The sequence below is a fragment of the Molossus molossus genome, unplaced genomic scaffold, assembly GCF_014108415.1.
Source record: "Molossus molossus isolate mMolMol1 unplaced genomic scaffold, mMolMol1.p scaffold_m16_p_6, whole genome shotgun sequence".
NCBI lineage: Eukaryota > Metazoa > Chordata > Mammalia > Chiroptera > Molossidae > Molossus > Molossus molossus.
This window is the reverse complement of record NW_023425399.1, coordinates 53,146,920-53,291,098: the sequence shown is the minus strand read 5'-3', so window position 1 is coordinate 53,291,098 and position 144,179 is coordinate 53,146,920. Positions and strand designations below refer to the sequence as shown.

General features: G+C 41.6%; 1 protein-coding gene across 4 annotated transcripts; it reads right to left on the bottom strand.

Moving 5' to 3' along the window:
• Window positions 1-55,509: 55,509 nt before the first annotated feature.
• Window positions 55,510-143,584, bottom strand: RPN1 (ribophorin I). 4 transcript variants are annotated; one of them, XR_004957069.1, is made up of 11 exons: window positions 143,285-143,584; window positions 120,374-120,438; window positions 113,306-113,612; window positions 99,093-99,302; window positions 98,056-98,248; window positions 73,557-73,656; window positions 72,148-72,286; window positions 71,781-71,900; window positions 68,018-68,263; window positions 66,906-67,138; window positions 55,510-55,604 (listed from the first exon to the last, which is right to left on the bottom strand). XR_004957069.1 is itself a non-coding variant. In XM_036244779.1 (10 exons), the coding sequence occupies exons 1-10, from the start codon at window positions 143,543-143,545 to the stop codon at window positions 66,956-66,958; spliced, it is 1,824 nt and encodes a 607-aa protein (XP_036100672.1). In that variant the 5' UTR covers window positions 143,546-143,584; the 3' UTR covers window positions 66,495-66,955. The 4 variants fall into 4 exon arrangements, 2 of the variants coding, with proteins under 2 accessions (XP_036100672.1, XP_036100673.1); XR_004957068.1 differs by lacking the exon at window positions 55,510-55,604 and adding an exon at window positions 58,307-58,418; XM_036244779.1 differs by lacking the exon at window positions 55,510-55,604 and having other exon boundaries at window positions 66,495-67,138.
• Window positions 143,585-144,179: the final 595 nt, after the last annotated feature.

Sequence of the window (144,179 nt, the reverse complement as noted above, 5' to 3'; positions counted from 1 at the left end):
GAATGTTCAGTAAAACTACCCCGTGAAGCCATCTGGGCCTGGGCTTTTGTTTGCTGGGAGAGTCTTGATTACCTCTTCAATTTCCTTAGTTGTTATTGGTCTGTTCAAGTTTTCTATCTCTTCCGGGGATAGTTTTGGGAGATTGTGTGTTTCTAGAAATTTGTGCATTTCGCTTAGATTGTCGAATTTGTTGCCATATAGTTGTTCATAGTAGTTGTTAATGATCTTTTGTATTTCCATGGTGTTGGTTGTTACTTCTCCTCTCTCATTTTTGATTTTGTGTATTTGGGTTCTCTCTCTTTGTTTCTTGGTAAGTCTAGCTAAGGGTCCATCAATCTTGTTTATCTTTTCGAAAAACCAGCTCTTTGTTTCATTGGTCCTTTGAATTGTTTTTTTTTTGTCTCTATGTCATTTATTTCTGCTGTGATCTTTACTATTTCCTTCCTTCTACTTGCTTTGGGGTTTTCTTTTTGTTTGCTTTCTAATTCTTTAAGTTGTGAGGTTAGACAGTCAATTAGAAATTTTTCTTGTTTTTTGAGGTAGGCCTGTAGTGCTATGAACTTCCCTCTCAGAACTGCTTTTGCTGCATCCCATAGATTTTGTGTTATTGTGTGTTCATTTTCATTGGTTTCCAGGAAGTTTTTAATTTCTTCCTTGATCTCCTCAGTGACCCATTCATTGTTTATTAACATGCTATTTAGCCTCCATGTGTTGAAATGTCTTTGCATGTTCTTGTTGCAATTGATTTTTAGTTTCATGCCATTGTGATCTGAGAAGATGCTTGATATGATTTCAATCTTCTTGAACTTGTAGAGATTTAGTTTGTGTTCTATCATGTGGTCTATCTTTGAGAATGTCCCATGTGCACTTGAGAAGAATGTGTATTCTGTAGTTTTGGGGTGTAATTCTCTGTAGATATCTATTAATGGATTCAGATTCTTGCCTTGCATTACTTTGTACACTTTGTGCCACTCCCTTCTGGCCTGCATCATTTCTATTGAGCTGTCAGTCTCATGGGAGCTCTTTTGTAGGTTAGTTTCTTCTCTCTCTGGCTTCCTTTAAGATTCTTTCTTTTTCTCTAATGTTTGCTATTTTTATTAAGATGTGTCTAGTTGTGGGTCTTTGGGGGTTCATCTTGCTTGGGACTCTCTGTGTTTCTTGGACTTTTGTGACTTTTCCTTCACCATTTTAGGCAAGCTTTCTACCATTATTTCTTAGAACAGATTCTCTATTCCTTTCTCTGATTTTTCTTCTTCCAGTACACCTATAATGTGATTGTTGTTATGTTTTGTATTGTCCCACAGCTCCCTTAAACTCTTTTGCTTTTTAATTCTTTTCCCATTTGCTGCTCTATATGGATTTTTTCTACCTTGTCTTCTAAGTCACTGATTCAGTCTTCAGCTTCTTCTAATCTACTGTTAAACCCTTCTAAGGTATTTTTCATAACAGTTATGTTATTCTTTATTTTCTGTTGATATCTATGCATAGCTACTACCTCTGTTTTAAGTTGAATTAGTTCCCAGTGAGCTCTTCATAATTCTTGTTAAGTTGCATGTAATTCTCACCAAATTGTTTGAGCACCCTTAAAATCATTGCTTTGAATTCTTTATCTGACATGTTGCTTTCTTCTCGTTTCTGTAGGTTTTTTTCTGGTGATTCCTCTTTTTTTTTCATTTCAGTGTTGTTTCTTTGTCTCACCATTTTAGCAATCTGGTAGTTCTCAGCCAGTGAAGGATGTTGGAGTGTGTAGGCATGGCAGTGTGTATCAACTAAGGCTGCTGTGCCTCCCAGACTGTTTTGGTTTATGGCACCTTCTTGCCTGCTGTGGGTCCTGGAGGGTTGACACCTGGCAGTTGGGACTGGTGTGTCATGCAGGTCTCAGCTCCCCGAGACTTGCTGCTGCTTGGGCTGGGGCACCGATTCTGATCAGCTTTTGCTGATGCTGCTTGGGATGTGTCTCAGCTGCCAATGTGTGCTGCTGCTGCCAGGTGTGTTTGGGTCCCATTGGTATGCTTCTGGGATGCGTGGGTCCAGCTGGTGTGCTTCTGGAGTTTGTGGGTCCTGTTGGTATGCTGCTGGGGTTTGTGGGTCCAACTGGTGTGCTGCTGGGGTTCGTGGGTCCCATTGGTATCCTGCTGGCGTTTGTGGGTCCCTCTGGTATTCTTCTGGGATTCATGGGTCCTGCTGGTGTACTGTTGGGGTACCCTTCTGCCTAGTGGGGCTCAGCTCCTGATCAGTTGCTGCTGGGGGTGGTGTCAGCTCCTGGTTTGCACTGCTACTGCTACTGCTGTTGCCAGGGGGTGCTCTCGGGTCCCAATTTTTTACTGCTATTGGGGGCTGAAGATGCTCCATACCTGGGACTTTGCTGCTGCTGGAGGGGAGGGACTCCACTCCAACTCTGCTGCTGTAGTTGTCAGGGGCAGGTCTCAACTGCCCTAGCCCTGCTGCTTGGGCTGGGGCACCACTCTTAATCAGCCTTTGCTGAATCCACTGGGGATCGGTTTCAGCTGCCAATCTGAGCTGCTAATGCCTGTTGAAGGTGAAGCTCTACTCCTGCCCAGTCAGTGTTGCTGCGGGGGAGTTGCTGGGCTCCCAACTTGGTGCTAGTGCAGCCACAAGCCTGGGTGGGTTGCCACTGTTATTGGGGATGGGGCTTCGACTCCTGGCTTGTTTTGACTACTGGAGCAGGCACCTCAATAGTGTTGCTACTGTGCGCTGACTGTGTTGACACATCTGAGTCCACTGGACTAATGGTTCAAGGTGCTCTGGTGGACTCAGGTTGCTCAGCCCCAGCCAATCCCTGTTTCCTCCTTCAAGAGAAGACCTGGGATCTTCCAAAATGGTGGAGCCTCCCAGCTGCTCAGGGGAAAGTTTGCTGACATTCTGCTTACCATGGTAGCTGGCTGCTTTACATCCACAGCACAGGAATCTTCTGCTTCGTGTCTCTGCACTGCTTAAGGTTGGTCACCCACACTCACATTCACTCACACTATCTCTCACACCCTCACCCTCACTTCAGTCCTGCCTGCTGCCATCTTTTCAGGATGTTCTTAAGTGTTTTTTTTTAAGTCATTATTTCTAACAATTATATTGTGGTCAGAAAACATATCTGTATTATTTCATTTCTCTACAAACTTTTGAGACTTGCTTCCTGGGCTGGCATAAATCACTTAGTCATCTTTAAACAAATCAAACCTCTTACCTATTATTTTTTAAAGAAAAACAATATGACTTCCTATTCCATAGTACCTTATTTTAATTCCCAAAAAATTCTCTTCCGTGATTTAATAACCCCATTGATGAGAATTTGAGGGAAGGGGTTGGTTCTTAAGAATTTTTTTAACTTATCTTTACTGTTGAATGTATTATAGATGTCCTCCCTTTTTCTTCCCATTGCTCCCCTCCTCCCCAATTCTACCCTCCTCTTGCCTTCCCCACACTTTTGTCAGTGTCTGTTGGTTATGCATATATGCATAAAAGTTCTTTGGTTTATCTCGTCCCGCCTTCCCTTCCCCCTTCCCTTTGAGGTTGATCAGTCTAACAACAAATCTGTATTTCTTAATTCCTTCATCTTTTTCACCCATCCTCCCCCAACCCCCACCCATCTGGCAAGCAACAAAAAGTTCTCTGTATCTATTAGTCTGTTTCTGTTCTGCTTGCTCATTTTGTTTGTAGATTCAATTGTTGATGGATATGTATTTATTGTCATTTTATTATTAATATTTTTGTCCTTCTTCAAGAAGACCTTTCAACATTTCATATAATACTGGTTTTGTGGTGATGAACTCCTTTAGCTTTTTCTTGTCTGTGAAACTCTTGATATGTCCATCAATTCTAAATAATAACTTTGCAGGATAAAGTAATCTTGGTTGTAGGTCATTGCTTTTTATCACCTTGAATGTCTCTTGCCACTTCTTTCTAGCCTGCAAAGTTTCTTTTGAAAAATTAGCTGACAGTCTTATGGGAGCTCCTTTGTAGGTAACAAACTGCTTTTCTCTTACTGCTTTTAAGATTCTCTCTTTGTATTTAATCTTTTGATTTTGATGATGATGTGTCTTCGTGTGGACAACTTTGGGTTCACTTGTTTGGAACTCTCTGTGCTTCCTGGACTTGTATGTCTGTTTCCTTTACCAAGTTAAGGAAGTTTTCTGTCATTATTGTTTCAAATAGGTTTTCAATTTTTTGTTCTTTCTCTTTTCCTTCTGGCACCACTATGATGTGAATGTTGGCATGCTTGAAGTTGTCCCAGAGGCTTCTTACACTATTCTCATTTTTTCTTATTCCTTTTTCTTTTTGCTGTTCTGATTGGGTGTTTTTGCTTCCTTATATTCCAAATTAATGGATTGCATCTTGACCTTACCTACTCTACTATTAATTCCCTGTAAATTGTTCTTTATTTCAGTTAGTGCATCCTTCATATCTGACTGGTCCTTTTTTTTATGTTGTTGATGTTCTCACTAAGTTCCTTGGAGGTCTCCTTAAGTTCCTTGAACAACCTTATAACCAGTGTTTTGAACTCTGCATCAGTTAGATTGCTTATCTCCATTTTATTTAATTCTTTTCCTGGAGTTTTGTTCTTTTTTTTTCATTTGGGATATATTTCTTTGTCTCCTCATTTTGGCTGCTTCCCTGTGATTGTTTCTATATATTAGGTACAGCTGCTATGTCTCCTAGGCTTTGTAGGGTGACCTATTGTTGTAGTTGTCCTGTAGAATCCAGTGGAACAGGATTCCTGATCACCCTAGCTGGTTCCTCACAGTGCACCCCTCGTGTTGTAATTTAGTCTTGATTGCTGTTGGAACATCAGTGGGAGGGATTTACTCAGGCTGATCAGCTGCAAGGACTGGCTGTACCCACTGACCACTGGCCTCTGACTACCTTGGAGGATCATTGTGTAGGAGCCCACCACACAGAGCAAGACTTACTTCATCAGGGCTCTGGTACCCACTGAGTCTGTTCATTGAGTGTGTCACTTGTGGAGGTGGTTGGGTGGTGGTGTTTCATTGTGGTCTGAAGCTGTCCAATGGGTATGCTGGCTCTGGGACAAGGTCAGCCACTGCCTGTGTTCTGTCCAGGGCCACCTGCATAAGCTACAAAGTAATCTGCAGATGGCTGCTCCTTGTGCTGGACTTGGAGATGCTCAGGAAAAGCCAAGTAAACCAAGGCTATCTGCTTCTAGTGCCAGGCCTGGGGCCACTTAATGAGAAGTATGGGGCTCACTGAGACCAGATGTTGCTTGTTTGAGAATTTTAAGAAACTCTGATACAGGATCCAAGACAGGCCAATTCTATGGTAAAGCCTTTGGAAACATCTTGGGTGGGCCCAAAAGTTGGGTGGGGCAAGGCCTCAGGGAATCACCAGGGTGGAGCAAACAGTGTGAGCCAGGTTTCTGGAGTCCCAGATATGGTGGCCATCTGCTGCTCCAGGGAAGCACTCACCAAAAGAACATTAGCCTCCCCCAGTACTTCTTTCTAGGAGAAAGCCGCCTCTCCAGCCCTCCTCCCAATACCAAGCAGCTCAGTTCTTTCCTGTATGTCTCTGGTGCCCCTCAAGCTGCCTCCCCTCTGATATTAGAGGGAGCAAGTCTGAGTAAGTCCATGCATATGCCCTTTAACAGGAACTGCCTTGGGATCTAGCAACTGCAGCCTCATTTCCTGCTGGTTTTTACAGCCAGAAGTTATGGGGACTTCTTTTCCTGGTACTGGAACCCTGAGCTGGGCACCTGGTGAGGGACAGAGACCCCTCACTCCTCAGGAAGGACCTTCCCAGCCGAGTTGTCCCTCCTGATTTTTATCTGCCACTCATGGGTGTGGGACCAGCCTGTCTGCACCTCCACCCCTCTTACTTGTCTTGGTGTGGCTGTTTCTGTAATTTTGTAGTTGTAGGACTTTCATTCAGTTCTATTTCAGGTGAATGATGGTTATGTTGTAGTTTAGTTGTAATTTTGATGTGGTTGTGGGAGAGGGCAATACCACGTTTACCTACACCGCCATCTTGACTGGAAGTCCTTGCTATTAAGGATTCTTAAAGGCAAGCAATATTAAAAGCAGAGTTGGCAACTACCATCCAAAATTCTGATGCAGAATTCTGTTTCCACACATACGAATTCCAGCAAACCACAGCTAACCATGAAATCCCCTGAGCCTATAAGCCAGATGGAATTAGCACTGCCACTTAATGATAACATATCCTAATAGCAGGCAATGCACCTACATGGAAAACAAAGGTGTAAAATCAAGTCACAGGTTAGGACAACATCACTACAGAAGGTTAGGTTTGGTTGCCAAGCTTCTGCCTCAAAATATGACAGGGAAGGAATGATATAGGAAACAGATTCTAGAGATCTGCTAAAGAAGAAAGATCCAGCACAGCCCCTAGTCAGCACCTCATTTTTCTTAAACCCTAGGCCCAAGCTCAGCCCATTTGTCCACTATCCTCACTACTTAGTTCTCACCAAAGAGAACAATGTATTTGCAAATGGAACTCTAGGATCTCAGGAGAAGTCTTAGTCAGTATTTTAGCCATTTCTTTACATTCAGCCTCATTCAAAGTCTCTCTTCTTAACTGTGTCCTAACCCACTTCCCCAGCAACATAAATACCATTTCTTGTTTTTGTCCTAACAATCAGAAAAATGTTGTGTTGGAATTGCTATTGGGAAATCTCTAGTAAACCTCCATGTTAAAAGGGAAAAAGGGCACCCAGCTGATGTGGCTCAGTGGTTGAGCACTGACCCATTCACCAAGAGGTCACCAGTTCGATTCTTAGTCAGGACACATGCCCAGGTTGTGGGCAAAATCCCCACTGGGAGAAATGCAGGAGGCGGCCAACCAATGTTCTCTCTCATTAATGTTTCTCTCTCTCTCTCTCTCTCTCTCTCTCTCTCTCTCTCTCTCTCTCTCTTTCTATCAATAAAGGGAAAAAATTTTTGTTTTAAAGGGAGGAAGGGGAATTTCAGAGAGCTTAACTAAGTTGCCCAAAGTCACAGCCATTGGAAGATGGACCAGGGCAGAACTGCTGCCTCTTAACTTCCTAGCATCTCTATATTGCCTCTTGGTTGCACCACTTTGCATTGATACAGGACTCTAGTACCTTGAGCTGTGGATGTTGAGGCTGCGGAATGGACTTTCAGGGTCTTTAGAGTCTTAGAGCAAACTGTTGGTAAGAGTAAAGGTGAGATTTCAAACTCTTCCTGAGCCAGTGAGTGCCTTCCATTCCAGACAGACTGCAGTCCGGCATCCTGGTGCCACCTGCAAAGGGGATGCTGCCAGGCAACCTGCAAGTCTACAGATTGGTTGTCTCTTGAGCAAGACCTTAGGAAAAATGTACTACCTGCAACTCCCTGGTCCCTGTACTGACATCCTGATCCACACAGATGTTGCCTTCACATGAAATAATAACAATAATAATAATTTAATGGTGACTACTTTTTTGAGTGGGTTCAATGCAGTAATCACTGTGCTACAGGTTTTTTTTTTTTTTTTTTGGTATGTATTATCTCATGCAGTGTTTGAAACTAGCTATTGTACCCATTCCCCCACCCTATCAAAGACAAGAAGTTCCCAATTTATAAACTAATTGTGTTCCTAAAATTCTTTTGTAAGACTATTGTTTGATGGTAAAACAACTTTCCCACATAATGTTATAAGTGGCTGGGGGTGACTCCAAGGAGCTCCCCACCCCCACACACAAAGCTTGGTCTATTCATCACACCCAAATGGACCACCAGGCATTAATAGTGAAAAGGAATAGACTTAGTCAGATTATTCTGTAGTCGCGGATATTACACATGCAAGGAAAAACTGATGTCAGGAAAGAGTTGTTTGTTCCTTTTCAATGCCAGCTACTTCAGAAAGCGCTGGCCTGGAAGAGTATGAGTAACTTTTCATGTTGGGGCAGGCATGCCTACGAACTGGCTCCAATGCCAGTCCTCTTCTACTGATAGAGGCAGACAATGATGGCCCAAGAATTTTACCCAAAGAATCACCCCCACTGGTGAGAATGGTGTAGAGTCCCAGAGCCATGCCTGACTTTGCCACTTTCTGCTCATGTGGCCCTGGGCAAACTACCTGATGTCTATGAGGGTCCCATGTGAAAAGTGGGGACACCATGGTCCTTCCTGGAGGGTAGTGATAATTCAAAGAGACAATGTATGCCAAATACTTGGCTTTAACCTGTAGCACATAGTAGGTGTTCAGTAAATAGTGACTTGTATCATTAAAAATAATCAAAGTTCTACAAGCTCTATGCATGGAGGAAAAAAGAAAGATATGAGAAAGGAGAAGTCCAAGTGCACAGGGCATGGGTAGAGTCTATGATCTAAAGAGGTGGGTTTCTCTAATCTCAGATCTTGCCCAGCATCTCTGCTCAGCAATGAATTGACAGTTAAAAGTAGAGAAGCAAGAACTGAACAGAAGTCTTGGAGAGACTTGGGATTTTGAAATAGGATAACGGGCAGATTTCAGTCAGTCAGGACAGCCTGGAAGCCTTCTGAAAACCTGGGAAACTAGATAGTAACTTCAGGCAAAAGCTATCATCACAGGCAGGTAGAAGTGGCCTGAATAAGAGGTTAAACAAGTATTTCTCAAATTGGGGCTTATGGGCATGGTCTCCAGACTCTGCTAGTTCACCAAGAGCTTTTACCTTTGGGAAGTCAGTTTCCATAATCATTTGCATGGCTCCCTTCTAACCAAGGGCAATCACAGAATTCCTGTACCAGCATTCAGGTCTGTCATCACCTGATAGCCATCAGGTACTACTTTAATGGCTATAGGACACTAAGGAAAGAACAAAGGTAGGCATAAGATGTGAAGGATGCTTTTGTGACAAGAGAAGGACAATTAGTATTTGTGTGTGATATAAAAATTAAGGCTTTGCAACAGTTAAACTGAGAAAAATGTAGAAAAATTGTCATCACAGTGGTTAAAGAACATGCCAGATTCCATGGAGTCTGAATCAAGACCACCAGCACCCTCTTCCTGTTTTAATAAGGTTTCAGTAAGACAATATTATCCACTTATGTACATTTATGTTATTTATTTAAGTTTCATTAGCCTTGTTATTTTTATTGTACTTAATTTATATATTAATTTTGGTTTTATTGTTGTAGAAGTAGATAGTGCAGATGTTTAGTTTTGGGTGTACACAAATTTATATAATGTTAAATAAAGCTAAAGTCACAAAATAGCAAAAGCTGGAGCAACACAGTATCCATCATAGGATGAATGATGAACAAATGTGATTTATACATACAGTGGAATATTATTAAGCCTTAAGAAGAAAATTCTGACACGTGACAGCATGCTAAGGAATTGAGGACACAATGCTAAGCAAAATAAGCCAGTCATATTAGGACAAATACTGTATGATTCCACTTTTATGAAGTCCCTAGAGTAGTCAACTTCATAGAGACAGAAAGTAGAATGGTGGTTGTCAGGGGCTGGGGGTGGGCATAAAGACTTAGTGTTTAATGGACACAGATGTTCAGTTTGGGAAGATGAAAAAGTTCTGGAGATGAATAGTGGTGATAGTTGCACAACAATGTGAATGTACTGAATGCCACAAACTCAACACCTAAAAATGATTAAGATGATAAATTCTATATTATGTATATTTCACCAGGTTAAAATAAATAAATAAATAAATAAATAAATAAATAAATAAATAAAACTAAGCTAAAGTCAATACCGGCAATAGTTGAGTTGTTTTTTTTCTTTAAAAGATGACCACACAAGATTTTTTTATTTAGCTCATGGTAAGATAGCCTGGGCCCTAAGACCCATCCATCTGGGTAGGATTTGGGGGATTAGAGAATAGATTGCTTTCCCATCAGCATCATTACCTCAGTCAGACTATGGAGGAAACGCAATTCTCTGTGCCTCAACCAGGAAAGCCAATTAGACCAACAATTAACAAACCTACCTGTGTGTGGTAATCACCTTCACAACTATTAAAATGAAGATTCCTGCATCCTGCCCCCTTATTGTTGAATCAGAATCACCAAAGGTAAGGACTGGACTCTGTGTTTTCTCACAAGCTTCCCAAACCCTTCTGAATGCACAACCTATTGAACTATCAAAGCTGGGCATCTTAGAGGCCTAGAAGGGCCCAGGTTTGTGATCACTGGTCTGTGGCACTGAGCCAGTCATCCAACCTCTGTTATGTAAGGCTTCTTTTGAAGACTGACTGTAATATACATCAAGGTACCTGGCACAGAACATGCTAGACATTCAAAATGTAGCTGTGGTTAGGATTGAAGAGCCAGCAGAGGCCCTAGCAGAAAGGTGAGAGCTGAGACCTGCTAGGCAGTGTACCTTTCCTCTGGAGCAGCTCCTAAGCAGATGGCTCTGTCCAAATGCATGTTTCCTGGAGGGGGAGCACCTTCAACCAGGGATGTGGACATGGTTTGTCATTTTAACTCTGAAAAATGGGACAGAAGTTATCAAGGAGAAACCTTTTCTTACCAGAAATCAGGATGGTGCTTTGGAGAACACCTGTCTTCTTTCCCCCAACATCCGCATCCCCACCCCCAAAGCTGCAGCCTCTCACCAGAAGAGAAAAACCTGGGGTTCAAATCCTGCTGTGTTTTTTGAGAAAATCACTTACCCTCTTAAAGCCTGAGAGAGAGGAGGATGACAACCATTCAGGAGATTGTTATTGAGCACCTAGTAGGGTAAGGCCTCAATTAGAGGCCCAGAGACCTCAGTAAACACTTCATGGCCCTCATCCTCACAAACTGACAGTCCAGTAGGACAGTCAGGCTTTAGTCAAACCATCCACAAATATCTAATTGCAAAATAAAATATTTACCTTAGAAAGTTATGGTCAGGCAAGGTTCTTCCAATGATTTTTTAGCAGCAAATGCTTCATTCAAATAGTCTTACAAAGAAAGTGCTCATGGAAAACAGATCAAAAGGAAGCTGATCAGAGGTCTCTATGAATATTTCCAGGACCCTAGGGCTCCAAAGAGTTTCGCTGGAAACTGGTACTGAAAGAAAGGTGAAGAAATGTCTGAGGTGGCCAAGCAGAGCCCTGACCCATTGTGGGCACTGAAGAAAAGGCAGTTTCCATTTCCAATGTTTTCTCTTTCTCTCTCTTTCAGAGAAGGGGGCTCATTTTAAATGTTAGTGGGGGTGGCAGGGGCAGTGGGGACAGGGGTCAGACTCAGCCTGGAGCCCTGTGTCTTTCAGCTGGCAGAGCCTCTGTTCATCCTGGCTGAGGGTGCCCCAGTGGCTGCAAGTCTGAGGGTCACTGGAGGGTGGCGACACATTGACTCTGGGTGCACTCATGTTGGAAGCCAGTACTCTGAGGCAGCCTATTATCTGATGAAATGCTTCCTTCATCAGTGCTAATATCCATGTAGTAAAACAATGAAAGGGTTTCCTATCAGTTTTAAATAGGACATGAAAAACTCTCAGCGCTAGGAGTAGAGGATGCTGGAATAGGGCAATGGGAAATGCCTGAGTCACCGGAGGGCCTCTTTGATTTCAATGACCCAATCATTGAAAAGGAAAGAGAGAGAGAGAAAGAGATTCATTAATGGTTAGATAAAGGGGACAGAAAGGACTGGTCCTTCAAACTGGGCCTCCCCAGAGTACTGACAGTGGGAGAAGCCTAGCTGTAGGGACACCACCCACAAAGAGAAACAGAGCCCAGAGCTTCATCTGCCCCCACCAGCTTCAGCATCTCCATAGGCCACACTACACAAGCAGTTCCAGTCTCCATAAATGAAAGCTGTTTTTGAGGAGCATTTTTAGGACATATTTGTCTCAGAGCACTTGCTTACCCAGGTGTTGGACAAGATGCAGGGTAGACCCAGGACAAGGAGGCTGCTCACCCCTGTCCTTGGACTATAGGCAGGTCCTTGGCCTCACCAGCAGCTCAGATTTTGTGCAGAAAAAATGAGAGAGTCACACATACAGAGAGTTCCTCAGGCCTGAATCCTGCCCAAAGCCTTTCAGAATGTATGTCCTAGCTCCCGTCTAGTTGAACACAGCCCTTTCTCCTTTTCTCTTCTCTAAGAAAGCACTAGTCCATCATTCTTTTTTTTTTTAATCCTCACCTGAGAATGCTCTTTTCCATTTATCTTTAGATAGATTAGAAGGAAGAGAGAGAGAGAGAGAGAGAGAAACATTGATGTGAGAGAGACACATCAACTGGTTGCCTCCTGCACAACCCTAACCAGGGCTGGAGACTGAACTGCAACTGAAGTACGTGTCCTTGACCTGAAATTAAACCTGTGACTCTTTGGTCTGTGGGTCGACGCTCTAACCACTGTGCCAAACCAGCCAGGACTAGTCCATTATTCTTAATAAGACAAAATGTGCACACACCCCAGTCAATACAGAATGTTATTAACTCCATGACCTGCAGATGCACTGATGTCAGTATTCCCAAAGCTGTTGCAGTCAAACTGTATGACCCTGCTTATCAGCCTCAAGAGTTAAAAAGAAGCCTCATGTCCCTCAAGGCTGTGGGACTCTCACTTCACTCAAGAAGCCACTCTCCACCAGAGCTTACATTGGCCTAAGAAAATAATTCAAGCTAGTCTTGCTTAAATAATTATTATCCTTTGGGTAAAAAAAATATTGTAATTAAAAAAATGAAACTAGACCACCAACTTACACCATATACAAGAATAAACTCAAAATAAATAAAAGACTTAAATGTAGGTAACAAACAATAAGAATCCTAGAAGAAAATATAAACAGTAAAATCTCAGATATCTCACATAGCAGAATTTTTACATATACATCTCCTAGGGCAAGAGAAACAAAGGAAAAAAATAAACAAATGGGACTACATCAAACTAAAAAGCTTCTGCACAGCAAAAGAAACAATCATCAAATGAAAAGGAAACCCACACTATGGAAGAACATATTTGCCTATGATACATCAAATAAGGTATTAATTCTAAAATACATAAAGGACTCATACAATTCAACAAAAGGAAGACAAACTATCCAATTAATAAATGGGCAGAGGATCTTAATAGACACTTCTCCAAAGAGGACATAAAAATGGCCAAGAGAAATATGAAAAAATGCTCAATGTCACTAATCATCAGAAAGATGCAAACTAAAACTACAATGAGGTATCACCTCACACCTGCCAGAATGGCTACCATCAATAAATCAATAAACAACAAGCCCTGACCTGTGGGGTGCTAGGGCACCAGAGAGGCATGTGCAACCCTGCTGGCCACAACATAGGCATAGAGCCGGGTCTCCAAAGGGACTGTGTGATCCAGTTACCTGTGGGACCTGCAGGGTGCTGAGGCATCAGAGAGGCCTGTGCAACCCAGCTGCCCACAAGACAGGCATAGAGCAGGTCTCCAAAGGGACTGTGTGATACAGATGCCCATGGTATGGGCAGGAAGCACGGCCCGAGCAGGGCCTGAGCTATACAGCTACAGGTGGCACCAGTGAACAGCTGGGAACACAGCCTCAGAGGGGCCCACATGATCCAGCAGCAACACCTACCAGGACACACCAATACCAGCCCCCAGTAGTCAATCCTCCAGGACCTACAACAAGAAAGAGGTGGCATGCAACAGAACAGTCTGGGAGGCACAGCAGCCTTATTTGATATATAGTGAGCTGCCTACACATCATAACATTCCTCACCGGGTCTAGAGCTACCAGAGGGCTAAAATGGGGAGACAAAGAAACAATACCCAAAGGAAAGACAAAGAGGAGTCACCAGAAAAGGAACTACAGGAAATTGAAGAAAGCATCTTGTCAGATAAAGAATTCAAAGCAATGATTTTAAGGGTACTCAAACAATTTGGTGACAACTACAAGCAACTTAATAAGAATTATGAAGAACTCACTGGGAACCACTTCAGCTTAAAAAAAAGAGGTAGAAGCTATGCACGAAAATCAAGAGGAAATAAAGAATGACACAGCGGTTATGAAAAATACCTTAGAAGGGTTCAATAGTAGATTAGAAGAAGCTGAAGACCAAATTAGCGACTTAGAAGACAAGGTACAAAAAAAAAAAAAAAAAAAGCAAATAGAGCAGCAAATTAAAAAAAAAGTTTAAAAAGCAGGAGGAGCGTTTAAGGGAGCTATGGGACAATACAAAAAATAACAACATTCGCATTATAGGGGAAACGGAAGGAGAAGAAACAGAGAAAGGAATAGAGAAACTGAAGAAATAATGACAGAAAACTTCCCTAAACTGGTGAAGGAAAATTCACACAAGTCCAGGGAACACAAAGAGTCCCAAGCAAGATGAACCCCAAAAGACCCAAAGCTAGACACATCATAATAAAAATGGCAAACATTAAAGACAAAGAAAGAATCTTAAAGGAAGCAAGAGAGGGAAAGAAAGTTACCTACAAGGGAGCTCCCATTAGACTGTCAGCTGCTTTCTCAATAGAAATGCTGCAGGCCAGAAGGGAGTGGCATGAAGTGTACAAAGTAATGCAAGGCAAGGGTCTGAATCCAAGACTACTTTATCCAGCAAGGCTATCATTCAAAATTGAAGGAGAAATAAAGAGCTTCACAGATTAAAAAAAAAAAAAAAAAAAAAGCTAAAGGAATTTATCACCACCAAACACTGCAAGGGACTGTTGTAAGGAGTAGAGAGAGAGAGAGAGAGAGAGAGAGAGAGGAACACAGGCATAAAATTAAAATGGAAACCAATAACTATTGATCAGTAATTAGCTTAAATGTAAATGGCTTAAATGCTCTAATCAAAAGACATAAGTTAGCTGATTGAATCAGAAAACACGACCCATATATATGCTGTCTACAAGAGACCCACCTCACGACAAAAGTCTCACATAGGATGAAAGTGAAGAAGTGGAAAAATATTGTTCAAGCAAATGGAAATTGAAAAAAACTGATCTCCAAAGAGTCTCATATCTGACAAGATAGACTTCAAAACAAGGGCCATAATAAGAGACAGAGAAAGACACTGCAAAATATTAAAATGATCAATCCAACAAGAGGATATAACCCTGCTAAACATATATGCACCAGATACAAGAGCACCAAAATATATTTAAAAACTTCTGGAGGACTTCAAGGAAGAGATCAATAGCAACATGATCATAGTGGGTGACTTTAACATGCCACTGACACCACTGGATAGATCTTCTAGACAAAAAATTAACAAGGACAGAGTTCTTACAAGACAAACTAAATCAGTTGGATTTTATTGATATTTACAGAACATTTGCCCCAAAGCTGCAGAATATACATTCTACTCAAGTGCACATGGGTCATTCTCAAAGATAGACCACATGTTAGGACACAAAGCAAATCTCTACAGATTCAAGAAGATTGAAATCATATCAAGCCTCTGCTCAGATCACAGTGGCATGAAACTAGAACTCAATTACAATAAAAACACACAAAAATATTCAAACACTTGGAGGCTAATTAGCATGTTATTAAACATTAAATGGGTTACCAAGGAGATCAAGGAAGAAATTACAAACTTTCTGGAAACCAATAAATATGAACACACAACAACACAAAATCTATGGGACACAGCAAAAGCAGTCCTGAGAGGGAAGTTTATAGCCCTACAGGTTTACCTCAAGAAACAAAAAAAATTCCTAATTGACTTTCTAACCCTACAACTTAAAGAACTGGAAAGTAAACAAACAAACAACCCAGAGCTAGTAGGAGGAAGGAAATAGTAAAGGTCAGAGCAGAAATAAATGATATAGAGACAAAAAAAAATTCAAAAGATTAATTAAACAAAAGCTGGTTTTTTGAAAAGATAAACAAGATTGATGGACCTTTAGCCAGACTCACCAAGAAACAAAAAGAGAGAAACCAAATAAACAAAATCAGAAATGAAAAAGAAGTAACAACTGACACCACAGAAATACAAAGGATCATCGAAACATACTATGAACAATTATACGCCAACAAATTGGACAATACAGGAGAAATGAACAAATTTCTAGAAACACATAGCCTCCCAAACTGAGCCAGGAAGAGATAGAAAACTTGAACAGATCAATAACAACAAAGAAAATTGAAGATGTAATTAAGAAACTTCCAACAAACAAAAGCCCAGGCCCTGATGGCTTCATGGGGGATTTTTACCGAACATTCAAAGATCTAATACCCATTCTCCTCAAACTATTCCAAAAAACTCAAGGAGACGGAACACTTCCAAACTCATTTTATGAGGCCAGCATAATCCTAATTTCAAAACTGGGTAAAGACACTACAAAGAAAGAAAACTACAGGCCAACATTCCTAATGAACATAGATGCCAAAATTCTTAACAAAATATTAGCAAACTGGAACCACAATACATTAAGAAAAGTATTCATCATGACCAGGTGCATTTCATTCCAGGCATGCAAGGATAGTCCAATATTCACAAATCAATAACTGTGATACACCACATAAACAAAAGGAAAGATAAAAACCATATGATCATATCAATAGATGCTGAAAAAAACATTTGACAAAATCCAGCACCCATTTTTGATAGAAATGCTCAGCAATGTGGGAATAGAGGGATCATACTCAACATAATACAGCCAACACCATACTCAATGAGCAAAAAATAAAAGTATTCACCTTAAGAACAGGAACGAGACAGAGATGCCCACTTTCACCACTCTTATTTAACATAGTACTGGAAGTCTTAGCCACAGCAATTAGACATAAAGAAAAAATAAAGGGGGTCCAAATAGGAAAGAAGAAAGTGAAACTGTCATTATTTGCAGATGACATGATATTGTACATAGAAAACCCTAAAGACTCCATCAAAAATCTACTAGACTTAATAATAAATTAGGCAAAGTAGCAGGATACAAAATTAACATCAAGAAATCGATGGCATTCTAATACACCAATAATAAAATCACAGAAAGAGAAACTAAAAAAAAAAAAACTCATTTACCATCACAGCAAAAAAAAAATAAGATACCTAGGAATAAACTTAACCAAAGAAGTAAAAGACCTCTTCACAAAAAAAAAAAAAAAAATAGAGAAAAAAAAATAGAAGAAGATATAAAAAAGTGGAAGCATATGCCTTGTTCATGGATTGGAAGAATAAACATCATTAAAATGTCCATACTACCCAAAGCAATCGATAGATTCAATGCAATCCCCATAAAAATACCAACGACATACTTCACAGAACTATAACAAACACTCCAAAATTTATATGGAACCAAAAAGACTCCAAATAACCACAGCAATCTTGAAAAAGAACAAAGTTGGAGGGGTCACATTACCAGATTTCAGGTTATGCTACAAAGCCACTGTAATCAAAACAGCCTGGTACTGGCACAAGAATAGGCAGATAGATCAATGGAACAGACTAGAGAACCCACAAATTGATCCAAGACAATATGCTCAATTAATATTTGACAAAGGTGGCAAGAGCATACAGTGGAGTCAAGACAGTCTCTTTAATAAATGGTGTTGGCAAAATTGACCAGCTACTTGCAAAAAAATGAAGCTAGAACACCAACTTACACCATACAAGACAATAACTCAAAATGGATAAAAGACTTAAATGTGACTTGTAAATCCATAAAAATTCTATAAGAAAATGCAGGCAACAAAATCTCAGACATCATATGCAGCAGAATTTTCACTGATACACCACCTAAGGCAAGAGAAACAAAGGAAAATTGAACACATGGAACTACATCAAACTCAAAAGCTTTTGCACAGCAAAAGAAACAACCATCAAAACAGAAAGGGATCCCACTATATGGGAGACCAAAATCACCAATGATGCATCAGATAAGGGGTTAAATTTTCAAAATATATAGAGTGCTCATACAACTCAACAAAATGAAGACAAAGAACCCAATTAAAAAATGGGCAGAGCCCTGGCTGGTTTGGCTCAGCGGTTGTAGTGTCGGCCTGTGGACCAGAGAATCCAGGGTTTGGTTCCCTTTAGGGGCACGTACCAAAAAAAAAAAAAATTGGGCAGAGGACCTAAATAGACACCTCTCTAAAAAGGACATACAAATGGCCAAAAGACATATGAAGAAATGCTCAACGTCACTAATTATCAGAGAGATGCAAATTAAAACAACTATGAGCTGTCACCTCATACCTGTCAGAATGGCCACCATCAACAAATCATCAAACAAGTGCTGGCGAGGGTGTGGAGAAAAGGGGACTCTAGTACAGTGCTGGTGGGAATGAAAACTGGTGCAACCACTGTGGAAAACACTATGGTGTTACCTCAAAAATTTAAAAATTGTCCCTGGCCAGTTTGGCTCAGCGGTTAGAGCGTCGGCCTGCGGTCTAGAGACACCTGGGTTCGGTCCCCACTAAGGGCATGTACCTCGGTTGTAGTTTGTCCCCGGCCCTCCTGGTTGGGTCATGCGGGTGGCAACCACTCGATGTGTCCCTTTCACGTCGATCTCTCTCTCTCTCTCTCTCTCTCTCTCTCTCCCTCCCTCCCTCCCTCCCTCTTTCTCCCTCCCTCTTTCTCCCTCCCATTCTATCTGAACAAAAATCAAGAAAATGTCCTCGGGTGAGGACATTTTTTAAAAAGTTATAAATTGAACTGCCATTTGACCCAGTGATCCCACTTCTAGGAATATACCCTAAGAAACCTGAAACACCAATCAGAAATAATATATGTACACCCATGTTCATAGCAGCACTATTTACAATAGCTAAGATCTGGAAACAGCCCAAGTATCCATCGGCAGATGAGTGGATAAAAAAGCTGTGGTACATGTACACAATGGAATACTATGCAGCTGTAAGAAAGAAAGCTCTCTTATCCTTTGAGATGGCATGGAAGGACCTGGAGAGTATTATGCTAAGCGAAACAAGCCAAGCAGAGAAAGACACATATCACATGATCTCACTTATTTTTGTAATATAATGAACTAAACAAATTGCTGAACAAAATTAACCCAGAGACATAGAGGTGGGGTACAGACTGACAAGCCTCAGAGGTGGGGGGGGGGGTTGGGTTAGGGTTAGGGTTAGGGCTGGCTGCATTTATTGTCTATTGTCTGGAACCAGACAGGAAGCACTTGCTCGGGTGGATTAATTTATAGTGGAGGCCTCCAAGTTGGCAGCCAACACTTGTTTTTTCCTCTGAAAGGCCAACTTCCAGGGACAGAGGCTTTTCAAGAGGGTCCCCCTCTGCATAGACTACAGCATTCTGCAGAACCCCACTTTGGGTTGCAGCAGAGGTTCTGGGAACCCAAGGTCCTGCCTGACTCTGTGCTATACTGCCCTCTGATTCACCCATGGGGGCCAGAGGAGTCTAGTCCCTTGGGGTATACACCACAGCACACTGGTCCCATAGCAAACAATGACAACCAAATCTCAGTAATGGTATTTTTTTGTTGTTGTTGTTGTTAAGGATCCACTCTTTATGCCAGCTGCAGAGTTAGGTGACATACACATGTTCCTTTAGTTTTCCTTTGATTGAGGATGTGAGTCCCATTTCAGAGACAAAGAAACTGAAGCTAAAACTCAAATGGCTCTAGAGGCCAGGCAAAGCACAAAACTGAATGTTGCTTGTCAGGTGTACAACAATAGGGAGCAGTGAGGGCTGAGGAAAGCTGGGGGCACCTGTGCCATCATCAGAGGACAGACACTACTCAATTCAGCTACTCAACTGCTTTTACCTTGAAGTAAAGTGGGCCCTGTGTGGTCAAATTTCCACATGTAATCTCCACATTTTTCCATGTCAGTAACTTGTACAGCAAATTCCTAAATGCTGGGTAGGTCGAAGAAAGCCTGTGTGGAGGCCCTGCTTTCCACTTCTGCTCTGTGCCACTGGCCAGTAGTAACAGTGAGCACCTACTGCATGCACTGTGTTCCCCTTTGCACAAATGAGGAAACAGGAGAAAAAGGCACACTAGCTGGCCCAGCACCCAACCAGTCCCAGTTGACTAATTGCATTCATGCCTCCCTCCATCATATTTTCATCACCATCCATCCAGAAGGCAGGGGAAGAGTTGGGGAATCCGGAGGAGGATGGAACCGCCAACCCTATTTCTGTAGATGATTTTGTTTTCCTACAGTGGCCCTGATCCCGCCAACACTAACCATTAGCTAGCAGGGCTGGGATTTCACTTGGTGCATGGTGCCATCACATTTCTCCAACATTAGCTTGGTTCCATGACTCCAGTAGCCCAAGATGGCTCTATGTTCCCTCTCTCTGCCCAGGGCCCCTGTTCCCTACCCCAGCAGCCTGTCTTTTAGAGGACTGTTGCTGCTCTGCTAGCCCTGTTCTTCCTAACTGAGGAGGGGTGGATGGCAGTCCCTATGAGTGACAGGGTTGTCCTTTGTGGAGTGGGAAATTCGAGGCAGGCTGGGGGCTGTGCAGCCCTCTCCTAGATGACAGGAGACATCAGCCTGCACTATGCACAGCTCAGAATAAGGAAAACCTTGACAGCCCTGGAGAAAATCCAAGAGAGAGCAGAGAGAAGGGGATACACTTTGCACACACAAAGGCAGAACCTGTCTTCACACCTGCAGGATGAATGAGCAGGGGCGGAGGGAACAGCTGGGGCTGAGGGGGCATGAATAATTTGTTCTGAAAGAAGCATGTCACAAGGAGATAGCTTAGCCAGACACTTCAAATAAAGGCAAGCAGCCACAGTGACAGGGTACATTCTTTGCCAGTGATGTGCTGGAAACTAAGTGCTGAAATGTCATTAAAGAAAGGTATCTTGAACCCTTCACAGTTATTTTTATTTTTTTTAAGTTGAGAGAAAGAAAGAAAAAATACCACCACAGAAGTAGGTATGAGTCTGAGCCCTGAGAAAGGCACCTTTATTTTATCTTTGTTAGGAAGAATGCTGCTTCCCAGACACCCTGGAAAGTGCCTGGAGAACAAGATCTACTCATTCTCCCTGCCTCTGCACCTTTGGCCACCCTGCTATTCTGCATAGGCACCCTCCCTGCCTTCCAGAATCAGCTCTGATGACTTTTCCTTCATGTGAGGCCCACTCCAACCAACCACCCATTCTCACTCCCTCCTCCCTAACTTAGTTATTTGGTGCTCAGGTATGACCTTAACTTTTGACATTGACCCAGCCAAGCTCTCAGAACAAGGATCCTGTCTGGTTCTTGTCCGTGCCCCCTAACAGAGCACAGTGTTCTGGATACAGTAACCATCCATTGAATGCCAATTGATGAGGACAATGACAATGGCTTCTTTTTTTCTTGGAAAAACAGGCAATGAAATTTAAAATAATATTAGTTGATCCCCTCAATGTCCATTCATGAAGGAATAACTAAATAAATTATGGCAGAGCCCACCATGACTCTGGAGCTATTTGAAAGAATGAGGCTGACTTATGTGTTTTTCACGTGGATATGGAATTCAGCAGGAAAAGTTTTATCATAGCATATAGAGGCCAGGTAAAGGGCTCCCTGAACTGTTAATCGGGCCTACCTCTGCAGAGTCAGGATTTAAGAAAGAAGGGAGCTGAGGGACTTTCAATTTTTACTATACATACCTAGGTTTATTTTAATTTTTTTGTATTGAGTATGTATTGCTTTATAATTAAAAATATATTCTTAATCTTTGTGGTTTAAGGAGAGTTAAACCCTTTCTGAAGCTGGGACTCCAAGGCATGGCTTCACTCAAGGAAGAAAAAAGAAGGGCCAGAAGATGGCCACCACAGCTCCAGGGCTCAAAGGAGGAAGGAAGGAAAGAAAAGAGTTAATACTGGCTTTGGTTCCCATAGCCCTTTCCAAGGACAGCAAAGCTTTGCCTAAAATCCTCCAAGCAGATAGGTCCTTAGGACTTATTGACCAGAGCAGGTCACATGATCATCCTAGCTGCAAGGGAGGCCAGGAAAATAAAGGCAAGATTTATGCAAGGCTTAGATTAAGAACAAATTTTGTGTTAGGGAAGTCCTCTTTTAGCCAAAAGGGCCTCTGCCCACTTACTTTTCCCCTTGTCTCAACTCTATTGCAACTCTTTCTCTTCTCTTGCATCAAGGGGTCTATCTCCAAAGGCTCACACCTAACCTCTGTCCCTGCTCACAGAAACTCCATCCAGCTACAACCTACCAACAGATTTCTATTGGCATTATTCAGCAATAGTTCTTTTTTTCTTTTTCCTTTTTTTTTTCCCACTTCCCACAAACACTTCGAAATTCTGCATTTTAGTCTTGCCACCACCAGGGGGATGCCTGCCTGAGAATATAGTACAGCCAACGGGAAAGAAACCAGAAGCCAAGAGCTGGGGAAGCCTGGAGTCCTGTTGTAACTGAATCACCTCCCAAAATTTAGGTCCATGTGCCTGATGCACTAGTAAGTCAAACACTGAGACACTGGTGCTTGGAAATAGAGAAAGGTTTATTCCATTTGACTAAAGAAAAGGATGAGAAAGCAAGATCTCTCAAATCTGTCTTCCCAAAAAACGAAAGTAGGGAGTTTTTATGTAGCTATGGAGTAAGAGGGGACAAGTTTCAGGGAACCGACGTGAAAGTCTGTGTTTCTCCAATCACAGATAACATTTTGTACAACCAGATTTCTGGGTGGCAGCAGCGAGTCACAACTTTTTTAAAGGCATTTATTCGTTCTGCAAAACAAACTTATATATTCTCCTTGTGGCCTTGGAGTTATCTTCTTCTGCTTGACAAAGAAACAGTACATCAGCAACACAAAATTATACTGTGACAACAAAAGGTGCTGGGTTGAAGAACCAAGATTTTGCAAAACATCTCATAATTATGTGTCAGTGATATTATCTTTTTTTTTTTTTTTTTTAAGAATAGTTTATTGAGAGGAGGAAAAATGGCGGCAGAGTGAACGGAAGCTACACAGACCGTCTCCCAGAACCAAACTGTAATTACAACTAGAACACAGACAAATAGATGGGAAAAACCAACAGAAAAGCAGCTTGTGAGGACCATACACCGAGGGACACTGACTCCATCCTGGTAGGCTTGCGAAGGCACGAGACGGGTGCTGGGAGCCCACGGTCGGCAGCTCGGCAGCGGCCTTAGCTGGGAGCAGCGCCCTCTGGTTACACTCCCAGGCAGCTCCACAGCGCAGAGCCGGGACAGAGGCTAAAACAGCCACAGCCACTCACCTTGGGCTCCGGCAGAGGGAGGGCAGACTGGACTGGAGTTGTGTCGGGACACTCGGGATATGGAGGGCGCTCAGAGCTTTGGCTGAGTGCAGCCACTCAGGACGGTGGCCACATTGCTCCTTCCCAGGGCTCTGAGAGAGGCAGCAGCCCCTCCCTCGGAGATCCAACACCACACTGTGGGACATTGAAGTGCTAATTGAGGCTCACTAACAACCAGCATCTGCCCCACCCTCGGGAAATCCCCTTGTGCTAAGCACCTGAGGGAGCTTTTCAATCAACTGACAACCCAAAACTCATCAAGTAACCTAGACTGCTAGCCTCCAGGAAAAAAGCTAGAGGATAACAGTACCTTTCCTGGGCTGGCAACTTTAACCAGGAAAGTAAGACTTGACAGTGGTGTTCAATGTGGGTCCTCCCTCGCTCATCTAAACCCAGGAGAGGGAGCCACAAACAGCAGAACACCAACACCCACAGGGAAAACTTGACAGGCTCCAAAGCCCACAGTGATAGCCAAAATGGTGAAACACAGAAACAGAAGCCAAATGAAAGAGCAAGAGACATCCACCGAATATGAGATCAATGTGGAGCAATTAGGCATGTTAACAGAGCTAGAATTCAGAGCCATGATCTTCAGGAAGCTGAACAGCATGAATAAGGACATAGAGACACTGAAAATAAGCCAATTGGAAATTAAAAACCAACAGAAGAGATAAAAAATGACATATCAGAAATGAAAAACACATTGGAAGGTTTAAAAAGCAGAGTAGAGGAAGCTGAGGACCGGATCAGTGAATTAGAAGACAGGGTAGAAAAAATCAACCAATCAGAAAACCAAAAGGAAAAAACTATTAAAAAACAGGAAGACAGCTTAAGAGAACTATGGGACAACTGGAAACGTAATAATATTCGCATCATAGGAGTCCCCGAAGAAGAAGAAAATGAGCAAGGGATAGAGAATATATTCAAAAAAATAGTGACAGAAAACTTCCCTAATTTGGTGAAGGAAGAAGGCATTCAAGTTCAAGAAGCACAGAGAGTCCCAAGTAAGAAGAACCCAAACAGGCCCACACCAAGACATATAGTAATTAAAATGACACAAATTAAAGACAAAGAGAGAATCCTAAAAGCAGCAAGAGATAAGCGACAGGTTACCTACAAAGGGAACCCCATAAGGCTCTCAGCTGACTTCTCACAAGAAACACTACAGGCCAGAAGAGAATGGAATGAAGTAATCAAAGTCATGAAAAACAAGAATCTGAATCCAAGACTACTCTACCCAGCAAGGCTATCATTCAAAATAGAAGATCAAATAAAGAGCTTCCCAGACAAAAAAAGGCTAAGGGAAAACATTAGCACCAAACCAGCACTGCAAGAAAAGTTAAAAGGACTGCTGTAATTAGCAGTAGAAATGGGAAGAAAAATAGAACCACACTAAACAAAAATGGCAATAAATAAGTACATATCAATAATCACCTTAAACGTAAATGGATTGAATGCTCCCATAAAAAGACACAGAGTAGCTGATTGGATAAGAAAGCATGACTCATCTATATGTTGTTTACAAGAGACCCACCTTTCAACAAAACACTCACATAGGTTGAAAGTGAAGGGATGGAAAAAAATTTTCCAAGCAAATGGAAAGCAAAAAAAAAAGCTGGGGTAGCAATTCTCATATCTGATGAAATAGATTTCAAAATGAAGACCATAACTAGAGACAAAGAAGGCCACTACATAATATTGAAAGGATCTATCCAACAGGAAGATATAACTTTGATAAACATATATGCACCCAATATAGGAGCACCAAAATATATTAAAAATCTTCTGGAGGACTTCCAAGGAGAAATCGACAACAATACAATCATAGCAGGGGACTCCAACACCCCGTTGACAGCACTGGATAGATCCTCTAGGCAAAAAATTAGCAAGGAAACAAAGACTCTAAATGAAGCACTAGACCAAATGGATTTAATACATATCTACAGAGAATTATACCCCAAAACTACAGAATACACATTCTTCTCAAGTGCACATGGGACATTCTCAAAGATAGACCACATGATAGGACACAAACTAAATCTCTACAAGTTCAAGAAGATTGAAATCACATCAAGCATCTTCTCAGATCACAAAGGCATGAAACTAGAAATCAATTGCAACAAGAACATGCAAAGATATTTCAAAACATGGAGGCTACATAGCATGTTATTAAACAATGAATGGGTCACCGAGAAGATCAAGGAAGAAATTAAAAACTTCCTGGAAACCAATGAAAATGAACACACAACAACACAAAATCTATGGGATGCAGCAAAAGCAGTTCTGAGAGGGAAGTTCATAGCACTACAGGCCTACCTCAAAAAACAAGAAAAATTTCTAATTGACTGTCTAACCTCACAACTTAAAGAATTAGAAAGCAAACAAAAAGAAAACCCCAGAGCAAGTAGAAGGAAGGAAATAGTAAAGATCAGAGCAGAAATAAATGACATAGAGACCAAAAAAAAACAATTCAAAGGATCAATGAAACAAAGAGCTGGTTTTTCGAAAAGATAAACAAGATTGATGGACCCTTAGCTAGACTCACCAAGAAACAAAGAGAGAGAACCCAATACACAAAATCAGAAATGAAAGAAGAGAAGTAACAACCAACACCATGGAAATACAAAAGATCGTTAACAACTACTATGAACAACTATACGGCAACAAATTTGACAATCTAAGTGAAATGGACAAATTTCTAGAAACACACAGTCTCCCAAAACTATTCCCGGAAGAGATAGAAAACTTGAACAGACCAATAACAACTAAGGAAATTGAAGAGGTAATCAAGACTCTCCCAGCAAGCAAAAGCCCAGGCCCAGATGGCTTCACGGGGGAGTTTTACCGAACATTCAAAAAAGAACTAACACCCATTCTCCTCAAACTATTTCAAAAAATTCCAGAAGAAGGAAGACTTTCAAACACGTTCTATGAGGCCAGCATAATTCTAATTCCAAAACCAGAAAAAGACACTACGAAGAAAGAAAACTACAGGCCAATATCCCTGATGAACATAGACGCCAAAATCCTGAACAAAATATTAGCAAATCAGATCCAGAAATACATCAGAAAAATTATTCACCATGACCAAGTGGGATTCATTCCAGGGATGTAAGGCTGGTACAATATTCGCAAATCAATAAACGTGATACACCACATAAACAAAATGAAGAATAAAAACCACATGATCATATCAATAGATGCTGAAAAAGCATTCGACAAAATCCAGCATCCATTTCTGATAAAAACGCTCAGCAATGTAGGAATACAGGGATTATATCTCGACATAATAAAGGCCATATATGAAAGACCTACAGCCAACATCACACTCAATGGACAGAAACTAAAAACATTTCCATTAAGAACAGGAACAAGACAGGGATGTCCACTTTCGCCACTCTTATTTAACATTGTACTGGAAGTCTTAGCCACAGCAATCAGACATGAAGAAAAAATAAAAGGGATCCAAATTGGAAAGGAGGAAGTGAAACTGTCATTATTTGCTGATGACATGATATTATACATAGAAAACCCTAAAGACTCCATCAAAAATGTACTAGACTTAATAAATGAATTTGGCAAAGTAACAGGATACAAAATTAACATCAAGAAATCGATGGCATTCCTGTACACCAATGATGAGCTCACAGAAAGAGAAACTGAAAAATCAATCCCATTTACCATCGTGCCAAAAAAATTACGATACCTAGGAATAAACTTAACCAAAGAAGTAAAGGACCTATTTGCAGAAAACTACAGGTCATTGAAAAAAGAAATAGAGGAAGATATAAAAAAGTGGAAGCACATACCCTGTTCATGGATTGGAAGAATTAACATCATTAAAATGTCCATACTACCCAAAGTAATCTATAGATTTAATGCAGTCCCCATCAAAATACCAACGACATATTTCGTAGAACTAGAACAAATACTTCAAAAGTTCATATGGAACCAAAAAAGACCCCGAATAGCCACAGCAATCTTGAAAAAGAAGAACAAAGTATGTGGGATCACAAAACCAGATATCAGGTTATACTACAAAGCGACTGTAACCAAAACAGCCTGGTACTGGCACAAGAACAGGCTTATAGACCAGTGGAACAGAACTGAAAACCCAGAAATGGACCCAAGGCAATACGCTCAATTAATATTTGACAAAGGTGGCAAGAGCATACAGTGGAGTAAAGACAGCCTCTTTAATAAATGGTGTTGGGAAAATTGGACAGCTACATGCAAAAAAATGAAACTAGACCATCAACTTACACCATACACAAAAATAAACTCAAAATGGATAAAAGACTTAAATGTGACCCATGAATCCATAAAAATTCTAGAAGAAAATGTAGGCAACAAAATTTCGGGCATCATATGGAGCAGAATTTTCACTGATACATCACCCAAGGCAACAGAAATAAAGGAGAAAATGAACACATGGGACTACATCAAACTAAAAAGCTTCTGCACAGCAAAAGAAACAATAATCAAAATGGAAAGGCAACCCACTGTATGGGAGAACATCATTGCCAATGATGTATCAGATAAGGGGTTAATTTCCAATATATATAGAGTGCTCATACAACTCCACAAAAGGAAGACAAAGAACCCAATTAAAAAATGGGCAGAGGAGCTGAATAGACACCTCTCCAAGCAGGACATACAAATGGCCAAAAGACATATGAAGAAATGCTCAACATCACTAATCATCAGAGAGATGCAAATTAAAACAACAATGAGGTATCACCTCACACCTGTCAGAATGGCCGCCATCAACAAATCATCAAACAACAAGTGTTGGCGAGGGTGTGGAGAAAAGGGGACTCTAATACACTGCTGGTGGGAATGCAGACTGGTGCAGCCGCTATGGAAAACAATATGGTGCTACCTCAAAAAATTAAAAATTGAACTTCATTTGACCCAGTGAGCCCACTGCTGGGAATATACCCTAAGAAGCCTGAAACACCAATCAGGAAGAATATATGTACCCCCATGTTCATAGCAGCACTATTTACAATAGCTAAGATCTGGAAACAGCCCAAGCGTCCACCAGTAGACGAATGGATAAAAAAGCTGTGGTACAGCCCTGGCCGGTTTGGCTCAGCGGTTAGAGCGTCGGCCTGCGGTCCGGAGAGACCCGGGTTTGGTTCCCGCTAGGGGCACGTACTTCGGTTGCAGTTTGTCCCCGGCCCTGGTTGGTCGTGCGGGTGGCAGCCACTCGATGTGTCCCTTTCACATCGATGTTTCTCTCTCTCTCTCTCCCTCCCACTCTATCTGTACAAAAAATGGAAAAATGTCCTCGGGTGAGGATTAAAAAATAATAATAATAAAAGCTGTGGTACATATACACATTGGAGTACTATGCAGCGGTAAGAAAGAAAGATCTCTTATCCTTTGAGACGACATGGAGGGACCTGGAAAGTATTATCCTAAGTGAAAGAAGCCAAGCAGAAAAAGACAAATACCACATGATCTCACTTATATACGGAATATAATGAATATAACAGTCTGAGGAATACAGTAGACCCAGAAACACTGAAGTAGGGTACAGACTGACATCCCTAAGAAGAAGGGGTGGGGGTGGTGGGAAGAGATAAACCACAGAACTTATATGCATGTATGCATGACCAATGGATATGGACAACTAAGCCGGGGACGGGGCGGAGGTGGGGTGGGGTGGGGGGGTGGCAATGGTGTAAAAAGGTAAAATATCTGTAACAAAAAAATAAATAAATAATTCATAAAAAACAACAACAACAACAACAAAAGAATAGTTTATTGATTTTTAGAGAGAGAGGGAGAAAGAGGAACATCAATGTGAGAATGACTCATCTGTCAGCTGCCTCCTGTATGTCCCCTACCGGGGATCGAGCCCTGCAACCCAGGCATGTGTCCTGACTGGGAATCAAACCAGCAACCTTTTGGTGCACTAGACAATGTGCAACCAACAAAGCTTTTTTTTTTTTTTTATAAAATCCCAACCAACAGGGCTTTGTTTGTTTGTTTGTTTGTTTGTTTGTTTTAGAGAGGAGGAAGAGGAGGAGAGAGAGAGAGATATGAGAGAGATACATCGATCAGTGCCTCCGGTATGCACCCCAACTGAGGATTGAACTGGCACAGGACCATGCTCCAGCCAACTGAGCCAAGCCAGCCAGGGCAGTGATGGTTATTTTTAAAGCAAAAAGCAGAAACTAGATGCCTTGTGACTATCGTCATTGTTTAAGCCAGCAATTTTCAACTGCTGTTCTATGACAGGCACATCAGTGTGCTGAAAAAAATTTTAAAACATGCAATACCTGACTATTTAGTCAGGGGCACTGACCTCTTTTCCCTTAGACTGTCAAATTTTTAAAAAATGACAACAGCCAACACAATAGCTGTCTGGTGTGAATGAATCAAAATTATACCTTTTTTTGTCAAATCAGCAAAAAAATATATTTTTTGGAGTACCAACACAATTTTAGTAATTTATGTGTGCCATGAGATGAAAAAGATTGAAAATTGCTGGTTTAAGTTATCATTATTTTGTGCTTAACTAGCTATATTTTTCCATTATCCCAAACAAAGTATACTTTTAAATGTTTTATTTATGACGTGAGAGAGAGAGAGAGATTTGTTTTCCACTTATTTATACATTCATTGGTTGATTCTTGTATGTGCCCTGATCAGTGAACAAACCCGCAACCTTGGCATATCAGGAAAACACTCTAACCAACTGACCTACTCAGCAAGGGCAAAGTGTCCTTTTAAACATTTCTCCTGGAACTTGCTTTACAGGCAGCCCTTCAGAACATAACTATTGTATTTTCTTAATCTATAAACTGTGTGATAACCAAAGCAATTGAAGCAATTAGGTAAAGCCTATTCCTGTCCCTCCAGATCCTATGATCTAATATTAAACATGTTTACTGTTAACTGTTGGTTTCACTGTTGACCCATGGGCCCTAAGTCAGTCATGCCTAAAACTATCCCTTGCTTTTTATTTATTTATATTTATTTATTTATCCTCACCCGAGGACATTTTTTTTGTTTTTTTGTTCAGACAGAGTGGGAGGAAGAGAGAGGAAGAGAGAGAGAAAGAAACATCGACGTGAAAGGGACACATTGAGTGGCTGGCACCTGCACGACCAACCAGGGCCGGACACAAACTGCAACTGAGGTATGCGCCCTTAGCGGGAACTGAACCCGGGTCTCTCTGGACCGCAGGCTGATGCTCTAACTGCTGAGCCAAACCGGCCAGGTCTATCCCTCGCTTTTTAAATGAATAAACCAAGTTATTTTTTCTCTCCTTATGTCAGTTTGGGTTGAGTTTCTGTCTCTTAAACCCCCCCCAAAAAAGACCTGAGTACTAAAGAAATCTGAAAGCTGAGTTTAATCATGTGCCCTGACATATGGCTCATCTGGTGGGGTGTGGATGTGGTGGGTCCTACATATGTTACATTGCCCCTGGACTCAGGAGTTCAGTAACATTGGGTTACATCACCAATCCTTCATCCTGTGGCCAACCTAATACTCTCCCCAAGATTCCTATAGGTGTCCCGGGATTCCTATTCTCTTGATGATTTGTGACTCCATGTTGACTCTGTTCTCACTCATCCCTCTATTTCCTGTGTCTTCCCTCATCTCCTCACTGACTTGGAGATGGAACTTCACCATTTTTCCTTAATCCACTCCCCTGTACACCCAACATTGCTCACATAGAACACTAGGAATATGGATTTTCCTGAAGTTTAGGGCAGTTTAAATGATAGCAATATAAACCTCAATTGGATAGGAATACCCTAATTAAGAATAATTAATAAGAATAATTAAGAGTTCTGTAGTAACCCCATCACGAAGAATTTCTTATTGGCTTCCTTTTCCATGGGCTCTAGTCTTCCTTTATTTCAATCCCCTACCCTTTCTTCTCAGCTCTCCCAAATTTCAGCTCATTTCTTAGCACAACAGTGTAACTCTTCATTTTCTCATCTTCCAAACCACAATTCTTGTCCTCCTAGCACACTTCAGAAAGGTATTTTACCACATAAAGAGGGTTTCTTCCTAGGAAGAACTTCAATGCTGGTTATCTATAGTTACTATCTGCCTCCTAGAGCTTGTTTTCCTCTTATAAACACTGAAGTGTGCTACATGTTTGGGGATGAGTGAAAAGAACATGGCTCCTGAAACAGGAAATCAAACCAATTTAATTGTGTAGAAGAAATAAAAGCCCATAGATGTCCAATCTAAAAGAACAGATATATTACGAACCAAAGCAGATCTCTGGGCAAAGTGTCATCAATTTTATTCTCTTTTGCATTCTCCCACAATGCCACCCAAAGACAAAAAAAGTGGCAGTGACATAATTCATGACCTTCCCAACTTCCTCTTAGTAAATGTAGAAATAGAACAACTTACAAATATACTCCTTCCACTGACAATGTCGTGAATGGTGGCAATGCGAATTAAGGCTACAAGCCTTGAAAAAATAAGATTGGGAGAGAAAATCATCATAGTGAAAGGCAGCTGATCTTCCCTGCCAGTTCTGTTCCCAAGTGACCTGAGAATGCATTATGGTCCTGTGCAATGAACAGATCTAAGGCTGGGAAAGTTGTCTGTAGAGCATGGGGGGATCTCTGCACCCTTTTAAGGGGTCTCCCCACCCTCTACATTTCACCCACACTCCCACAGCAGTCCCTCAAGCCCCTGATCCAGGACGTGCTCTTGTCATTTCCCAACAAGCTAGGAGCCTCCTAACTTGGTTTTCCTGACTCCAGCCTCTGAGCCACCTTCTCCCCTCCACACAGTACAGTTTTTCTAAAGCATAAATCCAATCCTGTTTAGAATTCTCAAATGAGGCAAAATACCGGGCCTCGAGTCCTTCTTGATCCACCCTGCCAACTGTTCCTGTCCCTTCTATCTCAAAATTCCCACCTTGCAGATTGCAGTGGCCTCTGCATCTTGTCTTGGCATTAAAGTCACTGCGAAAGCAAAGCATACTTCAAGAAGCACCTTGAGGGTGTTTTTAAAATGACTTCATTCAAATTTTCCACCCTTTTTTCATCCTCCCCTGATCTTGGGCCCTTTTGTTCAATTCTAGCCCTATCATTTTCTCGTTTGACACAATCCACAGGAAACCCACCATGTCACTTGCTTCACAGTGCTTCCTGATGCCTCGTCTCATGTGCTGCAGCCACATTTCTGACTTCTGACCCTGACCACACACTGCAATCACCTGTGAAGCATTTAGAGCCATTGTGGTTAAATCAATGAATCTGTCTGGGGTGGGGAATTTTGGGAAACTCTCCAACATGATTCCAGTGTGTGGACAGGGTGAAAGCCCCTGGGGTGAGCTCATAGTATCACTGACTGATGCAATTCTCTGGCTGCAGCATGCAGTTAGTAGTAAACCTTGTAGAACAAAGCCCAGTCTGGACTAGTTATATTTTATAAAATACAAGAAGAGTTTTTTAAATTGGTCCTAAGTAAATGTCCATGGGTATATTAAAGTCAATGTATTAGGTCAGTAAAATCCTTGCTACTCAAAGTGTGGTCCATTGACAAACAGCATCAGAACCACCCAAGAACTGATCAGAAATGGAAGATTTCAGGGACCACCCCAAATCTACTGAATCAAAATCTACATTTTTACAAGATACCCAGGTGATTGAAACACATTAAAATTTGAGTGGCCCTGCCCCAAACTTGAAAATGCTGAAGGACAATCATGTGTATACTCCTATCCCAGGTTGACATCCACAGAAACAGGTAGAAAGCATAAGTGAGGTGGCTCATGGGAAGTGTTAAGGAGCACTAGGGACTGTGGCTAATGAAGGGCATCACAGCTGTGGCCCCCATCCATACTTGCCAGTCAGGATCCAAGCCCAGAGGGTTGCCAGAATCCTATTCTTTAAAAGATCCTAAACTTAGAGTTTTCTTTAGGTAACATCTGCACATTGGTCACAACTACCCCTTATTCAGGTCCCCTTTTCAGTGTTTTCATTACACACATCTATAATACTTACTGCAATTTACTTTTTTGCTGTAATTATTGTTTCTTGTCAGCCCCCTTCTAAAATGCAGGAATATTTGTCTCTCGGTTCAGTGTTGTTTCCCAGGAACTTAGAACTGTCCCTGGCAGATAGTAGGTGCCAGCAAACAGTTGTGGGGAAAAAAATTGACTATATGGGACAAGCCAAAGCACATCTGTGGCTGATCTACAGCCAGCATCTCGGCAGCTTTGTATGAACAAAACTAGGATACAGTCTTCTAGCAACGGTGGCCTGAGCTGGGAAGCCATGAGGTCAAAATCTTTTTTTTTTTTTTTTAATTAATTTCTTAATTTTTGTTACAGATGTTTCTCATTTTTTTCCCACTGATTACACCCCCCCCGCCCTGTCCCCACTTTTGTTGCCCATGTCCATTGTTCATGCATATAAGTCCCCACCACCCCCTCTTCTGGGGATTGTCAGTCTGTACCTCACTTCCACGTCTCTGGGACTACCCCATTCCTCAGACTGTTATGTTCATTATATTCCACAAATAAGTGAGATTATATGATACTTGTCTTTCTCTGTTTGGCTTGTTTCGCTTAGGATAATACTTTCCAGGTCCCTCCATGTCTTCTCAAAGAATAAGAGATCTTTCTTTCTTACAGGTGCATAGTACTCCATTGTGTATATGTACCACTGCTTTTTTATCCATTTGTCTACTGATGGCATTTGGGCTGTTTCCAGATCTTAGCTTTTGTAAATAATGCTGCTACAAACATAGGGGTACATATATTCTTTCTGATTGGTGTTTCAGGCTTCTTAGGGCATATTCCTAGAAGAGGGATCACTGGGTCAAATGGAAGTTCAATTTTAAATTTTTTGAGGTAACACCATATTGTTTTCCACAGTGGCTGCACCAGTCTGCATTCCCACCAGCTGTGTACTAGAGTCCCCTTTTCTCCACACCCTCGCTATCGCTTGTTGTTTGATGATTTGTTGATGGTGGCCATTCTGACAGGTGTGAGGTGATACCTCATTGTTGTTTTAATTTGCATCTCCCTGATGATTAGTGATGTTGAACTTTTCTTCATATGTCTCAGCCATTTGCCTGTCCTGTTTGGAGAGGTGTCTATTTAGTTCCTCTGCCCATTTTTTAATTGGGTTCTTTGTCTTCCTTTTGTGGAGTTGTATGAGCACTCTATATATATTGGAAATTAACCCCTTATCTGATATATCATTGGCAATTATGTTCTCGCACAAAGTGGGTTGCCTTTCCATTTTGATGATTGTGTCTTTTGCTGTGCAGAAGCTTTTGAGTTTCATGTAGTCCCATGGGTTCATTATCTCCTTTGTTTCTGTTGCCTTAGGTGATGTATCAGTGAAAATTCTGCTGTGTATAATGTCAAAAATTTTGTTGCCTACATTTTCTTCTAGGATTTTTATGGAGTCATGAGTCACATTTAAGTCTTTTATCCATTTTGAGTTTATTCTCATGTATGGTGTAAGTTGATGGTCTAGTTTCATTTTTTTGCATGTAATTGTCCAATTTTCCCAACACCATTTATTAAAGAAGCTGTCTTTACTCCACTGTGTGCTCTTGACACCTTTGTCAAATATTAATTGAGCATATTGCCTTGGATCCATTTCTGGGTTCTCTATTCTGTTCCACTGGTCAATATGCCTGTTCTTGTGCGAGTACTAGGCTGTTTTGATTATAGTGGCTTTGTAGTATTACCTGAAATCTGGTGAACCCCCCAACTTTGTTCTTCTTTTTCAAGATTGCTGTGGCTATTTGAGGTCTTTTTTGGTTCCATATGAACTTTTGATGTTCTAGTTCAGTGAAGTATGTCCAGTGATATAAGTGGGATGTTGAAGTCCCCTGCTATGATTATATTGCTATTGATTTTTCTTTTGAAGTCTTCTAAAAGATTTTTAATATATTTTGGTGCTCCTATATTGGGTGCATATATGTTTATCAAGGTTATATCTTCCTGTTGGATAGATCCTTTCAATATTATGTAGTGGCCTTCTTTGTCTCTAGTTATGACCTTCATTTTGTAATCTATTTCATCAGATATGAGTATTGCTACCCCAGCTTCTTTTTCCTTTCTGTTTGCTTGGAAGATTGTTTTCTATGCCTTCACTTTCAACCTAGGTGAGTCTTTTGTTGTGAGGTAGGTCTCTGTAAACAATACGTATATGAGTCATGCTTTCTTATCCAATCAGCTACTCTGTCTTTTCATCAAAGCATTCAATCCATTTACTTTTAAGGTGATTATTGATGTGTACTTATTTATTGCCATTTTTGTTTAGTGTGGTTATATTTTTCTTCCTATTTCTCCTGCTAATTACAGCAGTCCTTTTAACATTTCTTGCGGTGTTGGTTTGGTGCTAATGTATTTCTTTAGCCTTTTTTGTCTGGGAAGCTCTTTATTAGACCTTCTATTTTGAATGATAGCCTTGCTGGGTAGAGTAGTCTTGGATTCAGATTCTTGTTTTTCATGACCTTGATTACCTCATGCCATTCCCTCTGGCCTGTAGTGTTTCTGTTGAGGATTCAGCTGAGAGCCTTATGGGGCTTCCTTTGTAGGTAACCTGTTGCTTATCTGTTGCTGTTTTTAGGATTCTCTCTTTGTCTTTAATTTTTGGCATTTTAATTACTATGTGTCTTGGTGTGGGCCTGTTTGGGTTGTTCTTACTTGGGACTCTCTGTGCTTCTTGAACTTGAATGCCTTCTTCCTTCACCAAATTATGGAAGTTTATTTGTCACTATTTCTTCAATATATTCTCTAACCTTTGCTCATTTTCTTCTTCAAGGACTCATATGATGCGAATATTATTATGTTTCCAGTTGTCCCACAGTTCTCTTAAGCTGTCTTCCTGTTTTTTAATTGTTTTTTGTTTTTTTGGTTTTCTGATTGGTTGATTTTTTTTCTACCCTGTCTTCTAATTCACTGATCCAGTCCTCAGCTTCCTCCACTCTGCTGTTTAGACCTTCCAATGTGTTCTTTATTTCTGACATGTCATTCTTCATTTCTTCTTGGTGGTTTTTAATTTCCAACTGGTTGATTTTCAACATTTCTATGTCTTTACTCATGCTGTTGAGCTTCCTCAAGATTATGGCTCTGAATTCTAGTTCTGTTAACTTGCTTAACTGCACCTCATTTATCTCATCTTTGGTAGAGGTCTCTTGTTCTTTCATATGGCATTTGTTTCTTTGTTTCACCATTTTGGCTATCTCAGTGGGCTTTGGAGCCTGCCAAATTTTCCCTGTGGTATTGGTGTTCTGCTGTTTGTGGCACCCTCTACTGGGTTTGGATGAGTGTGGGAGGACCCATGTTAAACACCACTGTCAAGTCTTACCTTCCTGGGCAGAGTTGCAAGCCCAGGAATAATTCAGTTATTCTCTAGCTTTTTGCTTGTAGGCTATTAGTCGCAGTTACTTGAGGAGCCTTGGCTTCTCAGCTGAATGAAAATCACTCTGGTGTTCAGCATAAGGGGATTTCCTGAGGGTGGGGCAGATGCTGGTTTTTAATGGGCCTCAATTTGCATCAACGGCCACCGGGTGGGGTTGCTTCTCCAAGGGAGGAGCCACCACCTCTCCCTAGAGCCCTGGGAAGGAGTAAGATGACCACTGTCCTGCGTGGCCGCAACTCAGCAGAAGCTCTGAGTGCCCTCCAAATCCCGAGCGTCCCCACAGAGTTCCTGTCCAGTCCACCCTCCCTCTGCCAGAGCCCATGGTGAGTGGCTGTGGCTATTTTAGTGTCTGTCCCGGCTCTGTGCTGTGGAGCCACTTGGGAGTGTAACCCCGAGGGCACTGCTTACAACTAAGGCCACTGCTGTCTGTGGGCTCCCAGCCCTCCTCTGGTGCCTCTGCAATTCTACCAGGATTGAGTCAGTGTTCCTGGTTATATGATTCTCCATGCTGCTTTTCTTGTTGCTTTTTTCTGACGATGTGTCTTTACTTTCATTGTAATTCCAATTTGGTCCTGGGAGATGGTCTGTGTAGCTTCCATTCACTCCCCGCCATTTTGCAATCATTATGTACCACTTTTCAAAACAATGAATAGGTTCCCAATGGTGACAATAAGTTTATTTTGTTTTTGTTTATAGCATCATAGGAACTCATGGATTTATGCAGACTTGATGTGTTTGCAATCCATTAAAATTCTTATTTTTATTGATACCCAGGTATTTGCCCCATCATTGGCCAGTGGGAATCATTCAAATTATGTCCTGAGGATGTAAGGACAATCTGGCTAACTAGATGGGAATTCCCCCCCACCCCCACTTCACTGATCCATGTGCATTCCTCCTGAAGCTGAGAGCTCAGTCAAAGAGGACAATCTTCCCTCCAGAAGAGAGGGCCCATCTTCAGTCAAGGGTATACAAGTAGCTGTTCTCCCCTGTTAGAACCTCCAAACTCTCAAGTTTTCTTCTGAGTCTTTTAGACATGACCCTGGTGGTCCTGACCTTGCCATCTCATATGACCAGATGTTCCAAACTCATCTTGTGCATCTCCTGGAATCAGTCATTTCTCCATGAACCTCTGGAGAAGGGTGTTTAGAGACCATGGTTTGAGTATAAGTGTGCTTACTACTATCGGTTGGCCTTGTTTTATGGCCTTTTATTGAATAGAATACATTTAACATTTTAACATAAAATACATGAGTTCACACTACCAATACAGTGCAATACTATGAGATTCTTAACCTTTTTAGTTTTACCTGCATATCTTCTTTCTCCCAAGCAACAAATCCAAATTTGCAGTGACACCAGAAATGGCAGAATTAGAATATGTCCTATGTGCTCATTTGCCTCCATGGGACTTGGGGTTGTAGAAGCTCCAGCCAGGGTGGCAGCTCATGTGCATGAGGAGAAAGCTCTGCAAATTGGCTGGGGCTCTGAGGGAGGGAGGCCTACAGGCTGACAGAGCCAGCTGAGTTGGGACAAAATGACTTAAAGCCTTGAAAATCACAAAGAGCAGTGATAGGAGAGGGGCCGGCCCATCTCAGAATTGCTCATGGAATAGGAGGCTTGGGTAGGAGACTAGAGGAGAAAGAAAAAGAGCCTCAGGGCAAGACATTGCCAGTCTGTGAAAGAGACTGAAAGTGGGGCCCCTATACTCTAGAGGGGCCCTGATTACTTTCATTTGTGGGGGTCCACTGGCATACAAAAAATTAAGTAATGCCAAAACATGTTTACATGAATTGCAAGATATTTTAAGTGTTTTCTTTTAACAAACTAAAGCTTTTATTGGGGGGGGGGGCATGCTACAATATAATTATGCTCACATAAAATTAGGAGATTTGCCAAAAACATGTATATAATAATATGGAGTCATTGTAAGGAGTAAGTCCAATTGTGGAACATGAATTTAAAGCTGAATGAAAAACACTGTCTTATTTCAACCTATCATTGGTTTTCTGCAATTATATGTTCGAACTTTAAAAAAAATCTTTACCGTTGAAAGTATTACAAATCAAACTTTTTTTAATAGACTGTATTTTTTGTTGTTTTGTTTTGTTTTCTTTATTGATTTTAGAGAGAGAAGAAGGGAGAATGAGAGAGATATAGAAACATCAATGAGAGAGAACACTGATTGGCCACCTCCTGCCCCACAACCTGGGCATGTGCCTTGACTAGGAATCAAACCAGCAACCTCTTGGTGTATGGGTCACTGCTCAACCACTGAGCCACACCGGCCAGGCTAGACTTTTTTCTTTTATTAATTTTTTTGTTGTTGTTGTTACAGATGTTTCTCCTTTTTCCCCCCATTAACTCCCTTCTCCCTAGCCCCTCCCACCCCATCCTTAGTTTTGTTGTCTATGTCCATCGGTTATGCATACATGCATATAAGTTCTGTGGTTTATACCTTCCCTCCCCCCTGCCCTTCTGAGAAATGTCAGTCTGTACCTTACTTCTATGTCCCTAGGTCTATTTTGTTCATCAGTTTGTTTAGTTCATTATATTCTAGAAATAAGTGAGATCATGTGATATATGTCTTTTTCTGATTAGCTTGTTTCGCTTAGGATAATACTTTCCAGGTACCCTCCATGTCGTCTCAAAGGATAAGAGATCTTTCTTTCTTACTGCTGCATAATATTCCATTGTGTATATGTACCATAGCTTTTTTATCCACTCGTCTACTTATGGGCATTTGGGCTGTTTCCAGATCTTAGCTATTGTAAATAGTGCTGCTGTGAACATAGGGGTACATATATTCTTTCTGATTGGTGTTTCAGGCTTCTTAGGGTATATTCCTAGAAGTGGGATCACTGGGTCAAATGGCAATTCAATTTTTAATTTTTTGAGGTAGCACCATAGTGTTTTCCATAGTGGCTGCACTAGTCTGCATTCCCACCAGCAGTATACTATGGTCCCCTTTTCTCCACACCCTCACCTAGACTTTATTTTTTAAGGCAGTTTTAGGTTCACAGTAAAATTGAGTAGAGCCCAGCCAGTGTGGCTCAGTTGGCTGAGTGCCATCCCATGCACCAAGAGGTCTCCAGTTCAATTCTCAACCAGGGCACATGCTTGGGTTGTGGGCTTTATCCTCAGAAGGGGGTTGCAGGAGGCAGCTGATGTATGTTTCTCTCTCATTGATGTTTCCATCTCTCTGTCTCTCTTCCTCTATCGCTAAAATTTACTAAAAACATATATTTTTAAATAAATTAAATAAAATTGAATAGAAAGTACAGAGAATTCTTATAATTCCCTGCCCCCACCATTATTGACATCACCCATTAGAGTGATGCATTTGTTACAATCAATGAACCTACAATGGCACATCATAATCACCCAAAGCCCATAGTTTACATTAGGGTTCACTGTTGGTGTTGTGTTGTCTGTGGGTTTTGACAAATGTACTGCAGGTCCTCAATTAACATTGTTTCATTCAATGTTGTTTCATTATAAGGTTGATAAGATGCCATGAAAACTTAACTTTTGTTTATATCAATTAGTCTATGGTAAAATTGGTTTCATTACACATAGTTTTGTTTAAAGTTGCAGAACCTATCAACAACTTTAAGTGAAGACTTATTGTAGAATGATGTGTGTCCATTACAGTATCATACAGAATAATTTCATTGCCCTAAAAATCCTCTGCACTCTGCCTATTCAACCTTCCCTCCCTCAAACCCTTTGGCAACCACTGATACTTTTATTATGTCCATAGTTTTACCTCTTCCAGATGTCGTATAGTTGAAATCATACAGTATGTAGTCTTTTCAGATTTGCTTCTTTCACTTACTAATATGCATTTAAGTTTCCTCCATGTCTTTTCATGATTAAACAGCTGATTTGTTTTTAGCTCTGAATAGCATTTCATTGGCTAGATGTATCATAATTTATGTATCCATTCACCTACTGAATGACACTTTGGTTGTTTCTGAGTTTTGGCAACTATAAATGAAGCTGCTATAAACATCCCTGTGTAGGTTTTTGTGAATATAAGTTTTCAAATTCTTTGGGTAAATACTAAGGAGCATAATTACTATATCATATGGAAAAAGTTGTTTAGTTCTATAAGAAACTGTCAAACTGTTTTCTAAAGTGGCCATAGCATTTTGCATTCCCATTATCAATGAGAGTTCCTGATAGTCCACATCCTCACCAGCATTTGGTGTTGTCAGCATTCTGGATTTTTTACTATTCTAGCAGGTTAATGGTATCTTGTTTTAATTCGTAATTCTTTGATGACATATTATGTAAGTATCTCTCCATTTGTTTATTTGCCATCTGTATATCTTCTCTGGTGTGGTATCTGTTCAGGTCTTTGGCACATTTTTTAATTAGGTTGCTTGTTTTCTTATTGTTGAGTTGTAAGAGTTCTTTGTATGCTTTAGACAATAGTCCTTTATCAACTAAGTGTTTTGCAAACATTTTCTCTCAGTCTGTGGCTTGGTTTTTCATTCTCTTGGTGTTAGATCTCTTTTAGAGAAAATGTTAAAGATCGGAGTTTGAGACCCACCCATGTGCACTATTGGTAGGACCTCCACCTCCTTGTGCTACATGGTCCCCAAGTGGAAAGGATCTGTGAAAGAGAGAACTAGACCTCACAAGGAGGGATGAAAGAAAGAGGCCTGTGGCTTGCAGAGCTTGCAGGAGCACCCTTTCTCGGGGGGGGGGGGGGGGGGGGGGGGATGTGGACATGGGTGAAACATGAAGGGGAGAGTCAGGGACCCTGAGAAAATCATGGGGAAAAGCTAAGTGTGAGGAAGGGGAGTTTTAGAGGGTTGGGGAAGTTGAGGAAACGCTTGGAGTCAGCCTGATCATAAGCAAGGAGACCTGTTGGGAACTGGAGTCTGTGTGAAGCCATTGTCCCTGAGGCTGGGGTAACACTGCTGTGATGTCCTAGAGGCCGATCCATGGGAACTTTCTTTTGTCAGGATGGGCAAACCCTGGAGCCAGTGGACCCAAGTGTGGAGGCAGCACAGCTCCAATGTTGTCACTAGGGGTCCTACTTGATCTACTACAAAAGCTTGTCATGATTCTTCACGCTAAGACCAAGTGCACATGTCATCCCTGGCACTTTTAAGGGTTGGATCCTCAAAGGGCACTAATCAAATGCAAAGATCATGTTTTACAATGTTCACCTATGTCATGCATGCAGAAAAAAATCAAAACATTTATTTATTTATTTATTTATTTATTTATTTATTTATTTTTCTATATTGATTTTAGAGAGAGAGGAAGGGAGAGGGAGAGAGAGATAGAAACAGCGATAAGAGAACATCCATTGGCACCTCCTGTATGCCCTGCTCTGGGGATTAGGCCCACAACCTGGGCATGTGCCCTGACCAGGAATTGAGTTAGCGACCTCTTGGTGCATGGGTCAATGCTCAATCAGTGAGCCACACCAGCTGGGCAAAGAAAATCAAGACATTTAAAACCCACAGTCCCACCCAGCCAGTGTGGTTCAATGGATTGAGCATCATCTCAGGGACTGAGAGGTCCGGGTTCAATTCCCAGTCAGTGCATATGCCCAGGTTGCGAGCTTGATCCCCAGTAGGGGGTGTGCAGGAGGCAAGAGATCAATGTTTCTCTCTCACATATATGTCTCTATCTCTCTCTCCCTTCTTCTCTCCTAAAAATCAATAAAAACTTAAAAAAATAAAACCCACAGACCAAGTTCAAACCATTCCTAGGGTCTCCGTGAGGGGCAGTTGAATTCTGGGGGAAACTTTCAGTGAAATATTCCCTGACTTAACAAAACAAGCTGCTTTAAGGCTATATCTGTGAAATTGTTGGTGTTTGATTTTCCTTTTCAAACCCCACACCACCAAAAATAATCAAAGAAATAAATACGACCCAGGTTGGAGCCCAGGTTGTCTCTTCTGGCCTGAGTTATTGCCAAGTTTACACAAATTCATCAACTACCAAAGCAGAACTGTGGCTCTCTCCGCCACCCCAGAAGCAACAGAAGTTGCCACAGTGTCCCTGATCATAAGATCTCAAATCAGAAGTCTTAGCCAAATTTTCTCAATTCCCATCTCTCTAGTAATAAATCCAATAAGATACCTAAAGTGGGTCTGGCTGGTGCGGCTCAGTGGTTGAGCATAAACCCATTCACCAGTTCGATTCCCGGTCAGGGCACATGCCCAGGTTGTGGGCCCGATCCCCAGTGGGGGGCATGCAGGAGGCATCCAGTCGATGTTCTCTCTCATCGATGTTTCTATCTCTCTCTCCCTCTCCCTTCCTCTCTCTCTAAAAAATCAATAAAGAACAAAAAAAATTTTTTTAAAGAAAAAGATACCTAAAGTGTAACAGTTCTGGTTTAGGATGACCTTTTCAACTTATTAACACCTGGAGGTCCTCATAGGATCCTAGATTTGGTTCTGTTCTTTGGGTGGGAAAACAGAAGGAAGAGAAGCTAGGAAAAGTGAAGGGCAGAAAGGAAGTAAGATAAATATTAAACAGCATTCTGAGTCACCAACCTGTAAATATCACTGGTAGGAAACTTGCTGACACACATGTCCCAAGACAACTGGGCAGAAAGGCTCCCTGTGCCTCTAGGACACCTGACCTCGGGTGATATCAAATGCTCACAAGAGCACTCAAGAACTCTTGCCCCCCAAATTATTTTTCTGGGCCTAGAATTCTACCATTAAGGATTCTTATCTCCTGTTATACACACATAAAATTGGAATCAGCCTAAATGGATAAAAATAAAAGCCAACTTAAATTTAAGTTATGGGGGGTGTGTGTGTGTGTGTGTGTGTGTGTGTGTGTGTGTGTGATACACATACATACTGGACAGCTATAAAAGAGAGAGAAGAAACTACTTATCAGTGGGTCTCCAAAAGACATTGTTCAGGAAGAGAAATCTAGGTATAGAACTGTGGTATAAGAAGGAGAAGAAAGGAATATTATTCAGCCATTACAAAAAGGAAATCCTACCATTTGGCAACATGAATGGACCTTGAAAGAAATACACTAAGTAAAATAAGTCACACAGAAAAAGACAAATACTATCTGATCTCACTTATACTGTATGTGGAATCTAAAACAAACAAACCAATAGATAAAGAGAACAAAGGTGGGAAATGGAGGTGGGTGAAATGGGTGAGGGGGGTCAAAATGTACAAGCTTACAGTTATAAAATAAATAAGTTATGGGGATGCAATGTACAGCACAGTGACTATAGATAATAATAGTGCTTATTGCATATTGAATTGCTAAGAGAGTAGATCTTCAACGTTCTCATCACAAGAAAAGAAATTTTGTAACTATGTGTGGTGATGAATGTTGACTAGAATTTTGTGGTGATCACTTCACAATATATACAAATATCAAATCATTATGTTGTACACCTGATGCTAATGTAATTTTATATGTTAGTTATATCTCAGTAAAATAAAGGAGGGAAGAATTTATGTACATATATGCTTACATATGGAAAAGCTGTCTGTAAAACTCACAGGAACTGACAATACTGGCTGTCTCCAGAGAGTATAACTCAAAGGGTAGTGGGAGGAGGGGGCTCTCACTATGTGCTCTTTTGTACCTTTTGGATCTTAAATGACATGAGTGTATTATCTTTCTAAATACATGTAGATTTTGCCCAGCCAGTGTGGCTCAGTTGGTTGAGCATCATTTCATGCACCAAAATGTTGTTGTTCAATTCCTGGTCAGGGCACATGCCCTGGTTTTGGGCTCCATTCCTAGTAAGGTTTAGGGTGTACAGGAGGCAGCAATCAATTTTTCTCTCTCTTATTGATGTTTCTATCTCTCTCTCCCTCTCCCTTCTTCTCTCTCTAAAATCAATAAAAATATATTAAAATGTAAAAAAATTAAGTAAAATATATTTAGATTTTAAGAAAAAGAAAATGAAGAAAGATCTATATGTAAAACAATGGAGAGACTCATGATTAAATAAAAATGAATTGCTAACAGGATTCTAGTTTGAGTCCATCTTTTCTTTTTTCAATTTTTATTCAATTATTTTTGTTACAGATGTCTCTCCTCTTCCTCCCCCTAGACACCCTCCTCCCCATTCCACCGCGCACCCTCCCCCCCCCAGCATTGTTGTCTATGTCCATTGGAATCTTCTTTTTTTTTTTTTAAAGAATATTTGCATATAGGCTTGGAACTACATAGAAAATGACTTGTGCTTCCTTGGGGGAGGGTGGAAAAACAGAGAGGACTTGTACTTTACGTTGCATCTCCTTCTGTTTGGTCTTTTTTAAAACAAACATGCATTACTGTTTTAATAATAATAATAGTAATAATGGAATAGTTAAAGCAAAGGGAAAGGTCCATAAATGTTACATGGTCCTGGGCCAGTCCTGGCTCCTGCCATCCCAGCAGCACCAATGTGGGCAAAGTAACTCTGCAATGTGATGCCTGTGCCAACTTCCAAAATGCTCAAATGTGGAAACCAGGAGACTCCAAGTCTCCATCTGCTAGAGCCCCTCATTGAAATACATGTGAAAGGGCCACAGGAGGGAGCCTATGGTGCAAGAACTATTTGCTATCTTCAAATACGTAAAATTGCATAGAACTAAACAAAGAGAGCACGCACGCATATGCACGCGCATGCACACACACACACACCATTGCTGCAGATAAAACAGAGGCTATCAGAACAAAATTAGTAGACAACATCAATGTCCATATCCTGATTGTGATGTCATACTTTAATTTTACAAGATGTCACCATTGGGGAAATTGGGTCAAGGGTTCACTAGCTGTGTTCTTTCTTATAACAATAAGGGAATCAAAAATCTTCTCAATAAAGACTTCTATTTTTAAAAGTACATGTGCTTCTTGCAGCCTCATGGGCTTAGCCTTGATTAGAAGAGTTGCTGTGAACATCAAGGATGCAGCAAAGATGGAATAAAAAAGACAAGCCCCTGGAAGAGGAGAAGGAAAGCTTCATGGACCCTATGATTTGCTCAGTGTCCTCAGAGGGGATCACACAGGAACCATGGCAGTGCCTTCCCTGCAGCTGCACAGGGAGCAGGACTGAGAAGGAGGACTTGGTCTTGGGAGACTGGGTCCTAGAGAACAGAGAACAGAAGGAAACAATGGCTGCCAAGGAGTTCTTTCTCTGCCCCTTTTGGAGAGTGATGGAAATTTCAGGGTCTCTCATGTGGCGGTGCCTTTGGGTAAGTGGCTCCAGCTCTCTGAACCTCTGCCTCCTCACCTGTCAAAAGGGGTCTGCACTTGGACCTGGCAATTTTCTGGGGATTTAAAAAAAACACAGGCTTGAATATTCTGACAGTGTCTGGCATGTGGTGGGTGCTCAGGAAATGTGGTTTCCTTCCTCTCAGAGAACCAAATTCATGGAGCAGAGTAGTCTTCTGAGGGCGTCCCTCCCACCTTTGCCTACAGCCCCTTCTCTCTAGGGAGGAAACACACCCAGAAAGACAAAACCATGTTCACCTGAAAACATCACCTGCACATGACTTTGTAAGAGATGATTTCTTGAAGAAGTAACTCTTCTACTCCTGAAGAACACTTTCCAGCCCACTCATCACAGATCCCAAACACTAGGCTAGAAACAGCACCCCTGACTTCAGCCACCTCCAGTTCCTCATCTGTAACTTAGGATCAAGAACCCCAGGATGATTGTGAGGATTAAATTAAATGAGATAATACAGATGAAAAGGGCCCTGCAAACTGTAACTGTTATTTGCTCTTATTATTATCAATCTATTTATTTAAAGAACGTATCTCCTTCTACTGTTGTCTGTGGATGCAGACCAACACCCCAGTGGATGAAAAGGAAGTTGTCACAGGAACACTTATACAGTCAGGCATGGCTTCAAGTGCTAGACTTATGTGAATTCACCCTTGCAATAACCATTTGCAGAAGTTTCTACTCTTATCCTCATCTTCAGATGAGGAAAATGAAGCACACAAAGATTAAGCTACTGAAATAGCTAAACCCCACATAGCCCAATCCACTGGATCTGAGTAACAGCCACTCCTTTACTCAGTGCATGTGCTCACCAGTTCACTACAGTCCCCTCCACTCCTTATTGCCACTGTCACTGAAGATGAGATACTATTTTCATTTGTAAAGGCCCTTACACTGTTGCTCTTCTTATGGTGGATACATAGTTCTTGGTACCATGTCTATCAAAAATAGAAAGTAAATCAAAGGGCCATGAGTTTTACTTTGTAAGAAGTGAAGAATATTTATATGAAGTCAATCTGCAGACACATGTCCTGTTCACTTATGTGCACTACAAGGTCAGGCAGAGCTGCCTTATAAGGTTGTAAAGAGTGTATACTGCTCGCCCTGGCCGGTTTGGCTCAGCGGTTAGAGCGTTGGCCTGCAGTCCTGAGAGACCGGGGTTTGGTTCCCGCTAAGGGCATGTACCTCGGTTGCAGTTTGTCCCCGGCCCTGGTTGGGTCCTGCAGGTGGCAGCCACTCGATGTGTCCCTTTCATGTCGATGTTTCTCTCTCTCTCTCTCTCTCTCTCTCTCTCTCTCTCTTTCTCTCTCTCCCTCCCACTCTACCTGAACAAAAAGTGGAAAAAAGTCCTCGGGTGAGGATTAAAAAAAAATGAATGTATACTGCTCATCTCTGGGGTCTCTGGGGTCTCTGGGGTCCCTGTCCAGAGCCCTGTGTGAATGTCCACAACCTAACATAGCAGTGTTCCCAGGAGTTTGGCCTTGCAATCTCAGGTCTCAGGGCCTTCAGCCTCTGCCCTCAAGTCGTGCATTCAAGGTGGTTCTTCTGTGTATCCTACACTTGCCTGCTCTCTGGTGTTGTGCTTCTATCTCTAAAGAGAAAACCTCAAGGCAAGACTGAGTCTAGGACCAAAGACTGACAGACCCTGGCACTTCCTGAAAGTGCTTTAGATAAAACAATGAAGATGACCATTAGAGATAATGATGCCTGTATGTCAGCACTTCCCATAAGCCTCTGAGAAGGGATCTAAGATACATCTTTTGATCTGTGAAACCCCTGTATTTAACCTCCACAGATGGGAAATGTTGTTTAAGATTGGACCTCAAACAATAGCTGCCAAGAATCATAAATTTAAAAGAAAAAAAAAATATATCCCCTTTATTCCATTCATCTATTTCTGGAAATCTAGCCTTAGAAAGTCACAAAAAGAAATAAAAGGGGAGCACGGGAGGGAGGGAAAGAGAAAAAGAGGAAGGAAAGAAAAAGTTATATTCATAAAAATGTCCACCAGGCAAAAACACATCCAGTTGATCATGGTGGATACATTAGTTCTTTGGTTAAAAACTGTTCATTTTAGTTTAGTTTGAAAACTTCCTACAATGTTATGTAAATTTGATAATTCAGACTAAATCAATGCAACCTTAAAATGTGATGTGTCTTCCCAGAGACGTGGAAGTGGGTTACAGACTGACAATCCCCAGAAGATGGGGTGGTGGGGGAGAGATAAACCACAGAACTTATATGCATGTATGCATAAACAATGGACATGGACAACAAAGCTGGGAACAGGGTGGGGAGGGAGGAGGTGAAGGATGTCAATGGAGGAAAAAAGAGAAACATCTGTAACAAAAATAAATTAATTAATTTTTTAAAAAGTGATGTGTCTTAACCATGCAGCTGGTGGTCAAGAGCAAGACTCTGGAGCTAGACTGCCTGGGTGGCTCCTCCACTACCCTGTTGAGTGTCTCTGGCAAGCTTCTTGACCTGTCTTTGGCTCAGTTTCCTTATTTTTAGGATGAGTACAATAATAGCACCTAGCTTTTAATAAGTCCTTCTAAGTTGCTATTAGTAATGATAACAGTGGGTTGTGGTATCATTTCTGATTCAGCAGCTCACCCAAACCCCCATCACTCTCCAGTATCACCTTGCCCATCTTCCAATCCCAAACTCAATTCTCCTATGAAATGCCTTCAGCTCCAGGTGACAGACAGAGGAGGAAAGACGGGGTGCCACCCTGTACACCTACTGCTTCCCAATGGACCCTTTGTCCCCTTCCCCATTCCTGAAGCTCCCTTCTCAGTTTTAACTCATTTTTTTTATGCTGACATTTTAAAGTAAATCACAGACTTCATGTCACCCCTCTTCTGCACACTCCAGTACATATCTTAAAAATATTAGAACCCGCCCTGACTGGTTTGGCTCAGCAGTTAGAGCATCGGCCTTCAGACCAATGAGTCGCAGATTCGATTCCGGTCAGGGCAGGTACCTCGGTTGCGATTCGTCCCTGGCCCTGGTTGGGGTCGTGCAGGAGGCACCCACTCCATGTGTACCGTTCTCTCTCTCTCCCTCCCACTCTATCTGAACAAAAAAAAATGGAAAAAAAGTCCTCAGGTGAGGATTAAAAATATATATATTTAAAATATATATATATTAGAACCTTCTTCTACATAGTCAAACTACATTACAATCACTAACAACATAATATTTTATTAGTGCCATATAATAGTTGGTTCATAGGCAAATTCAGAGACATTTTAAAATTCATAATTTTTTTCCCATCTTTCTTTTTGATGGGGGCTGGAAAGGTACAAAAATGCACAGACACTGTGTGGGTGAGGCTGTGGGGGAGTGGCATGTCCTACCCTCCTAGAAGGATAAATCAAAGGGCAATGTGGCAGACATGTGTCTTTTGATCCAGGAAACCCACTCCTAGGAATGCATTGTATGGTGAATATATTAGGGTGTTCAGTAGGAACATCTGAAATGTCCATCACTGGTACCGTTCATTCAGTCAGGGTGATGACATGCTCTGGAACCTTTAACAAGTCCCAGGAAAACTAAATGCAGTTCCTGACCCTCGTCTGTGTCTGTGTCTGAAGGAACATTATTGAGTGAATGAACAGATTAGGATTATAGACAGTAGATTAAAGTACTTTATTGAGACTACTAACTGTGTTATGTTTATGTAAGAAAATCTTTCTTCTTAGGAAATGTAAACTAAAGTCTTTATAGAGAACCATGATGCATCTATGATGCACACAGCTTATTCTCAAATGGTTCAAAAATGCATATTATATTTGTGCTTATATATACTTACTGTCATACATATACAGAGAAGGCGGAGGAGTGGGGAGAAGAGAAGAAAGGAGAGCAGAGAGAAAATGATTAAGTAAAATGCGAACAATGGATGAATTGAGGTTAATTATATACAGGTGGTTTTTATAGGTTCTATTCTCATTAACTTTTTTGTAAGTTTAAGTTTATTCCAAAATAAAAACTTCAAAAATAAAAGAAAGAGGCAGATAAATGTAACCAATATTCACAATCTCCAAAAGAAGAGAAGAAGCCAGGTGCTGCAAGCAGTATGGTAGTACACTCTTATTATTCATGGAAGAATACAGTTGCCTGGATCTGAACGCACTGATGCACAGAACACTTAGTGAAGCACTCAGAAGGGGTGGAGGGTGGAACAGTCATCCTCTCTAAAAGAACAAGAAAAAATAAATGGGTGTGAGGACTAATTTAGTTAGCCCTTGGGACTTGCCATAAGGAGAGAAGTCCTAGGTTTGCTGGGACTATCTCAATTTCAAATACTCCCTCTATCACCTTATTAGTGCCCTAAGAAGGGACAGGAAATGGAACCTGCTTCCTCATAGGCAGGGTTGGCGCCAGGCTTGGCTCAGGGCCTTTGCAGCAACCCCTCCTCAGATGCTCTAGCCCAACCTGGCCAATGTCACCTGGGAGCATCTTGCTGAGCAGATAGCCCAGAATCCTGGACCCTTGTGAGAAGCAAACCCTGTGCCAGCCAAGCCCAGGACTCTTTGTCAAGTCTTCCACCTCCCCACTGGGGCTGAGGTTGCCTTATTCCTGGTCTGAGGAAAAGGAGATGGAATTGGCCTTATCCCTGGTCTACTGAAAAGGAGATGGAATTGGCCCTTTCAACCCCTGCCCTGTTCAGGCCCTCTGAGAAGGCAGCTCCCTGGAAAAAGGGCCAAGAACTTTCAGAGGATTTTAGGAAACAATAAGCAGAGTGGGGACCCCTTGCCCTAACAATTTTCACCAGTCCCATCAGTTGGGGCCAGAATAACAAAGAAGCTTCCTCTCATGTACCTACTCTGGTCAACTGATAGGCACTGTGATGACAAGGATTCTGAGGTAGTGTCCAAACTTGAAGGAGAGAGTGCATTGATGATCTGTTGGCCATCTCTGCATGATGTGGAATGAGACTCGCGCTGTATAAACCATATATTTGCCATCCCAGTTATAAGTATGATCTCCAGTAGAGAGAGATAGGGAGAGGTTATTAGCAGAATTACTTCTATTACTATGACTACTATTAGTAGTACTACTCTTATTATAGCTAGCAGTTACTGAGTACCTACTATTAGTCAGGCCTTTATAGATGCATCCCCTAACAATCCTAGAGGAATTAGAATTAGCAAGAGTTGGAGTCTTACTGATCTCTGAAAGGCTGTTGAACTGAGGGGTAGGTATCATAACCCCATTTTACAGTTGAGGCCACTGAGGCTCACAAAGTGTTTGTCAAGGCTCCAACTGCTAGTAGGTGGTGGAGCCAGGTGTGGACCCCCCACTCTGCCTTTCTCCCCTTCACCCTTCCCATCCCAGGGCCTGGCCCCTGGTTGCCTCTCCTGAAACCACGCCCACCCTCCCCAACCTAAACCCCTTGTAGACATGGGGGTCATGTACCTAAAAATCCATGGGCGCCACTGGGAGGGGCAGCAAGGTACACAGGGATTCAATGTCCCCACATGCAGTGGATAGGGGCCTCTCTGCATCCGTTACTTGCCCCCAACCCAGCTTCTTCCCACCACACAGCAGTGATAGATAGTTTGTGAAATACCCCGAGCTTGCGGTTGACCAGAATTCTGAAATAATTCCATTGAAACCGGAATTCATGCAATGTTCTGTATCCTGATGTGGTAAAGAAGGCAGCCCGCAGGGGCAGGGTGGGAGGGGGGTGGTGGTAAGAGGATGTGAAGGCCCATGAATGGTGAGACAGCCTCTAAGCCCTGCAGCAGGGGCTCTGTTGTCGCCTTTCCCCTCACCCACGGGCTCCGGAAGGCCCATCTGACAGGAGCGGAACCCTGATAAGCACCACCTGACCAAGAGGCCCCGGGCAGAGAGATTAATGCACAAATTATCAACAACATCCTAATGCTGCACCCCCACAGGGGGAAAAGGGGCATATGGGGGCACATTAGGAAAGAAAGGACAAAGAGGCCTCAACCAGAGATAGGCAAGAGAACAGATGGCCTGCCACAACCCCTCAGCCTCAGCTTTTCCCCAAACCTGCAGGGCCTGGCCCTGGGCACCCTGAGTGGGAAGAGGCTGAAGTTGTGAGGCTGAAAGATCACCATGGCAGTCAGGTTTATTGCTGAGCTGGCCCTGAGCTGTGAAGGTTCTTGGTGTGCAGGGAGATGGGTGAGAGCCTTTCAAGGTCCTCTTAGCCTGGAGGCATTCCACAGCTGGGTTAACTCCTAAACCTCCTGGGACCTAAGCCCAACCAGGGCTCTACTAGACCCAGCTGGCCTCCTTGACCGATGAGCTGGAAGAAGATTAGGCTTCTCCTTGGCTAATGTCCCCCTCCCAGCACTGCAGAGCATCCCTCTACTGCAGCTGGGCAGGGACTTCAGGCCCAGATGTGGCAGGACAGGCCCAGGATGGCTTTGGAGTCACCATGTTCAAGACTTCTCTCATACCAGAAACCTGAGGGCAACCCAGTGGGTTTTCTATAGAGCAAAATGCATTCACTGAAACAGCGGCCCTTTACTCCAAGATTATGAGATTCCCACTTTTTAGGAAAAAAATTAAAAATAAAACCTTTTCTCTGAGGAAATGATGGTACTACCCAATTAGACGTGGTGTACTGAAGATCTGCTAGTACATGGTTAACTGGGTTTCCATCTTGATATTTTGAAATCCATTTTTTAAGTTGTATTTCCAGCTTTGTATGGGAAGCTCTGAGCCACAGACCCCATGTGCCCCAGACCCCATACGCCCCAGGCCCTACCTCCCCCAGTCACTCCCTGCCCCTGCTCTTCCCTGCAGCAAACTACCTGGAGTTTTGCTTATTTAGTGTCCTCAGTGCTACGTGGAGTTGGCCACACCCCCACTTTGTCGACCTGCCCCTGGCTCACGTGTTCCAAGCCAGGGCACCTCAGTCCAAGTCCCATCCATCACCCTGGAACAGCTTCCCCATGTATCTGCACCCACTGGCAAGGGTCACTGGCATCTACAGCAGGGCAGCCTGCAGGCAGGACTCACCATCTCTGTGCAGTTGATGTTTCTACCCACAGAACAGTGAAAATCTAGAGTGTAAGCTCAGTGCTATTCTGGGTGATATAGTCCCAGAGGACTGGACCTGGGGTCTGCAGATGACACCTGGTTCCTTCTCAATCATTCTTTCACCCCCATTTGGCACTCAACTGGCACTGACCTGTCACTGATGATTTCCCTACAAGCCTGTCTTCCTCAGTCAGTGGACAGTTACGGCCACACATGAGGGTCCAAGATCCTGGTTGGGGCATACTCCAGCACAAGGACCAGAGTGGTAGTGGCAGTGGGAGCATGGGATGCTGTTTGGACCAGAGCACAGGCCTTGTGTTCATCTGAATTTTTTCAAAACGTGTAGAAAATTCAAAATTTTACAGAATATCTCCTGACTTTTAAATGTTGAACATGAATTCAATTTTTCTTTCTTTCTTTTTAAAATGTTTTTATTGCTTTTTTAGAGAGAGATAGAAACATTGATGTGAGAGAGAAACATAGATCGGCTGCCTCCTGCACACCTATTGGGTATTAAGCCCGCAACACAGGCATGTGCCCCGACTGGGAATCAACCTGGGACCTCTCAATCCATGGGACAGCACTCAATCCACTGAGCCACACCAGCTGGGCATGAATTAAATTTTTCATAATGATAATAACATTCTTCAGGAAGAAAAAATATAGCTGCTGGCCAGCTAGTGCAACCTTCAGTCAGCAGCCAGGAGACTCATTGGGTTTCATGTTACATGCAGCCAATCAGTGTTGTGAAAGTGCAAAACCAGCCAGGCAATGTCTTCTGAGTGTCTTTTCTGGGACCAGCCCAGGGCTGTTGCGGGCCACCCATCTAAGTCAGACTCAGATCCAGAACATTGCAGCACAATGAAACAGTGTGATCTATTGTATAGGCATGGAGAGTTTCCCAGGGATTCACAAGACATTGTTAACAAGTTTTCCTCTGGGAGAAGGAAGTTGGCAACTGGGGACTAGTAGAAAGGGGAAGGGGCTTCTACTCCTCTATACCCTTCTGATCTGCTTGAATTTTTTTTTTTTAATTTTTTCTTTATTGACTTTACGAAGAGAGGAAGGGAGAGGGAGAAATAGAAACATTGCTGAGAGCATCCATAGGCCACCTCCTGCATGCCCCCCACTGGGGATTTGGACCACCACCTGGGAATGTGCCCTGATCAGGAATTGAACTGGTGACCTCTTGGTACATGGGCCAATGCTCAACCACTGAGCCACATTGGCTGGGCTAATCTGCTTGAATATTTATTATTAGTGTGTATTATTACCTTTACAGTTTTTAAAACACAGGATATAAATGTAAACCAATGCAGTGACATTGTAACTCCAACTCACAGAAAGCTCAGCAAGGCAGTAACTGTCTCCATCTAGAAGAGAGGAGGAGAGTGGCAGTAAGCCTTCTCAGGTGTAATGCTGGGGGCTGGGTTTTAGAGAATGAATAGGATTTTTTCCAGGCGGACAAGAAGGGAAGCTTCCTTGCACACCAAGGAAATCAGTGGCTGTTTGGGTCACTGAGGAAGGTTTCACGAAGTTTATGAAGGGACATACTTCAACTGGATCTTGAAAGATAGAGAGGATTTGAATGGGAGAGGGGGGTTGAGGTAGTAGGCACAGAAGAAGCATAGACATGGATGGAGAAATGAGCCTGGCACATGTCAAGGACCATGAACTCTAGCTGGAATTCCAGAAAGGCCATCTTTTTTTTTTTTTTTTTTTTTTATCCTCATCCGAGGACATTTTTCCATTTTTTGTTCAGGTAGAGTGGGAGGGAGAGAGAGGAACAGAGAGAGAGAGAAACATAGATGTGAAAGGGACACATCGAGTGGCTGCCACCCGCACAACCAACCAGGGCCGGGGACAAACTGCAACCGAGGTACGCGCCCTTAGCGGGAACCAAACCCGGGTCTCTCCAGACCGCAGGCCAATGCTCTAACCGCTGAACCAAACCGGCCAAGGCCAGAAAGGCCATCTCTTAGTGCCACAGACAGGGTGGTTCCACAGTAGGGACTGCAGCCTGAGAACGTCCCTGGTCCCCATAGGACCTAAACCAGAGCTACCTCTCAGAGGCCCAGGAGGTCCCTGGTCCACCCCCACAAGACAAACAACCACTTCTGGCACCCTGCAAGTTCTGAGCAATGAGGCATGACTCGCCTCTGACTGGGAGCTGGTTGATCACTAGGTTCAAATACCACTGGGACCTTTATTCACCTAAGTGGGACCTTTAGCTGTCTTTCCTTAGACACCTATACCTGCGAGGTAGTTGTGAGGAAACACTGATATAAGGATGTCAAGTTATATCAGGGGACCTGGCTTGGAACAGGAATTCCACAGTAATTGCTGACATATATCTAGTACCCACTTGCTTAAATGCTCTGCCACAATCAATTTGTTTGGTCTTCACAAGAGCCCTATGTGACAGTTCCAGTGATGAGCCTTATTGATAGATAAGGAAACTGAGGCAAGCAGGGCTACATACAGACAGTAAGTGTGGGAGCTGGAACCTAAACCCCAGGCTGTCACCTACCACACTATTCATGCAGGCACCAACTTCTTCACCCTTTCAAAGTAAAATTCAGCCACCTTCAACAGAGCTTCTATATGCCTGCACACTGGCCACAGGCTAACAAAAGTGACCCACAGACAGCAAGAAATATCCAGCCCACCCTTGGGGAGAGGAGTGGATTTCCTGGGCAAGGGTCGCCCTCTGGTGGTGATGAGCACAGAGTCCCCACCGACCTCAGGTCTTTGGACCAAGGTTGCAAGGTGAGGTAGGCCCAGCTCTTTCCTGAACTTCACTCACCATTCAGGGGCCAGGGCAAAGGCCCTGAAAATGGAGCAGAAACTTTGTCCAGGGCCATGAAGAACTGGAAGAAGAAGCCAGACTTAATGCCTAGTGGCTGGCCTGTGGGATGAGGAGGAACAACAGCATTTATTGAGTGCCTGCATTATGCTCTACATGCATGGTCTCCCATGACCCCTATTAAAGAAAAAATTATTCATGGCACTTATTAAAGACAGTAAGAATGCTTTATTCCAGCAGGACCACTACAACAGGGTCCTTTTTTTATAGAGAGAGAAAGGAAGAGAGAGGGAGAAAGAAACATTGATGTGAGAGTGAAACATCAATCAGCTGCCTCCTGCACACCCCCTACCGAGGATCAAGCCCACAACCTGAGCATGTGCCCTGACTGGGAATCGAACCAGCAACCTTTTGGTGCACAGGATGACGCATAACCAACTGAGCCACACTGCCAGGACTAACAGGGTTTTGTAGTGGGGAAGAGTGATGGAGCTCAACCCTGAATACAAGGAAGAAGGCATTTATAGCCACAGAGCAGGGTGGAGTCAGTGAACGGAAAATGACTAAGAGGAAATATCAGGAGTAAGGGGGTATTCTGGCTGAATCAACCTAACAGGATTCCTGCTGAAGGGTTGGCCAGGTGATCAGACATCACCTGGGAGGTAATGGGAGGGTAAAAAACCTGATCAGATTATTGTGTGAAGGAATCTGGCTAAAATGACTTAGCAGGATCCTTGCTAAAATAGGACAATATAGAAATGAACACAGAAGCCCAAAAGTCTAGTTGAAAAGAGAGTTCAGAGGAGCCAAGTAGAGTTTGGTCAAGGAGAGTCTTTGTCCCCCTCTCTGAGATCATCCCACTCTATGGATAAGACCCAGGGGCTCAGACACCCTGCTGATTCCAAAGCCACCCTGAAGGCCAGCTTCCTAGAGAGCCACTTTTAACTGCCCCTGTGTTCCATTGAGTCCAGCAGAGTGCAGCATAAAACAGGAGACTCAGTTTTCCCTCAGAAATGGGACCTGAATTAGATGTATGTTTTGATGGCATTCAAGTTCCACCATCACATCCTAAACCATATACTACCATCCACCAGTCTAAATATTCCCTTAACAACAGACCCCAACTTAGTGTTTACCATGGGCCAATGCCTGGCCCCCGTCATCTCATTTGAGTCTCACACCAACTCTCTCAGTTAGAAATGAATATTACTCTGATTTTATGAAAGGGATATTGAGGCACAGGGCAGTTGAGTACTTTGTCCATGGTCACACAGGCTAGGAAGTGGCAAAGCTAGCCATCCACCCCAGGAAGCCTGCCCAGAACCAGTGAGGCTGAGCCATCTGCTATACCACCTCTTCTCTAAGCAAGTCAGTCTCATGGACTAATTTAGCTTTTTTTTTTTTTTTTTAAATCTTTATTGTTGAAAGTATTACAGATGTTTCCCCTTTTTTCTCTCATTTACCCCCCTCCTTCCCATCATGGTCTAATTTAATTTTAAATAAAACTTTTGTACCACTACCATAATTGGGAAACGAGTTGCACTTGCCTAAATAAAAGGTAACAAAAAAAAAAAAAAAAAAAGAATGTCAATCAAGTAAAGTGATTCCATTCCCCACAACAGTCAAGTGCTTGGAGAGCCTGGAGTTCAGGAACTCAATGTTTGCAAAGAGATTATGCATTATAGGACTATTAGACCAGAGCTACCCAACCCTGGACTTTCTCTCAAGATACTACCCTCTGAGTCAGAGTTTTTCTCACCTTGACCAGGCACTGCACCTCCCTTATCTCCTTTCCAACAGTGGGGATAGCTGCTCTCTAGGGACACCGATACCTCAGAGCAGGCTGGAGCTTTGGTCAAGGGCACCCATTTGGACCAGGCTGAGCACTACACCACATAACTTTTGTTCTGCAATTCCTTACTACCAGGTGTTGCCTCAAACTTGCCCAATGGTTGTATGGTATCAGAAGAGTTATTTTTCCACTCTAGCTTCCAGTCCTCACTATAAATGAAGATGAATTACACCTCCTTCCCAGATTTACTATATGGACTAAACAGATACTGGAGGCAAAGTACACAAAAGAGGGTGTATACCACGAGAAGGGACAAATTGGTGGCCATCCTGAGAGTCTGTGTGACCCGCTAGTCCTCCTACCCCAGCTCCATGGTCAGTCATCCCTATAGCCCCCTTGGAGACAAAGGGAAGATGGAGCCTGTGAGCATCCTTAACTGGGGAGTGGGTGGTGCAGCATGAGAGAAAATGGGGCCTGTGGGGGTCACCCAATGGGAGTGGGGAGTAGGAGGTGAAGGAAGATGGGACCTGAGGGCATCCATCACTGGGGAGTGGGTGATGAAACATGAGGGAAGATGGCGCCTGGGTGTCTATTACTGGGGAGTGGGTGATTAAAAGGCAGAGACACACAGTAAGATACTCTGGGGTAGAAGGATACCTGGAAATACTCACAATGACATGAATGGACCAAAAAAAAATTTGAGCCAGCCTGACCGGTGTGGCTCAGTGGATTGAGCACCATCCCATGGACTGAGGTCCCCATTCAATTCCTGGTCAGGGCACATGCCTGGGTTGCAGGCTCAATCCCCAGTAGGGGGTGTGCAGGAGGCAGCCAATCAGTGTGTCTCTCTCTCTCACATCGATGTTTCTATCTCTGTCTCCCTTCCTCTCATTCTAAACAATAAATAAAAATATTAAAATAAAAATTGAGCCAAATGAGATCAGCAAGAAGCAGAATATGTTGAGGGCAAAGTGGACACATACATGGAAACACATGTATTACCAGCATACATACACAGCTGAGGACATGCACCCTACACAGTGGGGCTGTTGGTGGGGATAGAGGATGAGACTGGGGTCAGGACAAATGATGGTACAGCAGGGACAGAGGCAGTATGTCCCAATCTGAAGAAAAAGATAAAAATAGAAACAATTAATAATAGAATGGCCAGCACAGGGTCTAACCTATTATAGATTTAATAACCTGGGCCTCCACTTCTAGCAGTGGACCCTGGGTAAAGTTCTCTCTCTAGGTAGCCATATCTGTGCCTATCAGATGAGAGCCCTGCAGGCAGGACTGCTGTCTGTGCCCAGCCAACAGGAGGCAACACTGGGTCCTAAGTTATAGGTGGGCAATTCCCTTAAATCACAGGATGGCCACGTTGGCAATCAATTCAGAAGCCTATACAGGGCCCTGAAATCCTTCATACACATACACACAACTAAATCACAAATGCTATGTATTAAGCACATATACTTTGTGCCAGGATGTTTACTTACATATTTTTTATCATCATAATACAGGTATCATTTGGCCCACTGTTTGAGTTGGAAAACTGGTAAAAAGATTAAGCGACTCGCAGAACCAAAATTCAACTCCAGGTAGCTCTAATGCCACCCTCATCCATTTGCCCCAGGCTGCTTCCCACCACCACACATACACACAAACACACAGGAGCACATGCACACACACATCGATAGAACACCTTCCGGGAATTGTCTCTACCTCTCCTGTGCTCTGGGTGTGCATAGATAACTAAGCCCAAATTGACCCACTCTAGCCCTGACAAGTTCAAAGGGGGCCTCCTCAGGACTGTCTTCATCTGACAATTCTCTCCACTTCACCCCCATGCTGCTGGAGTCCCTCACCTGTGTCCACTCACCACAGAACCCATCTTGCATCTGGTCTTCTCCCTAGCTCCCTCCTGGCTCCAGACAGCACCCTACCCCAATGACCTGGCCTCACAATGCAGGAAAACCTGAGCTCTCTAGAAGACCTGTGGATACCAGCAGGTGAAAGAAGCTGTGCCTTCATCTAGTTTTCATCCAATACTCCCTCATTACATGCACAAACCCACTTTCCCCACTCCAGACCTTATGTTGGGCAGAAAACCTAGGCCCTGCCCCTGGGTTCCCAGCCTGCTGGAGGGAAATCCCAGGCCCTAAGGCATAAGGATCAGAGTGACACAGGAGTTGCTCTCCAGAAGAGCAAGGCAGGACACAGGAGCAGGGGGTGGGAAAGCTGTGTGATGAGAAGGTACATGTGATAGCACTATGTGGGGGGTCTAAGGGTGCAGAGAAGTGTTTCTGCAGTGAAGATGCCCCTGGAGCAGCCTGCATGCCCCGTGTGCTTATGGAAAAGAGACTTTGTGGGTGAGGAAAGGTGCCCCAGAATGCCAGGACTACCTGCTATGCAAGCTCCCTCAGCTTCAAGTGGGATGATAGTATCTAATGAAAGAGTGGCTCTGACCATTAACAGTCAGAAAAGTAAGGAGACCAGAGCAGTAACTGGCACCATGTCAGTGCTCTGAGTGTAGGCTGTCATTATGACGGTGTGTTTGTGGGCTTCCAAGGTCCATGAGGGTGAGAACTTTGCCCGCTCTCCTGTGTCCCCAGGGCCAAAGGTAGCACCCAGCACATGGGGGCCACTCAGTGAACATCTGACATGAATCAACACAGCAGTAGGTGTCTATCTGTTCTTGTGTGTCTGTGAGCCTCCGTAAGAACCATGGTGTGGGAGGGGCACATACACTCAAACACTGGAATGGCTGCTCACCTGTGACCATGCCTTTGCTGTCCCTCATGAGGATGCACATGAAATAGAGACAGGGAGAGAGACCATGCCCCTCTGCAACTGCAAGTCATGCCAGGGACAGGAAGGATCCACTCCACATCACAGTGCCCCCAGCATTCAATGACAGGGCAACAAGAAACCAAGATATAGCCCAGACAGTGGGGCTCAGTAAATTGAGTGTCATCCCATGGACTGAGAAGTCCGAGTTTGATTCCCAGTCAGGGCACATGCCCAGGTTGCAGGCTCAATCCCCAGTAAGGGATGGGCAGGAGGCAGCTGATCAATGTTTCTCTCACATCAGTTTCTATCTCTCTCCCTTCCTCTCTAAAATATTCAATAAAAACATATTTTTTTAAAAGAAACCAAGGAGATATAGGTACTGCCTCATAGAGACCAGGCTCACCTCTCTCCATTGATATCCCAACCCAGCATTGGGGAAAAGCCAAACTTGGCAAAACAGAAAAAAGTCCTGTTCCTCCTCCATCCTCAACTGATGCTGCTCCTGGGGCTCTCCCTGCATGACTGGCCCCAGCACCCCCAAAGTGTCAATATTAGAAGGGCCCTCAGACATCTCTCATTGTGCAGAAAGATTTTAAGCCTGGAAAGGGAAGGGACTTGCCCAAGATCTCCCAGGGGCTAGCTGCAGAGTTGGATCTCAACACAATGTACTGAAACCCCCATTTGCCCTCTGAAACATGAGGAATGAATACTTAAAAAGGCACTTTGTAAACAGTTACACTCTTCCAAAAAAAGGGTTATGCTGATTATTCTTGTATCTGTTGAAGAAAGAGACTCAGTATCTTGAGCCAGCACTGTTGAAAGACTTTATTTGCATCCCGTTACTGAGTGCTTTCAGGCTTCATATCATATTGTCACCAATTTCCAGGCGAGCTGTATGAGGCTCAGAGTACAGAAACAAGCCCTAAGTCTCGAGTGAGTTGCACACTTCATCAGAAGCCTGGCATGGGTATGACTACATCTTGATGGAAAGGCAGTGGCAGGGGGACGGGGGTAGGGGATGGGGAATACTATGACAACAGGGACTTGGGAAGACAGTGAGTGCCACGAGGGTGTCAAAACTGGGGCCTGGGAAGGGGAAGCTGGGCTGCCCTTTAGAGAAGGTGTGCCATAAAACCTCACTTGCAGCCATCAAGGCCTGAATGGGGCAGGGCAGGGAAGAGACCAGAAGAGAAAGAATAGCATTCACTCACCTTTACAGGCGAAACTCTGCAATGCTACCCTTCTCAGCTTTCAAGCTGTCTCTTCCCAGGTATGTCTCCCCAACCCTTCAGACTAAATCCATTCATCACATCACTCTATTTTATTCCTTAGTAGTATTCATCACTACCTGCAATAATTTATTTTCTAGTTTCTTGTCTTTCTAAAAGTGACACAAGACTTTGTACCACTTACTGTATCCCGGGTGCCTTTAGGCACAATGCCTGATACACAGTAAAGATATTTGTTAAATGAATCACAGGCCTTGATGTGCTGCCTCCTTAACTCTGCTGAGAGTGAGCTCCCAGTCTAGGGAAGCAAGCAGTCCACTGAACTTCAGAGACCAGTGCCAAATAGTGTAAGGTAGAGACCTCCCATAGTTAATAGGGAAAGCCACCTAGGAGGCAAAGCTTGTACAATTCTCTGCCAGTTTCCTGCAGGTACTGGTGGGAGGAAGGCCCAACAGCTCAGAGACCTCCTTTGAAATCTCTCCCCTTCAGCCCTCAATCACATCCCAGAACTCTCTCTCAATTGGCCCCTTCTCACCTAGATCTGTAACCTCTTCCCTCCCTATAATCTCCTTACTTCCCACCAGCATTTGAATGGGCTTATCTTTCTCATCCTAAAATGAATCTTTCTGGATTCCATCTCCTGAATGAAAAGAAAAAAAGAAAAGGGCCAGAATCTGAACTCCTCCCTCCTCCTCATCACCCGCAGGCAAATTTTACAGACCCCGTGAGTATTCCTAACTATGCACCCTATTCTGTCTGCTTTTCCCAATACCTAATACTATTTGGTTCACTTCTGTGTCCCCTGCATTTAGTTCTGGGGATGGTATGGTAAACATGGAACCAACCACTGAATAGAAGCTGAGAATTTAAAGGACTTAGTTGGGGGCACCATGGAGGGCTTGGCCATGGTAGGGAAGGGGCTGCACTCCACTCTCATTCCTGGCTAGCCCAGTCTGGAGGTTCCATCTTCCTTCCCTGTCATTTCCCAAGCCTGTGCAGGCAGGTGATAGACCAGTCTCAAGATCCCAGGCCAGAGTCCCAGAGTCCAGCCCAGCTTCAAAATGGCGCCGGGCCTGGTCCGAAGCAGCAAGCCTGTGCCGAGGCTATGGGCCCTGGGGTACGTTCAGGGGCGTTTCCTGTCTGGGCCTGCTGCCCCCAACCGCTGGCAGCACGGTTTCCGTCAGGGCTGCGGCCAGGGCCTGCACTATCAGCTCGGCACCAGATGCCCGGTCAGGATACTTGTGGTGAAACTGTGAGGGCGCATTTTGCCCTTTGGGGTTTTCTCCCATGTCAGCCTCCAAGACAAATGGAGGAGGAAAAGTGACATCCAGCCCTCCTTCTTCAGCTGTTTTCCCCCTTCTAAGCCAAGAACCAGGCTGCAGGCAGCTGCTCAGGGCCAGGGGCCTGCTGCATGACTACTTATGGCTGTACAGGCCATTGAAAGCTGAGGCCATGATGGGTGCTGGGCCCAGGTCACTGGGTTTGGGCATCTTAGTCAAGACTGGAGAGATGGGACTGGCCTATGGGTATGAACATTGTCCTGGTAGCCCAGGGGGAGCGCTCCTCTCCACATACACTCGTGAGGGCCACAGACAGAATAGACTGGGTCTGAGACCAAATGAGAGGTGTTCAGATATCTGGGACACTTCACCTTACCTGGGGGTGTGGGGTACAGGCCTTGTTCAAGGCTTTACACACAGGGCCTCACTTCACCCTTTACCCTAGGATTTACAAGGGAGAAACTGAGGCCATGTTTGCCACAGGAAAATCAAGAACTAGGGAAGTGCAAGGTTGCCCATGGCCAAAGATGCTATGCCTAGAGCTAAGGATGAGAGGAGGCTTGGGGGAGGCTGGGCACAGGATGCCTCACTGTAGCCCCCAGCCCAGGGCACTGGGTGAGCCACGGGGTCTGTCCAGCTCAGCTGGCTCACAGAGAGCATGGGGAATTTGGGAGCCCAAGTGCCCATCGCATGACATCTGCGACGCAGCCCAGCTCCCATGCTGAGCCCAGACCCAGTTCTTGTCTAGGTGGGCAGTTCCCAGACCCTAGGTGGTACCACAGCCAGAGCACTGAGTTTGGGATATGACTGAGCTGCCCTGCCTTTAACATGGGTGCAGCCTCACACATGCACTGCTTTTCTAGCCCAGCTGGCCCTCTGCACCTGCACACTCAGCCTCACTTCCTGGCACTCTGGTGACATTTCCACATGTTTCAAAGACATGAGGGCACAAATGCAGCTCCCTGCCTAGGCCAGTGAGAGGCCTACCGGCATGAACTCTAGCCAACTTTTCTTTCTTTTCCAGGCTAGTGAAGTAATTAGCCAAATGGGCTGAGGTGGTACCTTGCCAGGGTGACCAGGGCCTCAGCCCTAAAGCACATAGCTACACCTGGGCTTTCTTAAAGAAGCAGAGGTGGCACGACAGGGCTGCTGGGCAATTCAGTTGGGCAATTCTAGGGGAACAGGAGGAAGCCTAGCTTGGTCCCACCTAGGGGCACCAGAAACCAGGTATGAGTGAGGCCAGGCCCACAAAAACACCATGTGAACACTGGTCCAGTGCAGCCTCCAGTTTCCAACCCTTGAGGACAGGACACCCCAGGGAACCAGGCTCAGGCCAGAAACACTATGATTAGAGAGAAGGAAAGAGATAAAATGAGAAATGGAAACAATTGCTAATACGTAACAATTGCTAATACGTAATACGTACTTATTACCTCATATGATTCTTAAAGCCATCCTACCAAGTGGCTAATATAGCACTGCTTCATTTTACAAATGAGAAAACTGATACCCAAAAGCTATGCCTAAGGTCACAGTGGGTGGCAGGATTCAAATTTTCATGTGGACCCTATGACTGCAGAGCTCCACTCTTGAAGGAGTGTCCTCTTCTATATCCATGTTCCAGTTCTTCCACTGTCCCTTGGACCACATATCTTACCACTGCAAATACTTCATATTGTCCACAATTATTTTATCTCCTCTATATTCAGCCTCCAATTTTCCAATGGATCCTTCTTGATAGCACTTAACACAACTGAATCTCTTCCATCTTAAAACTTTCAGCTGCATATCCTCCCTTAGCTACCCCAAACTCATCCCTTTCACAGTGTCTGTGAAATGCAGTTAATATTCAAAAGAAGCCTCACCTCAGTCCAATCCCCATTTTCATCCCTCCACCAACAGTTCTACAGTGTCCATAGAATGACTTCACTAACCCATTCCTAAAACCAACAAACATCTTCCATTCTTCCTTCCGCTTGACAACTCTCAGCAGCACTCACTGATTGCTCCTCCTCGAAACATCTTTCCACTTGGCTTCCAAGACACTACATGGTCCTGGCCTTTCTCTTACCTCACTGGCCACCTTATCAACTTGTGTGCAATGACGTGGCCACTGTACTTTAAAGTCCTAATGTTCAGTTCTGGGTCTCTTCTTACTCGGCACCCTTCCTAGGCAGCCTTACCCACCACAACCTCCACCTCACCATTTCTACATGCTGAATGACCCCCCCACACACACATTTATCATTTCCACACTAGACTTCTCCTCTGAACTACAGGCCTAAATATCCAACTGCCCATAGACATTCCCACTTGGATGTTGCAGGCACACCCACCTTACCATGTCTGAAACAAAACTTATCATTATCTTCCTCAAACCTACAGATCTTCCCATATTAAATGAATTGCACAATCATCCCTCAACCAACCCCACCAATATTTAAGCAACTCATTCATTCAGTAAGCCACTTACTATGTGTAATACAATGATCTGAACATCTAGCTGATAACATAAGGGTAAGCATACCAGACAAAACCCCTGCACTATCAGAGCTAGTCCAGTAATCACACACATTCTAACTTTGCAATGTGATGTGGAAAGGTACAGATAGAACAAGAGGGCACATCAGGGTTTGATTGCGTCTGAGAGGTCCTGAAAGGCTCCCACGGGACAGAAACCTTAAACTATTACCTGAAGGATGAATAGTAATTAACTAGGTGAAAACGAGGTGCATACCCCAGAGAACAGTGGGAGAAAGCATGGCACTCATTTAGCACTGTTGATTTCCCCACCTAAATCTCTCAACTCTATCCATGTTGGTACATCACCACCCTTGCCCAAACCTTCATCTTTTGCCTGTATTACAAGAGGCTCTCAGGTTTTTCTCCCATACCCTTACAGCCTTCAGCAGTTCATTCTCAGCCCCAAACACAAATCTAAGCATGTTTCTCACACACTGGTCACTCTTCCTTTCATTTTAGGATCAAGCCAAAAGCTTTGACAGACTTATAAAACCTTATCTTTTTCTGTACTTTTCTTCTGCAGCTCTGCTGTACACTGTCCACCTTACTCTCTGAATCCCTTTCATGTCAAGCCCCAGCCTGTCCCAGGGCTTTTGCACATGGTATGCTCTCTACCTGGAATATTCTCTGCCCCACCATCCCCTACCATCTATGTAACTCATAAAGAGCTCAACTCAAAAGTCCCTTCCTTCACTGAACCTTTCCCCAGCTCCCTTGCAGAATAAGTCCAGTACTGCCCAGTTTATACCATCAGAGGACCCTGTCCCTTTTCCTCACAACGTTTTGTCAGTTTGTGATTATGAATTTGTGTCTGATCATTTGACTATCTGTCCTCCATAAGAATCATCTCTGCTTTGCCTATCATCATTTCTTTAGTGCCTAGTAGAGCATGTGATGAAAAACAGGTAATCAAAAAATTCAAGAACAGAGGCTTCACTTCACCACTCTGTTCTGCAACCTTATGAAGGCCACTTTACCTTTGTGTTCTAACACATAACCAATATGTTATGTGTTCTAACATACAACCAATACTTGCTACGCACACTTGCTCTAAGGAGAAGTCCATTATTTAATGAATAAAAAGCACTTGATAAAAGCATTATACTTGAAGTTAAGAAATAAGTTATGGCCCAGCTGGTGGCTCAGTGGCTGAGCATTGACCTATGCACCAGGAGATTCGATTCCCAATCAGGGCATATGCCTGGGTTGTGGGTTTTATCCCCAGTAGGGGGCATGCAGGAGGCAGCCAATTGATGTTGATACTTCTCTTTCTCATCAATGTTTCTATCTCTCTTACCCTCCCTTCTCTCTATAAAAAAACAAAACAAAAACATTTAACAAGAAATAAGTTATGAGATTGTCAAAAGAACAAATGTTTCACAGTCCCTGCTTTATTTTCTTTTAGTCACACACATTTTTAAAAACATACACACACTTGCAAAATACCCAAACATCAGGAATTAGAAGAGCATAAAACAAGGAGCTTACTGGCTTGAAAGGATATCCTAAGCTTTAGAATAAAACAAAACCAATCAAATATTGAAAATGTCCTTGTTCAAAACATAAAAGATATTTTATTTTTAATGGAATTTAAGTTTTTGGTGTGTGTGTGTTTTAAAGGAACAGTTTAGGGACAAAAACTAAGCATTTTGTGTTGTCTAAGGTGGGGCCTGGCTTCTCTTCCTTGCAGGCCTTTTACAAAATACAGATGTCAGCATTCACTGGCCTCGAAGTTCAACTCTCCCACCCACCCCCACCCTATACCCCCACACACATACACACTTGCCATCTGTAAGTGCAGCACCCTGGGCCCACCCTGTAGATGACTGGCAGGGGCTACAGAGCATCCAGGATGTGGTCGATCTTGATGACCAGCTCCTGTCGCTTTCCTAAGATGAGTTTTTCATTCTCGATGTACGTGTCTTTCTTGAGTTTGCCAGCTACCAGCCGCTCAGCTTCCACTGCCGACTTCAGCACCAGCTCCTTGACCTGTGCATCCAATTTCTGCATTTCGCTCACCTGGCCGAAGCAAGAGTAGGGCAGGGCTTGAGAGTGGTCCTTTTACCCTCATTCAGCAAGGCCCACCACCTCCCATGCCTATAGATTCCAGAACTCCCAGGCCAGAGGGGCTAGCTGTGAAGGGAGAAAGGCTTGGCTTCAGATGCCAGCTTCACCCCCACCTACAAACACTGTTCCTTCAAGCTCTGACCCTTGTGAACAGACCCTTCACCATCCGTGAGCTTTAGTTATAGAACAGGATTGTAAAAACTGAACAAAAATATGTGAAATCACCTAACATGGTGCCAGGCACACAGTAGGTACTCAAGAACATTCCTTCTCTTCCCTTCAGCTTATCAAATTAGGTATAAGAATTCATATAAGCAAAAGACCAATGGCAGGGATGTGGCAGTGGGACTGAATGACTCCCTTGTTGTCACTAACTCGGTGTCAGGCTGAGGACTTTTACAGTCACAGTCACTCAATATTCAACAAGTATTTAGTGAGCCTAGGCATGATTCTAGGTTCTGGAAAACAGCATGAAAGACAGATAAGTCATCTGCCCCTCAAGAAGCTGACAGATTATAAATACTTAAGCACATGAATAAACAGTTTCAGAAAATGGTATACACTATAGAGAAAACACCACAGGGTAAGGAGTGAGAATGCTGGGGAGTAGCACATGGAAAGGGTGGTTATATCCAAGACATCAAAACTTCTTGTTCCATCACAAGTGTTGGCACCATGCCACAAGTCTATGACCAGGTGCAATATCACCCGACAAGCCAGCAGTGAGCAAGAGCTGCCTGGTGTATGACCCAGGCAGAGCAGCAATAGGTACAACACCCAAAAGGGGGTACGGAAAACAAACCAAGTGACTCAGTGTCAGCAGACACTTACTTTGTCACACAGGTCAGAGCCCTCTGTCTTCAGCCTGGACTGCAGCAGTGCAATCTCACCGGTCAAGGCCTTATGTTCTGTCTCCAGGCTCTTCTTGCCACTGTTGAGGGTGGACACATCCCGGGACTGCTTATATCTATTGACAGTCTCATCAAAATGTCGGTAGAGACCTATTCTCTTATTGACCAAGGTCAAGACCTGCTCTGTGATGCAGGCCACCTTCATCCTGGCTTCCGCAGCTGGATCCTGGAGGAGAGATACTGTGTGTGATGAAACCAGGCTTGAGCCCACTCCAACCTTCACCTCCCAAAGATCGCCCACCACCAGCTGTGCAAACAAAAAAAGCCATCTTCTTGGAAAGTCTAAGAACTAAACCCGTACTAACACTGAATCTGGGCCAGTTCAGCAATGGGAAAAACTGGGGACATGAAGATAAAACTGATATTCACTTCAAAGTCCAGCAGGGCAAACAGATGGAAGTGTAAAAGGGAACTAATGCCAGAGTGCACCATGAAAGGGATAAGGTACTGAGGAAAGAGAAATCTCAGCTCAGGTCAAGGAAGACTTCCAGGATGTTCATTATGCCTCTCTCTCCTTAAAAACGTCAAGGGTTTCCCAGGGCCTAAAGGAGAAACCCAAACTCCTTATCCTACCATTCAAGGCCCTTTAGATGAGGCCCTAGAGACCTTCCAGAATCATCTCTCACTACTACAGACATCCTAGTTTTATAGTTCAAAGGCTGAATCAAGTCTACAGATAATTGATTTGGTCCACAATTACTTTTTTTCTTAATAAATTATTAAAACTTTAAAATAGACAGATGTTTCCCTGGCCAGTGTGGCTCAGTTGCTTGAGTGTCATCCCATGCACCGAGGACCGCTGGTTCGATTCCTGGCCAGGGCACGTGCCCAGATTGCAGGTTCAATCCCGAGTAGGGGGTATGCAGGAGGCAGCTGATCAATGTTTCTCACTCATCAATGTTTCTCTCTCTCTCTCTCTCTCTCTCTCTCTCTCTCTCTTCCTCTCTCTAAAATCAATACAAACATATTTTTAAATAAAAAATAAAATCTACATAGAAAATTGGTAGAATAAATTATGACCAATCCATATAATGAAGCACACTCTGAAGCAAAAAAAAGTAATGAGGAAGATCTCTATCAACCAATATGGGTGATTTTCAGGATATATTTGTTAAGTGAAAAAGGAAAGTACACACAATATATACTGTTGCTACTTCTTGTGTAAGAAAATAAAAATTAAAGTATCTCCTTATTTTTGCAAAATAAACAAATCAGAAAAGCTATCCCAGGACTGATGAAATTGGTTACCTACAAGGCAGGAGAGGAAAGGGTAGAGGAATCAGTACCATTTTCAAGTTCTAAATTTAGAACTTTTCAATGTTTTACAAATTCATAACCAAAATTAAATATTAACAATGAGGGAGGGAAAACTAGAATAAAATTCAAACAGAAATAAATGAACTTAACTATATTTCAGATGCAGAGCACAGGAAAAAAGAACTAAGCCAATTACCTTAGGAACATAGTGCTTTGGCAATATATTCTCAGTTCAAAGACAAAAAGAACTGCAAACAAATCTTGGATTCTACTTGATAGGTTTGCTGCTTGTAATGGTATCAAAGTACTAATTCTGAAACTATTTTGTGTGTTTATAGAATTCAGCAAATAAATAAATATATTGACGTTGTAGGGAATCGGAAATATAGGCATAAAGACAGGCAAGAACCGTGTGGTGTTAGAACAGAATTAAAGACATCATATTTTAAACAGCACATATATTTATTTCCTCACTCTGTCTACTGAAAAGGCTTAGAAGCAGTTATAGTCCAAAAGCAATGATCACACCTTGCTCATAGATCATGGTCTCAAGGTACCATTCTGCACTAAAAGGAACTAATGCTCCTTGGAGAAAATACAAGATACATCTGAAATGTGATGTGTTATTGTGCCAACAATAAGGAAGTGCTCAAAAACATGACAAAGATATTAAAAAGACAGTAAAATTTGGGACAATTTGAGCATCAAAATAAATAGGACCAGTGGAGAAAAATCCATGGAACATAGTAAAAACCCACGAATCCAAAAAATAACCAACCAACCAAAAAGAAAAGCTTTTTTTTACAGAATGCCAACTAATAGTGTAAAAGGAATCATAGTTTTTCAACCATTCTAAAAAACACATTCAGACAAGAATCAATAATAAATGTTAAAATAAATGAATGAATGTATATGAATATATTTATAAAGCCTAAAACAGATTATTAATTAAAAAGAGAAAAATAATAACTTTATAATAAAGAAACCAGGTAGACACCAACTTAGGCAAGTAATTAGAGTTAATATCACCAACACTAGGACCTCCTGATACACTGTAAATGTGGCATCACTTTATAGTGTTCTTGCCAAAAATGCATAATCTGAATTTAATCAGAGAGAAACATAAGATAAATGTAAACTAAGGAACAGTCTACAAACTTCAAATGGTCTCTAAACTTCAACTATGTCAAGGTCATTAAAGACATAGAAAAGCTTTGGAACTGTTCCAGGTTAAAGGAGACTAAGGAACTATGATAACTAAATGAATTGCATGATCCTCAATTGAATTCTGAAGTATGAAAAATAATTGCTATAAAAGTTATCACTGGGTCCAGCCGGTATGGCTCAGTGGTTGAGCATCAACCCATGCACCAAGAGGTCACCGGTTCAATTCCCAGTCAGGGTACATGACCAGGTTGTGGGCCTGATCCCCAGTAGAGGGCATGCAGGAGGCGGCCAATCAACGTTCTCTCTCATCAATGTTTCTATCTCTCTCTCCTTCTCCCTTCCTCTCTCTCTTTAATATCAATAGAGAAAAAAAAAAAAAGTTTTTTTAAAGTTATCACTGGGATAATCAGCAACATTTGAACATGGACTGCATGTTGGTGAATAGTATAACATTACATTTCCTGAATTTGACTGTTGCATCATGGTTCTGTAAGAGAATACCCTTGTTCTCAGGCTGTAAGTGTAAAGGAGCACAACTGTCTGCAAACTTCTCAAATGGTTCAGGAAAAATAATGATGTATATATAGAGAGAAGCTGAATATTAACTGCTATGTCTAGGTAACAAGCATACAAGAGTTATTTTATCTTTCTTGCAGTTTCCATAAATGTGAATTTTTTTAAAAATCAGTAAAACAAAAGCAATTTTTATACCTTAAAAAATAGGGCTATTTCATAATAAAATCTAGACTCAGCCCCTTTGGTATGACAAGGTTTGCTAGCAGCTGTCTCAACTGTACCACTTTGACCCTTGGGTAGCCTCACTGGTCTATGGAACCAGCTGGATCAATGTTTTGCTCACATGTATACTACTGCTACCCACAGGTCCCTGTGAAGCCCTCCCCCTTGTCCCACAAACCATTCCCTCTGGCTGAGTGCCGTTCCCCACCTTTTCTGCCTGTCACCTCTTCAGGGTAGCCTTTTCGGACCCTCAGGCCCCACCATCAAAAGCACATACTGTGCCTGCTGCCCTGTTCCCACAGTACTCATCCATTATTAGCAACCTGTGCATGCTCCATGATCACAGTAGCAAAAACAAGGTATCTTTACAGAAAGGATTAGCAGAAGCCACAGGCAGGAAAGTCTTCTGGGCAACAGGGTTCTGCCTTGGGCTTGTGATGACCAATGCTCAGTAAAGCTAGAGAAACAGATTATCAAGGGTGCAAAATCAGTAAATGACAAGAAAAAGAAGACAAGGGTACCTTTGTGATAGAAAAGTCCAGCCTGACATAGATGATGACCGTGAAGAACAAGATATAGAAAGCGGCCACAACCAGCAGGGGCTCCTGCAGCATGAGTACTTTGTTGAACGTGTAGTGCACCTGCGGGGAGAACCAAGAGGATGGGCTTTGATAGGCCTACATGGACTCAGAAACCTGGGGGCCAAAGGGGCTTCACCAAGCCAACAATCATCCAGACTGCCCCACCCCACCTGCCCAGCCCTACCTCCTAGAGGATGCTGTGTTCAAACCACTCCAGCCCAAGGACAGAAAGATGAGTAAAACCTGGCCCACAGCAATCACTCTCTGTGAAGGGAGGCATAGGAGGCAGAATAGTGGAGTCACATACCACAATGTCCTGAATGTGCTGTTCTACCAGATTTTTTTTGTAGGCAACAATCACAGGGCGGCCAAATGTGTCCAGGTAGGTGTAGTGCAGCTCATCTGGGTCACGGCTGATTTCATAGGGACTGTCAACTTGGATGTTCCTGGAGGCAGATGGGAATAAAATATAGCCTCAGACGAACTGCACTGACAACCAAGTTTATTTAGGGTTGGAAAATTCCAAGGCTCCGTTAGGTGGCCTTTCAGGGTCACTAAGTTCACACTCCACTCTGCTTTCCTTCCAACACCAGGGAACACCCGACCACCTGAGATAGCTGACCCACTGCGAGAAAGTCCAGAGTACGAGACTATTCTTCTGCTGAGGCAACAACTGTCTGTCTCTCTGAAACCTGCATTCACAAGGGCTCACCAGTACTGGCCTACTCCTTGGAATCACACAGCTCACAGAGCTGTGTGTATTCTATCTGGAGAGAGCCTCTCAGAGACTTGAAGAAGACCCTGAAAAGTTAGTCCAACTGTTCTGTCTCTTCACATGGTTGAAAATTGTTACAGAGTATAGTGGACATGTCCTGCTTTTGCCTGCACAGACTCACTCTCTCTTCTCCTGGTCAACAGCAATCTAGTTTTACTTGGAGGAACTACCCATTCCCCATTGAATGTCTTCCACAGGAAGACCAATCAAGGTGCCTCTCTTTCTGGTGATCAGAGTAGATAAGTAACCCAAGAGAAGCCAAGTAGATGTTTCCCTTTAACATGAATTAAGACAAAATAACAAAAAGGCATGAGTGCCAAGGTGCCCCTGAGTGTGTCCATCAGTTTCAGCCAACTGGAGTCCTAAAGATACTCTAGCTCTGGCTTTCCTCAACCTAGTTCCTCAGCCTATGCTGTCATTTTATGATATCCTTTCCCCTTTCAAGTTAATTCCTTTCTGCTTAAATTGGCCAAAGACAATGGAACCCTGGAACCCTAGTACACCATCTGAGATTCCCCCCTACACCCACCTTTCTGAATGTTGTCTATGGAACCCAGGATAAAATGTAACTACTGTTCTATTATTCTTCTTCATTCTATTAACATAGCACAAGGGCTACCTGACTGTCCTGCCTGAATATTTTCTGCTGCAGATCATCCCATCATATTCAGGACATCGCTGTGGCCTGCTAAAGTGACTTTGGATACTGCTTCTGGCACACAAAGGCACTGTGTTTGAGAAATATTTCATTAATAAATCTTGTTCCCTCATCTAAATCTAACTTTTTAATTTAAACTCCAGTCAGAAGATCCCTACAGGCTTCTCACTCAAAGCCATATATTGAGCACTTACTCTGTGCCCCCTCAACACAGATTTCCCTTGAAGTACCAAGGGCACCAAGAGAGAAAAGGGGAACAGAGGACAGGAACAGTCACACTCACCTGGCTCCTTCGGGCAAGATGATCTTCACAGTCAGAGAATCTATCACTTGTTCATCAAAAACATGGTCCACAAACCTCATCTTCAGTGCATACTGGTCACCTGAAGGATCAAGCAAACACATGCAATGATGTGAAAAACTGAGAAAACAGTATAGGAGCTAGGGGAGTACAGGGTGTGAACACTTCCATTTTACACAGAGAGCAATAAAGATGCTATCTAAAGTTAATTAACTAGGTGACTCTGGAAGACAGAAATTGTGGTGGCAGTGTAGATTTTTGGGTCTTCCCCAATTTTCACTTAAAGACAGAGCAACTAGATAACAAATTTTTTTTAAAAACCATGGACCACACTCAAAATAACTAGTTAACAAGGCATCTCCACAAACCCCAAATACAGGGGGTGTGGTCCAGAAAACACCAACAGCCACAAGACCTATACATTATTAGTGTCTGTGAATGAGAAGGTAGAAGGAAGCAACAGGGCAACTGATATACGTGAGAAAAGAAGAGCCCCTGACAGACAACAGTGTTCACTTGAGAGCATGGCAAGCCGACTGGAGAAGAGCAACTAAAAGTGAGGAGTCCTACACCCTGCACAGTGGGTGAGTAAAATGGGCCTACAGAAGATCTGTAAATCTAGAGTAGTCTAGTCCTTGAGAACTTCCCATCAGAGCTCCCCTTCCAGGACAGTATCCTACACATTGAGGAAAAATTACTGGAGTAGAATCAAAATCAAGGATAATGGGGATAACACAGCTACAGGAAAACAAAGTCAAAGAAAGCTCTGAAAGGAAGCCACCATATTTTTTAATACTACACTAAAACAACAGAGAATTGGGCATTTACAATTATTCCTCCTAAAAGTTCACATTAAAAAATGAACAACAGGCCCTAGCTGATTTGGCTCAGCAGTTAGAGCATCAGCCCATGGACCAAAGGGTCACAGATCTGATCCCCAGTCAAGGGCACATACCCAGGTAGCAGGTTCGATCCCCAACCCCAGTCAGGGTCAATCAATGTCTCTCTCTCACATCAAAGTTTTTTTTTCTCTCTATTTCCTTCCTTCCCTGCCTTCCTCCCTCCCTTCCACTCTATCTGAAAATCAATGAAAAAATATCCTCAGGTGAGGCTTAACACACACACACACACACACACACACAAAAGAGCAACAGAAAAGTATAAGACTTCCCCTTTAGGATTAAGTTATATTTTTAAACTTACAATATCAACTATAATTAAAAATAAATTTTTAAAGTAACAAAAAACATCCTTAGAGAAAATGGAAGCATGCCAGAACGTATGCCCACAAAACCAATCAAAACTGTTCCTACTATTTCAAAACAAGCCAAAGGTATTATGAAAATGACACAAGTCATGGAAGAGCAATAAAAAACAGATTTATAGAAATTCAGAAGTCTCAGAACTCAGAAAAAATTAAAAAGAAAAATATCATTTTAGAAAAGAAGGCTAAGCTAGAAGGAATATGAGTGAATAAACAGATAATGCCTTATGATTCAAAGGTAACAAGAAGAAAAGTTTTAAATGAAGAAAAGATTCTAGAGAAAGTGCCAAATACTGAAGACAGACAAAGATTCAACCCCTAGCCCTGGTCGGTTTGGCTCAGCGGTTAAAGTGTCAGCCTACGGTCCAGAGAGCCCCAGGTTCGGTTCCTGCTAAGGGCACATACTTCGGTTGCAGTTTTGTCCTCGGCCCTGGTTGGGAACATGCGGGAGGCAGCCACTCGATGTGTCCCTTTCATGTCGATATTTCTCTCTCCCTCCCACTCTATCTGAACAAAAAATGGAAAAATGTCCTCTGGTGAAGATTAAAAAAAAAAAAAACAAAGATTCAACACCCATTGGAGAAAAGTTTCAAAAAGTTCAAAATTCTAAACTGAAAGACTACAATGACTACCCAAGGACAGCAACGACTGCCATGTTCTAGTAAAAACATTATACTTTAAAGACAGAAAAAATTCTTCTGCATCTAGATAAAAAGAGCAAATGACTTACTATAGGGGGAAAAAATCAAGTTATCATCAGATCTTGATAGAAACACTTTATGCCAAAAAAGGGAAATGAAATAATCTATTTAAGATACTCAAGGAAAGAGATGTAAGCCATGGATTTTATATTCAGTAAAAGTAACTTACAAGCATAAAAGGCACAACCTGGTATCAACCTGTAAAAAAATCACTGAGCCCTTCCTGCAGCATCTCCTAGAGAATGACCTCCAGATCATCAAAATTACTAAAGGAATTAATCAACATAAGGACTGATGGTGAGCATTAAATATAGTTATTGTAGAAGTAAGACTCAAATTTAAAAAGGAGACAGTAACCCTGGTCAGCTGACCCAGAATGTCATCCCATGCACCAAAAAGTTGCAGGTTCTATTCCTGGTCAGGGAACATACCTAGGTTGTAGATTCGATCCCTGGTCAGAGCAGGTACAGGAGGAGACACATCAATGTTTCTCTCTCACATTAATGTTTCTTTCTCTCTCCTTTCCTCTCTAAGATCAATAAAAAATATCCTTGGGTGACATTTTTTTTTTTCCTTTATTGAGTTTAGAAAGAGAAGAAATGAGAGGGAAACATCAATGAGAGAAAATATCGACTGGCCACCTCCTGCATGCCCCCCTCTGGGGATAAGGTCCATAACCTGGGCATGTGTCTTGACCAGGAATCAACTGGCGACCTCTTGGTGCATGAGTCAGTGCTCAACCACTGAGCCATACCAGCCGAACTTGGGTGACATTTTTTAAAAAGGAGAAAGTATACTGTGTAATGGCTATTTTTTCTGACAATATACATACAGCACACCAAAAAAACGGGGTACTGTGGAGAAAGGAAAGGATATACAAAAAAAATTAACTCTTAGCCAAGCACAATGGGAAACCAAGCTGGATGCCTCCATTGCAGCACCTTCCAGAGCAGTGGGAACTCCATACCCACCATCAACAGCTGCTGCTCGCTCTTCTTCAGGAGTAGGGGGAAGGAGAAAGTGAGAAGCTGCAGTGGCTGAGGAGTCCCTGTGAGCAATTCCTCCACCACCCTTGGGTAGTAGTTGGGCTCGCAGAGCCTGATGTATCCCGAGTTACTCAGGTCCACAACTGAGGCTAGACTGAAGAACATATGACTTGAAAAACCAACTGATATAAAAAGATGGCCACGGGCAGGACCGAAGCAAGGGAGAGGTGTGAGAGTATGAACAAGTTTGACAGAGTGTGAGTGGACATGACTGTGGACAAACAACCTTGAGCAGTGCAGAAATGTGGGGCAGGGGGTTCCAGTGCTGTGGACAGGAGAGCAGCCAGCTACCATGGTAAGCAGCTTGTCAGGGCACTTCTCCCTGCACGCTGGAAGGCCCCGCCATTTTGGAAAATCCCTGGTCTTCTCTGGAAGGAGGTGGCAGGGAGCGGCTAGGGCCGAGCAACCTGAGTCCACCGGTGTGCCTTGCACCATCGGACCAGTGTACCCCCCTTTGTCAACGCAGAAAAGCGCACAGTAAAGGTGCTGTCAAGGTACCTACTCTGGGAAGCAGGAACTGGCCAGGAGTGAGCACCATCCCCCAGCAGCAGTAGCACCAACTTGGGAGCACAGCACCTTCCCCCACAGCAGCAGTAACTGGGCAGGAGTGGAGCCCCACCCCCAACAGTAGCTGAGGCTTGAGCTGAGACACACCCCCAGAAGCAGAGGCTGGGGAGCAGATATCCATCCCCAGGCAGCAGGAGTGCAGATCAACAGCTGAGACCCATTCACCAGTAGCATAAGCAGAGGCCAATCAGGAGCACAGGCCCAGCCCAAGCAGAAGCAAGGCTCTGGCAGCCAAGACCTGCCTCAGACAACTGCAACAGTGGATTTGGAGTGGAGCCCCTCTCCCAGCAGAAGCCAAGTCCCAGGAGCTAAAATACCTCAGCTTCCAACAGCAGCAGAGGATTGGGATCAGAGAGCACCCCCTGGCAACAGCAGCAGCAGTAGCAGTGCAAACAGGGAGCTGACACTTGTCCCCAGCAGCATCATCAGCAACTGATCAGGAGCTCAGCCCCACCAGGCAGCAGTGCAACCCAGCAGCACACCAGCTGGACCCACGCACTCCAGCTGCACCTACCACCACAGACCTATACGAACTGCTAGTTGTCAATCCTCCAGGACACAGAGCAGGCAAGAGGCGCCACGTACCAAAACAATCTGGGAGGCACAGCAACCTTATTTGATATACACTGACCTGCCTACACATCCCAACATCCCTCACTGGGCCTAAAACTAAGAGACTGATAAAATGGTGAAACAAAGAAACAACACCCAAATGGAAGAAAAGGAGGAATCACCAGAAAAGGAACTACATGAAATGGAAGAAAGCAATTTGTCACATAAAGAATTTAAAGCAATAATTTTAAGAGTGCTCAAAAATTTAGAAAGAACTACAAGCAACTTAATGAGAATTATAAAGACCTCAGTGGGAACTACATCAGCTTAAAAAAAGAGGTAGAAGCTACAAATAAAAATCAAGTGGAAATAAAGAATGACATAGCTGATATGAAAACTGCGTTAGAAAGACTCAATTGTAGATTAGAAGAAGCTGAAGACCAAATCAGCAAGTTAAAAGACAAGGTAGAAAAACAATAGAGCAGCAAATGGAAAAAGAAATTAAAAAACAGAAGGAAAGTTTAAGGGAGCTTTGGGACATGATGAAATATAACAACATTCTTATGATAGGGGTACCAAAAAGAGAATAATCGAAGAAAGGAATAGAGAACCTGTTTGAAGATACAATGAAGAAAACTTCCCTAATTTGGCGAAGGAAAAAATCACATGAGTCCAGGAAACACAGAGTACCAAGCAAGATGAACCCACAGCTAGATACATCATAATTAAAATGGCAAACATTACAGACAAAAAAGAATCTTGGCCCGGCCAATCTGTGGCTCAGTGTTTGAGCGTTGACCCATGCACCTAGAGGTCACCGGTTTGGTTCCTAGTCAAGGCACATGCCCAGGTTGTGGGCCCAATCCCCAGTAGGGGACATGGTGGAGGTGACCAATGGATGTTCTCACTCATCGATGTTTCTATCTCTCTCTCCCTCTCCCTTCCTCTCTAAAATCAATAAAGAAAAAAAATTAATAAAAAAAAATAAAGCTTTTTGAAATAAAAAAGAATCTTAAAGGAGGCAAAAGAGAGACAGTTACCTTAGGGAGCTCCCATTAGACTGTCAGCTGATTTCTTAATACAAACACTGCATGCCAGAAGGAAGTAGCATGAAGTATACAAAGTGATGAAAGGCAAGGGACCGAATCCAAGACTACTCTATCCAGTAAGGCTATCATCAAAACTGAAGGTGACATAAAAAGCTTGACAGACAAAAAAAAAAAAAAGCTAAAGAAATTAACCAGCATTACAAGAAATGGTAAAGGGTCCAGGCCGGTTTGGCTAAGCAGTTAGAGCATTAGCCCGCAGACCAGAGAGTCCGGGTTCAGTTTCCGCTAAGGGCATATAACTTGGTTGCAGTTTGTCCCCTGTGGGTGGCAACCACTCGATGTCTCTCTTTCATGTTGATGTTTCTCTCTCTCTTCTTCCCTCTCTCCCTCCCACTCTATCTGAAGATAAATGCAAAAATGTCCTCGGGTGAGGATAAAAAAAAGAAATGCTAAAGGGGCTGTTGTAAGAAGAAGAAGAAACAGAGAGAGGAAGAAACACAGACATAAAATTAAACGGGCAACTAATAAGTACCTATCAACAATAACCTTAAATGTAAATGGCTTAAATGCTCCAGTCAAAAGACATAGGGTAGCTGACTGGAAAAGAAAACATGACCCATATATATGCTATCTACAAGAGACTCACCCCACAACAAAAGACACACAGAATAAAAGTGAAGGGATAGAAAAAATTTTTCTAGGGAAATGGAAATGAAAAAACAGCTGGTGTAGCATATCATATCTTGTAGCATATCATATCTGATAAGATAGAGTTCAAAACGAGGGCCATAATAAGGGACAAAAAAGATGACTACGTAATATTGAAGGAATCAATCTAACAAGAGGATATAATCCTGGTAAACATATATGTTCCAAATATAGAAGCACCAAAATATACTTAAAAACTTCTGGAGGACTTCAAGGGAGAGATCAATAGCAATACAGTCATAATGGGTGACATTAACACCCCACTGACAACACTGGACAGATCTGCTAGACAAAAAATTAACACAGAAACAGACTCCTTAAATAATGAAGTATATCAGTTGGACTTAATTGATATTTTCAGAACATTTCACCCCAAAGCTACAGAATATACATTCTTTTGAAGTGCACATGGGACATTCTTGAAGACAGACCACATGTTAGGACACAAACTAAGTCTCTACAAGTTCAAGAAGACTGAAATCAAAAGGAGAAACATCTGTAACAAAAATTAATAAATTAATTTTTTTTAAAAATACTGAAATCACATCAAGCATCTTCTCAGATCACAATGGCATGAAATTGGAAATCAATTACAATAAAAACAGTTGCCCTGGCTGGTTTGGCTCAGCAGTTGAAGCATCGGCCTGTGGACCAGAGAGTCCCGGGTTCGGTTTCTGCTAGGCCCTAGCAGTTAGGGGCACGTACCAAAAAAAAACATTCAAACACATGGAGGCTAGATAGCATAATATTAAACAACAAATACATTACCAGTGAGATCAAGAAAGAAATCAAGCCCTGGCCGGTTTGGCTCAGCGGTTGGAGCGTCGGCCTGCGGTCCTGAGAGACCCGGGTTCGGTTCCCGCTAAGGGCATGTACCTCGGTTGCAGTTTGTCCCCGGCCCTGGTCGGTTGTGCGGGTGGCAGCCACTCGATGTGTCCCTTTCACATCGATGTTTCTCTCTCTCTCTGTTCCTCTCTCTCCCCCAACTCTACCTGAACAAAAAATGGAAAAATGTCCTCCGGTGAGGATAAAAAAAAAAAGAAAGAAATCAAAAACTTCCTGGAAACTAATGAAACTGAACACGCAACAATACAAAATCTCTGGGACACAGCAAAAGCAGTCCTGAAAGGGAAGTTCATAGCAATACAGGCCTACATCAAGAAAGAAGAAAAAATTCTTATAAATTATCTAACCCAACAACTTAAAGGTTTAGAAAAAGAAAAAGAAAAAAAAAATCAGAGTTAGTAGAAGGAAGGAAATAATAAAAATCAGAGCAGAAATAAATGACAGAGACCAAAAAAAAAAAAAAAAAAAAATCCAAAAGATCAATGAAACTAAGAGCTGATTCATTGAAAAGACAAACAAGATTGATCGACCTTTACCCAGACTCACCAAGAAACAAAGTGGACCCAAATTAATAAAATCAGAAACAAAAGAGGTGAAGTAACAATAGACACCACAACAATACAAAGGATTGTAAGAAAATACTATGAACAATTATATGTCAACAAATTCGACAATGTAGGCGAAATGGACACATTCTTAGAATCATATACTATTCCAAAACTCAACTGGGAAGAGTCAGAGACCTAAACAGATCAATAACAATTAAGGAAATAGCCCTGGTCAGGACAGCTACACAGGGGAGTTCTACCAAACATTCAAAGAACTATCATCTATTCTCCTCAAACTATTCCAAACAATTCAAGAGGAAGGAAGATTTGTAAACTCTTTTCATGAGGCCAGCATCATCCTAATCCCAAAACCAGAGAAAGACACTACAAAGAAAGACAATTACAGGCCAATATCCCTGATGATCATATATGCCAAAATCCTCAACAAAATCTTAGCAAATCGAGTCCAGCAATATATTTTTTAAAATTATACACCACAATCAAGTGGGGTTTATCCCAAGGATGCAAGGCTGGTACAATATTTGTAAATCAATAAATGTGATACACCACATAAACAAAATGAAAGATAAAAATGATGTGATCATATCAATAGACACTGAAAAAGCATTTGACAAAATACAGCATCCATTTTTGATAAAAACTCTCAGCAAAGAGGGAATAGAAGAATCACATCTCAACATAACAAAGGCCATTTATGACAAACCTAGAGCCAACATCATATTCAATGGGCAAAAACTAAAAGCATTTCCCTTAAGATCAGGAAAAAGACAGGGACGTCCATTTTCACCACTCTAATTTAATGTAGTACTGAAAGTCTTAGCCACAGCAATCAGACAAGAAGAAAAATTAAAGGGATCCAAACTTGAAAGGGGAAGTTAAACTGTCATTATGTGCAGATGACATAATATTGTACATAGAAAACTCTAAAGACTCCATCAAAAAAACCACTAGACTTAATAAATGAATTTAGCAAAGTAGTAGAATACAAAATCAACATCCAGAAATCACTGGTATTTTTATACAGAAATAATAAAAACACTGAGAGAGAAACTAAAAAAACAATCTCATTTACCATTGCAACAAAAATATTAAGAAACATAGTAATAAACTTAAGCAAAGAACTAAAGGACCTATTCACAGAACTATAGGACATTGAAAAAAGAAACAGAGGAACATATAAAAAAGTGGAAGCATATACCTTGTTCATGGATTGGAAGAATTAACATTATTAAAATGTCTGCCCTGGCTGGTTTGGCTCGGTGGTTAGAGCGTCAGCCTGCGGTCCAGAGAGACCCAGGTTCAGTTCCCGCTAAGGGTGTGTACCTCGGTTGCAGTTTGTCCCCGGCCTTGGATGGGTTGTGCAGGTGGCAACCACTCAATGTATCCCTTTCATGTCGATGTCTCTCTCTCTCTCTTCCTCTCTCTCCCTCCCACTCTATCTGAACAAAAAATGGAAAAATGTCCTTGGGTGAGGATAAAATAATAATAATAAAATGTCCATACTACTCAAAGCAATCTATAGATTCAATGCAATCCCCATTAAAATACCAACGACATACTTCACAGAACTAGAACAAACACTCCAAAAGTTTATATGGAACCAAAGAAGACTCCGAAAAACCACAGCTATCTTGAAAAAGAACAAAGTAGTAGGAATCACAATACCGGATATTAGGTTATACTACAAAGCCACTGTAATCAAAATAGCCTGGTACTGCCACAAGAATAGGTAGATAGATCAATGGAACAGAACAGAACTCAGAAATTGACCCAAGACATTATGCTCAATTAATATTTGACAAAGGTGGCAAGAGCATACAACAGAGTAGACAGCCTCTTTAATAAATGGTGTTGGGAAAATTGGACAGCTACATGCAAAAAAAAAAAAAAAGAAACTAGACCACCAACTTACACCATACACAAGAATAAACTCAAAATGTATAAAAGACTTTAATGTGCCTCGTGAATCCATAAAAATCTTAGAAGAAAATGTAGGCAACAAAATTTCATACATCACATGTAGCAAAATTTTCACTGATACAACGCCTAAGGCAAGAGAATTAAAGGAAATATTAATATATGGGACTACATCAAGCTAAAAAAGCTTCTGACAGCAAAAGAAATGAGCATCAAAATGGAAAGGGAACTCACTCTCTGGGAGAGTATAATTGCCAAGGATATATCAGGTAAGGGGTTAATTTCCAAAATATACAGAGTACTCATACAACTCAACAAAAGGAAGTCAAAGAACCCAATTAAAAAATGGGCAGAGGGACTAAATACGCATCTCTCCAAATAGGACAGACAAATGGCCAAGAGACATATGAAAAAATAATCAACGTCACTAATCATCAGAGATGCAAATTAAAATGACTATGAGGTATCACCTTACACCTGCCAGAATGGTTGCCATCAACAAATCATCATACAACAAATGCTGGCAAGGGTGTGGAGAAAAGAGGACTCTAGCACACTGTTGGTGGGAATGCAGACTGGTGCAGCCACTATGGAAATCAATACGGTATTTCCTCAAAAAATTAAAAATTGTACTGCCATTTGACCCAGTGATTCCACTTCCAGGAATATATCCTCAGGAGCCTGAAACACCAATCAGAAAGAATATATGTGCCCCTATGGTCATTGCAGCTCTATTTGCAACTGCTAAGATCTGGAAACAGCACAAGTGTCCATCAACAGATGAGTGGATAAAAAAACTGTGGTACACATACACAATGGAATACTATGCAGCTATAAGAAAGATCTCTTATCCTTTGAGACGACATAGAGGGACCTGGAGAGCATTATGCTAAGCAAAATAAGCCAGTCAGAGAAAGACAAGTATCACATGATCTCACTTATTTGTGGAACATAATAAACAAAATAAGGTGATGAACAAAACAGACCCAAAGACATAGAAGTGGGACTCAGACCAACAAACTTCAGAGGAGGCGGGCAGAGGGGGAAGGGAGCGATAAACCATAGACTTATGCATATAAGCATAACCAATGGACACAGACAACAATGCTGGGGTTGGGCGGGAATGGGAGGAGGGTGTCAATGGGGAGAAAAGGAGAAACAGCTGTAACAAAAATTAATTAATTAAAGAAAGAAAGAAAATATATATATAACTAGAAAAAAGAGAAGAAAAACCACCTGAAAATAACTGATTGGACATACTGCAAGTGGGGAGCGCAGAGACGGGACATGAGACGACACGGAGTGGGTAAGCCAACTGGGAAGATGAAGGGAAGGTGTAGCAGTGCAGCTCCTTCCCCCTGTAATCAGGTAGAAAGAGCCCCAAACAAGAGCAACAGAGAAGGGAAGGGGAGCCCGTGTAGCATCTGACAGTGGGAATCAGAGGTAATTCGGCCCTCTGGGGAGACTCAAGACAGCACTATCCCAGGCTAAAAGCGAATGCCTGGTTACACCACCAACCTGGGAAGCTTGCCCTGGCTGTGGTTGATGGGAGCGACCACAAAGCACAACTGCAGACCTGAGGGGTCTGAACGGATTACCCAGAAGTGAATCTGAGGGGCCAATTATTCACTGAAAGAACTTTAATGGGGGCTAGTGAGTGCCCAGGAAAGAGGCCTAATAGTTTCCACCTAGAGTGAAAAGGAGGCATCCCTTCCCCCACCAGTGGAACAGCTCTAGGCTGGAACTGGCACTCCAGCAGTTGGGCCTGGGGGCACTGAAGATTTGGAAGTCTAGCTGGGTGGGAGCCTGGGAAGAAGCCCCGCCCAGTGAGAGGTAGCCAAACTGAAAGATTAGAGAGCCAAGCATGGTGGTTTTTTCCTCCTGTCCTCCCCTGCTTAGAGTGGCAACCAGGGGATGCCAGCAACCCAGGAAGAGCTGAGGCACTGGAAGGAGAGAAAGCAAATGCCTGCCGGGCATCACCCTCAAGGCAAATCTGTTTAAGCCATCCTGACCTGACTTGATATCCCATAGAGCCCAGTGCTATGGGAGAAGGAAAAAAAGCCAAAAACAAGTAAGTACACTCAAGGAGCGAGCCCTGAAACATAGACTCAGAGTCTGGGTGAGGGAAGCCCCACCCACCATATTACTTGGGGTCCCACCCTGCAGAGCTTCAAACAGGTGGTCCAGGGCCAGGTAGGAACAGCAATTCACCTTGGCCTGCATCAGAGAACTGCAAGAGGGCAGGGACGCACACACCAAGAGGCCAGATCCAACCACAACAGAGAAAATCCAATGAACTCCACAAATAGCAGATCCAAGGTATTTTTTGTTGTGGTGGTGATGCTATTTTGTGTATTTTTTATTTTTATTATTTTTAATCTTTACCAGAGGATATTCAGATAGTAGGAGAGAGGGAGGGGAGAGAGAAAGAAACATTGATGTGAGAGAGATACATGGATTGGTTGCCTTCACAGGATCCCGACCAGGGCTGGGGAATCAAACCACAGTCGAGGTATATGCCCTTGACTGGAATCAAACCCACAACTCTTTGGTCCATGAGCCGACACTCCAACCACTGAGCCAAACCAGCCAGGGCAATTTTCATTTCTAATTAAAATTCATTTCCTCTCTTTTCCTTTTTAACTTTCCTATTCTATATTTTATTTAGCATTATTAATTTTTAAAATTATTATTATTATTATTTCATTCATTATTTTCTTTTATTTTTTTATACTTACCCTATTTCTGGTCTCTGCTTTTTTTGCTTTCATAGTCTTTTTCCCCCCTCCTCTAATTCTTTTACTCTCACACCTCCTAATAATTGTGTGTGTGTGTGTGTGTGTGTGTGTGTGTGTGTTCTGTTTGTTTGTCTTTCAATCTTTTTTTGAGACCATTGCTTGTATCAATGTTGTTGCTAATATTTTTTTCAGGCGTTTTTTGATTAGGTCTGGTTTTGCCTTGCCTTCTTTACTTTCATATCCTTTTTTTCCCCCTCTAATTATTTTACTTCAGCACCTTCTAGTATTGTGTGTGTGTGTGTGTGTGTGTGTGTGTGTGTGTGTGTGTTTTGTTTATTTGCTTGTCTTTTAATCTTTTTGTTGAGGCTGTTGCTTTTCTTATTGTTGCTGCAGAAATTTTTTTCAGCTTCTTTATGGTTTGGTCTGGTTTTGCCTTGTTTTCTTCTGTCAGCACAAATATTAACAGTTGGCATGACAGGGTTGGGGTTAAGACTCACAGTCAACAACCCTAAGGGTTGAGCCCACCCACAAATGGACAACAGCACTCAAGATGCAAATTAAACAGGAGCGCGCACACAACCTACACAAGGGTCATTGCTAGAGCACCCATCTTAGAAGATCAGGAAGACTACTCCACTGGGTGCCACAAAAAGGCCACTCTACCACAACTGGGAGGCATGGCAGTCTTATAAGATATACACTGACTTTCCTACGTGTCCCAATATGCCTCACCTGGCCCAAACTACTAGACTGATAAAATGGTGAGACAAAGAAACAACACCTAAATAAAAGAAAAGGAGAAATCACCAGAAAAGGAACTACATGAAATAGAGGCAAGCAGTTTGTCACACAAAGAATTAAAGTAATGGTCTTAAGGGGGCTCAAACAATTTAGTGAGAATTACAAGTAACTTAATAAAATTATAAAAAATTCAGTAGAAATTACATCAGCATGAAAAACAGACGTAAGACCTATGATTAAAAATCACGTGGAAATAAAGTATAACATCACTGAAATGAAAAATACCATGGAAAGCCTGGTCAGTGTGACTCAGTGAACTGAGAAGTCCAAGTTCAATTCCTGGTCAGGGCACATGCATGGGTTGCAGACTCGATCCCCAGTAAGGGGCGTGCAGGAGGCAGGCGACTGATGTTCCTCTCTTACACCAATGTCTCTATCTCTCTCTCCCTTCCTTTCTCACTAAAAAAATCAATAAAAACATATATTTTTAAAAATTTTGACTTAAAAAAAAATACCATGGAAGAATTCAGTAGTGCATTAGAAGAAGCTAAAGACAGAATTGGCAAGGTAGAAGACAAGGTAGAAAAAAAACACCCAATTAGAGCACCATTTAAAAAAAAATTAAAAAGCAGGAGACTTTAAGGGAGCTTTGGAACAACAAGAAACATAGCAATATTCGCATCATAGGAGTACCAGAAGAAGAATTGAAGAAAGATACAAAGAACCTGTTTGAAGAAATAATGACAGAAAACTTCCCTAACTTGGCAAAGGAAAAAGTCACATACATCCCAAAAGTTTCTATCAAGATGAACCCAAAGAGACCCACACTTCTTCACATCATAATTAAAATGGCAAATGTTAAAGATATGAAGAGACTCTTAAGGTCAGCAAGAGAGAGACAGAAAGAGAGCTCCCATTCCACTGTCAGCTTACTTCTCAACACTGCGGGCTACAAAGGAGTGGCATGCAGTATACAAAGTAATCAAAAGCAAGGGACTGAATCCAAGACTACTCTATCCACCAAGGCTATCATTCAAAATCAAAGGTGAAATAAAGAGCTTCACAGACTGAAAAAGGCTAAAAAAGTTTACTACCAGCAAACCACCACTGCCAGAAATGCTCAAGGGAATACTGTAAGAAAAAGAAGAAATAGAGAGAGGAAAACAAACACAAGCATAAACTATAAAAATGGCAACAAATAAGTACCTATCAATAATAACCTTAAGTGTAAATGGCTTAAATGCTCCAATCAAAAGGTAGGGTAGTTGATTTGATAAGAAAACATGAGCCATATATATGCTGCCTACAAGACACCCACCTCAGAACAAAAGATTCACACAGTATGAAAGTGAAGGAATGGAAAATACTTTTCATGCAAATGGTAATGAAAAACAAAACCTGGGTAGCAATACTAATATCTGATCAGACTTCAAAATGAAGGCTATAATAAGAGACAAAGAAGGTCACTACATAATATTAAAAGAATCAATCCAACAAGAGAATATAACCCTAGTAAATATATATGCACCCAAAACAGGAGCACCAAAATGTATTTAAAAACTTCTGGAGGACTTCAAGGGAGAGACAAAAATACAATCATAGTAGGGGACTTTAACACCCAACTGACATCACAGGAAAGATCTTTTATACAAAGAATTAAAAAGGAAACAGAGACCCTGAACAACATACTAGATCAGATGAATTTTTTTTTCCCCTCACCTGAGGACATTTTTGCATGTATCTTCAGATAGAGAGGGAGAAAGAGAGAGAGAGAAACATCAGTGTGATAGAGACACATCAAGTGGTTGCTACCCACACAACCCCTACTGGGGCTGGGGACAAACTGCAACCGAGGTACATGCCCTTAGTAGAAACCGAACCTGGGACTCTCCGTTCACAGGCCGACACTCTAACCACTGAGCAAAACCAGCCAGGGCTAGATCAGACGAATTTTATTGATATTTACAGAACATTTCACCCCAAAGCTGCAGAATATACATTCTTCTCAAGTGCACATGGGACATTCTCAAAGACAGACCACATGTTAGGACACAAACAGAAGCCTCTATAAGACAAAAAGATTGAAATCTTATCAAGCATCTTCTCAGATCACAATGGTATGAAACTAGAAATCAATTACAATAAAAATATTCAAAAACATCCAAATACATGGAGGCTAAATAGCATGTTATTAAAGAATGAATGAGTTACCAATTGATTAAGGAAGAAATAAAAAAACTTCCTGGAAACTAATGAAAATGAACAAACAACAACCCAAAATCTATGAGACACAGTAAAAGCAGTCCTGAGAGAGAAGCACATAGCATTATAGGCCTACCTCAAGAAACAAGAATAATTTCTAATAAACTATCTAACCCTACAACTTAAATAATTAGAAAGAGAACAAAGAGAAATACCCAAAGTAGAAGGAAGGAAATAATAAAGATCAGAGCAGAAATAAATAACAGAGACTAAAAAAAAATATAAAACAGCCTTGGCCGGTTTGGCTCAGCAGTTAGAGCATCAGCTCACAGACCCAAGAGTCCTGGGTTCGGTTCCTGTTAAGGGCACATACCTCAGTTTCAGTCTGTCCCTGGCCCCAGTTGTATCTCTCTCACATCGATGTTTCTCTCTGTCTTCCTCCCTAGCTCCCTACCTGTCTATCTGAAGATAAATAGAGAAATGTCCTTAAGTGAGGATTAAAATATATATACACACACACAATAGATCAAAGAAACCAAGAGCTGGTTCTTTTGAAAAGATAAACAAGATTGATCAACTTTTAGCCAGACTCATGAAAAAAATAAACGAGTACTCAAATAAGTAAAATCAGAAACAAAACAAGTAATAACTGACACCACAGAAATACAAAGGACTGTAAGAAAATACTATGAACAATTATATGCCAGCAAATTGGACAAACTAGGCCAAATGAACAAATTCCTAAAAGCACATAGTCTTCCAAAACTCAACCAGGAGGAGTCAAAAAACCTGAACAGACCAAAAACAACTAAGAAAATTGAAAATGTAATCAATAAACTCCCAACAATGAAAAGCCTGGGTCCAGATGGCTTTACAGGAGAGTTTTACCAAACATTCAAAGTACAATTAACACGTATTATCCTCATACTACTCTAAAAAATTTAAGAGGAAGGAAGAATTCTAAGCTTTATTTATGAGGCTAGCATAATCCTAATTCCAAAATCAGATAAAGACACTAGAAAGAAAGAACATTACAGGACAATATTCTTGATGAAAATAGACACCAAAATCCTCAACAAAATATTAGCAAATCAGATCCATCAATATATTTAAAAAATTATTCACCACGGCCAAGTGGGATTATTCTGAAGGATGCAAGGCTGGTACAATATTTGCAAAACAATAAATGTGATACACCACGTCAACAAAATGAAAGCTAAAAATCATATGATATGATCAATAAATACTGAAAAAACATTTGACAAAATCGCACCCATTTTTTATTTAAAAAACTCTCAGCAAAGTGGGAATAAAAGGATCATACTTCAACATAATAAAGGCCATATATGACAAACCTACAACCAACACCATACTCAGTGAGCAAAAATTAAAAGCATTTCCCTTAAAAACAGGAACAAGACAGGGATGTCTGCTTTCACCACTCTTATTCAACATAATGCTGGAAGTCTTTAGCCACAGCAGTCAGAAAAGGAGAAAAAAATAAAAGGCAACCAAATTGAAAAGGAGGAAGTGAAACTGTCATTATTTGCAGAGGACGTGATATTTATTGTACATTAACCTAAAGACTCCATCAAAAAATTACTAGATTTCATGAATGAATTTAGAAGAGTAGAAGGATACAAAATTAACATCCAGAAATCAGTGGCATTTTTATAAACCAGTAATGAACACTCGGAAAGAGAAAATTTAAAAATCCCATTTAACATTGCAATAAAAAAAATTAAGATACCTAGAAATAAACTTAACCAAGGAGGTTAAAGACCTGTTCTCATAAAACTACAAGACATTGAAAAAGAAACAGAGGAAGATATAAAAAAGTGGAAGCATACACCATGTTCATGGATTGGAAGAAACAACATCATTAAAATGCCTATACTACCCAAAGCAATCTATAGATTCAATGCAATCCCTATTAAAATAATCAGCATATTTCACAGATCTAGAACAAAAACTCCAAAAGTTGATATGGAACCAAAAAAGACCCAAATAACCACAGCAATCTTGAAAAAAAGAACAAAATTGAAGGGATCACAATTCCGCTTATCAGGTTGTACTACAAAGTCATTGCAAAACAGCTTGGTATTGGCACAAGAACAGGCACATAGATCAATGGAACAGAACAAGAACCCAGAAATCAACCCAAGATATTATGCTAAACTAATATTTGACAAGGGAAGCAAGAGCATACAATGAAGTAAAGACAGTCTCTTCAATAAATGGTGTTGAGAAAATTGAAACTAGATCATCAACTTACACCATACATAAGAATAAGCTCAAAATGGATAAAAGACTTAAATGTAACTCATTAAACCATAAAAATTCTAAAAGAAAATGTAGGTAGCAAAATCTCAGACATCACATGTAGAAGAATTTTCACCAACACATTGCCTCAGTCATGAGAAACAAAGGAAAAAATAAATGGGACTACATCAAACTAAATAGCTTATGCACAACAAAAAAAACCAGCATCAAAATGAAAAGGGAATGCACTGTATGGGAGTATATATTTGCCAAAGATACATCGGATAAAGGGTTATTTTCCAAAATATATAAAGTAATCATACAACTCAACAAAAGGAAGACAAGCCAATTAAAAACTGAACAGAAGATGTGAATAGACACTTCTCCAAACAGGACATACAAATAGCCAGGAGACATATGAAAAATGTTTAACGTCACTAAACATCAGAGAGATGCAAATTAAAATGACTATGAGGTACCACCTCACACCTGCCAGAATGGCTGCCATCAAAAAATTCTCAAATAACAAGTGCTGACAAGGATGTGCAGAAAAGGGGACTCTAATACACTGCTGGTAGGAATGCAGACTGTTACTGCCACTTTGCCAAACAATATAATGTTTCCTAAAAAATTAAAAATAGAACTGCCATTTAACCCAGTGATCCCATTCCTTGGAATATATCCTAAGAAGCCTGAAATACCAATCAGGAAGAATATATGCATTTCTATGTTTATAGCAGTGCTATTTATAATAGTTAAGATCTGGAAATAGCCCATGTGTCCAACAATAGACAAGTTGAAAAAAAGCTGTGGTACATTTACACAACGGAATACTATGCAGCTCTAAGAAAGAAAGATCTCTTACCCTTTGAGATTACATGGAGGGACCTGGGGAGTATTATGCTAAAAGAAATAAGCCAGTCAGAGAAAGACAAATATCATGTAATCTCACTTATTTGTGGAATATATTGAACAAAAAAAGCTGAAGAACAAAATATATTCAGAGACGTGGAAGGAGGGAATAGACTGACAAAGCTCAGAGGGAAGGGGTAGGCATGAAGAGATAAACCAAAGAACTTATATGCATATATGCATAACCAATGGATACAGACAACAGTGTGGTGAAGGCAAGGGGCAGGATGGAAGGATGCAGGAGGTGGGAATGGGAAGGAGGGTGTCATTGGGGGGGAAAAAGTAGGGACATCTATAATACTTTCAACAATAAAGATAAATTTTAAAAAATAATCAAAATAGAAGAAAAAAAATTAACCCTTCAGTAATCATATAGGAAGTGGTAGAATGACTACTTTTGTTCACTGCTGTATATTAGGTGTGGAATAAAACAATTATGAAATATTCTAATTCTATCATCCATATCCTCCACAATCAGGATTCTCAAAATGGAATTAGATATAGATAAAATATAAAAGCAAAATCTCTATAGGTCATACTATATGTAACTGCATGAATTCATATACATTTTTAAATATAGAGATAATACATACCTAGCTCTTGGTAACTGAAAAGGCCTAGAAATTAACCAACTTAAGAGCAACGAGTATTCTAATTTCTCAGAGTTTGGTCTTCAAATACCTTTTTATCGCTAGAAGAAACTATAGCATCAATGAAAAAAGGCTGATTCCAGGTGTGGAACAGAAAATATACAAGTTGAGCCAGGAATGCCTTTTCATAAGATAGCCAGGAAGCGCCCTGGCCGGTTTGGCTCAGCGGTTGGAGCATCCGCCTGCGGTCCGGAGAGACCCGGGTTAGGTTCCCGCTAAGGGCACGTACCTCGGTTGCAGTTTGTCCCCGGCCCTGGTTGGTCGTGCGGGTGGCAGCCACTCGATGTGTCCCTTTCACATCGATGTTTCCCTCTCTCTCTCTTCCTCTCTCTCCCTCCCACTCTGTCTGTACAAAAGATGGAAAAATGTCCTCGGGTGAGGATAAAAAAAAAAAAAAAAAAAAGATAGCCAGGAAGCTAATAGACTCACTAGTGTCATGTAAAAATAATTCGGGCCCTGGTTGGTTTGGTTCAGTGGTTGGAGTGTCGGCCCATGGACCAAAGGGTAGCGGGTTCAATTCCTGCTCAAGGGCACGTTCTTGAGTTGCAGGTTCAAAACCTGGCCCCAGTTGGGGTCATGCGGGAGGCAACCAACTGATGTGTATGTCTCTCTCTCCCCCTCTCTCCCCACTATTCTCTCTAAAAAAATTAATGTAAAAAATATCCTTGGGTGAGGATTAACAAAACAAATTATAATTAAATTAAAAATTTAGCAACCTAATCTGAAAAGGTGCTCAGTGGCTAAAAGTGAGAGAATCTGAGCACCAATAAGGATAATCTCTGAAAAGGAATAAAACCCATAAAATGCTTAAATCTGTACATATATAATAATTCAAAAACAAAAACCTCATTGGTCACTTAGTAAATAAAAGGAAAAGAATCAAATATTTATCCTGTCTTTTCTATATGAACTGGAAGCAACACTGGGAAAGCTAAGAATAGATAAGGTGAGATGTCTCCTTATAAATTCACTTAACAGCCCGGTTGGTGTGACTCAGTGGTTGAGCATTGACCCATGCACCAAGAGGTCACCAGTTCAATTCCCAGTCAGGGCACATGTCCAGGCTGTGGGCCTGATCCCAAGTGGGGGGCAAGCAGGAGGCAACCAATCAATGATCTCTCTCATTGATGTTGTAGCGCTCTCTCCCTTCCCCTCTCTCTCTAATATCAATAAAGAAAAGAAAAAAATTTTTTTGCCCTGTCTGGTTTGGCTCAGCAGTTAGAGCCTCGGCTCACGGACCAGAGAGTCCCGGATTTGGTTCCCACGTACCTCAGTGTGGGTGGCAGCCACTCGATGTTTCTCTCTTGCATTGATGTTTCTCTCTCTTTTCTCCCTTTCTCCCTCTCGCTTTTTCTGAAGATAAATGAAAAAAAAAAAAAAAATGCTCTTGGGTAAGGATAAAAAAAATTTTTTTTTAAATAAATAAATAAATCCACCTAATAAATGAAAAAGAAATGCTATAATTAGATCAGTAATTTGCAATCCCCAGTAAAGTACTAGAATCTAGGCACTGAGCATCACTAAAGAAGACATGAGACACTACTTATTGCATACCTTTTAATGAAAGAACACATAATCATCTGAGTGTTGCTAAAGGAATCAAACCTGAGACTAATCAAGCCTCCAGGGACAGCTGTCAATTTGTAAAAAATATAGAAGACACGGCCGGTGGACCAGATTCCCGGGTTCGGTAGCCGCTAAGGGCACATACCTCGGTTGCAGTTTGTCCCCAGCCCCAGGGTAGTCATGTGGGTGGCAACCAGTTGATGTATCTTTCTCACATCAATGTCTGTCTCTCTCTCTCTCTCTAGCCCCCCACCCCCACCAAACTCTGTCTGGAGATAAATGCAAAAAATGTCCTCAGGTGAGAATAAAAAAGAAAAAAAATATATAGAAGACAGAAATATGTTAAATTGCACTGAGTAAGCAGTCAGCAAAATCCAGACTCCAGATTACACTATAAGGGGACTCAAGTTCTCCAACAAATAAACTGTAAAAGAAACAGAATAGGAATCTATGGATTAATGGAGACTGATAAGACAAATCAAATTCTTTGAAAAGTGTAAAACTAGAGTATCTAAAGATGTATTTTTGGATGATAAAACTATGAAGAAATTCAAGAAAGTGGTAACTAAAAGTCAAGATGGTGATTACTATTCTGAGGAAGGAAGATTTACATAGAGGGCTTTTTGAGGAGCTGGCACATTTTAATGTGTTGACCTGAATAACGGGTACCAGGTATTCCTCTTACAATAATTTACTGAGCTATAATTGTGTGATTTTCTATATTTTATTTTGTATTAAAAAGCTTTTACAAGAAAGACTTGAAGAAAATATGACAAAATGTTTATATTAGTTCTGGGTGCTTGTATAAAAGTGTTTACTATTCTCTGAATTTTAATTTTTTTTAAAAGTCAAAATAAAAAAATTTAAGCAGTTCCATCCTGTTATAATTGAACTGGAGATAAGGAGTTTTACTGTTTAAATTGATTACATTATGCACCATATTACCTTTATAATAGCAATTTGCACTCACCCATGAAAAGTTGTTCCTGATATTCCAGCCTTTTTAAGAATGATAAGACACAAGATGGCGGCGTAGGTAAACACAGTACTCGCCTCCTCCCTCAACCACATCAAAATTATAACTAACTACAACATAACCATTATTCAGAACTGCCTGAAAACGAGCTGAATGGAAGTCCTACAACTACGAAATTAAAGCAGCCACCCCACTGAGACTGGTAGGAGGGGAGGAGGCACAGATGTGCTGGTCCCACACCCAGGTATGGAGGAGAAAAATCAGGAGGGACACTTCGGCTGGGAAGGTCCTCCCTGAGGAATCAAGGGTCACTTCCCACACCAGGCACCCACCTCAGGGTTCTAGTGCCAGAAAGACAAGTCCCCATAACTTCTGGCTGGAAAAACCAGCGGGAACTGAGGCTGAGGGATGCTGAGGCTGCTGGAGCCCCAGGTAGCTCCTCTTAAAGGGCCCAAGCATAGATTTACTTGAACTCACTCCCTCTAAGCTCAGAGGGGAGGCAGGCTGAGGGGCGCCAGAGACATACAAGGAAGAACTGAGCTGTTTAGCCTTGGGCCAAGGGCTGGATAGGCGACTCTCTCCTGGACAAAGGTGCTGGCAGGTACTGGTGGAGGCTGACTTGCTTTGGTGAGCCCTTCCCTGAGGCAGCAGACAGCCGCCATATCTGGGACTCTAGCAATCTGGCGCATACTGTTTGCCCCACCCTGGTGATTCCATGAGGCCCTGCCCCACCCAAATTTTGGGCCCACCCAAGCTGTTTCCAAAGGCTTTACCATAGAATTGGCCTATCTTGGATCCTGTTTCAGAGTTTTCTAAAATCTCTCAAACTGGCAGCATTGGATATCAGCAAGCCCCATACCTCTCATTAAGTGGCCTCAGGCCTGGCACTAGAAGCAGCCAGTCTTGGTTCCCAACTTGGCTCTTCCTAAGCACCTGCAAGCCCAGCACAAGAAGCAGCCATCTGCAGATCTCATTGTAGTTTATGCTAGGTGGCCCCAGATAGAATACAGGCAGTAACTGACCTAGCCCCAGAGCCAGCACACCCAGTGGACAGCTTCAGACCACACTGAAACACCACCATCCAACCACCTCCACAAGTGGCACACTTAATGAGTGGACTCAGTGGGTATGAGAGCATTGATGAAGTAAGTCTTGCTCTGTGTGGTTAGCCCCTACACAGCTGATCCTCCAAGGTAGTCAGAGGCCAGTGGGCAGTGGGCACAGCCAGTCCTTCCAGCTGATCAGCCTGAGTACATCCCTCCCACTGATGGGCCAACAACAATCAAGACTCAATTACAGCCCTGGCCGGTTTGGCTCAGCGGTTAGAGCGTCGACCTGCGGTCCTGAGAGACTCGGGTTCGGTTCCCGCTAAGGGCGCATACCTCGGTTGCAGTTTGTCCCCGGCCCTGGTCGGTCGTGCGGGTGGCAGCCACTCGATGTGTTCCTTTCACATTGATGTTTCTCTCTCTCTCTCTCTCTCTCTCTCTCTCTCTCTCTCTCTCTCTCTCTCTCCTTCCCACTCTACCTGAACAAAAAAAATGGGAAAATGTCCTCGGGTGAGGATAAAAAAATAAATAAATAAATAAATAAAAAGACTCAATTACAAAAGAAGGGTGTACATTCCACACTAGGGGTGCACCTCAAGGGCCTAACTGGGATGATCAAGGAGGCGGTGCCACTAGATCCTACAGGACACCTACAACAATAGGCCACCCTATGAAGCCTAGGAGACGTAGCAACTCTACCTAATACATAGAAATAATCACAGGGAAGCAGCCAAAATGAAGAGACGAAGAAACATGTCCCAAATGAAAGAAAAGAACAAAACTCTAGGAAAAGGATTAAAGAAAATGGAGATAAGCAATCAATCAGATGCAGAGTTCAAAACACAGGTTATAAGGTTGCTCAAGGAACTTGGTGAGACATTCAAGGAACTTAGTGAGACCTCCAAGGAACTTAGTGAGAACATCAACAACATAAATAGGACCAGTCAGAAATGAAGGATGCACTATCTAAAATAAATAATAATTTATAGGGGATCAATAGTAGAGTAGGTAAAGCCAAGAAGCAAACCACTGATTTGAAATATAAGGAAGTAAAAAAAAAAAAAAAAAAAACCCAATCAGAACAGCAAAAAGAAAAAAGAATCCAAAAATTGAGGACAGTGTAAGGAGCCTCTGGGACAACTTCAAGTGTCCCAACATTTGCATCATAGGAGTGCCAGAAGAAGAGAGAGAGCAAGAAATTGAAAACCTATTTGAAACAATAATGACTGAAAATTTCCCTAACCTGGTGAAGGAAACAGACATACAAGTGCAGGAAGTACAGAGAGTCCCAAACGGAATGAACCCACAGAAGTCCACACCAAGACACATAATCATCAAAATGTCAAAAGTTAAATACAAAGAGAGAATCTTAAAAGCAGCAAGAGAAAAGCAGTTTGTTGCCTCCAAAGGAGCTCCCATAAGACTGTCAACTGATTTCTCAAAAGAAACTCTGCAGGCCAGAAACAAGTGGCAAGAGATATTCAAGGTGATGAAAGATTACTCTATCTTGCAAAGCTATCATTTAGGATGGATGGACATATCAAGAGTTTCCCAGACAAGAAAAAGCTAAAGGAGTTCATCACTACCAAACCAGTATTATATGAAATGTTGATGGGTCTTCTTGAAGAAGAACAAAAATATGAACAATAAAATGGCAATAAGTACATGTCTATCAACAATTAAATCTACAAATAAAATGAACAGGCAGAACAGAAGCAGACTCATACATACAGAGAACTTTTTGTTGCTTGCCAGATGGGCGGGGGCCAGGGGGATGGGTGAAAAGGTAAAGAGATTATAAGAAGTACAAATTGGTTGTTAGAGTGATGAACCTCAAAGGGAAGGGAAAAGGGAGGAAGGGATGAGATTAACCAAAGAACTTCTATGCATATATGCATAACCAATGAACACCGACAATAGTGTGGGAAAGGCAGGAGGGGGGCGGGATTAGGGAGGAAGAGGTCAATGGGGAAGAAAAGGGGGGTACATCTGTAATACATTCAACAATAAAGATGAGTTAAAAAAAAAAAAAAAAGAATGATAAGAGAGTATTCTCTCTCTCCATCTAGAAGGACTGGCAATTGTTTAAAAAAATGATAACAATGACTGCAAGAAATTAAAGAAAAAAATAGTCTTTCCCTTTTCTACTTCCTTACTACTAAGACTGACCCAAATTATAGAGGTACTCATAGCTTGGGAGGTTGTAGCCAACAATGTAATGGGTCTTCCACCCTCCAAAAAGAGGGAAACGAGGCCGGATTTCCATCTCTACAGAGTCATCCAAAATAAGGAGGTGGCTGGTGGAAACATTGCCAATCTCATCCCGGTAATAAACATCCTGGGCAGCAGCAGGGAGGATGGTCTGCAAGAGTGAACATAATTTTTTCAGAAGAAATAAACCTAAAAGGACTTTCTGCACCAAGATCATCATAGTACTACTCAATTCAAATAGTCCCCAAACTATAAACCCCCTAAAAAATCTAACTTTTCCCCCAAGGCTTTAAAATGTCTATATATGGAATCTATTTCTCTAAAAGGTCGAAAAATAGACAAATTCTTCTACAAATAAATAACAGAGAACCATAATTAGCTCTATGAATACTGCAGACACAACAAAGGTAAAAACCACCTGAAAGTTATTTTACAGAAGGAAACTAAATATGAAAGAAATTACATCAAATAACTAGATGATAGTCAGGATTATAGAAGGGTTTTCTCCACACAATATTCTTTATTGTATCTTACAAATCTGGAAGCATATTTTGATAATCAGGGAGAGAAAATGTAATATATTTTTCATAAGCAAGCCCTTCTATAATATGCAAGTACATAAAAATGCTTATAAGATTTTATTTGTAAGACAAAAAATACAAAACTGTATGTAAAATATGATCAAATGTTTTTTTTAAAAACAGTGTAAAAGAAAAAATATTAAAATGTCAGCAATACTAGTATATGAGTGGTAATATTTTTTTCCTTTCTCTATTATTCAAATTTTCTTTAAAAATACATGGCCTAGTTATATAAAGGAGGGTATTTTTTTTTTTAAAGATTCTTTCTCTTGGTTCTAACCCTGTCTCTCAACCACTTGAACATCAAACAATCTCAAACAACTGTCCATATTTAGCTACTTTCAAAAAGTAAACAAAAAAGCAGCTATGACAAAGTCATAGTTTCTACCCACATCCAAGCTGAACACTCCATACCTTAAAAGAACGGATGGAGGACATACCACTATCTGGCTGTCTCTGGTAGTCATAGCGTGAAAAGGGCCCCTTAAGCACAGCCCCTGTGTGCTTCAAGTCCACATTTTCTTCTACAGCAATATTACCCCAGTGAGAAACCTCGATGACTCGCATCATGCTGGTGATAGTAAGGAAAGGACTGTTGTTCTCATAATGTACTTTAAAAGTATCCTGCAGAGGAAGGAAACAAGTAGTTTAAAGTTCAAACTAAATTGATTAGAGACTACAGCAATGGAATGGTTAAATTATAATGTATCTAATGTACACAACATTTTCAAATGATACATACTAAGACGTTTTAATATATGAAAATATTCATGATATAATTAATTAGAAAAACAGGATATACAAAACTCGTTCCAACATAAATATCATTTGCCTTAAAAACAAAAATTTCTACACTCTACTTATAGCAACTGAGAGAATAAAAAATAGATTCTTAAATGCAATACATAAGAATCTCAATGCACATAGGAAGCTTTTTTGTATCTATTGATGTGATATGGTTTTCATCTTTCATTCTGTTTATGTGGTGTCTAATCTAATTGATTTGTGGATATTGAACCAATCTTGTATCACAGAAATAAATCCCATTTGATCATGGGTATGATCTTTTTAATGTATTGCTGAATTCAGTGTGCTAGCTAATATTTTGTTGAAGTTTTTGCATCTAACCTCATTACGGATATTGGCCTATAATTTTGTCTTTTTTCTGTACTGTCTATCTGGTTTTGAAATCAGGATAATGCTGGCCTCATGAAATGAGCTTGAAAACCTCCCTCCTCTTGAACTTTTGAAAATAGTTTTAAAAGGATACATGATAATTCTTCTTTGAATGTTTGGTAAAATTCACCTGTGAAGCCATACATTACAGGATTTTTTGTTTGTTGGGAGTTTTTTGTTTCGTGATTCAATTTCGTTAGTAGTGATCAGTCTGGTCAGATTTTCATTCTTTTGGAAAACTGTATGTTTCTAGAAATGTATCCATTTCATCCAGGGTTTCCAATTTATTGCCATACAATTTTTCTTAGTACTTTCTTGTAATTCTTTGTGTTTCTGTGGTGTTGTTTGTCACTTCTCTTTCATTTCTGATTTTTTGTTTGTTTGGTTAATCCTCACTTGAGGATATTTTTCCATTGATTTTTTACAGAGTGGAAGGGAGTGAGTGAGGGAGGAAGAGAGAGAAGAACATCAATCTGAGAGAGACACATAGATTAGATGCCTCCCACATGACCCCAACTAGAGCTGGGGATCAAACCTGCAACCCGGGTAAATGCCCTTGAACGGTAATTGAACCTGAGACCCTTCAGTACACAGGCCAACGCTCTAACTGCTGAGCTAAACTGGCCAGGGCACATTTCTGATTTTTTAAAATATTTTTATTGATTTTTAGAGAAAGGAAGGGAGAAGGACAGAGAGAGAAACATCAATGTGAGAGTGGAACATCAATCAGCTGCTTCCTGCACACCCCCCACCAACGGATGAAGCCTGCAACCTGGGCATGTGCCCTGACTGGGAATTGAACAACCTTTTGGTGCATGAAACAATGATCAACCAACTAAGCTACACCATCTAGGGCCATTTCTAATTGTATTTATCTGGGTCCTCCCCAACGAGGGATTTGGCTCACAACCTGGGCATGTGCCCTGACTGGGAATCGAATTAGTGACCTCTTGGTGCATGGGTCAATGCTCAACCACTGAGCCACACCAGCTGAGTTTCTATGCAATGTCCTTTTTTCTCTTCATATCCTTTATTTCTTACTTTTTTCTTTATTGATTTGAGAGAGAGAGAGAGAGGGAGAGAGAGAGAGAAACATCGATGAGAGATGAGTATGGTTAAAAGTTTAGCAGGGGTTTCTTTTGTTTTTATCCTTCCAAAGAGCCAGTTCTTGGTTTCATTGCATTTTGTATAATTTTGGAGCCTATTTCATTTGTTTCTACTCTGACCTTTATTACTTCCTCCCTTCTAATCACTTTGGGCTTTGTTCTTTTCCAGGTTCCATTAGTTGTAAGGTTAGATTGTTTATTTAAGAGTTTTCTTGTTTCTTGAGGTAGGTCTCTCTAATACTATAAATTTCCTTCACAGAACTGTTTTGACTGTGTCCCACAGATTATGGTTCATCACCTTTTCATTATCATTTGTCTCAAGGTATCTTCTGATTTCTTCCTTAATCTTGCTGTTAACCCATTTGTTGTTTAGCAGCATGTTGTGTAGCCTCCATGTGTTTGTGTGTTTTTCAGTATTTTTTTCTGAATTGATTTCCAGTTTCATACCATGGTGATCAAAGATGCTTGGCATTATTTCAGTGTTCTTCAATTTATTAAGACTTGTTTTGTGCCCCAACATGTGGTGTATCCTAGAAAATGTTCTATGTGAGCTTGAAAAGAATATGTACTCTGCTGCTTTGGGGTGAAATGTTCTAAAAATATCAATTAAATCCATCAAATCTAGTATGTCACTTATGGCCACTGTTTCCTTGCTTTCAGTGTGGAAACATTTATCCATTGATATCAATGGGATATTAAAGTCCCTTACTATGACTGTATTTTGTCATCTCTTCCATGAAGTCCATCGATATTTTCTCTATGTAAGTAGGCACTATTATATTGGGTGCATAAATGATTTATATCCATCCTCTTGTTGGACTCATCCCTTTATCATTATGCAATGTCCTTTTTTCTCTTCATATCCTTTATTTCTTACTTTTTTCTTTATTGATTTGAGAGAGAGAGAGAGAGAGAGAGAGGGAGAGAGAGAGAGAAACATCGATGAGAGAGAACATCAACTGGCCACCTCCTGCGTGCCCCCAACAAGGGATTTGGCTCACAACCTGGGCATGTGCCCTGACTGGGAATCGAATCAGTGACCTCTTGGTGCATGGGTCAATGCTCAACCACTGAGCCACACCAGCTGAGTTTCATATCCTTTGTTTTAAAGTCTATTTTGTCTAATATAGGTATTGCTGCCCCAGCTTTTTTATTTCCATTTGCATAAAACATTTTCTATCTCTTTCCTTTCAATCTGTGTGTGTCTTTCCATCAGAAATGGGTCTCTTGTAGGCAACATGCATATGGGTCTGGTTTTCTTATCCATTCAACCAGCCTGTCGTTTGATAGAAGCATTTAATCCATTTGCATTTAAAGTAATTATCGATAGGTATGTAGGTATTACCATTTTACTATTCATATTTTTTATCCCTCCTGCCCCCCTCTTTCCTCCTCCTCTTCTTCAAGAAGTCTGTTTAACATTTCTTGTACTATTGGTTTAGTGGTGATGAACTCCTTTAGCTTTTTCTTTTCTGAGAAGTTCTTTCTCCACGATTCTAAATGATATGTCTTGGTATGGGCCTCCTGGGGTTGATTCATTTTGTTCGGGGCTACTGGCACTTAACTGAAATTGTATGTCCATTTCCTTTGCCAGGTTAGGAAACTTTTCCATTATTATTTATACAAATAGTTATCGATTCCTTGCTCTTGCTCTTCTCCTCTGGTATGCCTATGATGCAAATATTGTTTATGCTTAATGTTATCCCAGAAGACCCTTAAACTATCCTCATTTTTTAAAAAAATCACATTTATTGACTTTAGAAAGAGGAAAGGGGGAGGAGAGAGAAAAATATCAATGTGAGGGAAAAACACTGATCAGCTGCCTCCCATACATGCCCCATCCAGGGATTAAACCTGCAACCTAGGTATGTGACTTGACCAGGAATTTAACCCACAACCTTTGGGTGTAAAGGACAATGCCCCAACCAACTGAATCAGCCAGGCAGGGCAAAACTATCCTCATTTTTTCTTTCATTGATTTTTTTAGAGAGAGGGTAAGTGGTGGAGGGAGAGGGGAGGAGGAAGGGTGGGAGGAGAGAGAGAGGGGGTGAGAGAAATATCTATGTGAGAAACACTAATCAGCTGTCTCCTGTACACACCCCAACCAGGGAGATCAAGAACCAAACCCAAAACCTAGGTATTTGCCCTTACCAGAATTTGAACCTATGACTTTCCGGTGTACAGCACAATGCTCGAACCAACTTAGCCACACCAGACAGAGGCCTATCCTCTCTTTATTTAATTTATTGATTTTGGAGAGAAACATCAATCCGCTGTTCCACTTATTTATGCATTCATTGGTTGATTCTTGTATGTGCCCTGACCAGAGATTGAACCCTCAACCTTGGTGTATCAGGAACACACTCTAACCAACTGAACTACCTGGTCAGGAAGAACCATCCTCATTTCTTAAAGTTCTTTTCCTTTTCATTGTTCCAATTAGGTGTTTTCTGCTACATTGTCTTCCAAATCACTGATTCTACCCTCTGTTTTGTCTTATCTGCTTGATTCCATGTAATGGATTCTGCATTTCTGACTGGTTCTTCTTTATGGTTTCTATTTCCTTCTGTAAACTCTCACTAAGTTCATCTATTCTTCCCCTAAGTCCATTGAACATTCTTATAACCAGTGTTTTGAACTCTGTATCTGGTCAACTGCTTGCATCCATTTCACTTAGTTCCTTTTCTGGAGTTTTATCCTATCCGTTTCTTTTGGACACATTTCATTGCTCACTTTGGCTTCCTCCCTGTGTTTGTTTTTATGAATAAGGTAGATCTGCTACATCTCCCAGTCTTGGAACAGTGATCTTATGTAGTAAGGTGTCCTGTGGAGCCAGTGGCATAGTCTCCCTGATTACCTGAATAGGGTGCTCCAGGTGCATTCCATGTATGGGTGGTGTGTGCCCTCCTGCTAGAGTTGAGCCTTCATTGCTGTTGGCACATCAGTGAGTGGGACTGACCCTCAAGGTGACTGGCTGTGAGAACTGGCCATGACTGCAACAAACATAGTTTATGGGAGGCTGACCCCACAGAGTGAATTTTGCTGTATCAGGGCTCTGGTGCCTGCTGAGTACACCTTTTGTGTTCTTTGTGGAGCTAATTGGGTGGCACTCTAGTGTGGTTTGAAGTTAGCTAACAGGGAATATTATTTCTGGGGCCTCCTGGGAGAGGTTCCATTACAGACCCAGGTAATTTGCTGCCAGTGCCTAGCCCAGGACCACTTGCTAGGAGCTACAAAGTGATCTGTGGTTGGTAGCTGCCTATCCTGGGCTTGGAGGTATCTGGGAGTGGCTATGCTGCAAACCAAGGCCAGCTGCCAGTAGTGCCAGACTAGGGTCATTTAGTAAGAGGTATAGGGCATGCTAAGGCCAGCCACTGTTTGGTTGGTCTTTATGGACCTCTCAGAGATTTTTGGGGAAGTGCGAATAGTAGGCCAGCTACTTATGAGTAACAGCCACTGAAAGAGGTTCCCAGTCTGTACACTTGTTGAATGGACTGGGTTCTCAGGGAATCACCAAGGTACAGTGAGTTTGATAGAGACTCATATTTGACACGTTTGTACCTGCTGGCTGGGTGGAGGAAGGACTAAACAAAGAAACAATGGCACATCCAGCACTTCAGCCCCAGCCAGAGCTATCTCTCCAGCCCTCACCCTGAAGACAGACAATTCAGTCCCTTTCCATATGTCCCTGGTATTTTTTGAGCTGCTATCCCTGCAAAGGAGCTCAGTCAATGAGTCTACCAGCCAATAAGCCCTCAGTCTTACCTGGACAGAATCCCTAATGATTTTCTGTTTTTTATATGTTTTTATTGGTTTTAGAGAGAGAGGAAGGAAGAGGGAGAAATAGAAATATCAATGAGAAAGAAACATCATCAGCTGCCACCTGCATGCTACCCCACTGGGAATCAAGCCTGCAACCTAGGCATGTACCCTGACTGGGAATCCAACTGGTGACCTCCTGGTACATGGGACAACGCTCAATCCACTTAGTCACATTGACCAGGCAATCCCTGATGTTTTTCACAGCCATATATTCTGGGGATTCCTCTTTCCTGTACTGGCGGCCTGGCCTGAGAAGCCCAGTATGGGGCTGGGAGCCCTTGCACCTCAGGAGGGACCTCCACAGCTCAGATATCCCTCCCAAATCTTTATTGCCACATATGAGGGACCAGCCCATTTTACATCTCAGACCATCTCCTACGACTCTCAACATGCCTTTTTTGTTGTTGTTAATATTTTTTCTTTATCGATTTGAGGAAGAAAAAGGGAGAGAGAAAGAGATAGAAACATCAATGTGAGAGAACATCGACCAGCCACCTCCTGGATGCCCCCCACTGGAGACTGGGCCACAACCTAGGCATGTGCCCTGACTGGGAACCGAACCGGCAATCTCTTGGTGCATGGGTAGATGCTCAACCAGTGAGCCACACCAGCTGGGCTCAACATGCCTTCTTCTTTATACCCTTAGTTATAGGAGTTCTGTTCAGCTAATCTCCAAGTCGTTCTAAAGGATGGTTGTTCTACTATTTAGTTTTAATTCTGATATGGTTGTAGGAAAAGGCAGTACAGCATTTACCTACTCTGCTATCCTGTCTAGAAGTCGCCGTCAATTCTCTCCTGGTAGTTTTTATTTTTCAAATTTCTACAATAAACTTTTAAATTGCTTTTTAAAATAATTTTCAGTTTTAAAATGAATAAAAACTTAAATTGTAAGGAAAGAAAAATTCTGACAAGGTAATACATGTAAGATCTAATAAAAGAAATATCTAATAAAGACAATCTCCAATGAGCTAGCAAATAAATTTAAAATTAAGCATGATCCATAGCATTACTGGATTTTTCTAACCTGGAGAAGACTTACCTGGAAAAGTTCAAAAAAGAAACACACTTTTAGTTAACATTTATGGAGCTAAATATATAAGTGTCAGACAATCTTTTATGAGCTCCAAATAAATGCATTATCTCATTTAATCCTCAAAATAACACAATAAAATAAGTACTACTTATCCCCCACTTTACAAATAAAAATAAAAATAAAAAACTAAAATTAGCAGTTTTCATTGACATGTTCAAGGTCATAAATCTAAGTGGCAAGAGGTCTTCAAAAGTTCTGGCTTTGTACTTCTACATAGTAAGCACTGCCTCCCAATGCAGTCCAAGAAAATTTAAGAAGATACCTTTGCAATTCCCCCACTTCTTTGCCAATTTTATCACTAAAATTTGTCTTAAAAAGCGTTTCTGGTCATTAACTAACTCAAGTATCCTTCCATGAATACACACCTAGAACCCTACAGATATTGAATCTAAAAGGACAAGGACCAGAAAAACAATCTTTTTTCCCAAGAAGTCCATGAAAAGGACAAGATAAGATATATTCTATTCATTCTTTTAGCTCTTGCTACTTTATTTGCTCACTCTATCACTAGATTTTTTTTTTTAAGGTTCATCTTCTTTCATAATCAATTTGATAGCATTTAATGACAATATTGGCAAGGGTATAGGGAAACTAGCAGTTTCATATTGCTGGAACCATTAACAAATTGGCTATATCTTTTTAAAAACCATTTAGCCAAGCCTGGCTGGAGTGACTCAGTTGGTTAAGCATCGTCCTGCCCACCACAAGGTTACAGTTCAATTCCCAGTCAGGGCACATACCTGGGTTGCTGGTTCAATTCAAAGTTGGGACATGCACAGAAGGCAACCAATTGATGTTGCCCATATTTCTTTCTTTCTTTCTCTCTCTCTCTCTCTCTCTCTCTCTCTCTCTTCCTCTCTCTAAGTTTGTCTTCGAGTGAGGATTTAAAAATACAACAAAACATTTGGTAATATACAGCATAACATTTTTTTAAATAATTTTTCTTTATTAATTTTTAGAGAGAGAAGAGGGGAGAGGGAGAGACATAGAAACATCACTGAGAGAGAACAGCGGTTGGCCACTGCATGCATGTCCTCCCCTGGGGATCAGGCCCACAGTCTGGGCATCTGCCCTGACCAGGAATCGAACCAGCAACCTCTTGGTGCATGAACTGACACTCAACCACTGAGCCACACCAGCCGGGCCACAGCATCAGATATTAAAACATTCATATGCTTAGATTTAAAAACTTTTACTTCAAGATGGTGGTGGAAGAAAACATAGTACTCACCTTCTCCCACCACCACATCTAAATTATAAGTAAACTACAGAAAAACCATCATTCAGAACTGCCTGAAATCAAGCTGAAGGAAGTCCTACAACTACAAAATTAAAGAAGCCACATCGAGACTGGTAGAAGGAACGGAAGCGCGGAAGGGCTGGTCCCACACTCGCATGTGGTGGATAAAAATCAGGAGAGATACCTGAGCTGTGAAGGTCCTTCTCAAAGAGCAAGGGATCCCAGCCCCACACCAGGCCCCCCAGCTCAGGGTTCCAGTGCCAGGAAGAGAGTCCCCATAACTTCTGGCTGTAATAACCAGTGAGAATTGAGGCTGAGGAAGACCAAAACTGCTGGAATCCCAGGCAGCTCTTCATTTTTTCCATAAAAAGATATTTTTCCATTGATTTTTAGATAGAATGGAAGGGAGGGAGGGAAACAGAACAGGAGAAGGGGGAAGAGAGAAACATCGATGTGAGAGAGACACATCAATTGGTTGCCTCCCACATAACCCCAATGGGGCTGGGGATCAAACCTGCAACCCAAGTACATGCCCTTGACCAGAAATCAAACCCACAACCCTTTGGTCCATAGGTTGATGCTCTAACCACTGAGCAAAACCAGCCAAGGCTCAGGCAGTTCAAGTTCCTCTTAAAGAGCCCATGCACCAACCTACTTGGACTTGCTCCCTCTGGGCTCCAGCATGGGGGAGGCAGCTTGAAAGGCACCAGAGACATACAGGGAAGAACTTCATTGTTTGGCATTGGGGTGAGAACTGGAGAAGCAGCTTTCTCTCCAACATATGGACAGACATGCCAGTGGGGGCCGTAGTTCTTTTGGAAAGCCATTCCCCCATGAGGCCAGCTGTATCTGGGGCTCCAGGAACGTGGCTCACACTGTTTGCCCCACCCTGGTGATTCCTTGAAGCCCTGTCCCATCCAAATACTGGGCCCACCTAAGCTATCTCCAGTGGTTTCACCATAGGAATGGCCTGTCTTGGCTCTTGCTTCAGATTTTCCTAAAATCTCTCAAACAAGCAGCATATGGCCTCTGTGAGCCCCATACCTGTCCCTAAGTGGCCCCAGACCTGGCGCTAGCAACAGCTAGCCCTGGTTTAGAAGACAGGCAGTGGATGACCTTGGCCTGTGCCTCCTGGGAGAACCCAGAGCAAACTCAACCAGTGGACAGCTTCAGACCACATCAAAGTACCATGACCCAACCACCTCCACAAGCAACACAAGGGGTGGGCTCAGTGGGTTCCAGAGTCCTGTTGAAGTAAGTCTTGCTCTGTGTGGTGGGTCCTTGCATAGATGATGCTCCAAGGTAGTCAGAGGCTGGTGGTCAGGGGGCACAGCCAAGTCCTTGCAGCTGATTAGCCTGAGTAAATCCTTGCCATTGATGTGCCAACAACAATCAAGACTCAGTCACAAGAGAAGGGTGTAAAGTGCCCAGTTGGGGTGATCAAGGAGGCTGTGCCACACTGACTGCTCTGGCTAAGCAGTTAGAGTATCAGGACATGGACAGAAGGGGTATGGGTTCTATTCCCAGTCAAGGGCATGTACCTGGGTTGCAGGTTCAATCCCTGGCCCCAGTTGGGATCGTGTAGGAGGTAACCAATCTATGTGTCTCTCTCATATGGATGTTTCTTTCTTTCTCTCTCTCTCTCCCTCCCTCCCTCCCTTCTAATCTATCTAAAAGCCAATGGAGGAATGTCCTCGAGTGAATATTAACAAAAGAAAAGAAAGGAAGCTGTGCCTCCAGACCCTACAAAACACTTATTACAATAGGCCACCCTATCAAGCCTAGGAGACTTAGCAACTCTTAGCAACCTAACACATAGAAACAAACACAGGGAGAAAGCCAAAATGAGGAGACAAAGAAACATGTCCCAAATGAAAGAACAGATCAGAACTCCAGAAAAAAAGAACTAAAACATGGAGATAAGCAATCTAACAGATGCAGATTTCAAAACATGGTTAAAAGGATGTTCAAGGAACTTAGTGAGGACCTCAAGGGCATAAAAAAGGACCAGTCATAAATGAAGGATGCACTAACTAAAATAAAGAATAATTTACATGGTATCAACAGTAGAGTAGGTGAAGCTGAGAATCAAACTATCAATTTGGAATATAAGGAAGCAAAACACACTCAATCAGAACAGCAAAAAGAAAAAAAAAATCCAAAAAATGAGGACAGTGTAAAGAGCCTCTGGGACTTCAAGTGTGCCAACATTTGCATCAGAGGGGTGCCAGAAGGAGAAGAGAAACAGCAAAAAATTGAAAACCTATTTGAAACAATAATGGCAGAATACTTCTCTAACTTGGTGAAGAAAACAGACTTACAAGTCCAGGAAACACAGAGAGTCCCAAACAAGATGAACCCAAAGAGGTCCACACCAAAACACATCATAATTAAAATTCAAAAGGTTAAAAACAAAGAGAATTTTAAAAGCAGCAGAGAAAAGCAGTTAGTTACCTACAAGGAGCTCCCATAAGACTGTTAGCCTATTTCTCAAAAGAAACTTTTCAGGCCAGAAGGGATTGGCAAGATATATTCAAAGTGATGAAAAGCAAGGGCTTAAAACCAAGATTACTCTAACCTGCAAAGCTATCATTTAGAATCTATGGATATACCAAAAATTTCCCAGCCAAAAAAAAAAAAACCTAAAGGAGTTTATCACCACCAAACCAGTATTATATGAAATGTTAAAGGGTCTTATTGAAGAACAAAAACATGAACAATAAAATGGCAATAAATATATATCTATCAACAACTGAATCAACAAACCAAATGAACAAGAAGAACAGAAACAGACTCATGGATACAAAAGACTTTTTGATGGTTGCCAGCTGGGGGGGGGGGGGGGAATGGGCATAAAAGGAGAAGCGATTAAGAAGTACAAATTGGCCATGGCCAGTTTGGCTCAGCGGTTAAAGCGTCGGCCTGCGGTCCGGAGAGACCCGGGTTCGGTTCCCGCTAAGGGCACGTACTTCGGTTGCAGTTTGTCCCCGGCCCTGGTTGGTCGTGCGGGTGGCAGCCACTCGATGTGTCCCTTCACATCGATGTTTCTCTCTCTCTCCCTTCCTCTCTCTCCCTCCCACTCTATCTGTACAAAAAAATGGAAAAATATCCTCGGGTGAGGATAAAAAAAAAAAAAAAAAGTACAAATTGGCCCAGCCAGTGTCATTCAGTGAATTGAGTGTCATCCCATGGACTGAGATGTCCGAACTGGATTCCCAGTCAGGGCACATGCCCAAGTTGTGGGCTTGATCCCCAGTAGGGAGCGTGCAGGAGGCAGCCGGTTGATGTTTCTCTCTTACATCAATGTTTCTATCTCTCTCCCCCTTCCTTTCTCTCTTAAAAAAAAAATCAATAAAAACTTTTTTTTTTAAAGTACAAATTTGTTGTTAGACTGACAGACCTCAGAGGGAAGAGGGTGTGTAGGAAGAGATAAACCAAAGAACTTAAATGCATATATGCAAAACCAATGGACACAGACAGTAGTGTGTGGAAGCCAGGAAGGGTGTGGGAGCAGGGAGGAGGGAGTCAATGGGGGGAAATGGGAGGACAACTGTAATACTTTCAACAATAAAGGTAAATTAAAAAATGAAAATTAAAATAAATTTAAAAAATAGATTTTTACTTCAGAAAATCTATTGAGAGTATATAAAAAGTTATATATAAAGAGATGAATATTATCCTGTTAAACAGAAAAAAAGCTAACTTTCCAATTATAGGAAACTTGGCAAATAAACTATAAGACATCAAATCATGGGATCTTAAATGACTATTAAAGATAGTTGATATTGCCCTGGCTGGTTTGGCTCAGCAGTTGGAGCATCAGCCTGCGGATCAGAGTCCCAGGTTTGGTTCCCCCTAGGGGCAAGTACCAAAAAAACAAACAAAAATAGTTTACAGCAATAACAGAAAATGTTTAGAGAATTCTAAGTGGCAAAAGTATTACTTTATGCATAATAGGATCCCTACCTACATTAAAAAGCCCCTATGGCTAAAAAGACATTATCAAGGGATTAAGCAAAACAACAACAAAACCCCAGACATAGACAACAGTAAGGTGATTAACAGAAGGAAGAGTGTGGGGGAAGGTAGAAGAGTATCTAGGGGGAATAAATGGTGATGGAAAACTTGACTTGAGGTGGTGAACACTCAATACAATATACAGATGATGTACTGTAGAATTGTATACCTGAGAGCAATATAATTTTATTAAACAATGTCACCCCAATAAATTCAATGAAAATAAATAAATTGCTTCTTACAGGGCAGAAACAAAAGAAACTCTGCAGGCCATACTCTGTGACTCATACTTAAATGTCAAAAGTGGATGTGAACTGAGGTCAAATTTTTCTTTGTATTTGCCAAATAGTCTGTCACAAGCATTTCCTTAATTTAAAACGGAGAAGAAAAATGTAAAATCCAAAACATTCAAACTATAAAAGTCTATGTAGGAGATAACCAAATCTATATCACAATATGAACTCAGTTTTAAGTGAGAAAAAGAAATAAATATGTAATTAGAGGAAACACAACTCAGAGAGTGGCCCATTTGCTCCACAAAGGCAATGGAGGGCTCTCTGCACCAAATGGCAACTACCCCAGAAGACAGAGAGGACCTCTCTTGCTACCCCCTAAATTCATGGTGCTATAGTATACACAGTGTGCTATTTTTGAGAAATGGGGGAATATGAATAAATCTCCTACAAATCTAAATGTACTTATAGAATCATTAGAAAGATAAACTAAACTAATATAAATGACCAAAAAGAACAGATGGAAGGGAGTTGTGGAATTAAGAATTCTTTGAATAGCCCTGGCAGCTTTGGCTAAGTGGTTAGAGCATTGACTCCTAGACCGATGAGTCACGGGTTCGATTCCAGTCAAGGGCATGTACCTCAGTTGCTGTTCGTCCCCAGCCCTGGTCGGATCATGTGGGAAGCAACCAGTTGATGTGTCCCTCGCACATCAATATTTCTTTTTCGCTCTCTCTCTCTCTTTCTCTCCCTCCTTACCTCCCTTCCACTGTCTGATGATAAATGGAAAAATATCCTTGGGTGAGGATTTAAAAAAAAGAATTATCTGAATATAACTTGTTACATAATTTTAACTATGGAATGCTCTTTATTTATATTTTAAAAATTAAGCCAATAAAATAATCCTTAAAGTTAAAAACAATCCAAAATGACTAGCCTAACTATATGTTAAACTGACATTCAAAAGAGAAAACAGAGAAACAATTCATTCAAGAGACATTAGAACAAACTGTCTTGACTGTACATCCTTAGTGACATATATCCTAGATACAGAGAGATGCAAAGAAATCATAAATGTCCCAATATCCATATTTTTTAGAGAAAAAAATAGGGTGAAATGATATGATTCTTAAAAGTTGCTTTAAATTATTACAGCAAAGAAAAATGACATAGCTGAAGCAAGTGTGCTAATATCTTGATAACCACTGAATCTAAGTGATGGGTACATGAGAGTTTCTTATACTAGTCTCTATACTTTTACATGTTTGAAATTTTTCATAACAAAATCTTTTTTAAGCTTTAATTGCTCATACGTTTAAGGCCCAACCTCTAGGCTCAGCAATGCAACCAGCTTTACTACCCATAGCAGCTACTTCAGCCACACTAGACAGCACACCACATGTTTTTCCCATCTGTTTTCTTTTTTCAATCCTCACCTGAAGCTGCATTTAGAGAGAGGAGGGAAAAGAGACTGAGAGAGAAACACTGATTGGATGCCTCCTGTATGTTCCTTGTCCAGGGATTGAACCCACAACTTGGGATGTATCCTGACCAGGAATCAAACCCACAACCTTTTAGTGTATGTGGCAACACTCCAACCAACTAAGCCACCCAGCCAGGGCTCCCATGTGTTTTCTTATTCCCAGGCCTTTAGCCCTCTTATTGCCACTGCCCAGAATGCCTTGTTTCCTTCTCCCCCAATTCCCACTCCAACTCTCCAAATACTACCTCCTTTAAAAAGTCTTCCTAAACTCAGAGCCTCTAGCTGTACTCTTCAAAGGAACAGAGACCCCATGGAGTCATTCCACAGCAGGTTAAAAAACTGAGGGGTGATATTGAATTTCCACCCACCCACACCACCCAACCGTATCAACTAGTAGTCATTCTGGAAGAACTTCTCTGAAGTAGACAGGGATGGGCTAGACTCCACATGAGCCTACCTGACTATAGGCAGGGACATCTCTGAAAGGTCCATAATCCAGGAGGTCCTCGGATCGTGTGGGGTTCCCCAACTTGGTGTAGCTCTCCACATTTCGAGATGCAAGCTTCACACGCATAGTTTGTGTCTTTGATGGATAGGGAGAATAGAAATAATGGTTGCCCTCAAATACCACAAACTGTTTCTCTGATTGAGTGATTTGGGTTGGATATGGCTGAAGCACATGGGTATAGACTATTTCCAAAATAACTGAAATCTTCATCCCAGGATCAAGAGCAACTGGGAGCTTGACCATGAAGAATCTCCCACTGCAGGAAAAAAATGAGGAAAGAGAATTAAGGAAATTAAAAACAGCTAGGAACTCAAAGTCACAGCATAATTTTGTACCCAAGATGAAAGCAGTTACCTTTAAGAGATCACCTTTAACCTATTAATTAATCTTTTAAGATAAACATCTGGATGTTCATCTCAAGATTGTTTATAATAGTAAAAGAGTGTAAAACAACCTAAATGTCCAACAACAGAATAACAGTTTTAAAAATTCCAATAGAGAGCCACACAATGGAATATTGGCAGCCACTAAAAAAGATACTTAGATCTATCTATATTAAACATTCCCATATACAATGTAAGTAACAAATCAGTTTACAAAAGACACAATATGATTCTTTTTAAAAATATATACATATACAAATGTATGTGAAGAAAGTATTTCAATGAATGTTCCACACAATGTTTAATGCTGTCTCAAGATAGGAGGATAAGCTTCATTTTGTTGTTATTTTCTAATTTGTTTTATAATTAGCTTGTATCACTCTCATAACCAGAAAGAAATAAAATTACTAGCATTTTAAAGAAAAAGAGCCCTGGCCGGTTTGGTTCAGCAGTTACAGCGTCAGCCTGCAGGCTGGTGAGTCGTGGGTTCAATTCCGGTCAAGGGCACCTACCTTGGTTGTGGTTCGTCCCCAGCCCTGGCCGGGTCGTGCAGGGAGGCAACCAGTCGATGTTGCTCTGTCATGTCGATGTTTCTCTCTGTCTCTCTCTCTCCCTTCCTCCCACTCTATCTGATAATAAGTGGAAAAATATTCTCAGGTGAAGATCTAAAAAATAAAATAAAATGAAGAAAAAGAGATGGCCTGGAAACTACTTAAATTCATATAGAATATTAACTCAAAAAATGAATCTGAGTTTATTATGCCAGGAGATCAATTCTTCATAGACCCTGAAACCATTTGTGAAAAACTGAAGGCATTTTAACATGTTTCCATGGTATTAGAGTTCTTAAAGATCTTCATCAGTCACAACTTTATACTTTACAACACTACTCTGAAGTACCTACTCAAAATATAATAAGCCCTATATCTTCTCCAGGGACAGTCTTAACCAATTCTTGGTTTCAAGTTCCAAATCTGTTTCTCAATCCCATTCTCAGTTCTGAGCTCTAAACTCAAATTTTTTTTTTTTTTTTAATATGAATTTTTATTTATTTTTTTGTTACAGATATTTTACCTTTTTACCCCATTGGCACCCCCCCTACCCTCCCTCCACCCTGTCCCCGGCTTAGTTGTCCATGTCCATTGGTCATGCATACATGCATATAAGTTCTGTGGTTTATCTCTTCCCACCCCCCACCCCCCATCCCCTCTTCTGAGGGATGTCAGTCTGTGCCCTACTTCCATGTGTCTGGGTCTACTGTATTCCTCAGACTGTTATGTTCATTATATTCCATATATAAGTGAGATCATGTGGTATTTGTCTTTTTCTGCTTGGCTTGTTTCACTTAGGATAATACTTTCCAGGTCCCTCCATGTCGTCTCAAAGGATAAGAGATCTTTCTTTCTTACCGCTGCATAGTACTCCATTGTGTATATGTACCACTGCTTTTTTATCCATTCATCTACTGGTGGACACTTGGGCTGTTTCCAGATCTTAGCTATTGTAAATAGTGCTGCTATGAACATGGGGGTACATATATTCTTTCTGATTGGTGTTTCAGGCTTCTTAGGGTATATTCCCAGCAGTGGGATCACTGGGTCAAATGGAAGTTCAATTTTTAATTTTTTGAGGTAGCACCATATTGTTTTCCATAGCGGCTGCACCAGTCTGCATTCCCACCAGCAGTGTATTAGAGTCCCCTTTTCTCCACACCCTCGCCAACACTTGTTGTTTGATGATTTGTTGATGGTGGCCATTCTGACAGGTGTGAGGTGATACCTCATTGTTGTTTTAATTTGCATCTCTCTGATGATTAGTGATGTTGAGCATTTCTTCATATGTCTCTTGGCCATTTGTATGTCCTGTTTGGAGAGGTGTCTATTCAGCTCCTCTGCCCATTTTTTAATTGGGTTCTTTGTCTTCCTTTTGTGGAGTTGTATGAGCACTCTATATATATTGGAAATTAACCCCTTATCTGATATATCATTGGCAATGATGTTCTCCCATACAGTGGGTTGCCTTTCCATTTTGATTATTGTTTCTTTTGCTGTGCAGAAGCTTTTTAGTTTGATGTAGCCCCATGTGTTCATTTTCTCCTTTATTTCTGTTGCCTTTGGTGATGTATCAGTGAAAATTCTGCTCCGTATGATGTCCAAAATTTTGCTGCCTACGTTTTCTTCTAGAATTTTTATGGATTCACGGGTCACATTTAAGTCTTTTATCCATTTTGAGTTTATTTTTGTGTATGGTGTAAGTTGATGGTCTAGTTTCATTTTTTTGCATGTAGCTGTCCAATTTTCCCAACACCATTTATTAAAGAGGCTGTCTTTACTCCACTGTATGCTCTTGCCGCCTTTGTCAAATATTAATTGAGCGTATTGCCTTGGGTCCATTTCTGGGTTTTCAGTTCTGTTCCATTGGTCTATATGCCTGTTCTTGTACCAGTACCAGGCTGTTTTGGTTACAGTCGCTTTGTAGTATAACCTGATATCTGGTATTGTGATCCCACCTACTTTGTCCTTCTTTTTCAAGATTGCTCTGGCTATTCGGGGTCTTTTTTGGTTCCATATGAACTTTTGAAGTATTTGTTCTAGTTCTATGAAATATGTCGTTGGTATTTTGATGGGGATTGCATTGAATCTATAGATTGCTTTGGGTAGTATGGACATTTTAATTATGTTAATTCTTCCAATCCATGAACAGGGTATGTGCTTCCACTTTTTTATATCTTCCTCTATTTCTTTTTTCAATGACCTGTAGTTTTCTGCAAATAGGTCCTTTACTTCTTTGGTTAAGTTTATTCCTAGGTATCGTAATTTTTTTGGCGCGATGGTAAATGGGATTGTTTTTTCAGTTTCTCTTTCTGTGAGTTCATCATTGATGTACAAGAATGCTGTCAATTTCTTGACATTAATTTTGTATCCTGCTACTTTGCCAAATTCATTTATTAAGTCTAATAGATTTTTGATGGAGTCTTTAGGGTTTTCTATGTACAATATCATGTCATCTGCAAATAATGACAGTTTCACTTCCTCCTTTCCAATTTGGATCCCTTTTATTTTTTCTTCATGTCTGATTGCTGTGGCTACGACTTCCAGTACAATGTTAAATAAGAGTGGCGAAAGTGGACATCCCTGTCTTGTTCCTGTTCTTAATGGAAATGTTTTTAGTTTCTGTCCATTGAGTATGATGTTGGCTGTAGGTCTTTCATATATGGCCTTTATTATGTCGAGATATGATCCCTCTATTCCTACATTGCTGAGTAAACTCAAATTTTCAAACGTTCACTAGACAACCCCACTGACCTCCCCACAGGCAATTCAATATATCCAATATCTAATATCATTCATGATCCCAATTCTCTATCTCTATTAATACTGATACCATCTAACCAACTCTAAACTAGAAACCTCGGGCATTTTCTGATGCCTCACACTACCCTATCCCCACATTACAGAATATTGGGTTTATCCTGCCTTAGAATGTCTCTCAAATCCATCCCTTCCAGGTTTTCTATTGCCTTCTCAATTCAAATCATCATCTCTTGCCTAGATTATTGCATCTCCCAATGAACCTCCTAATCTCTATCTCTCTCCAGCCCATTACACAATCTGATAGTTTCACTCCCACTTTAATTTTCATGTTACATATTCCCAACATAATTGAATCTTGCTTTGATGATTCAGAAGATACTTCAGTACCATTCAGTGCTCCGAGGTTATGAACATCAAATCTTATTGAAATGTGGAAGTACCAGCTAATGAAGGTTTCTAATTGATAAAAGGCTAAACAGACGACACAGAGCTGAGTAGTATACTGATGTCTGAGAAGCAGATAGATGTTTTTTTTCTATAGCTCTTCTTCTGCTGGACCTAATGGAAGAACATTCTGTGAAGGACCTGGTTTTGTTAGGTAAAATTAAGCAATTACTCATTTACTGAAACAGATTCACTGAAAACCCAATAAATGTCAGTTTCTATGGCAGGAAGGCGTAATAAAGACAAAGCTGTGTAACACATGCATTCAGAATTAGGAATAAATAAAATTGTATGCTGTTAAAAAAAGTTTTTAAATATTCCAAACTGACTAAAAAGTATAGTCCACATCCCTAAAAATAGTGTACAAAGCACTCCTTAAACTGATCACAGCCCTTTTTATACCTTCCTCTCAGCTCCAGCCACTCTGAAGGCCCAGTAAACTAAACACACCATTAAATGTCAAACCTCTGTATCTTTAGTGTCTCTTTCTAGAAAGCTCTTCTCATTGGTTAGTTCTCTCAGTGACTAAGTCAAAATTTACTGAACACTTACTATGTACCAGGTTCTGTTCCAAGTACATTTTATATATTAATTTAGTGAATCTTAACCATGATCATATGAGGTAGACATTATTACTTTACTGAAGAGGAAAGTATTCTTCCGTTTCCCAAGGACACATAGCCAGTAAGTAGTAACAGAGATATGATTTGAATCTTTGGAGTAAGACTGCATAAGACCACACTCATAATAACTATGCCATACTTCCTCTCCCTCAGTCACAGCCAGTAAACACAGACAGGGTCCTCAAATAACCAAAGAGGGAGAGTAGTCTCTGAAATATTAACAAGAGGGTTTAATAGCAACTTATTTAAGGATATCAGATCTGACATCCACAGGGCTGGTGAAGATGCCCATTTCATGCAATCTGAGACTACAAAAATCAAGGTAATTACCAGGTATTATGATTTGGCTCCTCAGATGATGTTTTTGCACATGAAATAAATCAAAGCAACTCAAGGAGGATTACATGCAATAAAAGGTAACTATGAAAATCACACAGAAAACAGAAAATGTTATATGTGGAAAAAATAAGTACATAAATTGTCATTCTAGAGTTATGGAACTCGTTTAATGTTTCTGTTAAGCTTTATATAGAATAACAACTTTAAATATGATACCATTTATACCCATATGTAAAATCGAGTATAGATGGACATATGCATTAAGAACAGTTATTGTTAGATCAGATTCACATTTTTAAAAATTCAAAATAGATAAGAAAAAGTTTTTAAAACTCTGCCAAGCAGGGAGGCCCATTTTAACATTTGCTAAATCACATAGAACTGACAGTTGTAAGGCATAATTATTTGCTGGTCAAGAACCAATTTTTTTCTTTTCTTTGCTCTGGCCAGGTGGCCCAGTTGGTTGGAGCGTCAACCCATAAAAGGTTGTGGGTTTGCCCAGCCGGTGTGGCTCAGTGGACTAAGCGTTGTCCCATGGACTGAGAGGTCCCAGTTCAATTCCTGGTCAGGGCACATGCCTGGGTTGTGGGCTCAATCCCCAGTAGGGGGCGTGCAGGAGGCAGCCAATAGATATCTTTCTCTCTCTCTCTCTCTCTCTCTCTCTCTCTCTCTCTCTCCAAAATCAATGAAATAAAACATATACTCGCCCTGGCCAGTGTGGCTCAGTTGGTTGGAGCATCCTCTGGGGCTCCAAAGGGTCACAGGTTCGCTTCTTGGTCAGGGCACATACCTAGGTTTGGAGATTCCCCAGTGAAGCACATACCCCCCCAATCGATATTGCTCTCTCATATTGATGTTTCCCTCTCTCTTCCTCTCTAATATCTTAACAAAAATTAAAAATAAATATCCTTGGGTGAGGATTAAAAAGAACCCGTGTTTTTTTTCCAAATTATAAGACAATGTTTATTTTGTTTGTTTGTTTTTTGTTTTTGTTTTTTTGGTACATGCCCCTGGTAGGAACCAAACCTGAGACTCTCTTGTCTGCAGGCCGAGGCTCTAACCGCTGAGCCAAACCAGCCAAGGCAACAAAGTTTATTTTAAAAGTTACAGAGGTAGTAGAAGTGAGCTAGCTAGGCTGCAAAAGCTCAGAAAACAAGTTACAGAAGCAAAAGAAGGGCCTTTGGAGCCAAAGAGAGGGAAAGGCAGAGGTAACATGCTTGGGGGGAAGCGAGTGGGAAGGGAAAGGTGCAGGTATGCTCCAGAGAGGGCAAGTAAAAATATCCTCAGGTGAGGATTGGAAAAAAAGAAAAGAAAAATATTCTTACTAAATTGTTTTAATATAAATAATTAATAAGTGCCAGGCCCCAGACTGTGCTAAGGTTAAAGCAGAGAACAAAACCAACCCCAACATTTATAGAGCTCAGTCTACTTCCTGCAAAGTATCACTTTCCATGTTCTGAAGTCTTAAATGTGGAGGGTGGGCGCGGGGGTGCTGTCAGCCCCTTGGCCCCTTGAAAACAGAAGAGTAGCCAGCCACTGAAAAGAGGATACCTGCTGAGGCAAAACAGCTTGGAGTTCTCACTGGTTTCCCATCTATTGGTTTAGGATCCCTAGTGCCATATAGATTAGAGAGACCTAGGATAGAAAGTAACCACTTTCCTGTTGTAAAATAAACTGCCACTGTTAGGGAAATTCAATTTCACCAACAGTTACCAGAAAAGACATCATAAATGGGTCCAAAATATATTACAGCCTGTTGCTTGCTACCACACACTATATTAACTGAAATAGCTTCTAATATACTAGGCTCTTCCTAAGCAGTTCTCCTAGCCTATGATTTTAACCCTGATAGGATGATCTATAACAAGAAGAGGCAAATACAGATACAGATATTCTAACTACTCATTAACTTACCTTTTACCCTTAATTTTGGTTTCTCGTACTTCCAAGTTGTTCTCTTCCTCATCTTCTCCCTTCACCTATAAAAGGACAAAAACGGTTATTCTTTGTCTTTTGGCCTCTAAATTTTGAGTCAACAATTAACCAACAGCCTCAGAATGTCCACATTAGAGTATTCAAACTACCAGAACTTTTTAATGATTGAATTCTGGTTTCAGTAATAACTTTTTTTCATCTGAAACACAAGAACATTGTCAAAGACTTATTTCTGCACTAAATAAGCTTTATAATAAGCTCAATAAATATATAACATTTTCCTGAATGATCAAATACACACCTAACAAATGAAAATTACACTTCCAAATACACTTCACACTTCCAAATATAAAGGCCTGAATAGCTTCTTTCTAGGTGTTTCCTTCTTTACTTACATCCAAATACACAAATGCATAGGCAATAAATACTAATACTTATTGTCATAGAAGTCTCATGCATGACCAAAATTCTTTTTATTTGCACAAAATAAGTTAACAGTGGCAAAAGTCCTTGAAGAGAAGGAGCAAATGGCCACTGCTTGGCACACACCCTTATCTTATCCTTCACTGCAACAGGATGTGCAACCAGGAAAAGGATGTTAACTTCAGCAGGCTGCAGAGTCTTTCTGAGGGAGTAGGCATCTTAAATCATGAGACTATTTAACAGACTATAAGGAGATCTCTTTGCCAATGCAACCTCCACCAAAAGAAAACCTACATTAAGACAATCCTTAAGCACTAAAGTACTGATTCCCAATAGGGTATACAAAGCCATAATGAGAAAGCTATTTTTAATATTTAAAAACCCTAAAAGTAGCCCTGGCCAGTTTGGCTCAGCGGTTAGAGCGTCGGCCTGCGGTCCGGAGAGACCCGGGTTCGGTTCCTGCTAAGGGCACGTAATTCGGTTGCAGTTTGTCCCCGGCCCTGGTTGGTCATGCGGGTGGCAGCCACTCGATGTGTTCCTTCACGTCGATGTTTCTCTCTCTCTCTCCCTTCCTCTCCCTCCCTCCCACTCTATCTGTACAAAAAATGGAGAAATATCCTCGGGTGAGGATAAAAAAAAAAAAAAGAAACCCTAAAAGTAATCATACAATTATCCTCAATAAAGCTGTGCAAGCTAATAAAAATAACAAATTTCATTTCTTTGACTAGAATCTTATCACAATGAGAATATTATACTTGTGCATATCACTGTCTTAATAAGAGGTGCTTATTTACTTAATAAAAGATTAAACCCCCAGCCGGTTTGGCTCAGCAATTAAGAGTGTCAGTCTGGGATTCAATTCCAAAATGGCAGCGAAGTGAATGGAAGCTACACAGACCATCTCCCAGGACCAAACTGGAATTACAACTAAAATAGTCAGGTAAAGCAACAGAAAAGCAGTGGAGAGGACCCATATAACCAGGGACAAGAAAAAGGACACTGAATCGAGCCTGGTAGCAAATGCGGAGGCACAAGATGGCAGGGTGGGAGCCCACTGACAGCAGCTGTTTGAGCTGTGAGCAGCTCCCTCAGGGTTAAAACCCCAACCTGGCTACACAGCGCAGAGGGTCAAGACACAGCACTAAATTAGCTACAGTCACCCACTTTGGAATCTGGCACAGGGAGGCCCAGACTGGACTGGAACTGTGTAGAGACACAGGAGCTTGGAGAGATGAGAAGGCAATGGGAGTTTTTTGCTGAATCATTCCTTTACAGGACAATAGCCATCTTACTCAAAGAGCCCTTCCCAGAGCCCCAGAGAGAAGCAACAGCCCCTCCCTCAGGAATTTAACACCTCCTGGTCAAACCAGAGAAATGGAAACTGATGCTCATTAATAGCCAACAAGCATTGGCCCCACCCTCTGGAAATCCTCTTACCCTGAACACCTGAAGGACTTTTTCATTCAGTTGAGGGCTACAACCCAAGGCTCATCAAGTAATTGAGACTAATAGCACCCAGGCAAAAAGCTAGAGGATAAATGAACCTTTCCTGGGCTTGCAAAACTACCCAGGAAAGTAAGACTTGACAGCAGTGTTTAACATGGGTCCTCTCATACTCATCCAAACCCACCAGAGCAGTGATTTTCAACCTTCCTAATGTCATGGCCTTTTAACACAGTTCCTCATGTTATGGTGACCCCCAGCCATAAAATATTTTCATTGCTACTTCATAACTGTAATTTTGCTACTGTTATGAATCATAATGTAAATATCTGATATGCAGGATGTATTTTCATTGTTACAAACTGGACAGAATTAAAGCATAGTGATTAATCACAAAAGCAATATGTAATTATATATTGTGAAATATTTATTTCTAATAACAAGTAAATGAAAATTTGTCTTGAAGCATGGTGTAGCACAGGTAAAAGTCTTAATATAACAACAGTAAACTACATTGCTACATTTTGCAACAGTATGCATAAAAAGCCAACATCAGTGCGAAGGTTGAGATTGCTTCTTTTTCACCAAATCAGAAATTCTCAGGGCAGTCTTTGCAAGAGCAAAACGAAGATCATATACCTCAAGTCTACTTCTGTATTTAGACTTGATAACCAACAAGCTGGGTAACCCTGTTTCACAAAAATATGTTGTTGAAAATGGAAAAAGAAAGCGCAACACAGTCTCAGACAGAATGGAATATGACTGCAAACACTTGATTCAGAATTTTGTAACTGACATTGTAGAGAAATCAGTTCTCACTGCATCGCTGTTAGTAAGTTCAATTAACTCCTCTTGTGTTTTCTCAGGAACATCTTCAACTTTGACTGTGAATGGGCTTCTGGCAAGTACAAATGGGGTGTCAGGTAGATTTGGAAAGTACGATGAAATATCATCTGCAAACATGTGCAAGTGTTCTTTCACAGAAATTATCATCATAATCCTTTTGTCTAGTTCAATGTCATATTCCTCAAAGAAGCAGATAAGGTAAGCAACATGTAAATTTTATTTTCACCCAACTTATTTTTGCCAAAGCTTAAGTTTCATTTGGAATGATTGGATGTTTTCAGACAAATTGAGGCATGTTGCATTTGGTCCTTGCAGTGATAAATTTAACTCATTCAAGATGGCAAAGATGGCAACCAAGTAAGCTATTTTCTGCAGTTCACTTTTATTGCTAAAAAGTGCTTCAGACTGCAGTCCTGCTTTCTAATTAAAAAACATTTTGAGTTCATCACGAAGCTCAAAAACAAATTTTAAAACTTTTCCTGTCAACAACCATCTCACTTCAGTGTGAAATAGCAGAGCACTGTTCGGCGCATCCAACTCGCATAGTTGCAAAAACAGTCGACTGTTTAAAGTGCTCGCCTTTACAAAATTGACAGAACTTACAACACTTTTCCTTACTTCTTGTAACTCTTGTGGCAGCATCTTCATTGCTAATATTTGCTGATGAATCATACAGTGAGTTCCAACGACCTTTGGTGACTCATTCAGTATCAAACACTGAAATCCAAATCGACATCCTAGCATAGCTGGAGCACCATCTATGCAAACACCACAAACCTTTTCCCAAGAGATTTTATGCTCTTTCAGAAATGAACCAACTGTGTCAAATACATCACGTGCAGTAGTTGTCATTTCAAGAGGTTAGCAAAAAAGAAACTCATCTTTAAAGACGCCATCATTAATATATCTCATGTAAACCAGTAACTGTGAACAGTTTGTCATGTCTATAGATTCATCAAGCTGGATGCTAAATATTGGAAGTGGAGCAGATTTAATTTCCTGGATTACCTGATCAAGAATATAAGCAGACATGTCATCTATTCTTCTGTGGACAGTGTCATTAGATAAGGAAATTGCACTCAATTTCATAACAAATTCGTCTCTGATCATAACTCAAACAATGTCTTTGGCTGCTGGCAACAGTAAATCCTCAGTGATGGTGTGAGGTTTCAAAGCTCTAATGATTCTGAGTGCCACCAAATATGAAGCTTCAACAGCTGCTATGTTTTGTTTGTGGTATTTGCCACCAGTGACAAGTCTGGCTTTCTTGAGTCCATCAGCTTTGCTTCTAAAATAGTTGGTATCCTTGCTGGCAAAGCTTGGATGCTTGCTATCAAAATGGTGTTTTAGTTTGTTCAGATTCATAGATTCAGCTGATAGTCCTTCACAACAAATAACACATTGCGGTTTCTAAATTTCTGTGGTAATTATTGAGGTAAAACCATACTGTAAAAAAATCCTCACTATATTTTCTTTTCTTAACATTCTTCTCTGTGTTGTTGTTTTTATATGCCTGTTACTATCCCAAGGGGGCAGTATTCACATCAACCACAGCTGAATATAAAAAGACCAATCAGCATCCAGATAAGTCCCCATGGTACAGAAATTTTTTTTGCAGTAGTTGATGATTTTACAGTACATGATTTGACATTTACCTGAAATTACAAGTCATGAAGTATCATTTTACCTCCAGTACTGCAGTTTTCAACACAATAGCTGCTTTTAACAGAGTAGCTGCTTTCTACACAGTAGCTGCTCTCTACATATGTGTGACTGGTCCGCATAAGTACATTATGGCGCCAACCCTGTCACATACACCTGTATTTGTATGGGATGTATGTGATGGGGCTGGCGTGATGATGTCATCACGCCCAGTACTCATATGTGGGCATATCTGTATGCGGGCGTATCTGTATGTGGGCACACCCACCTGGAGACAGATAGAGGAGCGGTGTCTCAGTTCCTAAGATCATTGGAAATTGTGTTTTCCAATGGTCTTAGGCGACCCCTGTGAAAGGGTTGTTCAACCTCCAAAGGGGTCGCAACCCACAGGTTGAGAACCACTGCAGTAGAGGGAGCCACAATCAGCGGAACACCAACACCCACATGGAAAATTTAGCAGGCTCCAAAACTCACTGAGACAGCCAAAATGGTGAAACAAAGAAACAAATACCAAATGAAAGACAAGAGTACTCTACTGAAGACGAGATAAATGAAACGCAGGTAAGCAAGTTATCAGAGGTAGAGTTTAGAGCGATGATAATGAGGAAGCTCAAGAGCATGAAAAAAGAACAACACCATCAGTAAAGATACAGAAACATTGAAAACCTACCAATTGGAAATGAAGAATGACACAGCAGAAATAAAGAGCACATTTGAAGGAATAATCGGCAGAGTAGAAGAAGCTGAGGACCAGATCAGTGAATTAGAAGATATGGTAGGAAAAAATCACCCAATCAGAAAATTTTAAAAAATTTAAAAACATGAAGACAGTTTAAGAGAACTGTGGGACAACTGGAAACGTAACAACATCTGCATTATAGGAGTTCCAGAAGAAGAAAATGAACAAGGGTTAGAGAATATATTTGAAGAAATAGTGACAGAAAACTTCCCTAACTTGATGAAGGAAAAAGGCATTCAAGTGTAAGAAGCACAGAGTCCCAAGTAAGAAGAACCCAAACAGGCCCACACCAAGACACAAAATAATTAAAATGCCAAAAATTAAAGACAAAGAGAGAATCCTAAAGGCAGCAAGAGATAAGCAACAGATTACCTACAAAGGGACCCACATAAGGCTACCAGCTGACTTCAATACAGAAACACGACAAACCAGAAGGAAATAGTAAGAAATAATCAAAGTAATGAAAAACAAGGATCTGAATCATAGACTACTCTATCCAGCAAGGCTATTATTCAAAAGAGAAGGTGAAATAAAGAGCTTCCCAGACAAAAAAAGCTGAGTCAATATAATAGCGCTAAACCAGCACTGCAAGAAATGTTAAAAGGACTGCTGTAATTAGTAGAATAGAAAAAAATATATAACCACAATAAACAAAAATAGCAATAAATAAGTACATACCAACAATAACCTTAATGTAAATGAATTGAATGTTCCAATAAAAAGACAGAGTAGTTGAATCGATAAAAGAAAGCACGACTCATATATATGTTGTTTACAAGAGACCCACCTCACAGCAAAAGACTCACATAGGTTGAAAGTGAAGGGATGGAAAAAAATCTTCCAAACAAACAGAAAGAAAAATAACTGGGGTAGCAATACTCATATCTGACAAAATAGATTTCAAGATGAATGCCATTACTAGAGACAAAGATGGCCACTACATAATATTGAAAGAATCTATCCAACAGGAAGATATAACCTTGGTAAACATATATGCGCCCAATATAGGAGCACCAAAATATATACGTATTTTTAATTAATTTATTTTTTTCATCCTCATCCAATGACATTTTTGCACTTCAGATACAGTGGGAGGGAGAGAGGGTGAAAAAGAAAGAGAGAAACATCTCAATGTAAGAGACACACATCAAGTAGTTGCCACCCACACAACCCCAACTGGGGCAGGGACAAACTGCAACTGAGGTATGTGCCTTTAGCGAGAACCAAACCTGGGCCTCTCTGGTCCACAGGCCGACACTCTAATCACTGAGCCAAACCAGCCAGGGCACCAAAATATATTTAAAAACTCTGGACTTCCAATCATGATGGCGGTGTAGGTAAATGCATTATCACCTCCTGCTACAACCACATCAAAATTACAACTGAACTACAACACAACCATCATTCAGAACTGCCTGAAATCAAGCTGAATGGAAGTCCTACAACTACAAAATTAAACCAGCCACCACAACGAGACTGGAAGGAGGGGAGGAGGCGTGGAAGGGCTAGTCCCACACCCACGTGTGGTGGATAAAAATCAGAAGGGATACCTCAGCTGGGAAGATCCTCCCTGAAAAGTGAGGGGATCCCGTCCCAACCCAGGCACCAAGCTCAAGGTTCCAATGCCAGGAAGAAAAGTCCCCATAACTTCTGGCTGAAAAAAATAGCAGGAACTGAGGCAGAGGGAGGCTGCGGCTGTGGGAGTCCCAGTGCACACACTTGCTCCCTCTAAGCTCAGAAGGGAGGCACCTTGAGGGATGCCAGAAAACAGGGAAGAATTGAGCTGTTTGGCCCCAGGTCGAGAGTTGGAGAGACAGCTTTTTCCTGACAGAGGTGCTGGCAGAGGATGACATTCCTTTGGTGAGCCCAAACCTGGGGCAGCAAACAGCTGCCATATCTGGGACTCTAGCAATCTGGCTAAAAATGTTTGCCCCGCCCTGGTGATTCCCTGAGGCTCCACCCCACCCGACTTTTGGATCCATCCAAGCTGTTTCCAAAGGCTTTACCATAGTATTGGCCTGTCTTAGATCCTCCTTCAGAGTTTCCTAAAATCTCTCAAACAAGCAGCATCTGGTCTCAGCAAGACCCATACCTCACTTTAGGTGGCCCCAGGCCTGGCACTAGAATCAGTCAGTTTTGGTTCACATTTTGGCTTATCCTGGATACCTACAAGCCCAGCACAAGAAGCAGCCATCTGCAGATCACTTTGTAGCTTCTACCAGGTGGTCCTGGGGAGAACACAGACAGTGGCCAACCTTGCCCCAGAGCCAGCACACCCAGTGGACAGCTTTAGACCACACTAAAACACCAAGACCCAACAAGTGGCACACTCAATGAGTAGACTCAGTGAGTACCACAGCCCTGATGAAGTAAGTCTTGCTCTGTGTAGTGGGCCCCTACACAGCTGATCCTCCAAGGAAGTCAGAGGCCAGTGGCTAGGGGACACAGCCAGTCCTTGTAGCTGATTAGCCTAAGTAAATCTCTCCCATTGATGTGCCAACAGTAATCAAGACTCAATTACAACAGAAGGGTGTAGAGTCCACACTAGGAGTACACCTCAAAGGCCCAGCTGGAGTGATCAGGGAGACTGTGCCACTGGATCCTACAGGACACCGACAAAAATAGGCCACACTACAAAGCCTAGGAGACACAGTAACTCTGCCTAATACATAGAAACAATCACAGGGAAGCAGCCAAAATAAGGAGACAAAGAAACGTGTCCCAAATGAAAGAAAAAAAAAAACAAAACTTCAGGAAAAGGACTAAACAAAATAGAGATAAGAAATCAATCGGATGTAGAGTTCAAAACGTAGGTTAAAAGGTGGCTCAAGGAACTTGGTGAGTTGTTCAGGGGACTCAGTGAGACCTCCAACAAACTTAGTGAAAACATCAACAACATAAGAAAGGACCAGTCAGAAATGAAGGATGCACTAACTGAAATAAAGAATAATTCACAGGGAATCAATAATAGAGTAGGTAAAGCCAAGAAGCAAACCATTGATTTGGAATATAGGGAAGCAGAAAACACCCAATTAGAACAGCAAAAAGAAAAAAGAATCCAAAAAAATGAAGATAGCGTAAGGAACCGCTAGGACAACTTCAAGTATGCCAATATTCGAATCATAAGGGTGCCAGAAGGAGAAGAGAGACCGTAAAAAATTGAAAACCTATTTGAAAAAATAATGACAGAAAACTTCCCTAACTTGATAAAGGAAACAGATATACAAGCCCAGGAAGCACAGAGCATCCCAAACAAGTTGAACCCAAAGAGGTCCACACCAAGACACATCATCATCAAAATGCCAAAGGTTAAATACAAAGAGAGGATCTTTTTTTTTAATCCTCACCCAAGGATGTTTTTCCATATTTTGTTCAGATAGAGTGGGAGGGGGAGAGAGAGAGAGAAACATCGATGTGAAAGGGACACATCGAGTGGTTGCCACTCGCACGACCAAACCAGGGCCAGGGACAAACTGCGACCGAGGTACATGCCCTTAGCGGGAACCGAACCTGGGTCTCTCTGGACCACAGGCCGATGCTCTAACCGCTAAGCCAAACTGGCCTGGGCCAAAGAGAGAATGTTAAAAGTAGCATGAAAAAAGCAATCCGTTACCTACAAAGGAGCTCCAATAAGACTGTCAGGTGATTTCTCAAAAGAAACTTTGCAGGCCAGAAAGAAACGGCAAGAAATATTCAAGGTGATGAAAACCAACAACCTACAACTAAGATTACTCTGTACTGCAAAGCTATCATTTAGAATCGATGAATATACTAAAAGTTTCCCAGACAAGAAAAAGCTAAAGGAGTTCATCACCACCAAACCAGTATTATATGAAATGTTGAAGGGTGTTCTTGAGGCAAAGAAGAACAAAAATATGAACAATAAAATGTCAAATAATAGATATCAATCAACAACTGAATCTACAAACAAAATCTACAAGCAGAACATAAACAGACTCATAGATACAGAGAACTTGTTGCTTGCCAGATGGGAGGGGGCTGGACAGATGGGTGAAAAAGATGAAGGAATTAAGAAGTACAAATTGCTTTCTAGACTTATGAAACTCAAAGGGAAAGGGGAGGGAGGGCGGGATAAGATAAACCAAAGAACATCTATGCATATATGCATAACTAATGGACACCGACAATAGTGTGTGGAAGGCAGGAGGAGGGCGGGGACTGGGAAGGAGGGGGGCGGGGAGGGGGACAATGGAGAAAAAAGGGAGAAACATCTGAAATACATTCAACAATAAAGATGAGTTAAGAAAATAAATAAGATTGGGCGGGGCTGGCGGGGGCGGGGCAGGGCGAGGCAGGACGCAAAATAAATAAATAAACAAACAAATAAAATAAAAACTTCTTAATGACTTCCAAGGAGAAATCAACAGCAATACAGTCATGGTAGGGGACTTCAACACTACCCTTACATCACAAGAAAGATCCTCTAGACAAAAAATTAACAAGGAAACAGACTCTAAATGATGTACTACATCAAATGGATTTAACAGATATCTACAGAGAATTACACCCCAAAATTGCAGAATTCACATTCTTCTCAAATGCACATGGGACATTCTCAAAGACAGACCACATGTTAGAACACAAACTAAGTCTCTACAAATTCAAGAAGATTGAAATCATATCAAGCATCTGCTCAGATCACAATAGCTTAACACTAAAAATCAATTACAACAGAAACACACAAAGACATTTGAACACATGTAAGCTAAATAGCATGTTATTAAACAATGAGTGGGATACCAAGGAGATCAAGGATGCAATTAAAAACTTCCTGGATGCCAATGAAAATGAACACACAACACAAAATGTATAAGACACAGTGAAAGCAGTTCTGAGAGGGAAGTTCATAGCACTAAAGGTCTACCTCAATAAACAAGAAAAATTCCTAACTGACTCTCTAAACTCACAACTTAAAGAACTAGAAATCAAACATACCAAAAAAAAAAATCAGAGCAGAAATAGAAACTAAAAAAAAAACCAATTCAATAGATCAATAAAACAAAGAGCTGGTTCTTTAAAAAGATAAACCAGATTGATGGACCCTTAGCCAGACCCACCAAGAAACAAAGAGATGACACACATAAACAAAATCAGAATCAAAAGATAAGCAACAACTGACACCAAAGAAACAGAAAGGATCTTTAACAAATACTATGAACAATTATATGGCAACAAATTAAACAATCTAAGTGAAATAAACAAATTTCTAGAAATACATAGTATCCCAAAACTGAACCGGGAAGAGTTAGAAAACTGGAACAAACCAATAACAACTAAGAACATTGAAGATGTAATCAAGACTTTCCCAGCAAACAAAAATCTGGGCCCGACAGCTTCCCAGAGGAGTTTTATGGAACATTCAAAGAAGAACACACACCAATTCTCCTCAAACTATTCCTAAAAACTCAAGAACAAGAAAGACTTCCAAACTCATTTTATGAGGCCAGCATAATTCTAATTCCAAAACCAGATAAAGACACTACAAAGAAAGAAAACTACAGGCCAATATCCCTGATGAACATAGATGCCAAAATCATTAACAAAATATTAGAAAATAGAATCCAGCAGTACATTTAAAAAGTTATTCATCATGACCAAGTGGGACTCATTCCAGGGATACAGGATGGTACAATATTGGCAAATCAATAAATGTGATACACCACATAAACAAAAGGAAAGATAAAAACCATATGATCAAATCAATAGATGCTGAAAAAGCATTCGACAGAATCCAGCACCCATTTTTGATAAAACGTTCAGCAACGTGGAAATAGAGGGATCATATCTAGACATAATTATGGCCATATATGAAAAAACTACAGCTAACATCATACTCAGTGGGCAAAAAACTAAAAGCATTTCCCCCTAAGAACAGGAACAAGACAGGGATGCCCACTTCTGCCACTCTTATTTAACATAGTACTGGAAGTCTTAGCCACAGCAATCAGACAGGAAGAAAAAATAAAAGGGATCCAAATTGGAGAGGAGGAAGTGAAACTGTCATTATTCGCAGATGACATGATATTGTACATAGAAAACCATAAAGGCTCCATCAAACATCTACTAGATTAAATAAACAAATTTGGCAAAGTAGCAGGATACAAAATTAACATCAAGTAATCGATAGCATTCTTATGCACCAATAATAAACTCACAGTAAGAGACACTAAAAAAAAAAAAAACAATCCCATTTACCATTGTGGTGAAAACATTAAGATACCTAGGAATAAACTTAACCAAAGAAGTAAAGGACCTATTCACAGACAACTACAGGACATGAAAAAAATAAAGATATAAAAAAGTGCGCCCTGGCCGGTTTGGTTCAGCGGTTAGAGCGTCGGCCTGTGGTCCCGAGAGACCCGGGTTCGGTTCCCGCTAAGGGCACGTACCTCGGTTGCAGTTTGTCCCCGGCCCTGGTTGGTCGTGCGGGTGGCAGCCACTCGATGTGTCCCTTCACGTCGATGTTTCTCTCTCTCTCTCTTCCTCTCTCTCCCTCCCTCTCTATCTGAACAAAAAATGTCCTCAGGTGAGGATTAAAAAAAAAAAAAAAAAGTGGAAGCACATACCTTGCTCATGGACTGGAAGAATTAACATTATTAAAATGTCTATACTACCCAAAGCAATCTATAGATTCAATGAAATCCCCATTAAAATACCAACAACATATTTCACAGAACTAGAACACTCCAAAAGTTCATAAAGAACCAAAAAAGACCCTTAATGTCCACAGAAACCTTGAAAAAGAAGGACAAAATAGGGGGAATCACAATACTGGACGTCAGGTTATACTACAAAGCAACTGTAATCAAAACAGCCTGATACTGGCAAAAGAACAGGCATATAGATCAATGGAACAGCCAGAGAATCCAGAAATTGACCCTAGTCATTATGCTCAATTAATATTTGACAAAGGTGGCAAGAGCATATAGTGGAGTCAAGACAGCCTCTTTAATAAATAGTGTTGGGAGCCCTGGCCAGTTTGGCTCAGCGGTTAGAACGTCGGCCTGCGGTCCGGAGAGACCCGGGTTCGGTTCCCGCTAAGGGCACGTACTTCGGTTGCAGTTTGTCCCCGGCCCTGGTTGGTCATGCGGGTGGCAGCCACTCGATGTGTCCCTTCACGTCGATGTTTCTCTCTCTCTCTCCCTTCCTCTCTCTCCCTCCCACTCTATCTGTACAAAAAATGGAAAAATATCCTCGGGTGAGGATAAAAAAAAATAAAATAAAATAAAATAAAAAATAAAAATAAATAGTGTTGGGAAAACTGGACAGCTACATGCAAAAAAATAAAACTAGACCAACAATTTACACCATACGCAAGAATAAACTCAAAATGGATAAAAGACTTAAATGTGACATGGGAATCCATAAAAATCCTAGAAGAAAATGTAAGCAACAAAATATCAGACATCATATGAAGCAGAATTTTCAATGATACAATGCCTAAGGCAAGAGAAACAAAGGAAAAAGTTAACACATGAGACTATGTCAAACTAAAAAGTTTCTACACAGCAAAAGAAACAGCCATCAAAATGGAAAGGGAATCCACTATATGGAAGAGCATAACTGCCAATGATACATCACATAAGAGGTTAATTTCCTACATATGTAGAGTACTCATACAACTCAACAAAAGGAAGACAAAGAACCCAATAAAAAAATGGGCAGATGACCTAAAGAGACATCTCTCCAAACCAGACATACAAATGGCTAAGAGACATTTGAAAAAATGTTCAATGTCACTAATCATCAGAGAGAAGCAAATTAAAACGACTATGAGGTATCATCTCACACCTGCCAACATGGCTGCCATCAAACAACAAGTGCTGGCATGGGTGTGGGGAAAAGGGAACTCTAGTACACTGCTGGTGGGAATGCAGACTGGTGCAGCCACTACGGAAAACAATATGGTGTTTCCTCAAAATATTAAAAATTGAACTGCCATTTGACCCAGTAATCCCACTTCCAGTAATACATCCTAAGAAGCCTGAAACACCAATCGGAAAGAATATATGTACCCCTGTGTTCATAGCAGCACTATTTACAATAGCAAAGATCTGGAAACAGCCCAAATGTCCATCACTAGACGAATGGATAAAAAAGCTGTGGTACATATACACAATGGAGTACTATCCAGCTATAACAAAGAAAGAGCTCTTATCCTTTGAGACAACATGGAGGGACCTGAAAAGCATTATCCTAAGTGAAACAAGCCAAACAGAGAAAGACAAATATCATATGATCTCACTTGTTTGTGGAATATAATGAACATAACAGTCTGAAGAACAGGGTAGTCCCAGAGACATGGAAGTAGGGTACAGACTAACAATCCAGAGAAGAGAGGGTAGGGGGGAAGACATAAACCACAGAACTTATACACAAGTATGCATAACCAATGGACATGGACAACAAAGCCGAGGAGGAAGAGGGAGGAAAGTGTAAATAAATAAATAAATAGCTGTGGTACATACACACAATGGAACACTATGCAGCTACAAGAAATAGCGCTTTCACCCTGGCTGGTTTGGCTCAGTTGTTAAAGTGTTGGCCTGCGGACCAGAGAAACCAGGGTTTGTTTCCCTGGTTATAGTTTGTCCCTGGCCCAGGTTGGGGTTGTGTGGGTGGCAACCAGTCGATGTGTCTCTCTCACATCGATGTTTCTCTCCCTCTCTTCCTCCTTCTCTCCTTCCCACTCTATCGGAAGATAAATGCAAAAATGTCGGATAAAAAAAGGAAAAAACAAAAAGAAAGAGAGCTCTCTTATCCTTTGAGAGGACATGGAAGGACCTGGAAAGCATTACACTAAGTAAAATAAGCCAATCAGAGAAACACAAATATCACATGTTCTCACCTATTTGTGGAATATAATGAACAAAATAAGCTGATGAACAAAATAGATCGGAGACATAGAAAAGAGTACAGTTCAGACTGACAAACCTCAGAGGAGGGGGGCAGGAGAAATGAATGAGATAAACCAAAGAATTTATATACATGTATGCATAACCAATGGACATAGACAACAATGCAGGGGAGATTGGGGGGCCGGATGGGGAGGAGGGTGTCTAGGGGGGATAAAGGAGAAACATCTACAACGAAAATAAATTAATAAAAATTGAGAAAAACCCGGCCAGTGTTGCTCAGTGGTTGAGCATCGACCTATTCACCAAGAGGTTGCTGGCTAGATTCTCTGTCAAAGCACATGCCAAGGTCATGGGTCAAATCCCCAGTGTGGGGCATGCGGGAGGCGGCCAACTGATGTTCTCTCTCATCGATGTTTCTAGCTCTCTCTCCCTCTCTTCTTCTCTAACAATCAATAAAGAAAAAGAAACTTTTTAATTGAGAAAAAAAGTGTCAGTCTTTGGACCTAAGGGTCATGGGTTTTATTCCAGGTCAAGGGCACATGCCTAAGTTGCAGGTTTTATCCCAGGCCCTGGCTGGGGTCTTGTGGGAAGCAGCCAAATGATGTGTCTGTCTCACATAGACGGTTCTGTCTCTCTCCCTCCCTCCCTCTCATTCTATCTAAATTTCAATAAAAAAAAATCCTCAGGTGAGGATAAATAAATAAAAGATTAAAGAGACAAAATATTTCAAATATAGCTTCCATATGAGAAGAAAAATATAAGATGGGCCCTTGGTAGTAAGGAGATGAGGAACCAAACAAACTATAAAAGACATTTTTGGGACCATTGGTGCATATGTGTTTATTAGATAAGATTATATATTACTGTTCATTTGGTCATGACATATTAATGGTATGGTGGTTGTTATAGACAGAATGCGTCCTTGCCCCCTATTCATATGGTGAAATCCTAATCCCCCAATTCAATAGTATTAGGAGGTGGGGCCTTTGGGGAGGTGATTAGGTCATGAGAGTGGAGCCCTTGTCAATGGGATTAGCCCCCTTATAAAAGAGACCCCAGAGAGCTCTCTTGTCCTCTCCATCATGTAAGGAAAATACTGCCGTCACAAGCCAGGAAAGAGTTCTCACCAGAACCTGACCATGCTAGCACCCTGATCTCAGACTTCTATCCTCCAGAACTGTAAAAACTAAACTTGTGGAGGCTTTGTCTATGGAGGATATTATGTCTCCCCCCACACACACCCTTCTTTTCCCAGGGCGCACTTCTGCCCAACCCCCAATGTACCCAAAACTCTCCTCCCCCTCACTTTTCTCAAGTTGCTCTCAAGGTTCATCTCTCAAGGTACATATGTATCTGTATCTCTGTATCTCTGTATCTCTGTCTCTCTCTCTCCCTCCCTCCCTCCCTCCCTCCCTCTCTCCCCCCCCTCTCTCCTCCTATTCCCTCTCTCTCCTAAGCTCCAAGGGCCCTTCTTTTGCTGTAACTTGTTTACTGAGCCCATTTCTTCTACAGTTCATTTATTCTACCTCTAAATAAACTTTCACTTATAATTTGAATCTTGGCTCTGCATTCTTCTCTTAGCCAGACTCAAGAATTGAGATTGTTAAACCAAGGTCTAACACCCGGTGCCATTTTCCACTGCTAACAAGAGGATAACCAAAAATAATAATGTGAATTACAAAAGTGAAGACTTTCAGATGGCAATATAGGTTCATTAATAAATGGTGCACAAGAAGTCAACTGCCTCTTTGAAGTAAGAACTTACTGCCCTAGCTGGTAGCTAGGTTGATTAAAGCATTATTGCAATACATCAAGGTGGCGAGTTTAATCTGGTCAGGGCACATACAAGAATCAACCAATAAATGCATAAATAAACAGAACAGCAAATCGATGTTTTATTCTCTTTCTATTTATCTCCTTCTCCATTCCCTCTCTCTAAAATCAATTTAAAAAAGAAATAAGAACATACTGTCCTGGCCAACAGGCTAAGGTTAGTTCATCGTCCCATACACCAAAAAGTTGTGGGTTCAATTTCCAGTCAGGGCATATACCAAGGTTTTGGGTTCGATCCCCAGTCAGCGCAAGTACAGGAGGCAACAGATCAACCTTTCTCTCTCTCTCTCTCTCTCAAATTCAATAAAATAAAATAAAAAGCATGTCTTCAGGTGAGGACTTAAAAAGTTAAAAAAAAAAAATAAGAACAGCCCAGCCGGTGTGGCTCAGTGGTTGAGTGTCGACCCATGCAACAAGAGGTCACCAGTTCAACTCCCAGTCAGGTCACGTGCCCAGGTTGTGGGCCCAATCCCCAGTGGGGGGCATGCAGGAGACAGTGAATCAATGTTCTCTCTCATCGATATTTCTCTCTCTCTTTCCCTCTCCCTTCCTTTCTCTCTAAAATCAATAAAGAAAAAAAAAGAAATAAGAACATATTAAAGTCAACTGTTGATTTTCTTTTTTTTCTGTCTAAAGACGTCTTCAGACAGCAGTAAATGCTCGTTAAGTTCCAGTGCTAAAAGTTCTTGCTAATTTTCAGGACTGAAAAATACAAATTCAACCCAAATCCAACAAACAGTGGACAAATGCCTTGAAATTTTAAATGTTTTGGGGTATCCACCGATGAATCATACTTAAGATATTAATAAATAACTGCCACTCTTGCCTGGTCGGTATGGCTCAGAGGTTGAGCATTGACCAACACACCAAGATGTCACTAGTTTGACTCCCAGTCAGAGCACATGCCCAGGTTTTGGGCTCTATCCCCAGTAGGGGGCATGCAGGAGGCAGCCAATGGATGGTTCTCCCTCACATCATTATTTCTATCTCTCTCCTTCTCTTTTCCTCTATCTTTAAAAAAATCAATAAAAATATATTTTAGGGGACTTCCAGTCAACATGGCAGCGTAGGCCCAGCCGGTAGGGCTTAGTGCTTGAGCATCGACCCATGCACCAAGAGGTCACTGGTTCGATTCCCAGTCAGGGCACATGCCCAGGTTGTGGGCCTGATCCCCAGTGGGGGGGGGAGAGGGGCATATAGGAGGCAGCCAATGGATATTCTCTCTCATTGATGTTTCTATCTCTCTCTCCCTCTCCCTTCCTTTCTCTATAAAATCAATAAAGAAAAAAAAAATTTTTTAAAAGATGGTGGCATAGCCCTGGCCGGTTTAGCTCAGCGGTTAGAGCGTCGGCCTGCGGTCCAGAGAGACCGGGGTTTGGTTCCCGCAAACGGCGCGTACCTTGGTTGCAGTTTGTCCCCGGCTCTGGTTGGGTTGTGCGGGTGGCAACCACTCGATGTGTCTCTTTCACGTCGATGTTTCTCTCTCTCTCTTTCTCCCTCCCACTCTATCTGAACAAAAAATGGAAAAATGTCCTCAAATGAGGATAAAAAAAAAAAAGATGGTGGCACAGGTAAAGGCAGTACACACCTCCTCCCACAACCACATCAAAATTACAACTAAACTACAGAAAACCATCATTGAGAACTGCCTGAAATCGAACTGAATGGAAGTCCTACAACTACAAAATAAAAGAAGCCACATTAAGAATGGTAGGAGGGGCGGAGTCCTGGATGGGCTGGTCCCATTCCCACTTGTGGCAGATAAAAATCAGGAGGAAGACCTCAGCTATGAAAGTCCTCCCTGAGGAGTGAGGGGTCCCTATCCCATACCAGGCCCTCCAGCTCAGGGTTCCAGTGGCAAGAAGAAAAGTTCCCATAACTTCTGGCTGTAAAAACCAGCAGGAACTGAGGCTGAAGGAGGCTGGAGTTTCTGGAGTCCCAGGCAGCTCCTCTTAAAGGGCCCAGACACATACTTACCTGAGCTCACTTCCTTCAGATGGAGGAGACAGCCTGAAAGGCAACAGAAACGCACTGGAAGAACTGACTTGTATGGTATTGTGGTGAGAGCTGGAGAGGCAGCTTTCTCCAGGACAGACGTGCTGGCAGAGGCCATTGTTCCTTTGGTGAGACCCTTCCTAATGGGGCAGGCAGATGGGCACCATATTTAGGACTCCACCAACTTGCCCTGGTGATTCCCTGAGGCCCTGCCCAACCCAACTTTCTGGCCCACCCAAGCTATTTCCAGGCGCTTTACCATAGGATTGGCCTGTCTTGGCTCTTGCTTCAGATTTTTCTAAATTCTCTCCAATAGCATCTGGCCTCAGTGAGCCCCATACCTCTCACTAAGCAGCCCCAGGCATGGCACTAGAAGCAGCCAGTTTTGATTCACAGTTTGCCTGGGCACCTCCGAGCCCAGCACAAGAAAACAGTCAGCTACATTGCTTTGTAGCTTATTCCTAGTGGCACTGGGTAAAACACAGGCAGTGGCTGACCTTAGCCCAGAGCTAGCACACTAAGTGGACAGCTTCAGACCCCATGGAAGCACCACCACCCAACCACCTCCACAAGCGACACACTCAAGGAGTGGATTCAGTGAGTACCTGAAACAAACACAGGGAGGCAGCCAAAATGAGGAGACAAAGAAACATGTCCCAAATGAAAGAACACAACAAAACTCCAGGAAAAGTACTGAACAAAATGAAAATAAGCAATCTAACTGATGCAGAGTTCAAAACACTGGTTATACTCAAGGAACTTAATGAGAATTTCAAGGAACTTAGTGAGAACTTCAAGGAACTTAGTGAGGACCTCAAGAGTTCAAAAAAGGACCAGTCAGAAATGAAGGATGTATTAACTAAAATAATTTACAGGGAATCAATAGTAGTGTAGGTGAAGCCAAGAAGCAAACCATCGATTTGGAATATAAGGAAGAAAAACACACCCAATCAGAACAGCAAAAAGAAAAAAGAATTTTTACAACAATGCTACGGGGGTGGGGAGGACAGGATGGGGAGCAGGGGAGTCTTGGGGGGGAAGGAGAAACATCTGTAACAAAAATAAATAAAAATTGAAAAAAAATAGAATTTTAATAAATGAGGATTGTATAAGAAGCTTCTGGGACAACTTCAAGTGTGCGAACATTTGCATCATGGGGTGCCAATGGAGAAAAGAGAGAGCAAGAAATTGAAAACCTATTTGAAAAAATAATGACAGAAAATTTCCCTAACTTGGTGAAGGAAACAGACATACAAAGTCCAGAAAGCACAGAGAGTCCCAAACAAGATGAACCCAAAGAGGTCCACACCAAGACACATCATCATCAAAATGCCAAAGGTTAAATACAAAGAGAGAATCTTAAAAGCACCAAGAGAAAAGCAGTTAGTTACCTACAAAAAGAGCTCCTATAAGACTATGAGCCAATTTCTCAAAAGAAATTTTGCAGGCCAGAAGGGAGTGGTAAGAAATATTTAAAGTGGTGAAACACAAGGACCTACAACCAAGATTACTCTTTACTGCAAAACTATCATTTAGAATCGATGACCATATAAAGAGTTTCCAGACAAGAAAGAGCAAAAGGAGTCATCACCCCCAAACCAGTATTATATGAAATGCTGACAGGTCTTCTTGAAGAACAAAAATATGAACAATAAAATGGCAACAAATACATATCTATCAACAATTGAATCTACAAACCAAATGAACAAGCAGAACGAAACAGACTCATAGATACAGAGAACTTTTTGTTGGTTGCCAGATGGGAGGAGATTGGGATTGGGCAAAAAAGGTGAAGGGATTAAGAAGTACAAATTGGTTGTTAGACTGACGAACCTCAAAGGGAAGGGGGGCAGGGAGGAAGATAAACCAAAGAACTTACATGCATATATGCATAACCAATGGACTCAGACTATAGTGTAGGGAAGGCAGGAGGGGAGCAGGAGTGGGGAGGAGGGTGCCAATGGGGGGAAAAAAAGGAGGGATATCTGTAATACATTCAACAATACAGGTAAGTTTAAAAAGAAAATAAATATATATATATATATTTTAATAAGTACATAAACGCCACTCTAAAGAATATTAGAGGACACCAAGCTGGTAAAAAGGCATCCAGATCTGTTGTGTATAAATACATATAACATGCAAAGAAAGATTGATGTATATAGGTACTATAGAAAAAACCTTGTAAATACTGACTCCTTTGGCAGTATCCCTCACTCCTAAAGAAGTTCTGAAATTCTCAATTCACACATCCAGGAGGTTTCAATGGGCCAAGAAAATAAGTGGCACCCTGTCTCTAATTCAGTGTCTCCCCTTTCTAGCCACTAGCTTTTTAAACTTCTTTTTTAGAAAATTTTTTCTTAATTGACTTTAGAGAGAGAGGAAAGGAGAGAGAGAGAAACCTCAATGAGAGAGAACATGGACTGGCCACCTCCTGCATGCCCCTCATCAGGGATTTGGCCCACAACCTGGGATGTGTCCTGACCGGGAATCAAACCAGTAACCTCTTGGTGCATGGGTCGATGCTCAACCACTGAGCCACACTGGCCAGGCTCTAGTGTATTTTTTTACATATATATTTAATCAGTATATTTTGTTTCCAGCTTGGAGGCTCATAATCCTTTTAACATGATGATATTACCCAGCCACTAGAACTAGGGACTTCATTTTTCCTTATACACCACTACTTACATTCAACATGTCATCAAATACTATAGATTCTATTGCCTGTTAGTCTATTATATCTCATATTTTCCTCTCTCTATACATAATGCTAATGTCTTAATCTATATGATCACTCATCTAGGTTATGGAATTAGACTTAATTTGCATCTCTACTCTTCATTTCACATTTCAACTCATCTATCACAAAAAGGGGGGGGGGGGGACATAAACTTCCATTACTTATAGACAAACAAACAAACAGAAAAGATGAGAAGGAGTAGGAGGAACCACTGGCTCCTTGTCAAAAATCACTATGGTCCCTTCTACCAGTTCCTAAAATTCTACATGTACGGTTGAAGGTAATCCACTGAAAATATTTACTTTTCTTTTTTTAGAATGAGAACTAAGCAGTGGCTGCTGAATTTGGCTTTAAAATTTTCCCAGGCATCTCAACTCTGTTTCAGTTGAGGTTGAAATCCAAATTCAGAAGCTTGCAAACTGGGTCTGCAACCATAACACAAGAATAGGTTCCTTTTTTCCTCCAGTAAGTGTGGCTACAAAAAAAGTTTCTGGCAACCTCTCTCAATAAAGCCTCCAAGTCAATTGGTAGAAACAGTTAAGTGTTTAATCCAGTTATGTATGCCACTGGGAGGGGTATAAAGGAGCATATATATCCATTTAACTGTTCTGTCTCTTTGACTATAAAATTAACAAATAATTTTGAATATATCTGGTGATGCAAATGCAGGTCTTATTCCCCAACACAACCCTATCTCACAGCCATCTAGGCCACAAGAGGCGATGTGGGGCAGTAAAGCACACACACAAAATTTGAACCTAACCTAGCTTAAGCCCTGACTCACTCACCACTCTAAAACCTCACATAGAGCATTAAACAATTTAGCCTTCCAGACTACAGACTCTTCACCTAAAGTAAAAACCTACACCTCAAAGGATTATGAGGATTAAATGAGAAGGTACTTAAAACAACTATCATTATACCTGACAAAAAGTAGACTCTCAATAAAAAATCAGTACAGTAACCCAGTTTGTAAGCACTCTCCAGCATGATGGCAGGATTAGTTACCTTCTGCCATGACCTTGGGACTAGCTTTTATAAAAGAGTTGGATTTAATATTCAAAACATTCAAAGGTGGCAGCACAAATTTAAATGAAGTATTAATGCATCTTTCCACAAATCTGGGTAGAACTGAGCAAAGGCTCATTATGGACAAGATGTGAATAGAATTCATCTGAGAAGTATAAACCCTATAAACTCAGCTTTATAGTTCCAGATTCAGTCAGAAAGTAAGGTGTGATTAGGAGAAATATGACACTATAATGACTATTCTTCTCTTAGTAATTGGGTAATCACTTAATGGATGTTGTCTAATGAAAATAGCAATAAAAAGCAAAGCTCTGGCCCTGGCTGGTATGGCTCAGTGGTTGGAGCATGCTCCAGCACACAGCAAGGTCATGGGTTCGATTCCCAATAAGGGCATATACCTAGGTTTCGAATTTGGTCCCTGGTCAGGTTACCCCCACATCAGTACACGTACAGGAGGTAACCAATTGGTGTTTCTCACACTGATGTTTCGCTCTCTCTCCAAAATCAATGAACATATTCACACATCCTCGGGTGAGGACTTCAAAAAAGAGCAAAGCTCTGTAGATGCATATTCCCAAAGCTAACATATTCTTTCCTTAAGAGTTGTAAAAGTGTTCAGTGAAATACCTGGATGTACACAAAGCAACTTTATGAACTGAAGTGTGAATGAGAGTAAGAAGGGGGAAGGTAGAGAACTGGACTTTACCTTTCTATACAGTTTAAAAGGGCTTATATTACTTGCATGGTTTTTTTTTAAACTAACTTAAAGTAGAAAAAAGTTTTAAAAAGTGTTCATGAACAACCTTAGGAAGTGTATTATACCAATAACGGTTTCAAAAGATTACAAACTTAAACATGGAACCTACCCCTATTACATTTCATTAGATGAAGTCCAGAAAGAAGCACATACAAAGGGCCAGATACTGAATTAAAGTAATTAAATTTTAACTCGTGTATTCGTCCTCCAGTCAGGCTACTGAGTTAAGTCATGAGAAATGAAGAGAAAGTTTGGTGCACACTAGCAACCTCATAAGTCCTTCGCTGGGGCTATTATCTTAGTTTTACTGGGCGAAGAGGATCATTCGGCCCAGGGTCACCAGCACCCAGCCGCAACAGCCGCCCAGGATAGGCTCGCTCAACGGAGAGGTGCGGCCCGCGCCATAGCAAGCTTATGGTGACGTGTCCAGAGCCGAGGGGCTAACGCCCCAACGCCTGGGCCTCTACTTTTCTTCAGAGGCTAAGAGAGGCTTGGGGTCTAAGGACAGACGCTTGGAGCAACGAATGCCCGCCCCACTCACCTGCACGCCAAGGTGTGCCAGCCGGGCCTCGAGCTCCGGCTCCAAGGCCAGAAGGAAGGAGGAGGCGCGGGACGTGGAGCTGCCGCCTGAGTGCGCCAGGACCACCTCGACTGTCACCTTGGCCAGGTGGCTGCTCAGGTCCACCGTGCGCTTCACGTCCTCATTGACCAATAGCGGTGCATCGGGAGAGGAACTGCCTGGCGCTGGGGCCCAGGCCCAGAAAAAAAGGAGCAGAAGGAGGCGTGAGGTCAGGACCTCCATGACAGGGACCAAGCTGAATCGCAGGCCGCGCGAGCGCCACCGCCCCGCCTCCGGCCACCGCGCAGCCGCTCATTGGGCTCAGGCTGGCGCCACAAGGTGGCGGCACTGGGGATGAAGGACCCCGTCTCCAGGGCAACGGGCGGCCCGCCGGCGCCTGATTGCACAGCCCTTCATTTATCTAATTCCTACTGGAACTAGTTCCTGCCAATCGGTTCTCTCTTACCAGTCTCTCCCTCCAATAACCCTGCCCTTTCTGCTCTTTGAAACAGTAAAATTTAGCACAACTGGGAGAAAGTAAAAGCCTACGCAAAAGTTTAAGCAGAAACAGGACCTCTGCAGTCTCAAGGATTTACCGTAAAATATGTAGTAATTACAAAGGGGAAAATATTAAGTTTACATTGGCGAATCCTGGCAGGCACCCCATTAACAAAGTGATCTGGGTTAATATCGCCAATTATAAGACATAGTGTTATCTATAGCCACTGTGTGATACACCCAGAAGGGCACCTCACTTCTGAGGTATGCCACAGAATTGCTGAAAATGTATAACCTCAGTACAACCATAAGAAACATCAGGCAAACCAAAAACACCTTGACTTTATCCAGTGAGACCCATTTCAGACTTCTGTGCTTG

What these genes read in the sequence shown, in the direction of transcription:
- RPN1 (XM_036244779.1), bottom strand. Translation starts at nt 143,545, where the DNA reads ATGGAGGTCCTGACCTCACGCCTCCTTCTGCTCCTTTTTTTCTGGGCC. An exon ending in TGGCACACCTTGGCGTGCAG is followed by an intron (nt 120,439 to 143,284) that starts GTGAGTGGGGCG and finishes GTCCTTTTATAG; the next exon opens with GTGAAGGGAGAAGATGAGGA. An exon ending in CCTCCATCCGTTCTTTTAAG is followed by an intron (nt 98,249 to 99,092) that starts GTATGGAGTGTT and finishes TCACTCTTGCAG; the next exon opens with ACCATCCTCCCTGCTGCTGC.